This window comes from Hyalella azteca, unplaced genomic scaffold (assembly GCF_000764305.2).
Source record: "Hyalella azteca isolate HAZT.00-mixed unplaced genomic scaffold, Hazt_2.0.2 contig14006, whole genome shotgun sequence".
Classification (NCBI taxonomy): domain Eukaryota; kingdom Metazoa; phylum Arthropoda; class Malacostraca; order Amphipoda; family Hyalellidae; genus Hyalella; species Hyalella azteca.
Window position 1 is genome coordinate 52,445 of NW_025943907.1, and position 144,179 is coordinate 196,623.

General features: G+C 38.5%; 3 protein-coding genes across 4 annotated transcripts; 2 read left to right on the forward strand and 1 right to left on the reverse strand.

Moving 5' to 3' along the window:
- Positions 1–733: 733 nt before the first annotated feature.
- On the forward strand, positions 734–9,805 carry LOC108670813 (heterogeneous nuclear ribonucleoprotein A1). 2 transcript variants are annotated; one of them, XR_001930758.2, is made up of 9 exons: positions 734–824; positions 1,429–1,776; positions 2,083–2,215; positions 2,642–2,815; positions 3,090–4,091; positions 4,532–4,772; positions 7,771–7,833; positions 8,149–8,623; positions 9,113–9,805. XR_001930758.2 is itself a non-coding variant. In XM_018158308.2 (6 exons), the coding sequence occupies exons 1-6, from the start codon at positions 813–815 to the stop codon at positions 4,594–4,596; spliced, it is 1,734 nt and encodes a 577-aa protein (XP_018013797.1). In that variant the 5' UTR covers positions 734–812; the 3' UTR covers positions 4,597–6,286. The 2 variants fall into 2 exon arrangements, 1 of the variants encoding a protein (XP_018013797.1); XM_018158308.2 differs by lacking the exons at positions 7,771–7,833; positions 8,149–8,623; positions 9,113–9,805 and having other exon boundaries at positions 4,532–6,286.
- A 608-nt stretch (positions 9,806–10,413) lies between these two features.
- LOC108670810 (oxysterol-binding protein 1) lies at positions 10,414–67,390 on the forward strand. The gene is made up of 16 exons (XM_018158305.2): positions 10,414–10,735; positions 15,765–15,970; positions 18,807–19,225; positions 19,817–20,005; positions 36,224–36,410; positions 36,646–36,879; positions 38,208–38,323; positions 39,091–39,222; positions 40,027–40,236; positions 40,848–40,931; positions 41,466–41,627; positions 55,158–55,308; positions 58,652–58,821; positions 59,928–60,067; positions 60,854–61,095; positions 61,787–67,390. Exons 1-16 carry the CDS (start codon positions 10,614–10,616, stop codon positions 61,927–61,929), a joined length of 2,907 nt encoding a protein of 968 aa, XP_018013794.1. The 5' UTR covers positions 10,414–10,613; the 3' UTR covers positions 61,930–67,390.
- LOC108670812 lies at positions 42,407–53,352 on the reverse strand. The gene is made up of 2 exons (XM_018158307.2): positions 53,042–53,352; positions 42,407–48,822 (listed from the first exon to the last, which is right to left on the reverse strand). Exon 2 carries the CDS (start codon positions 48,819–48,821, stop codon positions 42,585–42,587), a length of 6,237 nt encoding a protein of 2,078 aa, XP_018013796.1. The 5' UTR covers position 48,822; positions 53,042–53,352; the 3' UTR covers positions 42,407–42,584.
- Positions 67,391–144,179: the final 76,789 nt, after the last annotated feature.

Sequence of the window (144,179 nt, forward strand, 5' to 3'; positions counted from 1 at the left end):
TATCTATAAATGTAGTGGTAGCACTGTTGCAGCAAAATCTTGTATTGCTGCTTAAATATGTAGCGGACGCTACCGCTACGTTGCCTTAAATGTAGCGCCGCTACCGCTACTGAAAATGTAGCACGCGACTGCCCACCTCTGCAATCACTTATACATAACATAGCAATTAGCATCAACCCCTGCCATGTCCAGGAATTAAAATATGAGCATTTAAATGAAAGTTTTGACTTGGACATGGAAATTAACACTTTTTCTGCATTTTTTAAGAAGCAATGTTAATTTGAATATTCAAAGTAGATGGAGAAAATTAAATAAAATTGCAGCTTCATAGTTTCCTACTTTCCTTTGCATTTAATTATATAAATTTAGAAAAATTTTGAATTATTTTAGTGTAGTGACTGGCTGACTACTTTTCATAAAATTTTCATCTGTGATCTGCAATTTACTCAAACTTCATGAAAAATTTTAGAAAATCCAGACAAGTAAATTTTTCTCATAATTCTCATTTCTCCATACTCTCTCATAGTGGCTCAAGAAATTCATATTTCTGCATATATCTATGTGTGCCCTTGAAAAGGTTAATTATACAAATGTCTTAATAAACCCTTTGTGTTAATTATATATTGTATTGACAATGGGTAATGTATCCATACACAAAGGTTTAATAGCTGTGAGACTTCTGTATCAGTGTATGGTATGGAGAAGGAAATTTTCCATCTTGTCAAGTTGTAAATGTCTTCTAATTTTCTTTCTCTTTTTAGGTGAAACAGTATTATTCGTTTTTGGACAATTGAACTGAATAAACTGCTGCCATGTCTGATGAGGTAAATGAAGTTATGATAAATATATTAAAAGATCACAAGGAATTTAAAGAAAAAAAAAAGCCTAGCAAGTTCACCATATCAATACTGAAGACTTCTTGGAGTCCAGTTCCATTATGATGATGATGGAGCTGGACTCTGAAACATTTTCAATATTGCTATGGTGAATTTGCTTGGCATTTTCTTTGCTTTTAAATTCCTTGTGAACTTAATAGCAGACTGATAAGCAGACTGATAATATAAGTACTTATATATGATTAAAAGATCAATTGCATGAACTTGTTTAGTGAAATATTATTACTTTATTATGGTGGCCCAAATCAATCATGTTTAAATAATTTATATTGAAGCAAAATAAGCAAGTTTTTTTATATTTAGAGCAATTTTTTATTTGATGTGATAGCATGGTAATGCTGTAATTTTGAAAGTTTTTTCTTTTGAAATATAGTAATGAAAGAATAGTATATATTTGTGAAAGATCCATCTCATAAGCTTGATGAAACATTGATGTTCAAATTGCTAAAAAGTTAACAACTAGATATTTTCCATTACCTGGTGACTGGTGTATTTGTATTAGAGATTTTCAATGCTTGATCTAATTTTCCAGGAGTCAAAATCCAGCATTGAACCTGAGCATACTCGGAAGCTCTTCATTGGAGGCTTGGATTATTCCACCACGGCTGACAAACTGGAGGAACATTTTAGCCAGTTTGGCACAGTTGTGGATGTAGTAGTCATGAAGGATCCTGTGACAAAGCGATCAAGAGGATTTGGCTTTGTTGCTTTTCTCAAGTCATACATGGTGGATAAAGCTCAGGCCAATCGTCCTCATGAAATTGATGGCCGTCAGGTGGACACTAAAAGAGCTGTTCCTCGTGACGAGATTGAGAAACCAAATAAAAATGGCTGCCGTAAAATTTTTGTTGGAGGAATTAAAGAGGAAGCTGAGGAAGAGGTGCATATATATAGTGTGACTATCTTGCCGAGTTCAAGTTAATAGTAACTGGTTAAATTTCCTTTATCATTTTTGATTGAATTTTGAATTATTCATTTTCAGTCTTGCTTTGCAAGTTTCTTGAATGTCTTTAGGTAATATTGGTATATAAATACATAGGTATTATGCTCACTTGATAAAACAACAATTTTTTTACCTATGAATTGTCTTGTATATATAAAATTTATTATGTCCCTAAATTGATTAGTATCAATCTGTGAAATTTTCCAAAATGTATGTCTTTTTATACCTGTTTAATATTCTCAGGATCTGAGAGAAGCATTTGGGGTCTTTGGAGATGTCTTAATGGTCAGCATTCCACTAGACCAAGTCACCAAAAGAAAAAGAGGGTTTGCCTTTGTTGAATTTGAGGACTACGATTCTGTTGACAAAGCATGCCGTAAGTTTGAAAGTGTTGCTGCCATTGTTCCATCAGTTGCATACCTGATATCATCTTATGTGGTGATTAGCTAACATGATGTTTTTGCATTTGTTGTGCATTGTTTTCTTATATGGTTGAAATCCTTTTTAGTGGCCATTTCTGAGGTCATTTGTAAAATTCTGAGGTCATTTGTAGATGACCTCAGTGGGCACAAGAAGCTTTGTTAATGTTAGTCTTATACAACTGAAGAGTAATTATTGAGGAGTTTTGTGTTCCAGCTATAGCAAATTTCTGATGGTTATACGCAAAGATAGTGATAAGTAACAGTCGGCATCTAACAAATTTCAATTCTACAATGACGATTTTGTTTAGCATTAGGTATGTGTACTGTTTTCAGATACAAATGATTTCAGCAGAAATTTTCATTTTATTTTCTGTGAGCAGTTCAGAAGTCAGTGATGGTGTGCAACAGACGTGTTGAAGTCAAGCGAGCGGTTAGCAAAGATGCGATGATTGCCCGTGGCAGCTCTCGGTCCAACGGAGGACCATGGGATGGACCCAACCAGAATTGGGGTAACCAGGGAGGACCAGGAGGTGGTGGACCCTGGGGACCTGGAGGTAACTTCACTGATTCAATATGTGGGAAAATGTTGTATGTATGTCTTGGTTGTAACATAACCAGAATGGAAACTAAATAAAAAGCTAATGTGAATTTTATTGTAAATTTTTTGAGCTGCATTTGGTAGCAGAATTATCCATGTTTGACTCCCTTTCCATTCAGTAGGTAGCCACCTTACGCTAGTTATTTCTGTGCCTTTCATATAAGTTTACTTATATTTTGCTGTTTAATATCATTTTCTATGCAGAAAATAATTCTAGACTTTGTTTGCAGGGAACAATGGACCCAATGGCGGAAATCAGGGAGGCCCATGGAATGGTCCAAACAACCAAGGTGGTCCCAATAACTGGGGCGGGCCCAACAACTGGGGTGGCAACCAGATGGGCCCAAACAACTGGGGAGGCAACCAAGGTGGTCCCAACAACTGGGGTGGCAACCAAGGGGGCCCAAATAACTGGGGTGGGCCAGGCAACCAGGGTGGACCAAACAACTGGGGCAACAACCAAGGTGGCCCAAACAACTGGGGCAACAACCAAGGTGGCCCAAACAACTGGGGAGGGAATCAAGGTGGTCCAAATAACTGGAGTGGGCCAGGGAACCAGTGTGGCCCAAACAACTGGAGTGGGCCCAATGCCCCAGGGCCAAACAACTGGGGTGGGAATCAGGGTGGGCCAAACAATTGGGGCAACAATGGTGGCCCTAACAATTGGGGTGGACCAAACAACCAGGGAGGCCCAAATAACTGGGGAGGTCCTAACAACCAAGGTGGACCTAATAACTGGGGGAACAATCAAGGTGGTGCTCCCAACAACTGGGGAGGCCCAAACAACCAAGGAGGCCCAAACAACTGGTCTGGTCCCAATGCTGGTGGGCCCAATAATTGGACCCCAAACCAGGGCCCTAATGCCCCAACTGGAGGACCCAACAGCTGGTCTGGTAACCAAGGTGGCGCCGGCACCTCTACCAATGCGGGACCAAACAACTGGGGCAGTAATTCAGCTGCCTCTGGCAGTGCTCCAGCTACCAACAACTGGTCTGGAAGTTCGGGCAATGAGGTTGCGACTCCAAACAACTGGACTGCGCAAGGCAGTTCTGCAGGAAGCGGCTGGTCCGGTGGTGCCGCTAAAGGTTCCTCTGGCAGTGCCTCAGCTGCCCCATATAATGCGGGGGGTAATGAGTGGAACTCTAAGCGGGACTTTGGTAACAACTACGGACAGAGCAGCGGTGGGGGACCTATGCGTAACCAAGCCACTCAGCGCTCTAACCCATATACTGGTCAGTTATATCTACTCTCTGCTCTCTTTATACTCTATTCTCTCACCCTCTTTATGCTCCATTCTCCCACTCTTTTAATACTCCAGTCTCTCTGCCCTCTTCATACTCCATTCTCTCACTCTCTTTATACTCCATTTCTCACAGTAGGGAGTTAAAGGCAGCTTTTGAACCAAACTACCTGGACGATCTCCCACTCACTTATTTTATGTAAATCATATATTATTGCTTGATAATATTTATCAATGCCCGTAGATAATTTCTCACATGAACGTTAAGATTTTATTGCTTTAAGCTCACATTTGAAATGAGTATTTAAATTCTCGGAACTTAGTTTTGTTTATTGTGCCACATTATTTTGTCCATTGTATCAGTATTTATGTGGCCACGTTATTTTGTTCGTATTCAGTATTTATGTGGCCACGTTTTGTCGATATTATCAGGCGGCAATGGTGGTGATGGCACAATGGCGGCCGCCGGCAGCGGAGGCAGCAATCGCCGCTATTAGAGCTGCTGCCGCCCTGGGAGAGCCGCTGTAGGCGGCGGTATTCATGTCTGGCCGTTGTCCTTCACGCGGGGCCATCAGTCTTCATGCATGGCCATCAGTCTTCATGCGTGGCCATCGGCCGTCTTGCGTGGCCATCGTCCTGACGCCACCAGGGCAGTGGCCGCAAGTATCTCCAGGTTTGGTGTAGCCTGATGGCTCATTTCTACTAGATGCTTGAGTAAACATTCTCATCCGTTTTTCATTTATGTCTTTTCTTGATTCATTTGAAATTTTTTTGGCATTTGAATTTCATCTAATATCCTCCCATCCTGATGCCATGATATTCATGCCTGAATTTGAAGACATCCGTTTTGAAGATGGTTTTTATTTAAACGCACAAATTCTCTGCCCAAGCTGAATAATGACGGCGTCTTGAGTCTAATTTTTATCTTCATTGGAAATATTTCTGGTATGAAAAAAAAATATCAAGTAAGTTAAGTTGTTCAACTACAGATCATTGATGCGGCTGAATGCCCAAAGTTTTTGTACGTTGTAAGTAACGCTTTTTCATCTATCTCTGCTTCTATAATTCGTAAGTTTTATCTTGAAAGTCATCTTGTCATCATTCTTTGAGTTTCTTATCTTATCAGCCTACATTACCTCGAGCTGCAAATAACGATGTGAGACAGATTTGTTACACATGATTTTTTCAAGCTTGTAATTACCAGTTGATTTGATATAGGCATAGGAAATCAGATTATTGTTGGGTAGGGATATTTTCGGAAGTTTGTACATCAGAGGTACATTATTGTAATAACGCTTACTCGAAAGGGTCTTGCGATGTGGTAGTTTGAATGTGCTGTTCATGCACTAGTTATATCAGGTACAGATTCCATACATTTCTCCTCATATGAAAATGTATATTTGGCTAATGGAATTGGTGGCTCGTTCAACGCCTGGATTATGGAAAATCTTTCCTTGTTGTCAGGATATTTGTTAGATTTAATTTAGTTTGCATTTAATTTAAAACCCCAAACCTATGTATGTACATTTCCTGATGTATTGAGCCGTTTTAGTTTAATTTCAGGATCGTAGCAAAATAGATTCATTTCAGGCTTGCTAGGCGTGTACCAAATTTAATTTTGTGAGGAACTTATTAAAAAAAGTTACCTGTGCCCACAGTTTGGAAATTGATAGAACTGAGTATTGTAGGAAGCTAATAGTTTTTTAGAGGTAACGTCAGTAGCGAGTGAGATGTCTTCAGAAGAAATATATCTCAAGTTGAGGAGCAATTGTATTTTTTGTGTCAAGCTCTTAGTGTTACGCCTAAACTGATGTTTTTCACTTAGTTACTATTATCTGTAGTCTTAGGATGTCTTCTGTACCCATTGCGTTTCATTCAAGGTAACTTTTCCCGAGAATTTTTCGGCAAATGCAGAGTAGAGGCTCGAGCTGCCAGGATGTTTCTTCACATAGGATGACATTAGCAAATGTGTGAGTTTATTAGAATGGAAAAATCAGAGTTACGATGAAGTAAACAAATTGCTAACAGTATTTAGCTGTGCTGGTGTTGCCGGTGGTAAGCGTTTGCCTCGTTTCACTGATTATTGAAAGTTCAAGCTGATACCAGTCCAAAGAAGCCCTAATAGCTGTGTAGAAATTCAGAGGAATTGCAGACATGTTTAGTATCTGTAAAGTGTAAGAAGTGTGATTAAGATTGGTTTTATTATCCTCCTTAGTTACGAGTCCACACACAACTTCAAGTCAGGTCTCTCCAGCCTTAGTTACGAGTTTACAACTGCAAGCTAGGTCTCTCCAGCCTTAGTTACCAGTTTAAAACTGCAAGCTAGGTCTCTCCAGCCTTAGTTACGAGTTTACAACTGCTATCGGGGTCTCACCATTTTTAGTTATAGGCACTTTACTTTCCTCCAGATCTTACGGACCGCCCCAATGTTGTATGTAATAAACTGTTTGAGGTACCATTTCACTAAAGCTATGAGTCTCGTCACAAGGTACAAACAAACACAGTGAGAATGTACAAAAATCATATCACTTGTATTAGTATTGAAGAGAAATTTTGAATCATTGATGTTATAATAGGACCTTGAACGAGATTTAATTTCAACGTTTCGCAATTTGCTTACGGTATCCTCAGATCTGAGGAGATTCAGGTTCCTTATTTGTCTGTAATTACGATGAGTCTATTCATGTACCTGTAGAGTTACTAGTGTTCTTGTACGTTATATTTGAGTGACACCTTAGTGCAGTAGCTACTTCAAGAGAAGTTAACACATCCTGAGGTTACGAAGAGGAGGCAGTAACAGCTTTATTGACAAGACAAGATTCAACAGGTGGGTTCAGTCTTAAGATAATGTAGTTAGCACTCAATGTATTTATGCGTCGCCCGTATTATTTATATAGTTAGCACTCAGTGTATACATACGTCGCCCGTATTTCTTATGTAGTTAGCACTCATTCTACGACTTCGTCGTTCGTATTACAGTACTTGGCTCGTGACAGGTCAGTTGTATCTACCAGTGAAAACAGAAACGTGTCAGGTCATGTCCTTCATATTCATTTTAAACGACTTTATTCTTATTCTTAGCAATGAAGAACTCGAGTTCGGTCTTTTTAGCGCATTTCCGCATTTATGGGAAAAATGCACTATTGTGCTCGCCGTGTCCGTATGTCCGTCCGTGACTTCACGTTTTCGTCGACTAGATAATGCGCGCTCTGTCACTCACTGCAGTGAGTACTGAGTTATATATTTTTTCATATTTGCTTATTCGTGGCAAGCGCCAACTTGATTTATAAGCATTGCGCATAACTATTTCTAACCCTTACTAACTGTAGGTGGTCTTTAGTCTGCTCGTCTGTAGTTAATTGGTATTTCAAGTACTCATATGGCGTATTTTTCTCATGTTTTATGGTCAATGAACGGCGTAATATTCATTTGAGACGCTTCAGTTATAATTCATGTAATATTAAAATACAACTGCATTCAATCTGCGTCACATAACACGTCGTTCGTGAACAGTTCTCTCTTTGAAAATTGTTGTACGAATCTGATTTAATTATCATCTCTTCAGAAGAGTTATTTTGAAAATTTCTGATGCCTATGGAATTATTTCTTTGTTTTAGTGCAGAATTCCCTTCTTATTCACAATGTTAAAAAAAAATCTTTTAAATGGGCAGGTTTGAAGTTCTTGGGCCTCTTCACTTTCCAGCCTCGTGTCTCGACTTCTAAACGGGTCAATGGTGAGATTTTTGTTATTTAATAAAAATGTAACTAAATGCGTGGAATATACTTTGAATTGTGATCGCTTGATCCTAATTATCGCAAATATTTCAAAGAAATTAATTGCACGTTTGCATTCAAGTTTGTAATTTAGTGTCATGAAGCGTTGTAAATTTGCTTCATCTTTGTCAGTAAAAATTTTAGTGCACGGTACGCGGCAAGTACTATGTATCATTTTATTGAATAGTGTATTTAGAAGATTAGTTTTTTCGTTAATATACAAATGATCCTCAAGAGAAAGCTTCATCGTCGCTGAAGTCCTTCTCCGTCACCAGTGGCGGCCACTACTCAGGACGCGTCTCTCGCTCACTTGACCGCGGCCACCAGTGGCGGCCACTACTCGGGACGCGTCTCTTGCTCACTTGACCGCGGCCACCAGTGGCGGCCACTACTCAAGACGTGTCTCTCGCTCACTTGACCTCGGCCACCAGTGGCGGCCACTACTCGGGACGCGTCCTTCACTCACTTGACCGCGGCCATCAGTGGCGGCCACTACTCGGGACGCGTCCTTCACTCACTTGACCGCGGCCACCAGTGGCGGCCACTATTCAGGACGTGTCGTTGACTCACTTGACCCCGGCCACCAGTGGCGGCCACTATTCAATACGTGTCGTTGACTCACTTGACCCCGGCCACCGGTGGCGGCCACTACTAAGGACGTGTCGTTGACTCACTTGACCCCGGCCACTAATGACTGCCACTAGGTATTTGGGACTTGTCCCTCTCTCGCTGGAAAACCTTCTGGAGAGGGTGAAGGCTGGTTATGAGCTTTGAATTAGGTATATTCTAGCGTTTCTAATGTCGCTTAAATCATGACTAACAACACATTTTCTGACCACAAAAATGAAGCTTTACATAACTTTGTTTTGGTTATAAATCCTTCATAGAATTTGAATACCTATGTATATTATAACATTGACTTGTGTGTTGTAATGTACGTTTTTATGAGTGAAGCTGTGTATGAGATGGGTTTTAAGAAGTTAACTAGTCAATTTCCATGCTCTTCCTTTTGAAGGAAGATATTTTTCATGGTCAACGTATTTTCATATAGAATTTCATTTATCTTTAATCGGTGTGGAGTATAGACAATCGTTCGTTTGTTTTCTTATTTTTCGAGTTATCTCAATATTTCAGTGGATTTTGCGCGTAAGCTCATGTCTGTCAATTATATATTGAACCACAACGCACAATATTCATAACATAGGAACAAAGTAAAAAAAGTAGTTTTTATTCGTGCAGAAGCTGAGGAGGCGAGCAGCAGATCCGGGTCACCCTGCCCACTAGAGTTACACCTTGCGAACTCACTCATAGAAATTAGTGAGATGAGTCTTAATAGCGATACACTCCTTACCCCTTTTTTGGGTCATCCTGGTTCATTTTGCCTCGCAAAAAGAGCGTATTAGTGCTTCTTCCGTTATCTGCGTTCGCGGGGTTTGAGAAAGCGTTTTAATATTTAGACAATATGACCCATTTATTTATCTGAGTGAGGGGACGACGACTGTTTTCGTTTGGTGTACAGTGAGCAACCTGCTTCTTTTCTGCTCAACCTCTGGATTGTGAAAGAGTTATTTTAAGGTACCTATTTTGGTCAAGTTTTGTTCATTTGTATATACCCGAAAGTAAGATATTAACAAATCATATTATCGAAGTAGGCACTGATAACTTTCCCTGATTTTTTAGAGAAAAACTCACTTTGAGATGGAGTTAGAGTCGAACGTTAGACTTCTTTCATACATAGTCACACCAGGGTATGCATACATAACTAGTCACACTATACTAGTTTTGTCACTTTATAATATATTTTAATCAATTGATTTTCTATGTACATGTCTACGGCGGATAACTGCGTACTTTAGAACGCCGGAAAATAATTTTGAGAGTACAATAAATGTAATCTGAGGACTCTTCTGTGGATCTTTGAAGTACATAGATTCTTACAAAAATTGTTATTATCCTTGGTATGCTGTTCATCCTATCGAGTCGAGCACAAATTCTGGCATGGTTTGCGTGTATTGTTTCTTAAGGCGTGCCAGTCATCAAGTTTATGTTTGGTTGCAAGAGACCACCATCATATAGGTTCTGCATACTTTTAACATCTTGTCGAAAAATGTCGTTTTTCTAAAACGTATCAATACGCTCATTGCATTAGTCTTCAAGAGCTTAAATGATGAAATTACAGAAATTCATTTGCTGAAATTTAATGAATGGGTCAGCTTCAGCTGAGGAGTGAATCAAACTTTTTATCAGAGAACGATATAGCAGAATCGGATTTATAGCCTACTATAGTCGTCCGCCACCTATAGGGAGCGTACTTGTAAACAGGTGCACGGATATAAATCTGTTAATTCAGGGATATGAATTTTAATTCACGGATATAAATTTTTCAATTCGTATCGGTTGTTGAATTAAATTTTCATAGGTAACAATATGCCATCTTTCAATTTATTCAAATTGTTTTTATTTTTTCTGGAAGATTGATTCTACTTGTCAGCACATGCGTGCCATGTAAATATTTAGGTGCATGCCTTGGCATCACGTCTGTGTACATTTGTCTGTAACCTTTCAGATGTTGTGGGTTGGGAGTGAGGTGGCTAAAGAACAGGAATTGATCAATTTGAAGTATGCTATATCAGAATGCTGAAATCTGAATAATTATTAATTCCAAGTGATCTTTTTCATAAATGTCATGATTTTAGATCACCAAAGTTAATGTTATAATTTATCTAGCATTCTATTTATTATGTCCAGTGAAAAGAAAATTGACCCAGACATGAAGGGTTGGCTTTACAAATGGACAAATTACCTCAAGGGTTACCAAAAGCGCTGGTTTGTGCTCTCTGGAGGATTACTATCCTATTACCGGTGGGTACCTAATGGTAATTGGTATCATGTTTTGAATTTAATGATGGCTATAGAATAAGATTAGTATTTACAATTAGGCCTACCGGCTACCTATGTTAACACTTAACACTTTGACTACGAAGTGGTACGGTTACAGTACCTACAAATGCGTAGGCTAGCCTACCACAAAATGTAGGGTAAACGTGGTATATTCCGACATCGTAGGTAATTCCGTCACCTCTCCAGCTTTTCCTTTATATTAAGCTTTGTTTTAGTTCCATGCGTTCATTGATGGTTGAAATGGTGACGTCATACATTTGCGTGTAGAAATACTGCAAAAACACTAGGTCTTGGCCATCTAGTGGGAAAATATTGAGATCCAAAGAGAGACAATGCATGCCACGTGCTGAGATAATCGAAAAATGTGTCAAATTTGACAGTTGACATGGCTCTACCAAATAGTGAATAACTGTTTTTATAGGAAGAATATTATGGTTTGAGACTTTCAAATACCTACGTCTGTGAATATAGGGTAAACGCGGTATATTCCGACCATAGTGGCAAACCAGAGATTTTTTAGAATCAGTTCATTTTTAATTTCCTCATTTACTCAAGATTTTAACAGATTTCTTATGTATGATAATTCTGGTATCCAAGATACTTTACTGGTCTACTTATAGGACTCAAAAATGAACTTGAGAAAGAGTCTAAAAAACTCTCTGCTTTGCCACTATGATTCCGACACATTAAGGACGCATCAAGAAATGAAGAACTATAAAAAAACCGTATGCATTACGTAAGTTCTGTTGCCTTCACATGACTCTCAAAACACTTCACTACGCGTCAGCAACGATGAAACGTCACAAAATGTTGCCATATTTATTAAAAAGACTTTAGAATGGAAACCTACCAAATCCCTATATTCCGTCACTTTGTGTGGCAACATCCGACACGTGGTGAGTCGTATTGCGTGAGCGCTTCAAATTTAACTGATACGTAATGCCGACATCCACGTGTTCGAATTCCGTTTGCTGTGAGCTGTATTGGGATACAACACGGCTTTGAATTAGAACACTAACGAATATTGAACACTACTTAATTACGTTTTAATTAACAGCTATTAGGCTTTTAATTAAGCAAATTTCAATTTTTGTACAAAGCTTTGAACGATCTGTGTGTGTCCAATTCAAGTTGTGTCGGAATTAGTTTTCATGTGTCTAAATCCAACATCTCAACTTAATCATCTATTAATTTATTTACGACTTGAAATCAGCGAATACAAGTATACTTAACGGATTCCTAATATATTCACAGACGTATTTAAAAGTCTCAAACCATAATATTCTTCCTATAAAAACAGTTATTCACTATTTGGTAGAGCCATCTCAACTGTCAAATTTGACACATTTTTCGATGATCTCACCACGTGTACTGGGGCAGCTACGTGTACTGGGGCAGCTACATGTACTGGGGCAGCTAGGTGTACTGAGGCAGCTAGGTGTACTGGGGCAGCTACGTGTACTGGGGCAGCTACGTGTACTTGGGCCGCTATGTGTACCTAAGCGAGTTTAGACAGTACGAGTTACTGCTAGATGAAGAGATAATTCATCTAGCGGTAACCTTGTGGCTCCAAACATGTTGGAATTATAGGAAATTGTTGGTCACCAGGTTGGCTGGGGCGCTCCAGTGCTACTCACTTGAAGAGCAGGTGGGGTGGGGGTCAGGGACAGCCCTGCAATCCAATACAGGTGGGCTGGCAGCAGTGGCAGCACGCACGTATTGGAGCGCGCAGCCAGCTTTCTCCTATTAGAGCAAGCATTCTCCTATTTTTGGCCACCACACTCCTCAATTACATAGGTGCATGGTCATTTAGAATGCCGTCATGGCTCCAAATATGGCGGGTAAGCTCTAATAGCCATTATGGAATTCTAGATAGGTAATATAATCTCATGTTTATATATCAAAATGCATTGGAAGGCCTACAATGTTTCACCTCCATCCCCTATGTCAAGCTACATACTTAGATATTTTAATTGTGTGTGGATCTCCTTGATGCCTTTCGTGATTATCTACACTAGTAATTTATCCATATCCAAACAATTTTTGCAATGAGTATGTTCTAGGAAAAAATTATGTCAACTATTACAGAAAAGCCTCACCATTTCAATAATACCAACAAATTTTTAGTACCACACAAAATGATGTGATGATTTCCAATTCTTATATGGCCAATGGCTCATCATTAACCCTTTAGCGGGCAAGCATTGAAATATCCAGAAATTAAAATTTCAGAAACCATTTCTAGAAAGTAAGAAGTATTATACAATATATTTATTTCTATGAATTTTTGCAAATTCTGCCTATTGAAGGTTTAAATCGTACTTGAAGAATTCAATAGATGCAATCAGTACACAAAATTTTTCTTTATAATTAAAATTCAGTTAATGCAAATGAAAAATTGGAAACCTAAAATTTAATTTAATTAAATTTAATCAAGTTGCCAAAATAAATAAATATATATACCTATTGATATTTCCACCTTTTGAAGAAAATGCGGAAAGAGCGTCAATTCCATAGTCCGAGTCAAAACCTTCATTTAAATGCTCATATTTCAAATTGTGGACTTAGCAGCTGGTGATGGTCAGATAATTAGGGATTGACTGAGGCACTCACTATAAGGATGCCTCAAAAACAAACGAAGCCGTGGTGAGGCTTTCTGTGACGCGATTTCAAGTGATCATATATGGTAACTTACCCGTGAAAGGGTTAAGCACTGTGAAAATCTGGAGATGTTTTACTCTTTGTTAGAGCAATGTCAGATTAAATTTTACAATGAATAAATTTAATGAATAATGAGATTTAATTTAATTATAAAAAGTTGTTTCAAAGTTTAACCACATTGTTTTAATCATCCTTATACTATTTTTTTTATATTTTCTTCAATATTGTCTTACCAACTTCACTTCAGATAACACTGAAAACAAAACCAGGCTCAAGAATGATTTTGTCTCCCATGAGTTTTTCAACATGTCATGTCTTTAATTAACATTTATTATTTAGTCATATTGAAAACAAAGTGTTTCAACTTTGATTCCTTCAATTGCAACTTTATTCCTCCTATTTTCCTTCCTTTCTTTAACTGAAATTTTTTTACCGCAAGACTGGCCAAGGTGAATCATAATTGATATATTTAACCATCATTTCTAGAATTGTATCCTGCTAGGTAGGTACTAGGTAGATATATTCCACGTTGGGCTGCTAGAAGACATTTTTGCCTCATTTTACCACGTTTTTCTTAGTTTCTCTTCATGTCCGTCTGTCATCAAAAAATCAAACCTCAATTTAGAGCACTTCTGAAGATCCTAGAAACTTGAAATTTGGCATGCATGCTTATGCTGCCTAACAAATCAAGATTTGATCATCAGAAGTAATAGTTAAAAAAATAAATAAATGATAGGAAACAACCCTAAAAATTCATGGTTTGGTAATAGAGTTTTTTGTTGAACATCCAGAGGATCCAACCCTGGAAAATGATTTGAATTGCTAAAATTGCTAAACTATAAAGTAGAAAATAAATAAATATAAAAAACAATGAAATAAAACAAATAAAAAAATTGTAAAAACCACATTTTCTTATCAGACAAAAAAGAAAAACTTTAACTCTTACCTAACATTACATAACTTTAATGTTATGTAAGAGTTAATGTTTTTATTTTTTTGTCTGTTAAGAAAACATGGTTTTTGAAAGTTTTTTTATTTGTTTTATTTAAATATGATTTGCTTCCATCTCATTTACTGTGATTGATAATGGATTATCATGCTCAACAAAATATATTAATGTCCAAAATGCCAAAATGATAATTTTTGTTACTTTTTCAGCCTCCTGCAGTTAAGGTCATTTGTTCATGTAATATCACTTGCTAATAGCAATAAAAGTGCAATGTTTCTTCAGCTAAAATAAAAGAAATGCATTAAGAAGTGCAATGGTAAAATTACTAATAAAATGAAGTAAAATGTTTTATTTTATGCAAACTTAAATATAGGTAGGTACATACAAATAACTTAACCTATAGCAATCATCTATTCTGGAATATTGGACAGAAATTACCAAGAATTTTAGGCAGAATAGATAATTTCACAGATGATTTGCAATGATTGCAAGCATTCACCTTTGCCATTTTTGTCTCATTCATGGATGGGCCCAATTTTCCACTTCAGGTAGTCATCAAACAGGAAAATTCAGCCAAAGCTACCAGTGAATGAGGCCAAAGCACCATTCTTATGGCCAATTTCACCCATTCTTATGTCCAAATGGTGCTTGACTAATTTCTTAAGTGTAGCACCATCCTTCTGGCCAATTTCACCCATTCTTATGTCCAAATGGTGCTTGACTAATTTCTTAAGTGTAGCACCATTTGGATGGCCAATTTCACCCATTCCTATGTCTGAATGGTGCTTGACTAATTTAAGTAAAAACTTGAAAGTAAACGTGAATCTGTGCTCAAAGAGGCCCACAACATCTCATGGTTGATGTTTTTGGCAACATTATCAATCCTCTGCCATTCACTAATTGTATGTTCATGCTAATTGTATTGTCCCAAACCATGGCTTATGAGTAATTTTTGAAATGGGGAAAAGTGGTAGTCAGAGTTCAAACACCTTGTGTTGTGTTCAGGCCCATGGTTGTGTTCAGGCCAAGTCTGTTCTGTACAAATTGTCAAATGAACGTACAAACTTATGACTTCGACTTCGTGGACTGCCGCCCCCTTACTGCTCTTTTCTTCCTCGCCGCCCCCCCGCCAGATCTTTCCACCACCCCCCAGATCTTTCCACCGCCCCCAGGGGGCAATATCGCTCACTTTGGGAACCACTGATATATTGCATGATGAAATTAAAATAATTTCCACTCATGTTTTTTTCATGATTCAGTACCAAGTTTCTCGAATCATGTTTAATTTTTTGTTTATATATTGTATGATGAAACTCTAAAAATTGTCACTCTCGTTTTCATCATAATTTAGTACCAAGTTTGTCTGGTTGATAATTTCAGGAACCAAGCGGAGGCCCAGCACACTTGTCGGGGCAACCTAAGTCTCCATGACGCTATCATCCACACTGAAGACACATGCAACTTTGTCATCAGCAACGGTGGCACACAAACATTCCATCTTAAGGCTGCCTCTGAGGTGGAGAGGCAGAAGTGGGTCACCGCACTGGAGCTGGCCAAGGCTAAAGCTGTGCGCATATTGGATAGTGGTGAGTTAATTGAATCTTTTAAATCACTATATTTGCATGTTTTTGCCTCAAAAGTATTTTTGTTTTAGAGATGGGGTATTATTTAACAGTTATGATGAATTTTATGGCTCAACAATTTTATCTTGCTAGATATTTGCTTCTTTATTAGACATTTTGGAACTTTTTTTGACGTTGGAATTTTCTGTAAATGTGAAAAATTTTTACCATCCTATTGATTTACAGCTAATTATCATCATATTACCTATTCTTAAATGTGAATATCAATCGTTTTACTTATCCAAGGGACCAAAATTTCTCTTGATTGGATAGTGATAGGGAACTAAGAACAGATCTTGAATCAGAAAATTCAGTCTAACCACAAGATTTGTTGATAAATTCTCATGTATTGATAACAATAAATAAATCTTGGTGCACGCTTAACTATGGTCCTGTTGAGCCAGAGTGGCGTTTGCTAATCTCTCTACTTCTAGGATTTTACTATTGATTTACAGCTAATTATCATCATATTACCTATTCTTAAATGTGAATATCAATTGTTTTACTTATCCAAGGGACCAAAATTTTCCTTGATTGGATAGTGATAGGGAACTAAGAACAGATCTTGAATCAGAAAATTCAGTCTAACCACAAGATTTGTTGATAAATTCTCATGTATTGATAACAATAAATAAATCTTGGTGCACGCTTAACTATGGTCCTGTTGAGCCAGAGTGGCGTTTGCTAATCTCTCTACTTCTAGGATTTTGTGTCAATTCAACATGTGTATGTGTGCTTATTTCGGTCTTGTCTTCTCTATGCAAATGTGCATCATATACTTACAATTTTCCGATTGTCCTAACAAAATATCAATTCAATCTAGAACTTCAGAGGCAATAGTCTTGGCAGGGCCAGCTGCACTTAAGCTTTTGACTATAGCTGCAGTTCGCACAGGCCTGAACCTCTACCATCAGATAAATGAGTGAGACGTTGGCCTAATATTGATGCGCATCTTGCCCTCGTGGATGGATCATCCCGATCCATGGAAAGGGCGTGGCAGTGCCAACTCTTTGCTTGTGACTGCAGGATAAAAAGTCTGTCACTATTTGTTCAATATGACCCATACATTTTTGCGAATGTAGACTATCTTAAGTTTGCTGAGTTCGTTCGCAGCTGTTGAAGACATCTTGCCTCTGTTGATGTGTTGACTCAAGTGTGCGGGTCGGCTTCTCGGGTCTGTCTCAGCTTTGTGCCAGTTGTGCTGTTGAATTTGTTCTCGCATGTCAGCCTTCTTCAATCTCTCGTTACAAATTTGCTTCTTGGAACTAATTCGTAATAGGAGTGAAATTTGTAAGACAGAAATAGGTGAAGAAATATTTTAATATTGGTTTCTTCCGTCTGTCGTGAGATCCAGTTCAGTTGTAGCCAAGTCGATTAAATGCGAGATCGCATTAAAATTTTTCATGTTTAGTTGTTGAGTCGTAAATTTACCGAAGAAGGTTGATATTTATCCATCTAAGGATCATTCATTTATACAAGATTCTTTTGTGCTCCATGTTCTTCACCGTCTTGAAATCGTTTATGTTAATCCAGTAAAATACTTGAATTTCGCAATAATTTTTGGGCGAAATCCCTCGCTGTTGTAGCCTGTAGGAATAGAAATATAAACCGAAATGATGCTAATATTCGTGAATTTTTTATCTATTTCTATTCGTCTTAAATGCATTACGCTATAGTCGTATGAGCGTCGTTATCAGCTGTTTAAATCTTATTATAGGAAGGATTGATAACCGCGATAACGCATTTGTCTTATCAGAGTTTTCTATCCCTTGCAGCTATGACTTATTTCCGCGCAGTGTTTTTTCGTAATTAACTTGTTATTTATGATATTAACTAGTAACTGTTAATTTATTAATTAATATATTATCATTTGTTTCCTTTGCGTTACTCCCGCTTGCGTTAGCGTTGGCCTCTATAAAGCGTTAGGTACTATCCACATTAATTTCCCTATTGACCATCTATCGGCGTGCTATCGTCAACAACGTATCAGTAATAGCTAATTTCAATAGCTTTTTTGGACAAGTCATCGTGGTCAAAATTCCGTGTAGAATTTCTAGTGTTACCTTCTTTCCGGTGTCGTCTTCCTATCTTTATCGTAACCTTCCTATCTTCATCGTAGTCTTCCTACCTTTATCGTAATCTTCCTATATCTAACTCGTAATCTTCATATCTTTATCGTTATCCTATCGCAATCGTTATCTCGGGAAAGATTTAAGTAAAAGAGAGTTACCCTTGCTAGTGTGGCGGTGAGCTAGTTATGGTTGTAGCTCGGCGTCGTGGTTCTCGGTTTGTTGAAGTAAAGGCCGCTTTAGAACTCAAGTGTTCGCTGTACCGCGCCATGCTACGCCGGTGGGTGTCCGAAAAATTGCGGCGCACCAAAAATGTGTCCCCCAGTGCTGAGTTCTACACAGATTCCGGTGAATAGACGCGAATTTTGTTTTGAATGTTTAGGGTTTTGAAGGCTTCGTGGTCTCTTCGTTTCACACTGAAATGTGGCAATAGATAAACTTTTACACCGAAAAGTATATAAATAATTTTTACTATTGGTCATTTCCTACTCTGATGATTTTTATACAAATAATTGAATAACTTCTTCAAATAGATTCGTATTTATGAATCGAGATAATTTCGTAACACGCATAGGAAAATAATGACCTAAGTCAAGCTGTGTTTCCAAGCGTTTAATATTCTCATGTTCTTGGGATAAAACTTTTCGAAAACGTTTAATATTTTTCCCATCATCATAATTGAATGTATAGGTCAATGCAGTTATTCAAGCGCGTTTGACTTTGGACTAAAGCATCAGTCTGTTCTATGTGGCTGCATGATGATCATGCAAATGAGTCATGCATGGCATGCTACCATTCTCCGTGCCATTACTACCACTCGTACTACTGCCACTCCACCTGCCTGTTTGTGCCCTCACCACCCCCTGTTTGTGCCGACACCACCCCTGTTTGTGCCGTCATCACCCCCTGTTTGTGCCGTCACCACCCCCTGTTTGTGCCGTCACCACCCCCTGTTTGTGCCGTCACCACCCCCTGTTTGTGCCGTCACCACCCCCTGTTTGTGCCGTCACCACCCCCTGTTTGTGCCGTCACCACCCCCTGTTTGTGCCGTCACCACCCCCTGTTTGTGCCGTCACCACCCCCTGTTTGTGCCGTCACCACCCCCTGTTTGTGCCGTCACCACCCCCTGTTTGTGCCGTCACCACCCCCTGTTTGTGCCGTCACCACCCCCTGTNCGTCACAGAAAGCCTCACCACGGCTTCGTTTGTTTTTGAGGCATCCTTATAGTGAGTGCCTCAGTCAATCCCTAATTATCTGACCATCACCAGCTGCTAAGTCCACAATTTGAAATATGAGCATTTAAATGAAGGTTTTGACTCGGACTATGGAATTGACGCTCTTTCCGCATTTTCTTCAAAAGGTGGAAATATCAATAGGTATATATATTTATTTATTTTGGCAACTTGATTAAATTTAATTAAATTAAATTTTAGGTTTCCAATTTTTCATTTGCATTAACTGAATTTTAATTATAAAGAAAAATTTTGTGTACTGATTGCATCTATTGAATTCTTCAAGTACGATTTAAACCTTCAATAGGCAGAATTTGCAAAAATTCATAGAAATAAATATATTGTATAATACTTCTTACTTTCTTGAAATGGTTTCTGAAATTTTAATTTCTGGATATTTCAATGTTTGCTAAAGGGCTAATGGCCGCTATAATTTACCTGTGCAGGCGTCCAATAAATGCTCCTGTTAATTAAGTAGTATTAATTCCTGGTATGAATTACATGAGCAGGCGTTCCAGTCTCGTCTAGACGACCTGCGCACATGTAACGACCTGATCGTGAAGCACGCCGCCGCCCTCCACAAGAGTCTCGCTGAGCTCGAGGCCAGCGACGCCTCGCGAGATGATCTCGTCAGCAAGATGAAGACTGTTAATGAGAGAGCTACTTTATTTAGGATCTCATCCAACGCCATGGTTAATGTGAGTACCTAATGTCACGGCAACTCTCTCAATGTGAGTACCTAATGTGAATCTTGAAGTGAGTACCTAATGCGAGGGTAATCCTCTCTATGTGAGTACCTAATGTGAGGGTAACTCTCTCAATGTGAGTATCGAATGTGAAGGTAACCCTCTGAATGTGAGTAGCGAATGTGAGGGCCACCCTCTCAATGTGAGTACCTTATGTGTGGGTAACCCTCTCAACGTGAGTACCGAATGTGAGGGCATCCCTCTCAATGTGAGTATACCGAATGTGAGGGCAACGCTCAGCAGGATCACCAACGCCGTGGTTAAAGTCCGTGCCGAATGTGAATGTTAGTGAATGACGCAAGTGCGACATGCTAAATTACCGTGACCTTATTTACAAGGTTCCCAAACGCATAAATCCATTTAAATTTGAATACCCCTACAGTTGTACATATATTGCTATCCTTCTTGTGAAGAATCATCGTCCTGTGACTATATTTCCTATCTAATAAATAATCTCTGGTTCCGCTCTAGAATGCATGCCTTATAAATTATTTAAAATTAATATAAAAACTTAATTTCTGCTATACGGTTTTATTATGTGTGTACTCGCGACCTTGTCTGGAGCGCCCAACATGACAGTGCGAGGCTTGACACCTGCGGTCGTCACGCTCACGTGTCACGCTGCGACACCTGCTATAGCTTTACTGTGAACACTTCTTGTTACACCTGCACACTCGTTACACCTGCACACTCGCTACACCTGCACACTCGCTACACCTGCACACTCGCTACAGCTGCACACTCGCTACACCTGCACACTCGCTACACCTGCACACTCGCTACACCTGCACACTCGCTACACCTGCACACTCGCTACACCTGCACACTCGCTACACCTTCACACTCGCTACACCTGTCTCTTATACACATCTAGATGTGTATAAGAGACAGGAGCGGGAACAGTAGTGAAGGTCCACGGGCCAAATGCCTTACAATTGAGCCGAGTTTTCGTATTACTATAAATCTTCTGTATGTGGTGACTGGTGCGTATACAGAACGCACTTGGTTATCTATTCATATCTATTCCGTATGCTGTCAATGGACTAATGTGTGTGATCGATAACGCGGTGTTGTTTGCAGCTGCCAGTAGAGGTGTGGGTGTGGGATATTGATTATTACTTGATGGAAATTTGATTATTTCTTAATTATCAGAAATAATCAAGAGTAAGTAAATACGTCAGACAATCACTGGCGGCTCTTCGAGCTAATGCCAATCTCACACGGCAAATGTACCGCTACGTGTACTGGGGCAGCTACGTGTACTGGGGCAGCTACGTGTACTAGGGCCGCTACGTGTACTGGGGCAGCTACGTGTACTTGGGCCGCTATGTATACCTAAGCGAGTTTAGACAGTACGATTCCTGCTGATAGCTATTGTTTATTATCAGATATAGGCTAGGAATGCCTGCATTTTTGTACGAGTTATGAATGTACTGCGTATTATTTTCCGTCATTTGCAGTTGAACGTTCCGGGTTGAGTTTACTCATGTTATTTTTGTGCATCAAATCTCATAAAACTACGAATGCGGTTCCATTCAGGCTTAGCGACTGTATAATGAAGGGATGTTTGTTCCCCAATTATAAGATTTTATTTCGCTGGTATTGTTCTATCCACGCTCTAAGAAATTCCGGCAACGATGTCAAAACCTCCAACTATGGTTGTCTCCTCATTAATGCTTAATATCTTTCTTTTTTTTTTTTGCATGGCCGCAATAGAGTAGGCATGAGAGACGAGTTATTATAGTGCACTAAATAAAGACTGCTCTAAAGGATACGAATTGATGTTTCAGGATTTATTTCAAAATAGATTTATTGATTGATAAACAAACAGATTGATTGATACAAAAAATTGATTGAAATAGTTTGTTTGATTTCAACAGATTGATTTTATTGATTTCAACAGATTGATTGATGTCAACAGATAAATTGATTGATTTAAAAACAGATAGGCGGATCCACGATTTCAAAAAAGATAAGAATTGACGTTTCAGGATTTACTGACCGCGCTGAAGGAAACTAGTCCCGGACGTCCGTTTCTCTGAACGGCTGAAGTGATTCTTGCGCAATGCTTAGTATCCGTCTACCTGTAGTCATCTATTCGCACGATTATGAGGATATTTACTGTAGTATTATTTACGTATGATATTTATTTATATCATCAAGCGATCTATTCGTCAACCTATAGTCATCTATTCACACGCTTTCGAATAAAATTGAGTTATTACTGGACAAGTCAGTTATTCATATCATAAAGCGTTAATCAGTCAATCTGTAACAATCTATTCACACGCTTTTAAAGACACCTTATTTATTTTAATTTTCAAATGTAATATAAAGATATTTATCATTTATTTATATCATGAAGGGAAGAAATGCATGAGTTTTAGCTGTGCATAACTCGCGGCCATGTGCTGTTCACGTAGTTTTGCTGGTCTGTCAGCTGATCAGCAAGCAGTGTCATCGCGGCCTTCGTGAGGTGACGTGTGTTGCTGCCGACTGCTCCGTGCCGTGATCGTTTTGGTGCCCTTCGGCCATATCATTATTTGCTTTACGTTAGTAATATTAATGTTAATTCATACACATGTGTAATAAGACATTATTCAAAATGGGAACATGTTCTCAATTTCCGACCGGCCAACGCTGTGTGTTGTAGATTATTTACGAATTTGGTGATAGTATTTTTTCGCAGCTTTCAATTTAATTGTGTTTTACAGCTTTTAATTATAAATCATAATCTTCCAGAAGAGGACTATGCTTTTTTGAGTAAAAATTGTGGATTTTTAACGAGGAATATATACTGAACATTGATATCGTTTACTAACGGTATATATTCAGTTTGACGTTTTAAGTTGTACCTTATGTAATTTCTTAATTTATCGATTCAAATTTGAGAAGTATAGTTGCAGTGCAGATAATTCCCTCGGAAATTAATAACCTCGTGCAAGTTTACCTTTCAAGCCGAACCTGGTGTGAGCGCACGCCCCGTCCCGCCTGCATGTACGTGAGCTGCGCACGTGTGTTGTGCTGTGCATGTGAGCTGTGTACGGCTGTACGTGTGCAGAGTGTACGGCTGTACGTGTGCAGAGTGTACTGCTGTACGTGTGAAGAGTACGGCTGTACGTGTGCAGAGTGTACTGCTGTACGTGTGCAGAGTGACGGCTGTACGTGTGCAGAGTGTACTGCTGAACGCGTATCCCCACCAGCGAATCTAAATGCGTTTATCTTGACGATATTTCTATTCCAAATCTTCACGATCTTGACTTTGATCGATAGTGAAGTCCTAGAGAACCCTTATCTTCGATAAGAGACGTGGACCTTGAGTTGCTAGTATGTATTGACAAGTCATTTAATGCATTGACGCTTTCGAATTTGATCGATAGCGAAATTCTATTAACCCTTTACCTTTGATCATAAACGTGAACTTGTAGGTGTTTTTGACAAGTCCTGCACTCGCAACCTGGACTTTGTGCTATGAGCTCACCGTCATTCTTATCATATCGAGTGCGGTCTTGTATGTACACTATTGAGTCATCACTATTTACGTCCTCTTGACCTCACTATTATGTTTCCACGCGGATAAGTTCCATATACCATATATCCACTAACAAAAATAATATATCCATTCCGACAAGTAAATAATGTTTGTTGTAATGGTCACGAAAAATACACTCTTTTAATGTTCAATAGTGTTCAATAGCCACTATTGAACACTATTGAACACTATTTGAAAGCGTTCAATAGTGTTCAATAGCCATTATTGAACACTATTGAGCACTATTGAACACTATTGAGCACTATTGAACACTATTGAACATAATTGAACACTATTTGAATGTGTTCAATAGTTTAACGGACGTGTACAGTTCACTACTATACATACATAGAATAATAAAATGGGTGGGTAAAATTGTCCGAATCGTGACATACTTACTACACATTCCTCTGTAGCACTGATACGCTATTTTTCTGGGTCAAACTGCGTCAGGATGACCAACACAATGGCAAAATGAATCGCTACTGGGACAATGTCTCACTCATTTCTCTGAGATTAAATGAACTAAATGGTTCACTGTGCATAAGATTCAACGTGGTACGAAACAAAGGGGATATTGTTATTCAACTTCTTCATAGTACTTTGTAATCTTGACACTATTTTCTGTTCACGGGAGACCATATGCATGGCAACGATCAATAACCCGGTGGTTTACGGATATAATTCGTGCCGATCCGTGGGTCCTGCATGGACGGATTTCTATCCTGAGTGGAGCAGGTAGAGAGCTTCTGCGGCATGCGGCACCCAGAGAAATGAAGGGTCTTTGTCTTAATAGCTATATACTTTTTACCCTTCTGTGGGTAATCCTGACCCGGTTTGGTCCAGCAAGAGGGTGTTGCAGTGCTACGTTCAAAAAGTGTCGCTATTTGGACAAGAATTTACTCGTATTTTTGTGAGTGTTGCAGACGTTCCGTAGGAGGCAGTTTCCAAGTGGAATTCATTTTTCAGTTTCCGTTTTGTTCCATGTTTCAGGTGGTGAAAATACCGCGTCAAAACTTGAATACATTACTAGGTCATATTGTCCAAATAGTGACATACTTTGTGCGCCAAGCACTGATACGCCCTTCTGCTGGACTAGATTGGCCTATATGAGGGCAAAATTGCATCGCGATTCGGACAATGTCTCACCTTTTTCTCTGAGTGTACGATGATATTCTTAGCGTCATCTCAACCCAATGCTGACTTTATTGAAGCACCAATTCTTTGGTCTCATCAATGAAACTCTTGCTTAAATGCTCTGATTTCTAATCACCAGTAATCTGTGGGGCTGATCACGATAATTTTTAGTGTGCGATGCACTAGAATTTCTCGTCAATCTTAATCATTTAGACTCATGTTTTGATTGGTACTCGATACAATTTCCTTATTTTATTTATTTCTGGATTTTCTTTGAAGAATTACCAAGTGTATAATATATACTAAATCTTACAGCCTATACTATCACAGAAAAGATCCAAATGAGTTATGACACGCGTAGTGCCTACTGGATAACTATCTACGTCAGTGTACGAACTGGCGACGGAATTTACGAACTGTCGATGGAGCTGGAAAGAAATGGTGATTTTTTGTGAAATTGTCTCTGCTTTTAAATTTCTACTGAGTAACCTGATATTGGGTTCTTTAGTTATAGCGATTATTGTCTGTATGCGACGACTGATATACTCCAAAAATTGGAAGGGGCTATAATGTCCAAATGCTAAAACTTTCTGCACGTAGCTGTTTATTAGCCTCTTTTGCCTCGTGCAACTGGGTTTGGACGACTCACTATATAACAAGTGCACCGCTATTTGCACAAAGTCTCGCTCATTTCTCTGAGTATAGACAGCGGGGTACCGGAAGTTCTAAGAGGGCCAGATATGGGGGAGTGTGAAGCTACTTTTCCTGTCTTCTTTCATATCAAACAAGAGTCTCGTGCCTTGCTATATCACATATATACGTGTGGCTGTAAACATCACGTATATACTCGCAATTGTAAACACGCGTTACTCCTGCACACCGTTGAGCTCGCTCTGCACCTCTTCCGTGCTATACCTTCTCTTCATGACTTATCCTTCTCCTTTCCTGTTCCTGCTCCGTTCTGCTTTCTTATCCTTAATTGACTCTTCCTACCTAGTTTGTCCTCACCTCCTTCTGACGTACTTTATATACTTGACTCTTCAATTGGCGAATTGAATTAGTGATGACCGAAGCCGTGATTATTTAGTAATGATGATTAGTGATTAGTGATTATTTTGTAATGATTGTTTATGGACTTTAACAACGAAGTAAAGTTACAACAACTATGAACATTTTCTAATAATAAATTGCTGATTATCGCACACACCTTAGTTGCATAAAGATATTATTGTTCTTACCTTTGTTCTTAATTAAGGTGCGTTCGGTAAATATCGTACACTCCGAGAAATGAATGGGGCTCTATCCAAATATCGATGCACCCTTCGCTCCTCTGGGGGATATCCTGTCTCTATCAGGATTGGCATAAGAATGTAGCAATGCTCGTGCACATAGTGTGTCACAGTATGGACATTATGACACAATAATTTGTAAGTGTAGAATAACGCACAGAAATCCCATCATGCAGGACGGTTTTGATCGTTCGTGATGGTTCATCATTATGGTGCATGGTGATATTTTGTGAGGATGGTGTCATGATGGTTTATCATGATAGCTTGTGATAGTTTGTGTTGTCATGATAGTTTATTATGATGGTTTATCACGATGGTGCGTGATGGTTCCTGATGGTACATCGTGATAGTTTGTGAGGATGGTGATTATGACGATGGTTCGTAATGGTGCTTCATCCATGCGAATTACGTGCGCATTTTTACTTCCTATATGGTTCTGAGTATTTGGTATATGTTGAGTTATCAGATAAATATCCTATTAAAGTTTATCTGTATTTGCTGTACAATTGCTGAAAAATTACTGCCCGAATCCACGACGAATTAAAAAAAATTGTAATATGTACGCTCATCTCACCTTTACTAACATGCTTCTTTTTCTGCAGAGTTGATATATACTAGGATACATAGGATATATAGTACCTACTAAGAATGTATATATTCTAGGATATCTAGGAAAACAGTTTATTTCTTAGGCTAAATTCCATAAGACCATCGTTTCTAATGTTGAAGTGTTTGATTGTGCTTCCATTTTCATTCCTCGTGAAAATAATCTAAGAAAGAATTGGATTTGTGGGCATACGTGCGAACGGCATTCATCTTGAGCTTTGCATCACCTACAAATGCAAGTGCCATATTGTAAAATGCGACGATTTCAAGTGTCATATCTAGAAAATACGGCAATTTCAAGCGTTATATCTAGAAAATACGGCAATTTTGTCAGTTCTAGATAAAGACAGTGACAAATCTAAGAAACAGGGCAGTTACAAGTTCCGGATCTGCGTGCAATATTGCAGCGGACGTCATCTGAGAGCCTTGTGAGTTTTTTCTTTGGATTCATTTCTGTATTTGGTTATTTCTTGAACCCACATCATGTCTCCTAAGTTATTATTATGTCTCCTAAGTTAAGTTATTATGTTTTTGGCAAGTTAAGTTGTTATGTTATTATGTTATCAAAGTTGATCGTGTCAATAACCTGCATGTCTAACGTAAAACTAGCGGTACTATCCCAGGAAAGTTATGACGTATAACTATTGTTGGAATAAAACTGTTGTTGACCTAGCTATACCAAAAATAATTCTATTATTTTCGGAATAAATTGTGCGCAATGTAAGTAGCCTTAATATGAACTGAATGCATTGTCGCCTCGTGTTGACCAATTTCAGCCGTTAAATTTATTTTTTTGAAATTGTTCACTATCCAATAACTTTGGAACGTTAAAATACGCTGCTCGGTATTTTCTTCACTAAATATTCAACTGGACTTTCTTTGATGTTCGTCAGCTGGTGCTGTTCGCTTTATAAATTTTCAATTTATTATCCCGAAAACAATTTCACGCTTTCTTGACTTCCACTCTGCCGGTGTCAAGTCTTCAATGGCCTGTCGCATCGTCCAATTATTATAAAATATGTACCGTGAACAAAAATGGTAAATTTACTCATATTTACTAGAATTTTATCCATTTCTTCTGTTACTCATGATGTTATGTAATGAAGACAGGCGAACACAATAGTTCCCCCCGTTAATATTTTCGACGTGTTGCTTGCTAGGTTGTATGTTACACCGAACAATTCAAGTGACTTTTAAGTGCCATCTCGATGCTTATTCGTCATGTGTCGAAATTTTATCAGTGCAATTTGCATCAGTGCAATTTGCAATTTCGACATCTGGCAAGGTGCTTGTTTTATCAATCTTCGTCTATAAATCGCCCAACTTATGCAACTACATTGTTCTTCATTGTTGGAATCCTTCCTCAAATTAAACTCGTAATTAGGAACAGGCTGCATATATACGTGCCGGCCTCATGTGAAGGTATTTGTGAACAGCTTACGCACATGGAAGCCCTACGTAAACATATACTTTGTTCTATGGATATGCAACTAATTGAGCTGTTTACCCGTGTCTTAGCTCTTCTCTATACTCAATATTCTTGTTATGGAACTTCTAGAAGAGTGATTTCTTGGAGTGTCTTTCATGTTCAAACCATATACTCACTGGTTTCATTTTTTTTTGTAGAGGTAGAAAAAAGAGTTGGAAATAGTTAATTTATTGAGCCTTGTTTTCATTGTTGTTAAAACTTGAATATTGTTTGAAAAATGTTTCCCAATTGTTGTAAGTCTCTGCCTGTTAACCTTGCTACTTTAACCCTTGCTTCAATTTGTGCAGTCGTATGTGTTGTGCATTCAATGCTGATGAAAAGAATGTGTCCGAGTGTGATCTCTTTGTTAGCTTAAATAATGCGTTGCTACATTTATTATATATGCTTCAATATTAACCGCCTCTTGTTCGTCTATCCATACCATTATCAATATAAATATTGATTATCGATTGAAACCTGACACGCAACTTCTTGTGTCTGTTAGTGTAAATCCCGTTCGTTTTTAGAAACATCGTTCATTTGTTCCTCGTTTGTCCATATAAATCGAGTTAAAATTTGCGCATGCAGTTTCTCAGGCGTTGCCGCGTAATAGGAAATGCCTCGTGATACGAAACGTCTATGGTAAAGCTATAGTTCTTTATCTAATTCTAACGTATAACATTGGCAACGTACATTGCTTGTAAACATTTATTTTTCTGCTAACATGTATTCATCGTTTAGATATAAGCAATTTCTGTATCAAAGAAGCTAACGCTACTCCTACTTTAAACTCCACTCGAACCCGTGTTATGCAGTGATCTCGTAAGTTAAATCTTAATGTGAACACTTATCCAAAGGCCGTATGTTCGAATTGTGGAACATTTCCTCACTCACAAAAAACTGAGGTAAGTAGCATTGATATACGCCCTTTTGGCGGGCCAATTCTGCTTAGGATGACCCACCCACACTAGGATAAAATGTGCATCGCTAGTTGGACAAGGTCTCATTTTCCTGAGTGATATAAGAAAAAACGTTTTCTGTATAACGCGTAGCTCATGTTACATGAAACATCAAAATAGCCTTTTTCTGGTGGATACTTGGCACAACTCGCCAGCGAATTTATTTCACTGTTGTGTATTCATATCTAGATGTCTGATATTATAGTACATTTTTATTTCGTGGTTATTAGAAAATCGTTTATTATATCGATTGAGTTGCTCTTATAGTTCTACCAAGCAATATAAGCGCCGCGGTCCATTTTCAGACGTTGGTGACCATGCCGCTATAACCTTATAAGTTTTGTCATCGCCGTTTCTGTTACTGACAAAGGCTTTTGCTGCTAACTGTCTTCCCAGCTCAGTATCTCTGTCCAAAACTAACTGCAAAGAAAAACTTAACTCAACTGATATTCAGTTGAGTTAAATCAATTAACGATTAACTTTGTTGTGGCGCCGTCCCTCAAGTATAACACGAGCGTTTGTTTTGGATTTTATTTAATGTTCTATATAATCCCTGTTCCAAGATTTAGGAGTAATATTTCAATTGTGAGTTCCATTTAACAGTTCATTCATCTCATTATGCAATATGCCGTTTTAAAACACTTATTTTTCACGTAATTGTCTTTGTTTCAAGCACCTTCTCATGCCTTTTTATGGCGTTATTATGCGTCATCTATGCCTTTTTGAAGATTTAAATACTTATTTTCTGTACGAAACGTTCATCACTAGTAGCGCTGTAAGCACTATCATAACTCTTACTTATTGTGATATAACTTTTACTTTTTCACCTCATCATAAAGTGCTGTTTGCGTTACAATGTGCGAAGCATTCATCTTTTAAAGCACTGTAAGCTCATTATTCATTCACTTCATCATCATATAGTGTACTGAATGTGTAACAATGTACTGATAATTCATCATTTGCAGCACTGCATGCACTACCAGCTCTCTTGTTGCTACTCCCGCAACTGAGATTTGGTAAGCTCGTGTCGCGGTATAATTGACGTTCTGTCTCCCACGCATCCGTTCGCTCTAGACTCTAGGACCTAGGTGCTTCTGCTGAGTTTAGAACTTCGCACAAGCCACGTTCCTAGGCTTGCTTGTTTTTTTTTTTATGTAACGTCAGAAAACATTTTGTTGCGTGGTATAATGGTCTGCTTTATAATTTCGCTGATTTCTCATGTACAAGCACAGAAACAAATCGCACTTAAAATGAGTAGTATTTTTGTATACGCTTCATGTTTGTCGTTATCGTTACCATGAGATAGTTTCTTATGTATTTGCGCAATTGATATGCCTGGCATATATGGGATAATTAAATGCTTTTCATGAATACAAGAAAAATCATGCAAATTTTTTATTCGATTTTCTGCTTTTTGAAATTAGGTTGTATGTATATATACTGATTGTTGGTGTAATTCGGCAGAAGCCTTTCTTCTATTGTTACAAATAGCATTGTTATTTGTAACAATAAAATAAGGATTCTAAGCCATTGTTACAAATAACATTCAAAAACAAAAAAAAAATGCATGTTAAGAAAAAGCATGATCTTGTCTTCAATCAAACTTGCATAATGATTATTATGAACAACTGAACATACTTCTGTTTTTCTCGGTAGAATCTGATCGTTTCTCATACCGCCTCTATTGTGCGAGGTCCTGCTTAGAACATTATTTACTGTACAATACAGGCCCCAGCGTGACCATCATCTTCTTATTACTAACAAAGTGACTCCTATTGAACGTCTCACTATACTCCCTCTTGACCTTCATAGTCGTGAGCCACATAGCCTCATTGTTCATTATCTCTCTTATATGCCATAATGCTGCTGTCACGCTGAGGACCATTATACCAGCACCATTAATAATACCAGCACTATTAAAATACCAGAAACCATTGTTTCTGTCACGAATTATGTATTAATTTCAGGATATTTTTTGACTTTATTCGCAATCTGCACTTTTTAGATGCGATAGCTGAATTCACCAGAATGCTGTGAAATTTGCATTATGCCGAAAATATTTCATAACTTGATTCTTTTCATGCGTAGCTTTGTATTTGTATCATACTTTTTAGTTATCTCTACTTCACACAGGCGTTTCGTTACGTGCAGTAACGTTCTGAGTTCACTCCGATGTATTTTAATGAATTCTGCGCTGGCAAAGCGCTTTTGTACACTCAGAAGAATGACCGGATTATATTCTCCAAATTGTGACACACTTTTCGTATGTAGCACTAATACGTCCTTTTATCGGGCCAAACTTAGTCGAGTTGGCTCACAAAAGGGCAAGAAGTGCAGCGCTATTTGGACAAACTCTCTCAGTTTTTCTGAGTACTCAGTGCACATGTACTAGTACCAGTATACACTTGTCAATTACAGAGCGTACGCACATGTGTACGCGTGTGCTGCACACTTGTTACGACTTCGGTGCACGTGCACTCACCGTTTGTACTGCCGCATTTATATACGTTAACTGCGAACCTATTTACTTACCATACAATTCCAACCCTTGAGAAATGAGCGAGATTTGTGAAAATAACGATACTTATGGCCCTTGTGAGTCAGCCTGACTCATTTTGCTCCGGCAGAAGAGCGTATCAGTGCTACGTCCGCTCTCTGCACGTGCTGTGATAAGAAAGTGTCATTATTACGATAATATGTCACATCCATTTTTCTAAGTACATCAACATGATTTCGTATTCGTAAATTTCTGTTATAATTTTATCAAATCATCAAAGGCTATCATTTGTCGTACATTCGTACGACAGAATAAATAGCGTAATGGCCGTCTCTTAGAAATACGGTGCCCTGCCTCTGTTATACTATCAGGGATACCTGCCTCATCATACATACTACATAAGATATTGAATGAAACATTGAAGTAGATCAATAAATTGAAAACACTGACAACTTGGAAGCCTCGGGAGTCAGGCAGTGTGGTTTAATGCCACACTATGACTGCAGTAGACATAACTGAGTCAGCGATTTTTAGCACAAAAGTAAACTTCTTGCTAGACTTGTTATATTAGATCATTACAAAATTCTTTTCGCAACTAATTAATGCTGCAAGAGTGGAATGTGTCAGTGACCCAAAATACGGTGCAATTGCACCTCCACATTAGTAGTTTTTGACTGATCTGTTAGATAATAGGGCTAGATTATTGAAAACCATTCTAAACGTTATGTTCTCAGATGCATAATTTGACGCAATCATGTTTTATTGCTTACTTTACTTGTTTCGCTGAGTTGACGTTGTAGTCACTCTGGAGGGCAATGTGCTAACAAATTTTGCCAATGGAAGCACGCCGCATCCTGTGTTATAACTTCGTGTCGTGATATGCCAGAACATTATTGAACATTATTACCTTTATTTATGCAGTACATTTTTGTTATCGCGTGGCAAAACGTTGTTTTCATGAGGCAATGCGTTGTTATTGCGAAACTTCTTCCAGTCATATTGCTCTATTTAATTTTCAGCACACGAAAGCTTTTTCTCAGCAATTTCTTACTAGGTAAAAATTCATATACGTTTTATATGCGATTTTCTCTCTCTCCGGCACGCGTAGGAGCAAAATATAAAAATTTACCTTCTTTTCTAGCGAAATTTTGCTGGTCGTGCAAGTCAAATTAAAAAATTTCGGTTAATTAAAACGTAGTCTTCGTTTTTATTTTATCCATTGTGCAGAATTCGTATCCCCGCTAAAATATGAAGCTCTCGCAAATTTTTGTACATGTATTCCCTCTGAGGTTGTTTTCGTGTTGACTTGGGGGTCTCCAAGGAGGCAATTTTTTCCATGGTCATGTCTATTAATAGGCGCCATCATCATTCACAGTCTCGCAGGTCGCTGCTTGTCTTCATTCAAACTTATCTGGTCTGCGCCAAGTTTCATCTTGCGTTGTAGTGCTGACTCGTCAGTTTCATTTTATTTTGTCGCCTACATTTAAGTATTGTTTTAGCATTGGTGCAAACTATGCACATTTTAGCGATTTGAATAAAAACAATTGAACCTAAATTCAGTGAGATTGTAGCGTTACTAAATTCTGTTATCTTTCAAGGATAAAATGTCAATAATTTTCCGTTATTTTGCGTTTCATTGTTCGTTAGTGCATGCTTGTGCTCATATTTTAACATGCAAGTTTCCTTCAGTCGAAAGAATTTATTCTTGTCTTGTTTAATAAAAGCTTTATTTGCCGGCAAGAGTTAATTTCAAAGTTGTGGGTGAAGAGCTGCATTTTTTTCGCCGCTTAGTTTTCACTCTTAACGAAACCTTGATACCACGTGTGATCGATCTGAGTTAGGCGTCGTAACCCGAGCTGCTCTAGGTGATTACTTGGGTGAAAATGACTGAGTTTCCTATTTATAGTGGGTGCGCATGATGGAAAAATGTCGGGAACGTACGCAGCAACAGTTCAACAGTTGCTGCGAGTAAGCTATAAATAGGATTTTGCTTAATATTGCTGCATTTTTTGTTAGAAATGAACGTGCCAATTTCTGTCTTTGATTAAGGAAATGTTTTAATCCTGTACTGTGGACCTACGTAAGATTATATTTTCTACTACTTTTATCGAGTTTTCAGACTTGCAACGATTTCGTTGTTGGAAAACGAAGATAAATATCTTCACACTTTTTTTCCTAACTTCCTTGAATTAGCACCTGATTTATATGTCTAATTTCTATCACCGAAAGATCAATACTAATTTTTATCACAGAAAGATCAGTACTAATTTTTATCATCGAAAGGTCAGTATACATCAATTTGATTGATTCTCATACACGTATAATTGTGACTTCAGTAAATGAATGACGTCAAACACGTCAGAGGCGGCGATCCATCGTGGCCTGGGACTGCTACGTCCGAAACGACGCTCTGTACGTCCTTTTCTACGACCGAAATATAACCCCTGACTACTGACGCTAAGAATGTGTGTGCCTGGTTTACTCCTGTATAGCTGTGTTTGATGGTGTGTGATTGATATACAATCGGGTGGCGCTTGTATCATAACACAGCAACGTATGAACCACCGCCTGGCCTCAGCAGTTTGGCATGCACGCATAAAAATGTATGAGTCATGCTGTCCAAATACTGACAGACAGACTGCACTGATACGCCCTGTAACCGGGCCAGACTGGTTGAGGATGACCCCCACAAAAAGGATAATTTCATCTCTATTTGGAGAGATGAACGCAACACTGATTTTTGTGAGTGTTGGTGCATGGTGCGCGTGTGTATAACTGACCCTGGTGGTTGCCGGCTGCCGTGTCTGGCGAGGTGCCCACGCCTGCATTCACTTCTTGCCTACATGAAGTGTCGTGTAGTGACCCTGTGCCAGGTGCCGCCACACTAACATGCATACAAACCTTTAGGCTAGCAGAAAACTTTCAATCTATCGCAAAATTTTAGTCTATAAAAACTTTCAATCTATCAGAAACCTTTATTCTATAAAAAAACTATCAATCTATCAAAAACTTTCAATCTATCAGAAACCTTTATTCTATAAAAAACTTTCGATCTATCACAAACCTTTATTCTATAAAAACTTTCAATCTATCAAAAACCTTCAATCTATCGGAAACCTTGACTCTATAAAGAACCTTCAATCTATCAGAAAACTTCAATCTCTCAGAAACCTTTAGTCTATCGCAGTTCATTATTCAAATCAGATCAAATATTGCAAGGGCAACACTGCACAGTGCCCAAGCGATACGGTAGACTAGATACAATTACCGCAGACTTAACGCGACGGATACTATGGATTCAACACTCTAATTACCTAAGAGTAAATACTAAAATTATCATAGAGTTACATAGATTCTATAGTCTTTTGAAGCGTCACTCTGATCAACATCGAAGCCTACGAAATCAGAAGTTTTACTACCAAGGTTATCCAAGCCTTTACTGCCAACGAAATCAGGAGCTTTACTACCAAGGCCATCCAAGCTTTTACTGCCAACGAAATCAAAAGCTTTACTACCAAGGCCATCCAAGCCTTTACTGCCAACGAAATCAGAAGCTTTACTACCAAGGTCATCCAAGCCTTTACTGCCAACAAAATCAGAAGCTTTACTACCAAGGTCATCCAAGCCTTTACTGCCAACGAAATCAGAAGCTTTACTACCAAGGCCATCCAAGCCTTTACTGCCAACGAAATCAGAAGCTTTACTACCAAGGTCATCTAAGCCTTTACTGTCGATGATATCCAAGCCAAGCCCTTAATAATCACGACATGAAATTACGACATGAAATTTCTCCCTGCTAATTTCAACCGTACATTTTTATTTAATTGCTGAATAGTTCATTTAGGTCGCCACTTCTTCCCTCCTACGATGGGAAATTTTCACACTATCGCTCTGCTCTCACTTTCCTGGTAACTCTTTCATCCTCGTGTCGTTGATAAACTGTTAGAAAATACCATTCTCTGTGTACAGCATTGAGAGAAATAGCTCCGTTTCTTAGTGCTACGCTCGCACCTTCTTGGAAAATGTGTTCTTTTTTACTTATAGCGGTAGCGTGCCTGCAGTCATTGTAAGTCAATATAATATTAGCCTGCCGTCGATCATTATCACGATTATTATCGTAGCCTGCAGTAATTATTACATCGTCTTGTGTTGCCGTGAATAATTAATAATGACAATACTTTCCAATGAAGCTTCTAGTCCTGATCTAATCTATTATCGATAAAAATTTGATTTAATAGCTATTAGGAATGTAACTCAAAGCTTGGGTAATCGTTTTCTGTAACAAAATCTGAGTCTGAATCCCCGTCTGTATATGCAGATACATTTACCGTCGTCAATGCTATTCCTACCTGAACGCCATATAATTTCTGGCATACACCATAAATAAACGTGAGTTGTAACACCGTTTCTGTGCAGATACATTTACAGTCATCAATGCTATTTGTACCTGAACGCCATATAATTACTGGCATACACCATCACTAAACTTGATTTGTAACGCCGTGTCTGTGCAGATACATTCACAGTCGTCCTGTGCTAGTATTCCTACCTGAATTCCAAATTACTGGCATACACCATCACTAAACTTAAGTTGTAACACCGTTTTACTGTGTATGCAGACGTGTGCATAAAACTTGAACTAAAACTAAACTTAAGTTGTAACACGGTTTCCGTGTGTGCAGGCGTGTACGTCGTACGTGAGCAGCGCGTCGTCAGTGAGCAGGAGGTGGCAGCGGCAGTTGCTGCACGAGCGTGAGCAGCGAGCGCGGCTCGAGGAGATGGTCGAGCAGCTGGCTCGCCAGCACTCCCATCTGGAGCAGGTGGCTAAAGAGCACCACAACCAGCAGGCTAACGCCAACGCTCATCACGGTAATTATACGTAATTATGATCTATATCAAGTAGTGTTCTTAGTTTCGGTATTTTAGGTTTCAACCATTAAACCCGCCAACGCCATCACGGGTAATCTTATAATTATAATCTATTTCAAGTAGTACCTATTATTAATTTCGGTATTTTAGGTTTCAACCATTAAATCCGCCTACGCCCATCACGGTAATCCCGTAATTATAATCTATTTCAAGTAGTACCTATTATTAATTTCAGTATTTTATGTTTCAACCATTAAACCCGCCTACGCCCATCACATGCAGGCGTGTACGTCGTACGTGAGCAGCGCGTCGTCAGTGAGCAGGAGGTGGCAGCGGCAGTTGCTGCACGAGCGTGAGCAGCGAGCGCGGCTCGAGGAGATGGTCGAGCAGCTGGCTCGCCAGCACTCCCATCTGGAGCAGGTGGCTAAGGAGCACCACAACCAGCAGGCTAACGCCAACGCTCATCACGGTAATTAATTAATTATGATCTATCTCAAGTAGTGTTCTTAATTTCGGTATTTTAGGTTTCAACCATTAAACCCGCCAACGCCATCACGGTAATTACTTAATTATGATCTACCTATCTCAAGTAGTGTTCTTAATTTCGGTATTTTAGGTTTCAACCATTAAATCCGCCAACGCTCATCACGGTAATTACATAATTATATTCTATCTTAAGTAGTGTTCTTAATTTCGGTATTTTAGGTTTCAACCAGTAAACCCGCCAACGGCATCACGGTCATCTTATAATTATAATCTATCTCAAGTAGTACCTATTATTAATTTCTGTATTTTAGGTTTCAACCATTAAATCCGCCTACGCTCATCACGGTAACCAGCTAATCTGATTTTATCTTGCTCAATATTTCAAATTTCAACGGGCAAGGCAATGCTGCTGCCTTCGCGGTAACCGGATAATAATATTATATATCACTGAATATTCTGAATCTCAACCTTGCAAGCAAACGCCAACGTTCATCACGCTAACCAGACTTATTGAATTCTATTTCACTTGATATTCTGTGTTTCGAAACTTTGAAATTCAATATTTAGAATTCTAATATATCATATTTCATTGAGCATGCAAACGCCGCTGTACGTCACAGTGAAATAGTTAATTAAATTCTATTTTACCAAATATTTCATATTTAATTTTAAATTTTATTTGTTGGTATGTTGGGCCTTACCCAAGAGGCATGTAATGTTTAAATAACATTGATTAAACACTGTTTCTGCTATTTAAACTCGCAATTTAATGAGTTTAAACTTCATTTGCTTGAAGGTTTATGTTTGTAAATAATACATGGTACCTATAATATTATCTCTCTTCTATAATATTATAGAGTATATTATAACATAATAATCCGTGTTATATTATAGAGTATATTATAACATAATAATGCGTGTTACGTATATTAACGAGTAAATTATAACATAATAATATGTTTTATATCATAGAGGGTATATTATAACATAATAATGCGTGTTATATTATAGAGTAAATTATAACATATTAATCCGTGTTATATTATAGAGTAAATTATAACATATTGATCCGTGTTATATTATAGAGTAAACTATAACATCATAATGCGTGGTATATTATAGAGTATATTATAACATAATAATCTGTGTTATATTATAGAGTAGGTATATTATAACATAATAATCCGTTTTATATTATAGAGTATATTATAACATAATAATCTGTGTTATATTATAGAGTATATTATAACATAATAATGCGTGGTATATGTATTATAGAGTATATTATAATAATGCATGGTATATTTGCAGGCGTGCACAGCGAGGATGAGGACGACCAGTTCCTTGACGCCGTCGAAGAGATCAGGGAAGAAATTCAACTTCCTGTACAATCTCAACACAAGCGGTCCATTTCTGACCTCTCACAGGTAATTCAACTTCCTGTACAATCTCAACACAAGCGACAATATTACCCAGTAACTGAAATACCTAAAATGCATTATCTATAATTAGATATAGGTACGTCTCATTGCATCGTTTTTGATACTGAATCAAATAATACAGGTAAAATATCCGTATAAGAGGTCGTGTCTAGCATGTTTGTGATATTTTAGACCTTTTTCGTATTTTAATTATGAGATATCCAAAAGTAATTAGAAGTTTCTATGAGTGTCTCATATCAGTCTATTTTCGCTTCATGCATGTTAGATATTCAATTTTACTCCTGGGCGTTGGCCTTATTTATTACTTATTAGCGCCTTATGAATGCCGAGTATATACCTATACGATGGATAGTGTTTGATCCGCATAAAGAGCAAATGTATATACACTGACAAGTGGTACTCATGATCGTCGAATGTTGTTTTGTGTAACAAGTGTGGGGCTGTGTTGGTGAATATTTTTATGCGTAACTAGTGTGTTGTAGAGGTGTAGCTGAATATTGTCATGTATAGCAATTCTGAGGGAGGGAGGTGTAGCTTCATTTGCGTCCTACGTTATGCCTGGGGCTGCGGTAGCGGGGCAACCTGCCTATCGACGGCTTGTGGATGGTGGGCGACGAAGGTGGCGCATCAGCTTGACCATGGACGAGGAGACCTTAAACTTGACATTAGGGCATGGAATGAATGTTGTCATATGATATTTGACGATATTTGTTTAAATAAATATTGTGGTTGATAACAAGTGGTGTGCGCAGGCAAGCGTCGAAGGCGGCGGTGGAGGTGGTGGCAGCGACTCAGTGTCGGGCGGCAGCGGCAGCAGCGGACGCGTGGAACAACAGAACACAGTACAAGTCATCCGACGTGTTGACAACACGGCTGACAGCAGCGTGAGTGACTGCCATGTGCATCATATCGCTGATAGCCTCGTGTTTGTCAATGTAGTATGTCGGATCTTGATGTAGTATAGGACCTGAGTATGTTGGGCTGGCTCGTGCCAGCTTACTATGTTGGGATATGTGTGTGTAATGACACGTAATATTTCGTTCTTATTGTGTAATGACAGTAATATTCCTTGCTTTCCTTATTACCTTGTTTGCAACTCTGTTTGCATGATGACACTTGATCCAAGATTATCGAAGTTTGTAATTAATCGTTTGTGGGATCATAGACATGTGTGATTCTCGCTCTCGGAGGAATGAGTGAGATTATGTCTAAGTAGTGATGTACTTTTTACCTTAGTATGGGTCATCTTCACCTAGTCAAAAGCGCGTTTAAGGTCTATATCCTCTGGCTGCTCGTACTGGTGGTAATAAACTGGGTCTCTATTTGGACAATATGATCCATTCCTTTTGGTGCCTGTAACGTGCCCTCAAAGATCGGTTGAACCAGGCGACACGACATTCGCCTCGAAGAATTATAATAATAATATTGATAATAATAATGATAGAGTGGGTCACTATATGGAAAATATGACACGTTAATTTCTATAAGTCTCCTCTTTGCTCGTACTTTTGGTAGGAAAGTGTGTCACCATTTGGACAATATGTCTCATTAATTTCGGCAAATGCATAGCTCTCATCCTCGCACAAGAGCGTATAAGCTCTTCGTCCTCTCTCTTCTTGTACCGTGGGTAAGAAAGTGCGTCAATATTTGGACAATATGAGTCATTAATTTCTGTGTCGCTCACGCAGCTGAGCGAGGACGTGACGAGCGTGGTCGGGTCCCAGGCGACGACGCCCACCATGGCGCCCGTAGCGCTGCCGGGAGCCTGTGCCGCCAAGAGCAACAGACCGCCCCGCCAGCGCCGGACTCGCGTGCCCGATAAGCCCAGTTACCCTCTTAACCTCTGGTCTATTATGAAGAACTGCATCGGCAAGGAGCTTACCAAGATACCCATGCCCGTGAGTTATGCCATTATTGATATCTCAATTCTAAATTAACATTAGCTGTACAATCCAAACAATATAAGATCACAAGAACAGTGCAAACAATTCAACAGTAGTTCCCTACCTCTGGTCCATCAAGGAAAGCTGTATCTCTGTGCGGCTACTTGAATTTGATAACAAGCATTAGTTAGCGTTCTCTTTCATAAGTACAACATCTCGCTGAGATGTTGTGCTTATATATGTTGGAACATCTCGCTTTTCACTATAAACTTTTTTTCTAAACTTTGAATATCAGTCTGGCCCGTTTTATATTTTTTAGAATTTTTTCAAGAAATAACTTTCTGAAATACCCTTCCTATAACTTTTTTATAACTTATTTTACTTGTCTTTGAAGGATGCAATTGAAAAGCATTTACTTTTGGTTAATTAGTGACGAACGATCAAGTGATAACGCGATGAAACTCAGTAGAGACCTCAGCTTGGGGCAATTCAGTCAAGTTATCCATAACGTTATTTCTCGCCACAACCTATAGGACAGCTCAACACTCCTGAAAGATTCTATTCAAATACCGTAGCTATTTATTTATATTTGAAAGCATCTTCTATTGAAATGTTTATCCCGGCAGGTGAACTTCAGCGAGCCTCTGTCGTTTTTGCAGCGACTGACGGAAGACTTTGAGTACAGCGATATACTCGACCGCGCCGCGCTGGTCAGTACTAATTCCTATTGGCATCTTGGGAGCAAATTAGTTATTTCCGATTCTACATTAAATTAACATATTTTCTTGCTTTAGAGGAAAGATTTCGAACTTTTACTTTTCTGCGAATTGTGTTGGTAATTATCATCGATTTGTGCATGATTTTGAATATAATAAATTAACCATTACAATATAAAATTTTTTGTTCTTTCGTAAAACAATTTTTTTAAAACACCGAAGAGCAATAGTATTGAATGCAAATATTAAAATCCAGGGTATTGTTCTAAAAATTTAGTGCAAGTAAGAATGTTCCCCACATTTGTATTATTGCTAGTCTAATGAATATGAAAATCATTTTTCAACCGGGAACGGTTGTACAATTTCTTACCCGACATACTATTGAAATTAGAAAAATATTCCATACTTTACTTGGATCATTTTTCATTCACATCAATTATGATATTCGTGGCAGTTTCCCTCTCACATCAATCATCATTGAGTAACGTTTTCTTCTGATAAAGATATAAATTGTTGTTGTTGTGGCAGTTGGAGGACTCGTGCGAGCAACTGTCGTGGGTGGCAGCGTTCACGGTATCAGCGTACGGCACGACAGCGATGCGCACGGCCAAGCCATTCAACCCGCTGCTGGGGGAGACCTACGAGTGTGATCGCACTGATGACTTCGGCTGGCGTGCGCTCAACGAACTAGTGAGTTATACTCTTGAATTCAACGCTTATTTATTATCAGAAGGTTATTGGATTCTCAGTTTCATGGAAACCAAGTCCTGCCGAAGACCTTGATTGTTTTATTGGTCTTTATGACCAATAAAACTGGGTCACGGTGACACAGTTTTATTGGTCACAAAGTGCAGTGGTATCATTCCCGGCTAAAGGAGGTATGTCAGTGCTACCTCCGCTCTCTGCTCGTACTATGGGTAAGAAAGTGTGCCGCTATTTAAACAATATGGGCCATTTTTTCTGGGTAAAAGTGTCAAGATGTTCTTGTTCAACTCCTATAACTGAATATTGTTTATCTTGGGATTGGGCTCTGCATTTGAGTACTTCGCGGTGCAAGCGTTTCAAATGATTCCTAAAAGTTGATTACATATATTTGTTCTATCAATTAGCAATAGCGAAGTTCTATCAATTTTATTCTCCGCGATAGGAACAAAAAGATGTGTATCTTTTAAAATATGCATTTTTGTTAAGCGCTTATATGCTTAAAAATTCTCTTTACACCTCTTGAGCAATGCGCTTATTAAGCTGGGCTCCCCTGCATACCCGGAAGGTTTTGATGCAAATAATATAATATAAATTCATAGCGCATGGCTCACACGTAATGTAGAATTGGTAATCCTATTTTGAGTATAATTTCGGATCTCCTGGTAATATTTTATTTGCCTCGTTTTTTCTTTATTACTAGTAAACTTGACAATAGACTAGCGATGGTTGGATCTCAATCGTTTTTAGATATTGTTATTTCTATAATAGTAGTAATAATAATATAATATTTAAATCCACCGATCTAATTACTATTAGGAAAAAAAACTTCTTGTAGTTAACGGAGTAGAATATCATACAAGATGCTACAGTGTTACAGTAACTAATTAATGCAATCTAACCTATTTTTTCATCGATCTATTTAGTGGCCACTTTTTAAGTTACCTAAAGCTTGGCAGGCTCCCAGTTATGGTACTGAGGTATCTCGTAGTCATGGTACTGGTGTTGGTAACTTTGCTCAGATTGTTGCGGAGTGTCTTGACTAAGAGATGTTCGCTCTTGTTCTGCATGTTTCTGGTCCTGATTTGTTTGTTGGTTGTCTTCTCCTTGATGGGAGTTACTTGAAAGCGATATCTGTGTTGGATCCTTGGCTCTGGCTCGGGGAAAATTCGGTCGGTCGGAGAGTTTGATGGCCTTCTTCTTTTTCTCTTCATTCCCATCAAGTACCGAATCTTTCATGTTCGTTTCCATGACATTTGATGCACCGGTATCTGGAATTTTGGACGTTAGTTGTGTGTGCTCGTTATTGCCGTTTTCAAATTTCAAACCCTCAGTATTTCCTCGAATGTTCGTACGGAATTTGTTTCTCTGTCTCATGGAGTTGAAGTGATCGGCAATGCTGCGTAATGGCTGCTCAAATACTGATTCTTTTTCCACCTTTTCGCCCGCCTGTACTTCTTTGGGTATGACGTGGTGGGGCGTTTCTGTTGTTGCTGGCTGTTCTTGTTGCGAGCGAGCTGCTGTTGAAAGTTTGGCTATCCATTTGCTTCGCACTGAACGCTCCGAACCTTCGTCTTCTTGTTCCGATTTCTCACTTGGTTTCACCGCATGTGCCGAAACGGGTCTCGACCTGAACGATGCAAGGCGACTTCTAATTCTGTCGAAGAAACTTTGTGGTTTTGTTTCAAGGCCTCCAGGAAATGGTTCTGATTCTTGTTCTTTTGGATCTTGGCTCACAAGATCACTTGCACCAGGAGTTTTGTTTTGATCAGCCGTTATGCCGCTGGTATCATCGACATGGGAACTTTCTTTTGTAGCTTCTACTTTGACTGATGGAGTAGTGTCTTCTCTCTGCCTTGATGCTAAGCGCGAAGGTAGTCGTGATAACTGCTGGATTCTTTTTCGTCCTATGGGCTGGACAGTAATGGGGAAGAATTTAGTTTCGGGAGTGATACCATCTTTGTCTCGAAACTCTTGTTGGACAGTAGATTCGCTCGTGATATCGGTTTGAGCAGCACTTCCGCTTTGATTGTTGTTTGATTTGTTTGTTGTGCTATTCTCGCGAATAAATCCTGAAAACAGGGAGACTGAGACAGATTGAGGAGAGTTTCCTTCTGTTATGTTTCCGACTATGTTTCGGATGTGAGACGGTTTTGGTCTTTTTGCTAACCGGTTCTGTTGTCTAGTCCTTTTTTGTTCAATTGCATGATCACGATTGAACTTAACGATGTTCGGAAGCTGCTCAGTTTCGATTGTTTGTGATTCGGCAACTTCGTATCGGTCTTCCGAATCGACGAATCGATCTAAGTTTTCTGTTTTCTCTTTGTTTTTTAGAGGTGCAGTTAATTCTTTTTTTGTTGAGAACGGTCCACTTTCCTTAACGTCGTCTATGGATTTTACTTTGGTTTCGTCCATTATTTTCTTCTTTTCTGTAAACGTATATCTTTCCTTTGCACTTGGCGTCAAACCTGTGAATTGAGACCTCTGTTCTGACTGATCTTCTTTCAGCGGTGAGAATTTTCTCGAAAGTGATTCCTGCGTTAGAGGTCGATCTTTGGGTTTGATCGTTGGTCGTGGCGGCGTTGTATAGTACGAACGCGGGAAGCTGCGTTTTGGCTTCGTCGTAGAAGTTGTCGTGGTTACCTGCACATCTTCGGGCATTTTCTTCTTTCGATCATGAAAACCTGGAATAAATATATCATTCCGAGTTCTGGATTTTGCACTCCGAGTGACCGGTGGTTGGCTCGTATATGTGGCGGCTGTTGTTCTCATCCAAGCATCGGAGAGTTGGGTGGTAGGGTTTTCCGTTGTAGGGTTGCTTGACCCCGTGGAAGTTATTTTTTCCGTTACAACCTGAGCCTGTGTGGTGATTACCGGTGGTGGTGTACTAGACGTTGTTAGTAGCGATGAGACCATAGCATTCTTTGATTCCTGATGGTCTGATCGAGTTGATTCGTCTTTCAGGAATATGTGTTTTCCTTCGTCATCCTGCAATGTTACTTCAGGGTTCAGCTGCTGAAAGGAGATCAAGCTTTTTCCTTTTCGTGCCTCAAAAGAGTTGGCTAGAGTTTCTCCCCTTTCGTTCATTGGGATAGCCTTCACGACGACGATACTTTGACTGGACTCTGATGTCGAGTGATCATCCTGGCCTTCTCGCTGCTGTTGGGGCGAGCCAAGATGAAACACAGGCTTGTTGATTCGCTGTAGCTCAATAGATGCGGGCCGATTGTCCATGTCTGCTGCCTGCCAAAAACCCCACTTGACTCGAGTTAAGTTCACGGCCTGTGGACCTGCGTTTTCTTCATAGTGTTTAATTACCTTGGAAGTCCAAGTTATTGGTTCTCCGCGTGGATTAGTAGCTCGCTCATTTTTGTCGTTCTGTTCAATGGACAGCTGGTTGGTGTTCTGTGATCCAAATTCAGCATCAGTGTTACTGTTATTTTTTTCTTGAGTTTCATCTGGATTGTTGAATTGATAGTTTGTTTTTGAATGCTGGGTCTCATTTTCTGAAGTTTCCTTTGGAAGTTTATGCGTTCCGATCAATTGGTGCATAGCTTTACTAATAGGTATGTGGTTTATTGTTTTCTTCAATCCGAAGTAATACTCGTCATCATTTACTGGAGCTTTCACCATGACATCCGTAACAGCTGTTCGGAAATTCATGTCTTCATGTTCAGTAGTATGTTTCATATCTACTTGTTCGTTGCTCGTGGTTTCTATGTTTTCATCCATTACATCATCAATGAAAACTTGTTCTCCTTCTCCCATGCGTCTTGCCATTACCGAAATTCGTAAATTATTATTTTGTTTACTCATATCAATTTGACTGGCCGCTGCGCCTAGTTGATCCGTCTGATCAATGGCTTGAGGTGCAACTTCGATGATTTTGTTGGAGTCTGCCGCAGATGCTTGGAAGTTCGAATGCGACTGCTTCGTACTTTCGATGGGTCTCCATCGATGTAATTTAGGGACTTGCTTTACGGATTTCTTTTGCATGGCCTGAAATTCATCTCGCATTATTTCGTCCGCGGTTACGAAAAGGCTTGGATCTCGAACCTGCTCTCTAGTTTTGCTGCTCAGTCCCGCGTTGGATGCCTTGGGTTTCGGCAAGGATCCCGTCAATGACGAGACTTTTTGGCGGGTTTGATTTGGCTCGAGTCCTTGATCTTCTTGGCTAAAATGTGCTTTCAATTGCATCAAACGTTCACTGAAAAATGATGTTGGAAGTTTTATTTTACCGTCCTCATAATTTGCATTAGCTAGGACGTCGCGTCGAGGTTCCGGCAAAGCGTCTGAATGTTTACCTCTTCGGAAATTTCTCTTCAGCTCACTGTAAGAGCTGATTTCGGGCTGTCCATTCTGAATTTGAGGAATTTGTGGGATCAAACTTGGCCCAGCGTTGTGTCCTACTTGCAGCTTATGATTAGTCAACGCTTCTGGATTGAGGACGTAGTAAAGAGGTGATTTCTCCTCAGTGGTTTGGAATATGATGTCTGGTTGTGAAACACCTTTGTAGTGATCACCGTTTCCCACGTTGCCTCCAGGTACTGTTTGAGGAATTTTGTATTTATTACCTAGCTTGATTGTGTCAAAGTGGCTTGTTAGGTCGGAAGAATAGCCCAGGGGTTCTTTTCTAGCCGGAGACTTGTTTCTGAGTTGGGCGGAGACTCCTAAAAATGGAGATGGGAAACTCAATCCCACTGAAAAGGGCAAGGCTGGTCCCTCATCTTTTAAAGTCGCATAGCTGCGAGATGGCGCCGTGAACCAATCTAGAATACTAAATGAATCGCTTTCTTGCTTGGGTATCTCCTGCCTCGTGGTGTCGGAAGTCGAGTAAGTGTCTCGCTTGGGGGAGTTAGATCTACTGGAAAACAAATACTTGAAGGGGTTGAACATGCTCAGGTCCGGTAATTTGAAGCCGGTTGCACTGTGAGCTGTTGGGCGGTGTTGTCCATGGTATCCTGAGTAGGAAGAAACGTCCTTTCCCCGAGGCAGTTTCGGAGGCACTATCGGCAAATGAGCTAGCACTGTGTTGGGCCACGGCAGTCGTCCTGGCTTTGACGTACCACCAGGCAACTGATACTTGCCTGCCAAAAGAGGTGGTACTCGTTTCGTAGTGGTCGTGGCTTTGGTGGTTGTCGTGGTTGTGGTGGTAACTGATGCTGTTGTGGCTGTTGGTGTTGCTTTGGTTGTGCCGTATGTACTCACGGAGCTTGGCGCCGTCTCTTTGATGAGTATGGAGCCTTCATGAGGGTGGCCGAAACCTATTTGCGATGGAGGTGCGCTGTTGGTAAGCTCATGAACCGGGTTATGATAGCTAACGCTGGAAGTGGAAGAACTTGGAACATAGAGTGCAGATCTCGTCTTGTGAGATTTTTCTTGATTTTCAGGTTGAATAAACGTTGAAGGCGAACTTCCACTAGTAGCGAAAGTTTCAGAAAAAGGGGCGATCTGAAGCGACTGGAAGTTATGGGTAGAAGTTCCTGAGAATAAATTTTGTGGATTCTGTTTGTGGCTGGTCAAGTCTCCCGTTTCTAATCTAAACATCGACTGCAGCGGAACTCCGTCGATAATCGTGTGGACTTGCTCAATATTTTGCGGAATATGAGCGTTCGAGGATTGTGGCTGAGTTGCGAGAGGTAATGCAGGTAGTTCCAGTAACTGAACTGGCGATCGTATAAAAACTGGTTTTTGAGGATCCGCCACGACATTTCCTTGTGACGTTAATGGTGGTCCACGAATATTTACAGATGATCCATCATCGAGCGAGATTGTGGCTGGGCTCCTGGCCCTGTTGATGCTCTCTGGGCTTGTCGATTCCATTATATCTTCTCCTTTTGGCGGTCCGAATTCTATTATGAAATTCCCTGGAGGCAAGTGGTCGAGACTAACTCTATTCAGCCTGACGCTCTGAGTTTGCACGTTGCTTTGAAGCTGTGGTTGCGAGTTGGGGTTGTTGTTCTTCAGCAGATTTTTGAAAGGCCTCACCATTAACCGAAGTGGATTGATGTCTTGGCGCCGTTCTGCTGCGATGATATCGCTCACCACTGGCGTCGACAAGTTACTCAGGAGTATCTTCTTACCGGTGTGCGGAATGATGAGGAAAGGCGTGACAATTTCTTGCATGGAATCATCCTTACTGGGATTGAGATCATTTACTTTATTTCCTGCAAGGTAACTGCCGCTATAAGATGACTGTAAAAATAATGGACTCTGAATTTGAGAAGCTGGTCCTTGCTGATCGTCGGTTTTGTTTCGCTGCCGCGTCGCATCCCTTGGTGGTATGTGCAGAATAGCCACTCGTTTAGAGTTGTCTTGTAAAGCGTTGGTTTGTTGTAACTTTTTGGTGTTGAAGCTCACTATATTAAGATTCACAGGCTTACTTTTTTCTTTTGTATCTACTTGTGATGACCACCATTGAACACTAGGTTTGAAGACATTTGCTAATTTTTTGGCTGTTTTCATAGTATCCGTGTGACTAGTTGCGATTTTGACGCCGTCGCTGACGGACGCGGTCTTGGTTTTGTATCTGAACTGACGGTTTATCTCATCAGACTTATTCTTCATACTCGATGACGGTTGTAATTTGAATTTTTTCTTATCACCGAGTATAGCAAGGGATTCGTTTCTATTATTTTGTTGATTTATTTGACCGTTGAAGCGTCGTCTGAAAATATCGAGTCTGTGAGAAGCTGATTCGCGTAATCGATCAATTGGAGTTGTGTCTTTTCCTCGATTCAGTGTCGAATCTGCCTCACCGGACATCGAAGCGCTGCCAAGATCCAAGGTTCGTCGGATGTTATTAACACTTTGACCAGATTTGTTCTCATCTCTTCCATATCCTGACGCATTTTTGGTCTGAAAAGCAGCGTGGACGCTGGCTGGCTCAACTTCAGAGTCCCATAAAGGCATTTCTCTCGCCAAAATGGCCTTCACGTTACTCAGGACCGTGTTTCGTCCATGTCCTAGGTTTACTCGACTCATCCGGTTAATTATCTCCCTCCAATTCTGACTGGGAGAGAAATCCAACGGTTTCCAGTCAGATTCTGTTTGAAAATTTGTTCCCTGGGTTTGCAATTCAGGCAGAAAAATCAATTCTGACGTCGATGTCGATGAAGTTGCTCGGACTGCCCCGCACATCAGAAAGATTGTGATCAACTCCGTTGCGGTTGCCCTCGCCATCCTGGAATATAGAACAAAATTATAATATTATTATGGTCTGTAATATTGCTGATTAATGTTTTTATATAAGAATCACAATTTTTGTGGATAGTATCACCTATCATTCATTTCGTGCCCCTATTGCGAGTTGATATTTTCTGGTTGCGAAAATTCTTGACCGAACGAGTGCCTGGCTTCAAGCCAAGTTGCCTAAATTGCTCTCTCCATCTCTTCCGATTATGAACAAACGTGAACCTTTTAGCAATGACCTCCCCCCGAACCTTCTTATAACCAATCCAGAACATTCAAATGATAACCTCTCCACGAAACTTCTGATGATAACCAATCCAGAACCTTCTAATGATAACCTCCCTCACTGCCTCACAATGATAACCAATCCAGAACCTTCTAATGATAACCTCCCTCACTGCCTCACAATGATAACCAATCCAGAACCTTCTAATGATAACTTCTCTCACTGCCTCACAATGATAAGCAATCCAGAACCTTCTAATGATAGCCTCCCTCAGTGCCTCACAATGATAACCTACTTCGAATCTTGTAATGGTAATCTTTCACTAACCTTCTGAAGATAACCTTCCCTGGACCTATTCTCGAAGTTGAAGCTAATAAAGCAATAATATGAGGCTGATGACAAGAAGCTAGTTCATCCTGATCGCCAGAAATTAATAACTGTTAATGATAACAAACCTTGGGGTCTCGCATAACTACAGTTCTATATGTACTTTGTTGCTCCCTGTCAAGCTTTTAGTTATCTTTGTTTACACGGCTTTAGTAAATACTTTTGATCAATACTTGTTATTTGTTATAACTCATTATACTGCAGTGAGTGCAATATATTAACCGCCACTTGCTTGACGCATTCGACAGGGCGGCGCGTGTGGCTAACACCGCCAGAAAGCGAGAAAACTCACACAGGAAAAGCCTAACATCATCACGCTAACGAAAGGATTGCGTGCGTCTGGCTGGCATCCTGACGTTAGGGATAAGCGGCAGCAGTTCCGTGCGTCACTGAACGGGAACTTATTTTTCGTGAAGTGAAGGCGGGCTAAAGTTATTTACAAGCTCCGATAGTTCCTTGCGAAACTGAACGGGAACTTATTTTTCGTGAAGTGTGGGCGGGCCAAAGTTATTTACCGTCAGCGATAGTTCAGTGCGTCACTGAGCGGGAACTTATTTTTCGCGATGTGAGGGCGGGCCAAAGTTATTTACCGTCAGCGATANTTACAAACGGCGATAGTTCCTTGCGTCACTGAACGGTAACTTATTTTTCGTGAAGTGTAGGCCGGCTAAAGTTATTAACAAGCGGCGATAGTTCCGTGCGTCACTGAACAGGAACTTATTTTTCATCGTGGTTTGTCTGGTTTGAAGTTATTTTAGTTTCGTAAGACAAGGCATGAAATACACCTGAAAGCTTTTTTCCCAGGAGAAAGTCTATTTTCAGTGCATTTTGCATTTTTTATTATCGTGAGCGCATTCTGTGTGCGTGTAATTCTGCTAATGAGATATTTTATCAAAGTATTAAATCTTTCCCTATTTACGAGGGTCATCCGGAAAGTAGTACCCGTTTTGGAATTGAACAAAAGGAAGTAAATATTAACAAATGTAAACATGTTTATTGAAAAGAACATGTATTACACAACTTCTCTACATAATCTCCGGACAAATTTAGGCATTTGTCCTATCGTGTTACGAGTTTTTGTATACCCGTGTCATATTACTCCGCCACCAGTGTATTGAAATACGCAGTCACGTGTTCTTTCAGTTCATGTCATTTTGAAACTTTGTCCCTGCCACGAAGTCCTTGAGTTTCGTAAACGGATGGAAATCTGAAAGAGCCAAGTCTGGACTGTAGGGTGGATGGTCGAAAATTTCCCACTTGAATTTTTGGAGAAGTTGTGTTATCCGACCCCCTATGCGGCCTGGCATCATCGTGCAGGAGAATGACGCCAGTAGACAACAGACCTCGCCGTCCATTTTGAATTGCCCGCCGTAATTTTTTAATGTTGCACAATATGCATTGGCATTAATTGGGTCTCCAAGGGTCATGAAATCGATGAGCAGTACACCTTGCCGATCCCAGAAACACTGGCGGCGGAGGAATATGACACTGGTATACAAAAACTCGTGACACTATACAACAAATGCTTAAATTTGTTCGGAGATTATGTAGAGAAGTAATAAATATAAACAATAAACATGTTAACGTTTGTTAATATTTTAATATTTACTCCATTTTGTTCAATTCCCAAACGGGTATCGTTAACATAGCATCGCTGCAACTCATCATATACACGCCTGCAATTCATCAGTCTTTGTTGTATTAACATTATAATCACCAGAGAACTACTGCAGTAATGTCTCTCACGCTGCGCACTTTTCTAATCTCACGCCGCACACTTTCTTCCCTCACTGGAGGAGTCATTGTGTTTCATGTGAAGAAAGTCATCTCAAAGCGCGCGTCGTAGCGGATAATCCTATATTTCATCTTCATACTGCTGTCATATTTCATGTTTATATTGCTGTCATATTTCGTCTTCATATTGCTATCATATTTCACTACCTTTTTCTATTTATAATTTTTAGTTAAAGCAAATAATGAATGGCTAATATTTCAGAGATTTTTCTCAGTTTCACAATAACTTAAATTCCCAAATGCTGGTAATTTTGAGTGCATATCCTGAAACAATGCTATTAGAATGTAGAAAGATACGGATCATATTACCATCCACAATCAAAGTACTTTCTCGTTGCATTACGCACACAGTCACACTACATACCGTGCTCACATACGCTCATGCAGAGACCCTCTCTCTCTCTGCTTGATTCCATAATCCGGAAAAGCCGTGTCCCGAGTCCTGCCTTTGTCTTATGTTATTATGATTATTATGAACTGTGGCCTGGCGTGACTGATGAATGCTCTACTCCGATAATATCGCTTCCATTTAAGTCGCCAACTCGCAGTTTACTCTCTCTTTTTGGTGAAGTAGACCTATTCGTAGATTTTTTCCCGCAACGTATCCGTTGTTATTAAATCCGGGTCCATTTTTGGGTCGATTTTTTTCACATAACTGGCGGCCTGTCGGCAACCTAAGTTCCCTTGACAATGTTGGATCTAGACCGAGTGACCGCTAACGGTAATGCTCAAATTGTCTGGTTGAACAAGAGCTTTAGTTGAACCCCGTTATCTCGATGGGAGTATTTCATGCTTAGCGACATAGCGTGCTCTACTGGCAGTACAGTGGACGCTATTGCTCATGCTTATTGAACGTAATGGTCAAGACTCCGTTAGATTCTGTGAGTTCATATAATGCATGCTAGGTTTACTCTCTTGATTGTAGGTTACGGTAAATTTGACTCATAGAATGCGATCATCATATGAGGTACGATCATGAATTAATTATGTAAACTTATATAGAATTTTTGAAAATACATCAACATGAATGAAACGACTGAAAATCGGTCCAACCAAACAGAGACTAACTTGCCGTTACTACCTCAGATTAAATTGATGCAATAAAACACCTTTATATTCTTAATTATAAGTGTGGTGGACAAGAATAGCTCACTCAAATTCACATTTAGCAGAATTCTCAATTAAAACCCGTTTTGAAATTTGAAGGAACTTCTAATTTAATATCTTTTCATTGCAGTTCAAATGCACAACGTTGAAAATTCCTAAAATTACAACTAGCGCTCGATGTGCAAGGATTCGTCATATTTCCAATGAAAATAAGAATTTAGGCCTTGCTTATTTTTCGACTCTATAGATATCGTAGATACGCGTCCGAACAGCGCCTTCCACGTATATTTATGGCGACAGGCGTCAAAAATACACTAGCGCTTCATAAAACACTAAAGCTGGTTAGCCTGCCGTTGCCCTGGCTCAATTCATTTTGCCCTGGCTCATTTTAGTAGCCAGTTATCACAAATCCCGTAAATAATTAAGCTACTTTGTGATAATTGAGGGAAAGATCAGTTCAAACCCACATTTTACATATAACTCTTATTTAAACGCAGAAAATATTGTTATTATTTTCAAATTGAATCTAAATATACCAATTTATAAATCAAGTTAGCATTTTCTATCAAATAATTTCCTCTCGGTTATTATTCTGACTATTCTACCACTGAAAATAAATTTTCAGTTCTAAGCAATATCCCGACACGATAGTTATCCCGGATAATATACAACATATTATTAGAGTTTGATTTCTCACCTGATGTCAGCAGTTCAATCAGGGTTAGTCAGAAGCCAGTTTGATCTGAATTCAGGACCAATTGTTGACGACCGCGCAGACACACTTAACTTCCAGTGTTCGTTTATTAAGTTTTCCCTTTTAATAATGTTCAACTTTTTTCAACTCGTTCATCAGCCCCCGTTCTTTCAACACTTCAAGTTTGAGTCTCAAGACCCTCAGTCTTTGAGTCAAGATGACCCTCAGTCTCTCTATTTAAATAACGCGGTGGTATTATACGAATAACTTCAGCACAGTCTCACGTAAAGTTAGCTCGCACATTTTCGAAGCAACCTTTCTGTTGAAAATAGCAAAAATATCTGTTATCGAAGAGTAAGACGAATATCTGCGAGACCAAATTTGCTACTTATTTTCTTGTGTTGCCATTTCGGGGCAAATATTAGCTTAAAATTCCCAACTGAAACACTTTTTTACAATTTTTCAATTAAGACCATATGTTCCCTGTATGTAATGGAAATACATGCAAATCTCACATAGAATTTGCTTCAAGAAATATAGTAGCAATATATTGAAAAATCCTGACTCTAATAAAAGTTGAAGGCGTAATTGTGATGGTGATTGCATTAATCATTGCAATAATTGCATTGTTAAGGTTAGTTCCCTCTGCTATGTTACCATGGTCAATCAGGATTAATTACTGGTGTTTGTATTTTCCGTTAATTCATAAAGTTATACGTATTTGATGGAAAAAAATTATTTATTAACTTGAATGACTATTTATTTAATATTTATTAACTTGAGGGATTATTTATTTAACATTTATTAACTTGAGTGACGATCGCACATTTTGGAGATCCCAACCCAAAATTAGCCCTTCACTTATATCTTATGCACGTAATGTAACATTCAGTAGTTATATTATCTCGAGCTAACATTCACTGAGGCTCGGCAGATGAACTCAGCGGTATGAGGACTCGCGCTTGACTGTGTGGGAAGCGCTCTCGTCTCTTCCTTAAATAGTTGGCTCTACTAATGGGCTTGAGGCTGTATTGCGTATACGAGATGTGTGCTTGTATGCTGCGTTCGATTTTTAATTGAGTATTAAAGGACCCATTGTTTGATTTATGAAAAATTGTAATTGTAGAGTTGAGTATTATGATATTAATATTATTATTCTTTATAATTAACCTATTGAAGGTTTTTTTTTGAGGGAATGCGGCATATTAAAAAGTCTGCTATTCGACGCTTCTGTTATGTAGATTTCACTGTTATTCTTATGTACTTGCTTGGTACGAGGTACATGATTACACCTTACATTACAATCTTTAAACATGTTCAACACAATTAAAAGATTTTAAGTGTCATCTTGAATGTGTTGAAATTTTTATGTAATTCAAGAATAGATGGATTAAGATCGATGTCTGAAATTAAATTTATCGAATGCATACCGAATGTATGATAAATCCATTTGCTAACTTACAATATCAATGCCGACCAGAAAATGATCCCAACTCGAATTCGTGCTTAAATTTTCTGTTCAGATATAAAAATCACTATAAGTTTGACGGATCACTCTAGCTATATATGAATCTTTCTCAGTTTGTCTTGCTAATTTTATTGACGTTCAATATCCCTTCCCGCGACTGCTTTAATCGATTTTCTGTCGCTTCCGTTGCCGTCGACAAAAATGCCAAATAATATTTTGTTATAACTTATTCGCATTTTGTGTTCTTCATTTCATCAATAATTACGAAACGGTTTTATTTGGGCTACAGAATGCATTAAAATATGATACAAGTAAATTAACATAAATAATCAATAATAATAATAGTAATAATAATAATTAATATATAATAATAATATTAATAATAATAATAATAAATTGTTGAACTGAAAACAAGGAAAATCAATACATCGATGTAGATATATAATAAATAAATGAAAAATTAACTCTCGCTTTCATATTTTGTTGCCAATCGTCTTGAGTACGCTTTTATAATTTCTTTTAGTTAAATAAAAAAACTTGCATTACTTTCTTGTTTATTTTGTTCATCTATGGCAGTGACCTATCAAGCGTACCTTCTCGTAATGTTTGTTTATCTATGACACTAATTGAGAAATTTCGCGTTTGTGGCAGGTTTCGCACCACCCACCCATCATGGCGCAGCACGTTGAGGGCGTGCAGGGCTGGACCAGCTGGCAGGAGTTCTCCATGTCTTCCAAGTTTAGGGGCAAATACCTGCAAATTATTCCTCTAGGAATAGCTCATCTCTCCTTCAAAAATTCCGGTGAGAAACTTGTTTATATGGCGTTACGAAATTTTAATGTATATTTTTTCTGATAAAACGTACTAGTTAATCCCAGTATTGTTCAGATTAATTTAATAATAATTGTAAACTTGTTTATTATTTTATTTATGGAATTATTTACTAGGTTATTTTGCAGTTTATTTGATCATTTATGATGATGATTCAATTAGAAGTGATAACTTTTGTGTTTGTATAGAATTTTTTGTGCAGAATATCTGTTAAGAAATTTCGTTGTACTTAAACTGGTTGCGGTGGTTTCGAAGGCAGAGGAGTGTTGATCACATCAGCTATACATTAAATATATCTAGGATTCTAGAAGTAAACTCGTCTTTATATCGAAGCAAATTATTTAGTACTCGGTACTCAAATAACACGATAATTTTTTTTATCGGTATTTGGGAACTTGTCGCTCTCGATCTAAATTCTAGGAAGACAACATTAAGCTAGGGGAATGTATTTAAAAATATCACGTTCAACGTCGTCGTAACTTTTAGAACAACGTAGAGCCCGATACCGATTATTGCTTGCGCCTTCATGAATGGTAAACAACATTGAACGGCGTCATTACATTTATAGAAATGTATAGAACGATACCCATCAGTCCTTGGGCCTTAACCAATGGTGTAAAACATTCAACGGTGTCTTGACATTTATAAGCACGTAATGCCCGATAACGGTTATTTCTGGGGCCTGCAGCAATGGTGACATTTTTTAACGTTGTCGTAACATTTAACGTAGTTACATTAACTTTCGTAACATTTACCATTGTAACATTTACCGTAGTAACATTTATTGTAATATTTAACGTCGTAATATTTACCGTCTTAACATTTATCGTACTATTTAGGTACCGTCGTAATATTTATCGTCGTAACCATTACCGTCGTATCATTTACCGTCGTAACATTTATCGTCGTGAAATTTACCGTCGTAACATTTACCGTTGTAACATTTATCGCCGTAACATTTACCGTCGTAATATTTATCGTCGTAACAACTATCGTCGTATCATTTACCGTCGTAAAGCCCGGTACCGATTATTCCTTGTACCAGTGGTGAAGGTATATCATCCTCATATCCTTTCTCCTTGCGGTCAGAGGACCGCTTGACTGTCCCTCTTTATGTTCCTGTCATCGGCAATCCACTTAGTGCGATACGAAAGTAAGATGGTGGACGTTGTATTGTCGAGCTGAAATTCTTGCATTGAATACCATTGAATTTCATGTTGCGGTGCACAAAGCTTGTTCAATAAAACCCATGGACTCTTATTTTGTGGCAAGCAAATAAGTAGAGTCCGTGAGCGAGCTTTGTGCCACGTTAGGGAGTTGCTACTGGACCTATTATGTCTATCCTTTGTTCTCTTCTATGTAAATAATGTTATCAAAGGATTGCGATGATTTTTATATAGTTTTTTTTCAGTTTACAATAAGTGATGCTGTCATCTATGTTGATTGGATTATTATTTTAATCAATTAATATATATTGCCATTAAGAAGAGCTTCCGTATGTGAGTTATTCCGCCGCGACGCGTGTCGTGACTGTGAAAGTGAGCAGGCTGTGTTACGGTGATGGTTGCTTGGTTCCTCGCATACTAATGCCTCTTATCTTATTAAATCTTCGTGAGGTTATTCATTTAAGAATTTTATCACCTATTTGTAGATCAGATTGTTGGGAATTCATTCGATACTGCCAAGTTTTTCAGAACTAAAATTTAAATTTTTTAGAGGTTCTTACACAGCGAAGCACAAACATACGTCTATTATATAGCACAAACACACTGATCGCACCATTTTCGACGTTTGAATTTGTTTGCATCACTGCAAATGTGAAACATCCATGTTTCGCTGTTTCAAAATTTTCTGATCTTCATGTCTGACAAAGTTCTAGTTATTCTTTGAAATGACTTAGAAATGCTTGTGAATGAAATGAGACGCCCGTAGATGCTTCACAAAAAGAAATGAATAAGATTTACCCAAATGGCGATATACTTCTTGCCTTTTTTGTGGGTCATCCTTACCCATGTTTTGCTCGACAAGAAATGGCGTATCAGTTCTACGTGTAGGAAGTGCGTCACTATTTGGACAATATGACTCATTAATTTTTCGAGTGTTTGCTACTGGGAAGAGCATCATTAGTGGTCGCGTGACGCGAGCCTCGTATTGTGTGACGTAGCCGTATACTTTCTCTGTATTTTCCTTGGGAGATTATCAAGTGATCATAATCTGGTGTGATACGCTCGGTCTTTCCATGTGTCTTGGCTTCCTTGCTTCGTCTTTATTATCTTGTAGTTGGTCTCGTGTTGTTAGTGTTCATTAGCGCAGTTGTCTTATGTGCTGCTCATACTCATTAATGTTCTCTGATTTGTTGAACATGCTCCTGTCATGTGCCTAAGCTTCTTTGCTTCTTCTTTTCATTATAGTTGGTGTCGTAGACTTCGTGTTGTTCGAGCTCATTATTTATATCTCTTGTGCTGCTCGCTTCTTAATTGTTTTTTGACTTACTGGTTTGTGTATGCCGCTTCGTTTCAATATGTCGGGCGCAGGCAGCATGCACTGTATTCAATATACCGCTTTTTTCTTTTTCTCAATTTTATTTTTTGCCCCATCAGTGTTATTTCTATAAATAAGTCGCATTTTTATTGTCCCTTTTACATTTCCATTTGCGGTCTTTCAATGTTTATTATATTTTTCTTTTTACGTGTAAAACTTCAACGTATTTGCTTAGCTCTATTACGAGGGGGTCCGTGTTCGCTAGACTTAATTTGAATTTTAATCGCAAATTTTGTACTAGGAGCTGCAACCCGATAACAAGTCATTCCTTCAATAGATTAATTTCTTTGTTTTCATTCACGGAGGGACTAATTTTTCACTGAAATTTGATTATTTAATTTTTTACAGTTTTACAAATGTGAGCTCAGGTTATCGCCGCCGCAAAATATGTTTTTACATGTAATGGCAACGGTAATGTTATCCGTCATGCAAAATATATAATATTCAATTCATACTCTCCATGTAATGTCAACGGTGCTATTATCCGCCGTGCAAAATATATTCAATTCATACTCTCCATTGATGGCAATGGTGATGTTCAGTGATTGGTCATTATTCGCTGGTGACAACGACGAGGATTTCGTAGCCTTGTGTAGTAAGTGTTCCGTTGAGTCCTGGTGCCAAAATGCATTCCACTTGTCATTAATACTATAGTGAAATCAATTCTAAGTCGCGAGATATAATACTGTAGACTTTCGCAGTAACTTTTTCGGTATATTTTGGTGACTAATTTAGTTATAGAAGGCGCATTATTCAGAATTGAATGGTTGCAGGTAACCACTACACATGGCGTAAGGTATCAACCACGGTGCACAACATGATCGTGGGCAAGCTGTGGTTGGACAACCACGGTGAAATGGAGATCATCAACCACACCACAGGAGACAAGTGTTGTCTTAAGTTCATACCTTACTCATACTTCTCCAGAGAAATACCTAGAAAGGTTCGTCATAGCTAGTACTTACCCATTATTTGTGTTTCATGGTGGCTTGCTTTTGTATTTCATAATAGCTTGTGTTTACCCATTATTTTCGGGCTTCGATTAATTTGGAATAATGCAACCTGGAGCTGGTAATTTTCTCTGATTACATTAGAAGTACGAGTCACGTTCCAGTAATTACAATTGTCTCTTCTTCAGTGCCAGGATATATGTATGTAGGCGCAGCTGTTAGGCGGAATTCTAGGAATGCTGGTTCTTTTATTCAAGATCAAACCAGTCTGGCAACTTGATCACTTCCTAAATATTAGCTAAATATGAAAGCAAAATCTAGTACCTATCGAATTTTAAGATCCAATATGACATGTGCAGTTGTGCCCCTATTGAATTTCACCTAGGGCATAGGTAACAGACGTACGTAGCTCAATAACCGCTTAAAAAGGCTTACTTAATCTAGGTTATCTTAGTATGTTTTTACATCATTAGTTTAGTTACTGATACAATACATTTGGTGCCATGCACGGAATGTTCTTTTATAAGAATAACTTTCATTCGCGCCTAACTAGTAGTCGCTTTTCAACAAACCTTGACTGCACACTACAAATCTATCATAATCCAGTACTCTGGGTCACTACTCACTTCTACTAACGATTTTCCATATTAAACATAACGATTGTCATATTAATCTAATTTCGCACACAAATGAATTCGATTTAAACAATAATTTTTAACAAATAGAAATTTATTAACTCATATTGCCTGAACCATGTAATGGAACGATAGCCAATTTTAGTCATGGCTAAATATCGCACGCGAACGACGGCAATCTGATCAATAATTACCAAGAAATATAATTTTTAACTTATATATTCTTCGTGTAGAATACGTAAGCGTCAAGAAATGTAATTTATGAACTTATATATGATTATTTTTCGTGTAGGTTACGTAAGCGTCAAGAAATGTAATATATTAACTTGTACATGATTTATTCTTCGTGTAGGTTACGTAAGCGTCAAGAAATGCAATTTATGAACTTATATATGATTATTTTTCGTGTAGGTTACGTAAGCGTCAAGAAATGTAATATATTAACTTGTATATGATTAATGCAGGTTACGGGCTATGTGGTGAACCGCGAGGGCGAGTTCAAGTGGTTCCTCACAGGCACGTGGGACGACCAGATGGAGGCGTGCAGGGTGGTCAGTGAGAGCACCGTCAGGAACGGCAAGCCCGTCTACGAGACGGACTCATTCGATTATTTGCTATCACTTGTGGATCACATCAGAATGCTATGTCAATTTCTCACCACCCCCCCACAGATCACCCGCTCTGGCGACTATATTGCGGCTATTGTATCTACAATACCTGTGCATAATATTGTAGGTGCAATGTAACACATGCACATAATATTGTAGCTCTTTCTATTGTAGGTACAATAAAAGTTACACACTAAATAATATTGTAGCTCCAATACAATACTTCACAAATTACATGGCTCTTGCTGCGCTCCATATCCGTTCCAATCCGCACCCAGAGTGCGAGAAGTGGGTACAACGTCTTCACGAAATTTGCGTGTCAGCTGAACGAATCTGGTACATAGATAATACTGTAACTCTTGTTACAATATTATTGCGCTGTGTACAATAATATAGATTATAGATCCTTCTACAATACAGCTTTTACAACAATAGCTGTCTTTACCCGCAGTCCTGAGGGCGAGAAATGCTACAACTTCACGGAGCTCGCGTGTCAGATGAACGAGACATGTACATATATAGGTAGTATTTTTACTCATGCTACAATATTACTGCTCTTTATATAATATCAAAATTCTTGCTGCAATATTATAGCACTTACGACAAAAAACTTTCTACACCCGCAGCCCCGAGTGCGAGAAGTACTACAACTTCACAGAGCTGGCGTGTCAGCTGAACGAGGCTGAGCCCGAAATGTCTATAATATTGTAACTCATGCTACAATATTATTGCTCTTTATGCAATATTAAAATTCTTCCTGCAATATTATAGCACTTACGACAAAAAACTTTCTACACCCGCAGCCCCGAGTGCGAGAAGTACTACAACTTCACGGAGCTGGCGTGTCAGCTGAACGAGGCTGAGGAAGACGTCGCACCCACGGACTCCAGGCACCGGCCCGACCAGCGGCTCATGGAGAACGGACTTTGGGACGAGGCTAACACTGAGAAAGTCAGGCTCGAGGAGAAGCAGCGAGCCGTGCGCCGACACAGAGAGAACGAAGCGGCCCTCGCGGCAGAGAGAGGTGCCCTGGATACTACTAGAGCCCATTACTATTTTTCGTATTAAAATCCCTATACTGTTTGTTGTATCTAAGTCCTCATGACATTTGTTGTATTAACGTATGTGTCTGTGAGTAGATGATGCTTTAAAGAGTATGACGCTACGCGTCGTGGGGGAGAGGGAAACTTTTCATGCGGCCCAATGAGGTGCCCGGGCTTATATACGAGGCTCATTCTTTTCCGTGCGGCTCTAAGTTTTCCTGAGCAAAATTTTATTTCATTAATTGCTGACTTCAATTATATGCCTATTGTCATATCCATCTCAATTCATGCAAGAGATTGCACCGAAGTTTGTTATGGTTTGTTTGGTTCGTTGATTCAAATTATTTTATCATCACATTTGTAGGATTGTCGTGATCTATACCGCTGCCGAAGAATGTAGCGGCATAATTTCAAGTGAATTCTTTACATGGGACGTGGCTATATTTGCTAGGCTGCTAATATCCATGAGTGCAAGCTCCATCCGATCGCCAACGTTTATTTAAATGCTTGTGTAAGATCAGTTGGAGTTACCGAGTGAAATTTATGTGAGATTTCACTTATGAGTACCTGGCATGTACTAGAAAGTTCTTAATTTTAAAGCGAGTGGAAGAAATGTACTTGAGATTTCACTTTTGATTATTCCGACGTTCATTAAAATTCTTTTAATTTCAGGAGAGGAGTACCCTTCGTACGAGGCGACGTGGTTCCAGAAGACCAGCGACGAGCTGACCAAAGGCATCATGTACACCTACAAAGGCGGATATTGGGAGGCCAAAGAGAAGCAAGATTGGTCAGCATGTCCGGACATATTTTAGAACGCTTGTCCATGACTTAGGCATCGAAACAACAAATATCTTGTGTTCCACTTAATTATGTGTGTACGGCCTCCAGGTAGGAATCTTCAAAAGCATCTTCTATTAGAAACTTATAGCAATCCTTCATTCTCAGACTATTAAGCATTAAGGGCTTTTGATATTTGGGGTTCTTCTTCTCATAAGACATTATCTGAGCTAACATTTTTCTTTTTTAGTATCATCTCAAAGAACTATAAGGAAATTCGATGACAGTCGGGAAAAGATGTCTTGTAGTAACTGCTGTGCAGAATGAACTTGTGTCGCTATGGGGTTGGGCTAACCGCGTGAAATTTATTGAATCGTAATAGCATCACCGGTCGTTTTCAAGCGCAGAAGTGTTTTAATAGAATTAAATTCGTGTTCAGTTTGTGGTTGGGTATCATTAGGAAAGTAAATGTTTTCTATAAGCGGTATTTGTATTGAATTTGAGTGCTGCGCTAGCGAGAGGGATTCTTAATTCAGAATTTGGTTTAATGATCGTAAATTCTTCTATGTTTAGGTTTCAAGCCTGTTCTTTGTAGGCACAGTTCTAAATGAAGAATGCGGTGCACTGATTGAGTAGGAGCTAGAGAACATTTTGGTTAGCGGGAATTTAATTTTGATTCTCCGAAAAGATTTATTTGCTCGTGAAAAGCTCACACGGTTTAAAGCCGCCGATGTATCTTCATCTTGTATCACACTCATCTTCTTTCAATGAGTTCAGTGCCTCAATGTTTGGTGTGTGTGATGGCGTCATTTCTCTGCCAATCTTCATTGCAGTTCCAGTTGAACAGAACGAAACATTTTCAAAGAACTCTATGTAAATTTTCATTGCTGAAATCGTGTATAAATGATTAAAATTTTCACAGACCCGTTGCAATTTTATCGTCTTGCATAAGTTATTCTTTCGGCAATATTTCCGAGTTCATGTAACTTGATGAAATTTACATATTCCATGAAATTCATGCGGTGCTTTGTGTATAAGAAGCACTGCATGTTTCTACCTCCGAACGCGCCCAAAGTTTTCTATTGAAAACGTTTTGTTTTATACTAAGTCGTTCTTGGAGGACTAAGAAGCAATTTTTTGGAACCTTTATTTATAATTGATTTCTTATGACTGCCCTTTCATACTTCTCTAATGTTTCGCATTATTTGTATTGGGACTAGAATTAATTTATATATGGACTGTAGATATAATATTGTCTTGCACTTGGGCTTCAGGAACACGATGATATATGCCGAAGTATTTAATGATCACTTTAAAAGAATTAAAAGAATCTATGTTATGATCCCGGTATTTCAGCGAGGTTATTATCTTCATAAGCGTTTATCTTTAGGAAATAAATCTGCACAGATTTACTTCTGGTTGAAGTCTGATCTTGTGATGTCAGATGTTGATGTGGTAGGAGCTTTATATGTTACCTAAAGTATATATTTTTACTTGGGCAAATTAGAGATAATAAGTTTTCCGGGCATATCTGCTTCAAGTTCATTAGTAATTTAGCATCTTCGGTTAGACGTTACTTCTTTAGATAGATATTTACCTGTCACTATGCCTTCTATTTGCTAGTACTTTACTTACCTGCTTGAGTTGCATAAAATGGACAAAGTTTTCTCAGGCAGATAATCTGTTCAAATCGGTATAGTGTTTCTGGCTAATCGAGCGAAATTTGTTATTGCTGCATCTCTCGTACTGCACAGCAGCCGCTCGGCTGAGGGTAAACAAATGCCTTTACAGAACCAGCTCGACTTCAATAATAAAAGTGCATTTTATTTTGAACACACAAGTATTGTTTTAAATTGTTACTAGAGTCATGGCGATATCAACGACGATGCATTTTTCATCAAGTTTTCAAGCTCAAAGTCGATCAAGCAATGCTTAACTACAGGTCTTATCGGTTCCTTCATTTCCTCAAGCCTTTTGACCTTGTCTCTTGAATGGTCTTTTTTCCCTCTGTTTTCCTCCAAATACATTTGGCATCTCTTTCTTGCCTGCCTAATCATAATAGCATCTAAAGTTGAATAAAAATGTAAGTATTTCACTATCGTCCGCCTTCTTTATCATTTTGTCATGCGTCCGACGTTTGGGTCGACGCAAATACGCGTGCAATTGTAATACAAGAAAGGCATTATGTTTGTTGAAGACTCGTCTCTTAGCACATGCTTCTTATTTACGAAAATAGCTCATATTAAGAAAAATCACTTATATTAATAGATATATATAATTCGTCAAATTGTAATAAACTTTCATTTTTGCTACGCTGTAATTTCTTCTTCTTAATTTCGAAGGGCACTGTTGCATCTTCTCTTAGATATTATATTGGAATTACAGGTAGCATTTATGTATCTCCAATTATTTGGACTTTATTGTTTATCGTTAATGAAGTCGCACTGTTTTATTACAAACTAGTTCTACTGAGTTGCTGCTAATTTTATATTCATCAATTCGTTTTTCATTAAGGAATTGATGTGCGTCGATATTGGGGCCTAGGCTGATTTCGGTGTTCACTAGTTTTGAATCACTTTTTAAAGTTAATAATAATTTGAGGTTGAGATAACATGTAATTGTTAACTGCTGTTCAAAAGGCGTCATACCCGATGGTTGAGTCAACTTCTGCGTGCGATGCGGACAAGATCGTCCCCGTCGCTGAACCAGTGTACCATCAGTTGGCTGGAAAGAACAAGTACATACAAATTTAAAAGAAATTCATAAGCAAAAAGTAATTTGAGTCTTGTTGTTGCAGTAGAAAGGTTCCAAGCACATCAGTTTATTGTAATATGATGACGTTCACTGTTAAACGCTTGATATTGATAACGTCATTGTCGTACATTATGTACGTAGATAGATACGCAGCACTAGTGTTAAGGGAGGATTCGAAGTGGAAATGTTCTTGCACTGTTTAAGAAAACACTTTATACAAATGACGTAAAATAAAAATATTTATTCCCAGTTTTAACTAGAAACCGAACTTTTACTATAGTTATTGATTTAATTATTGTGAGTTTATGCGTGTACATTTTTTTTTTCTTTATCAACTAGAGTACAATTACATTGCTTTTACATTGAGCTTTCCATGATAAAAGCGTAACTAATTTGTCATCTTTAGAAAACTATAAGTTGGTATATAATATACTATATTATGTTTATAATTTAAATGTTCTCATCTACGGACCGAACCACTAGGGAGAAAGCCGGCCGTCCTCGCCTAATATCATTTGATGGAATTATTGTTCTTGAATTATTTTCTGAATTCATTAACTGTAGGATTGACATTTCCATATCAGGAACCAATTCCTGAAAGCATTTTTATTTAGTTTGTCATCATTCTTTTTTTTTTAATATTGTTTCAAGACAATTCCGCACTAATTCAGCTCCATTTTTGTAACCATTTCTTCGTGATAGTTTGCCGAGTTTGTTCTTGTTGACTTCATACTACATAACTTTTTTATTCGAAAAAATAAATTGCTTTTTGTCTGTAATGCGCCCGATGGTGTATATTTGAACTAGTTTACCGATAAACGGATAATGGATTCACTAATAATTACATAATATTTCTACTGTTGGCATGGTTTCAAATTTCAGTCTCTTACTCTTTCAATTACAAATTTAATTATTACTGGTCTGATTGATGATTGAGCTAAATGATCACTTATCATTTAAGCAACCGTTCTCGAGCTGAATGATCACTTGTCATTGGTCTCAACGTTCCTGAACTGAATGATTACATATCATTCGTCTCAACGTGATAGAGCTGAATGATCACGTGTCATTCATCTTAACGTTGCTGATGTAATGATTGATATCTCATTCATGCCAAAGCTCATTAGATCGTCTGACATTTGACTAGCGAGAGGCCCAAGTTCTTAGCGAGAGGTCATGCTAGTTACTTATGTTGTTCTCTTCCCAAGTTCAATTCTTTGGTAGAGCTAGAAAAAGGCCATTTTCAATATTTAATGTATAATGTTAATGTTAAGTTAGTTAATTATTCTGGATAGTTCCATCTTTGTAGGCTCAAAATTATAATTTTGTAGGTTTTAAATCAGTCTAATTTCATTATTGTTGTGTAGGTCTTTGTTTGGTACACTTTTTTTTTATTATTGTACAGGTCTTCGATCGGTATTATATCGGCTCCACAGCCTTCAGGCAGACCAGTGGCGTATTGTCTAATTGATGAATATGAATTTTTGCGTGGCGATATTGATTAAACTTTATACTTCACTAATTTTTTTCGTCATTTTTTCGAGGAAATATGATCGTCTATGAGGAATATTTTGAAGATCTATATGAGAAATCTTCATATTTCATATCTTGATACTGTGTAACGAATATCTTTCCAGTCTACATTTTATTCTATACATGCAAGTAATCACGCGTTATAATGCAAATTAACGTACCTACGTGGCTTTCTTGATGCATGCCCAGGAAAATTAGGAAACTGTCCAAATAGCGATGCAGTTTTGCCCTAATGCGGGAAATATTTATCCAGTTTGTCCCGGTAAAGAGGCGCATCAGAGGTACGCGCAGATTGTGTCACTATGTGGATAATATCGTCCATTCATTTTTCTAAGTGCATCTACTAAATTCCGGGTCTGGGTCGTGGTATCGTTGCTTCTGTTCATTTATTGTTCATTTACATTCAATTCCTCAGAAACCTATTTCAGAGAAATGTGTGAGACTTTGTCTTAATAGCGATACTTTTTACCTCTATGTGAGTCATCTTGGCCCAGTATGGCCAGGTGCGTATATACTGTGTATCAGAGCTACGTGTCAAAAGTATGCCACTATTTGGACGATTAGACCCATGCATTTTTGTGAGTGCTACGACGAAACAGCCGCCTAGGTAGGGGCTGTTGTCTTTCTCCCCGATTCTATTTATGGTGAATAAATGTACTTATTTATGAATGAAGTGCAGCTCAATTAACCCATTGAGGCATAACTCAATATCCTCACTTATGGAACTGTAACCTATCCATCTAATTTTCCTCGTCTTCTTATTGCATTGTTCTTTTGTACATAAACCTTTAATTTTGTTTGCGCCTTCTCACAATTATTTCCCCACGAATAACTGCGTCGACCAAGTAAGGTGAATAATTTTGCTTCTATGAAGCTGGTGCCTATGAACGAATGGACATAAATGGAGCAACGCTAACGTTCGTGTGCGTCAACGAACGTTTACGTCAACATTCGTGTACATGCCATCAAGAATATTCCTTTGTATGATATACTAATACTTATAAAGCTTTTGTGTGTGTCGTGATACATCCGCGTCTCGTATGTATTATCTATCTTTGTCTTGCTATGACAATATGAAGTGTATATAAAGTTATTATTGATCTTAGGATTTGGGCAATTGCAAGAATGTCAGGAATGTTATTCCGTGAATCTTTTTACTGCGATGTTTAATTGATTTTGTGATATAGCAATAAACGTGTATGATCTTCATATAGTTATTTGCTCAATTGAACCTATAAATTTGGTGGCAAGAAGTGATTCCGCGATAACGGATATTAAGATGGTAATAAAATAATTTACATGCACACCCATTTCAATGATTGAGAATTTGTTGCTGATAAAATAATGATCAGGAATTATGTTGCTATTACTCGACTAACGTCCTCATTGTGTAAAGCCGACCTTACGTTGAGCTTTGGTTGAATGCGCAACATTGTTGCGGTTCCCGCGTGTCTAATCTTGTCCCGTACGGAGCGATGCTATTTTATCTCAGTCATAATGAAACAAATCAATACGAGTTCGCATTTAGGTTGGAAATCACTCACTTAAATACTGATCTAATTTATATTTTTTCATGAAAGAAAACCTACGGGCGGAAGTTGAATTCATATTGAAGCTCCCACGGTTCCAATAGAAACTGTCGCTTGCGATTGTTGCATACGCGACAGGAGTGAAAACAATCAACAGAGGCCGTACCTACTATTGCCCCTCGCTCTAGTTCACATAACGGTCGGTGTCTCGTCTGTGATTGGTTGGTTTTGTTCGAAAAGCCGTCACTGATTGGCTATCGAAGTAACGAACTCGTAACTATTTTTGATAGCACGACCTGAGGACTTGGACGTTACTCCAGTTGGTGGGCATCAAGACGCGCTTCTATTGGCACACGAGCTGTGCAAGACCGCCAAGTCAGACGTCAGCACCTGGCATCATCAGATTAAAACACTTGACGAGGCTCGATTGGATTGCATTCACTCGCGGCCATTCCTGAATTATCGAGAAACGAAGCGCCTTTACCTTGTGAGGTGCTCGAGAATCGCGTCTGCCGATCCTGAGGACCACGTATAGTGGCAGGATGGCAAGCACTACACGCGAGCACGGAATATGTCGAGAGCAGCGCACTACAGACGTGGTCTGGAAAATCTGTTATCGGCGCCAATTCTGTTCACATGGAGATGTTCCAGCATCTTGGTCGAATTTGAAACTTCCAGGTGAGATTTAGTGCAGTTGAAAGCAGTATATAGATGGTAATTACTGGTTTAGATGGATAAAATGACGTCAGGATTTAATTGAACCGATCATGGAGGTCATCTCAAAACTTTCTGCCCTTTATTGAAAACGTTCGATATTAAAGAACGAATACGGATGAGAGAATGAATCTTACGGCGGCCTTTACACGAGTTGCAAATGCCTTCAGATGAAATTATCATCCCTCTAAAATTTGAGGTTGTTCTTGAATTTCTAAAATTTGATGTTGTTCTTGAATTTAACACCCAATTTGTCCCATTTTGAGCATCTTCGTTGAAGCTGGCAAATAAAAAAACAACTTTAAAGCATCTCACTGCGATTAAAAAGTGATATGAGTGAACATAACGGAAAAAAGTACTCGTTCAAGGGTTTGGTTACACGGCATGTTGGCTTGCCGTACAGAAGAGACAGAGAAGCGAAATTAAAGAAAGCTGCTTGTAGGAAACTTAACCCCACAACTGAGCCCCGTAGTCAGACTATTGATTCGACAACTAATATAAATTCATGGTAGGTTCCATGTCCCCAAAAGCAAGTAGTGAAAATGTTTAAAAAAATTCAGCATTTGATGCACAATGCTCGATCGTTTAATATGTTATGCTTTTAAACTTTGTATCGTTCATTGCTAGACATAACTTTGTTCAGTGATGAGCGAAATTGCGTCACAGGTTAGAAATTTTATCCTTAGGTCTATCCTGCTGTGAAAACTACACTTCTTAAGTGTCCGAGAATTCAATTTAGGTACAATTTTATTCAATAATAATTCACTACAATCTTTGGATATGTAGTCAAACCTATACACACATATGTTAACATTAATATGTTTACCAACACCAATTAACCGCCAATAATGCCTAAAAAATATAACTCAGTACTCACTGCGGTGAGTGACAGAGTGCGCTTTTTCTCGTCGACGAAAACGTGAAGTCACGGACGGACAGACAGACGAACGGACAGATATGGCGATCGAGCACAATAGCGCCTTTTTCCCATAAATGAGAAAATGCGCTAAAAGTGTCATCATCGAAAGTACTAAACATGAATCAAAATGTTCCAACGACTGAGTCGTTTAACACATTCCCCGCGTATTGTGCCATATGTGTACCAACAATGATTTTCCATTGCTGTGTATTGGGACACCAGTGTACCAAACGCCGTATTTTACGCAGTTTCGATAAAACACATGTAACTCGAAATTTCGTTTTATAATATTTGTGTTCACACGAAAGGTTGATTGCAAAAATTGTGAAATCCGGAAACTTAACGTGTTGATAGTAAATACAATTAAATAAAATTTATATTATTATACAATTAAACGAAACAAAAACTTAAAACATGAAACGGCTGAAGAGACAGTGTCAAATTCCTCAACTTCAAACGATATGCGAATAAACTTTGAACATTCAACAAATTTGAGTACATTCTTACGGTTTTGAACTACGCCCGTATGATTATTTCGTCGGTATAAGAGTTGTAAACCAACGAAATTGCATTTGAGACGCGACTCTTTCTTTCTATTACTTGGTCACCTTCAGATTTGAGACGTGCCTAACTCTTTGACTTTCACCGCCATGGATTCGAGATGTTAAGCATAATAGTTATCGACTAATGGTTGATATTCTATATTCCACCTTTCCATAAAGCATAAAAGTTTTTTCATAAATACCATGCACATGAAAGGCTCATATAAATATTCATCGGCATTCAGAAGGAAATGAAAGGGTTATATTGTCCAAATAATCGCACACTACCTGCTTGTAGCACTGAAACGTCCTTTTGCCGGACTAAACTGGGCGAGGATAGCCCTCTCAAGGGCAAAAAGTGCATCGTTATTTGAACAAAATCCTTCAATTTTTTTTAGTGTGCCACGACCACCGGGTGTGCGTGTGAGACGGCGGTAAAAATGCAAATTAGGCTGGTCGTCTACCGGCCTGTGGCCAGCATCAACTCATGCTTAATGCTAGTGTATGAAGTCTATCATTTGGTAATTAATCAGTTTATTTAACTACATAAGGCCATTTTGAAATTAAGGAAGCAGTTTTACCCAGTTTAGGGAAAGTTTTTGGTCGAGGTCGAGTTTGGTTTTGGTCAAGTTTGGTCACAACTCTCCTCAGTTGTAAGTGAAGAAAATTTAAATTTGTGGCATGAAGAAGAAATTCAAATGGTGGTACTTTTGAAAAATACTCTTCATTATTGATAACCTATACCAACAAACGTTCCTAAAGTTCAACTATATACACTTGAACATTATTTGTGAAAACACAATCGTACAACTTATGATTTTGAGGTCATACGATCCACGACACGATCGAATCAATATGGCGAACATTTTCTTCGCTCCCTTGCTCTGGATCACAGCGTTAAGCGTATATCTTTTTGATTCATTCGTAGCTTTCCGCCTTCACATCAACGGTCAACTGAAGCGAAAAGTTGATTGATATCAGTGAGCTGAAGACCTGTGGTCCTGAAAGATATTGCTTCCTGTTGAGCTTCTTATCAGCTCCTAAAGCCTCAGTCTCTCCTTCTATCTTCGAGCTCTAGCAGACGAAACAAAAAAATCCACGACATTCGATCGTTGGCACAACATCGGCGGATTTCCCGCTAGTATCGGGAAGTCATTTGTATTGGAAGAGACATATCTTGATTATTTATAGGCTTGGAGCTTGAAGACCACTGATAATTCCGCGAGAGAGTGATGCCATCCGATGGGATCTTTTGTCCAAGACCTTTTGTGTTGGGGAGGGTTTTGGGTGTCCCTGTAGCTTCCATAGATTTTTTCTTGACATTTGAAATGGGGTTTCATGAAAGATGTCTCAAATATGTCGCAATTTTTTAGTCATGTTATGTTTCTCCTCCAAAAGGATGATTCTATGAGCGTCAAGTTTTCCGATAATATGCGAACATGAGAAATGCATCAGAAATTCGATATCGAACCATTTTATTCTCATTGGAATTTATCTGCCCGTTTTTATGCTTGCCTCGGTTAGTACAGATCGACCATAATTATATTTGCAATAATCTTGCGCAATTTAGCTAACACGAATAAGGGAATGAAATTGCTCATAAATTTGAATCAAGAACATAAGTCCTGCTAGGCAAATGATGTTGAAATAAAGTCGATAATAAGACGATAATACGAAAAAAGCGTTCAATCACCGTTATTTCAACGTCGGATGCCTAGTGAGTTATGGAGTTTTTCAGCATGTCTAGTTCTCTTCATCTGACTTGTTGCGATGCTTTACAAATGGAAAATGGAAGCGCTGCTCAAAATACACAGTGATACGAATCTCACTGAAGTACGAGGTCATCACGAGCTCTATAGCATGTAATGCTGATCCCGTATCTAAACTTGATTCGGATGCAGCGACCAACAGCGATTTCCCGACCATATCGCTTCTCACTAATAGCTATTTAGGCAGGTCAGTCGATCCCTTATCAAAATACAATACAGATACATTAACCATAGACGATACAGGACCGTATCGTTGCCCACTGATAGCTATTAGGACAGACTCATTGTAGTGTACCTATATAGAACACAAGCGGCTTATTCAAGATCCCATACAAACCCAATTTTCTCGCGTATGTTATTAGATAGAAATTAATTTTGATGCGGGCTCCCCGCTTCGAATTATCTAACTGAAAAAAAAAACCTTCATGTCACGCCTGGGAAACGAGTCAAGTTACTCAAGTACCACCAAAAATCACTGGCACTACACCAACATCACAAAAAAAATATATTCCAAGTAAATTTGGATTAAAAATTTAACTCTAATGCTCCTCGATCAAAACAAACGCATGAAGAAGACGTTCACTTCAATAATGGATTTCTGGTTTGATACTTAGTATCACTATTCTAGACTTTGAAGTGAATGGTATAAGGTCTCCTGAGACCGCGCACATGAAACACGTGCAGGTGAATAAAGCCCGTGGGGACTGACTTAACTCACTATTCTAGACTATAAAGTGAATTCTAAGGGCCCCTTAGAGAGCAGCATTGGTTGGCGAACGCGTGTGCTCTATCGTGGTCGGCTCGAGTGGCGGGTGTGGCGACCACAAAGCCCTACGCCGCGGTGGCGATCTTATCGCCACTCAAGGACAACGGCGGAGTCTCTCGTCTCCAGCAGCGATAACGCCACACCGCGAATGCAGAGAAGTGGCGATAACAAAGTGCCACAGAAAAAAGAAGATAAAGGGCGAGGAGAGCTCAAAAATAAATAAGATAACGAAGAGTCAGGAATAAAGGAAATGTGAAAATAGATGAAAAAGGGAAAATGAGAGCGGAAATAATAAACGAAGGACGGCGGTAATAGCAAAAACATAGCAAGGAATGTTTGCTGAGTCAAATAAAAGTAGATCGTTCAGAAATACATCTGATAAGTTAAAATTGGCCAGCTATTCGTTTTATATGTTTCAAATGAATGATATCAGCACTGAATGTGTCACTTGGAAACAATTATTGTAGCCTCTTTAAATATTCCGGGCAGACTCTAATGACAAAAGAGCGAGGAAAGAAAGTAGTGGACAAATTTCTCATCTAAAGGGTTTAATTAAAGCCCTTAAGCCGGAGCTAGAGGGAACTCCCTGAAGCGGTGCGAGGGAAAATAGCGAGAAGAATAGAGCGAGTCTTCCTGAGGACAGCGCGAGCCTCGGCTCATCGTCCTATCTAATGATCATCCCTAATTAGTTTGGCGAAGTTTAAAACTAATAAGGACTTTAGCCGCAGAACCCGAACATTATATTGATTTCATGTAGCCTGCCAACTTTAGTTCGCTTTTTTATCCTCGTCTGCCTGAAGAACGGGAAGGCCAGAGAAGAAATTACCTTTCGAAATTTCGATGGACGAATATTGGCTCGAGCTGAAGTTTGGTGGCGGGGAGACCAAGCTTGGCTGGCTTTTGAGGCCCAAAGCTGCTTTTTTGAGGCCCCGGCCAAAGAAACCCAATTTTCGGCAGACAAAGGATCTTCAAGTGCTGGTTATCGAGTCTTACATTATCTAATTGAGGTCCATTTGAGAATTATTGATAATTTAGTAGTTCCAATTCAGAATTAGGTTGAAGGCCCAAGCTCGATGCGATGACAATAAAACAACAACGAAAATCAAAATTTATTTTCAAGTTACAATCATGGTAAATTCTCTTGAAGAGAATAACGGGAGGAATGAAAGAAGAATGGGAGTTAGAGACAAATCTGAAGGAAAAATTACGATATACTGTATGAAGACGAAGAAAAAGAACGAATAAGTGTACACCAGAGGGAAGAGAAACCAACTTTGTAACTGTATGAAGACTTGGTAGATTTACAAACTAAAAGTGGGTGCAGCGTCTCCAAATCGCACAGAGTCTGTCCTCCTAAATCGTCAAGTTGCGGCAGTGACTGTGGCGGTAATACGCTGCTCTACGCTGGCGAGCTCATCACTTCACAACAATGAACTCAAATTGCGGCCACTATCGCTCTCGTGCCATCACTGCCGTGGCAGTTCCGGTGCCGCTCGTAAATGTGATGCCGCTCTAGGGAACGCTTTGAGCCACTCGCAAATGATCAAACTCGCGCTAGAAAAAGTCCCGCGAAACTCGAGCTGTCTTTGGAGCAAGTTCAGTTAAAATCTTTCATAGGCCTTGATAAGAGCAACAAAACTCATGTAGGGGCAGGCAATGTATCTCGTGGGGAGCATCATGAGATCTTCAAACAAACTTGAGCCATTCTCGTACTGTGATTTAGCCAAACTGTTCCCTGTCCGGCAATAAATTCACACAAACAATACAAGACAGATATTAATTATGCTTTGGATTTATGAACATTTAATTTATAATGCTGTAATATGCATTGGCATAGTGAGAGGGTCTTTAATAATGCTTTAATATATATTGGCATAGTGAGATGGTTTTTAATTATGCTGTAATATACACTGGCATAGTGAGAGGGTTTTTAATAATGCTGTAATATATAGGGTCCGCCATATTTATGGCAACGGATGTTTGCTATATAAAATAAATTGGTTTCTAGGAGACTTTTCGCTTATAATGAAGCTTAATATCATTTATTAATTCATCGATTTTATATTGCAGAAGTCCAAGGTGTCTAAATTTACTAGTATTACTTATGACAGTAGATAGAAATGCAATTGTAACCCTTCATGAAAAGGGCGAGAGTAATTCAGTCATTGCAAAAAAAAAAAACTCCTAATTCGTCGTGAGACTGTGTGGAAGGTGGCAAAAAAATTCAAGGAAACTGGTTAAACATGCAATCAATCTGGTCAGGGAAACGAAGTGTCCGAACAAAACTATTGGTCAAAAACATGAGGGAGAAGTTGAGAAACCCTCGTCGCTCAGCTGCAAAATTGGCTGCAGAAGCAGGAGTCAGTCAGACATCAATGCGTAGAGTCCTCAAAGATGACCTCAAAATGTCCCCTTACAAGATTCAATCAAGGCATGAACTAACAGACCGTCATGAACAAATGAGGCTCGAAAGATGCCAGCACATTCTGGATCTCAGTGAGGATGGCACGCTGCCCAACTTGGTGTTGGTGTTCAGTGACGAGAAAAAATTTGATATTGAACAAAGCGTTAACTGTCAAAATGACAGAGTTTGGAGTCGGGATGGATCTGTGGCAACCAGAACAGCAACATGACGGACGTCAAAATCCCATGTCCGTGATGGTTTGGGCCGCGGTAACCGCCACTGGGAGGTCCCCACTCGTTTTTGTACCCTCATGAGTGAAATTGTGAACAGTCAGCGATACATTTCGGACATTTTGGAAGCTGTGTTGGTACCTTGGGCCCGTAAACACTTCAACGGCTCACCATGGAGTTTTTAACAAGACTCTGCCCCATCACATGACCCATAACTGGATTCAGGGTTACATCCCAGCGTTCATTAGCAAAAATGAATGGCCCTCAAGAAGCCCTGATTTGAATCCACTCGACTTTTCTGTGCAGTGGGCTATTTTAGAGAGTAAGGTCTGCAGAACACCTCATGATTCTTTGGATAGTTTGAAGTCTAAATTGACACGAGAATGGGACTTGATCCCTCAAGAAATGCTGCGTGTCACCTTTGAAGCTTTCCCGCGTAGATTGGAGGCCGTCATTAAAAATAAGGGTGGTCATATATAAGTGAGAGGGTTTTTAATAATGCTGTATTATGCACTGGCATAGTGAGAGGGTTTTCAATAATGCTATAATATGCACTGGCATAGTGAGAGTTTTTTAATAATGCTGTAATATACACTGGTATAGTGAGAAGGTTTTTAATAATGCTGTAATATACACTGGTATAGTGAGAGGGTTTTTAATAATGCTGTAAATGTACTGGCATAGTGGGAGGGTTTTAAATAATGCTGTAATATGCACTGGCATAGTGGGAGGGTTTTAAATAATGCTGTAATATGCACTGGCATAGTGAGAGGGTTTTTAATAATGCTGTAATATACACTGGCATAGTGAGAGGGTTTTTAATAATGCTGTATTATGCACTGGCACAGTGAGAGGGTTTTTAATAATGCTGTATTATGCACTGGCATAGTGAGAGGGTTTTCAATAATGCTATAATATGCACTGGCATAGTGAGAGTTTTTTAATAATGCTGTAATATACACTGGTATAGTGAGAAGGTTTTTAATAATGCTGTAATATACACTGGTATAGTGAGAGGGTTTTTAATAATGCTGTAATATACACCGCGGGTCGGTGTCTGCCGCTCCGACCTGATTAAAATACAAAAGCAAATTAGCACTTTCAACGCAAATTAAAAAAGGAAAACTAACAGTGAACACCCGAGCATAAAATAGAATTTAGCAAGGGACGCCTTCAAACACAATCGCCGGGGCACATATTGGATCGCGGTCTTCATAACGAAGAAGTCTCAAAGTCAACTAAACTACATATATCGATAGCTGAGAAGAATAAGAAATGGAGCGATTTGGTCGATTTCTGCAATTAAAAACTTCCAATAGCTATATACGGTATTTATATTGTGATGCAGTTTTTAAGTCTTAATTACTCAATAATTCATATAAATATTCAGAATTCATAAAATGTTCATCATCATGCATTCTTGTTCATAAACAAGATTGTGATCGCTTGAATGCTTCCTTTTTCTCGAATGCTTCGTTCGAAATAAATTGTTCTTCCATAAAATAGATGTGTATTATAAACTCAACCATTTTAACAATTTATTCCTCAACTTCATTATTAATCACGTCGTTCCCTTACAACTCGTTAATCATTCAATTTCCTTAGCATTTTCAGCGTTATTCCCCACGACGTTCCCACCCTTATCCTCAAGTCGCATCCTTTCATTGCCTGACACTCCTGATTATGTCGAGCCATAATTGACGTCGCTCGATTGAGACGACGCTTCTCGCCGTCTTTGACGACGTCTAATTTAAATGCAAATGCTTAGATAAGGAAACACTTCCATGAGCAATTCGCTCTAAACTCTCGCCGTAAGCTTTATTTGCTTTTCACTTCTTCTTTGAATGATGAAAACTATTGTACTTGAATCTACAATTCAAGCATCTTCCAAGAGAAAGAAGTTCGTGAAATAAATAGAGCATGTGGCTTATAGTACGTGCTTTAAATAATAGATTGATGGAGTTTATCAAAGAATTTTGCAAATCTGGAGCTCATAAATCTGAAGTACAATTAATTATAATTACTGTGTCGCAGTAGAGCGAAAATTTCATTCATGTAGGCCATGTCAATTAATTGGCCTTCAAGACGAAAACCTATGTTGGCTTCAATGGAAATGATTTTTAAATGGGAAAAGAAGTATTATCTTAGATGGATACAAATTTATTTGCTTTTTAAATAGTTTTATGCAGCGAAACAAGGACGCCTCCTCCAGCCTCCGATCCATGGCCGGGAAGTACATACAGAAGCCGTGGCGGCGGCCGACACAATTTGTTCTTCCCTTTACTGCCGACACTTAATCTCGCCGAGCTTGATTGGAGATTATTTAGTAGGATGAGACACTTGAGATTGGCCTGATTTAGTCCCCCCTGCAGGAACTGATTTGTTCTGACCAATAGAAGGATTGAGGGTCCCTTTGTTAAGGTCTCAAATAAAATCGCGTTATAAGGTTTTAAACGGAATCGCGATGACCATATATGAGTTTGAAAATAAAATTTTATTTTGCTATTTTGCTAGTTTACTGTGGTATACCAAGATTGTGATCGTAAGGATTCATGAAGATAAAGATGAGATTGACTAAAAAAATTTTATTCTCACAAAGGATCGATTAATATATTTCATCGATAAATTGAGAAGAAATCTAAATGGAAAAAATCCAAAGAAGATTTTCGAGCGAACTACACTAGCCGCACTTGATCTAAATCTTGGAAAACAGACACTAGACATTTACTTACCACCAATTTCACAACTTTCACTACTATATGTTTGCGTTCAACTGTTTTTCCGAACCTTAGTGAAAGGAAGATGATGGATCTACTGATGCAAAAGACCGTTAAGCTCTCAATCAGATAATCAAAAGCCTCATCCGTAATAGCGGCCCGGCGGTATTTAACAGCCCGCTAAAAAGCGAGCGTTCAGTTAGATGCGTTCCTCTGATGCGTCTTTGATGTGCTCATCAGGCGAGAGAACGAGAAGCTTCAAACACTCATTGCAGCCACACAAGTTCGCTAATTTTCTACGCTGTTTATTTTTTATTCCCCTAGCCACCTCTTCGTGCGGGCAGTTCGTAAGAGTGCCTCGCTGCACACGGAATTTCATCGCCAATGGCAGCTGCATCAGCCCTAGCTAATGTACCCTCACATAAACTCCCACAGTTATTGTACGATTAATATTTCAATAATAATCAAAATTTAATAAATGGAAGGTATAGCTATCGCTTAATAGATAAATAATTATCTAGATCATATTCCGCCTAAATCTTTAGTCTGCTTGAATAGCAAGTTACCAAAGAATTTACAAGTAGTAGTAGTACTAGTACTAGTAGTAGAATGGTATGCTAGCGCTTCAGCTATCAAGCTATTTCGTACCGAAAGGTCAAAAGATAACATCGCTAGCAAGGCGGTAGGTATCAATCATTTAAAATATTTCCAATTAATCATCATCCACAAGGGGCTGGAAGTCTCAAATCAAGTCTCAAAGGCTGGAAGCTGGCTCGAGAGAAGCAGCGTTAGCATCTCAAATATACAAAGTGACAAGGAATGAAAGATGACAAGAAGGGACAGGTGACAAGGAGGGACAGGTGAAAAGCAACAGAAACGAAGACACTCGACGAAAAGGTCGCTTACACGGGACGTCGGCCGCCAGTACGAGAGAGACAGAGAAAGGGAATGTAAGGAATCCTACCTACATGACAACTTGACCCAACAACCGAGACCCGCAATCAAATATTGCGAGCTCAGCGGTGGGCGCTCGGGAACAATGCCCATAGGAACGCGAAATACCATAGGACTTCCGATGAGCATAGACACACGTCAGAAGCCCTCCAGCCCCTCCTGAGAGGCAAGAATTTACAAGCAAAGAAAACGTGGCGTTTTCTCCAAACGTGGCCTTTAAATGCCTTGTAGATTGTATGACAAATGGCTGACTGGGATATGAAATATCTCTGACTGGGACATTTTCACATGAAAACAGAAACGAACATGTCAGGAGTATAGAAAGCTCTACTTGTCCTTTGAGGGGTAGGAATACAAACCTCTACCAGCCTACTTGTTTTCATCTTTCCAATCCTAGGCAATATTTCAGAAGGGCTTGTTCGTTTCCTCAGTCGCCCATGAGAGTCCCCCACAAGTTCCTGCCGACATGTCAGTGTCGCCGAAGCGTTCATCCGTCCAGCGCAAGTTTTTGCGAACGTCGGCAGAATTTTCTCCGGAGCGCTGGCTGAGAAAAGCGCAAGATGCCGAGAATTCATAACAGCAGATTAGTTTTTCGGGGACCTCCGAACGAGAATAGTTTTTCATCAGCCATGGATGGACATCAGGCGACTCAAAGAAGACTGATTACGTGGACGCCAGCGTAGAGAAATGAACTAAAAAGCTTCTCGGCTTGCTGGAAAACGGGCAGAGTTGTGTTACACGGGAAATTTGCTGTTAAAATAAAATATTTTAATAAAAATGAATAGTTAATATGCTAAGAACTCGTAAATTATTGACATCATGTATTATCTTGTACTTTTATAGTATATATTTGAATAATTTTGTTTGTTACATTTTCCTTCGTAGACTGAAATAGTGTAGCATTCGCGGTAACAGTAAAAATGAATTGCAATTCTTGGGACTATGTGCAAATAGCTCCAGAAGATACACACATCACAATCGTCCTGACACGCTACAAAACTTGGGTTGATTTGATAATCCGTTTCTTTTCTGTACTGAGTTTCAGTACAAACATTTGAAAATTCTCTTGGCGCTGATTTTCTCAAAACTGTCAACTCTGATTATCGGTCCGGAGAATTACGAAAAGAATTCGTAGAATAAACATCACGAGCAACTAGTCATTCGCAAAATGATTATACATTAGTTCACGAAACAAATTAAAATGTTCATTGAGAGCATTAATTTGGTCCTAACGTCTTCCGCGTCACCGGCTTAACAGAGATGACCGCTAGGCTCACTCAGTCCCGGGATTACCTTGGCAGGAAGTACGGGAAATTCCATCGCAATTGCGCAAAGTTTCAGGACAAAGCGGCTTAATCGGAGGCCGGTGCATTGCTTTAGTCCTTAGCGATCAATTTAAGTTAGTTGATTGCCGAGAAAGTCGCAATTAATACCTCCCAAGATGTCCTTCGCTGGCTTCTAGCGATGCCATTTATTAGCAACCTCGGCGCAGGAGATAAAAAAATCAGAAGAAGTTTGTATTTATCCAGGAAAGGCGCTCGCCATCTCATCCGTCTTCTCAGAAAACATCAGACACGACAAAAAAATCTCCGTGAAAAACAAGCTCGCCTGAAAATATTACTGCTTCAGCAGATTAAGAGATCATCCTCATCGAGCCGAAACTTTTCTATCTGGTATCGGCACCGGAAAGTTTTTTTGGCTTGGTCCACTGACTTTGCTACATTGAGGCTCTGTTTATAAGCAGTTTTCGGAGATCTCCGGAAAAATATACGGTTATCAGAAAAATCAGTGAATTTTTTCGAGAGACATGGCCTTAATTCTGTAACACAAACATGCTTGTGACTGCATTATGAAGCTTATACAAGAAAAATCCTGATATATTCAAGAAATATTTGCTTAATATTAGTCACATCAGCTGCATTGACTGTTTTACAGACGTAAACATGAGTTAAGTGACATTTACAGTATTCTGAATACTTTCGAGTGTGCCTATTGATTGCACTTGTACTTTAATATTGTTTTAAATGACGATGGAACTAGACTACAAAATGGAGTGATTTGAGACCCATCTCACAGCAATAGATTCCAATGCGTTCGACGCGGGAACATTTTCTCAACTCCATCGTTGGTCACTTGCGGTGTACCACAGGGATCAATTATCGGCCCGATTCTCTTCCTGCACTGTCGACGTGTACTTATAATTGATTCATATGGTTCGAATCCTCATTTGTTCTCCTACGACAACCAAATTTATGATTACTGTGCGCCGGCTGACGCTGCGGCGTTGCCGGACCGGATGTCTGACCTCGATGTATAAAAAAAATTATCTAATCCCAGAACTCTGGAGATGTATGACGAAAAATAGCAATGCGGCCGTTCCTTCTAGAGCCTGAATGAGTCTTAAAATAACCTTTGGAGCCACTAATTTATTAAATATTAAAATAAATAATCAATTGCTTAGTCTCGTGTCTATTTATTTTTCGCTTCCTATTAAACTTATGTGTAACGTACCCTAGAAGCTCGTTTGAACTAGACGCCACGGTAACTGCTTTGTAGAATAATAATAGTAATGAAATGTTTTCTATGAGATACAGTGAATTTTTGTAGTGGTGAATCAAGTGATATTTAATATTCATTCATTTTTCTTCGAAATGACCAGTCAATGTTTTCAAACATCGTCGATTGTAGTGAATTTTCTGTACGTTTTTCAAGGTAAATTAAAAGCTTCTTCTAAAGCTTGCTTCGATGAGTTTCTCTTGGGTGGCGACATAAAGAAAAATTGGGCTAAAAGTGGTACAGTTTCCAATAAGACTGATCCCGCTCTATATACAACACCGTCGCTATTTACTTGCCTTAGAGATTGTCGAACAAAAGAAGTAAAAGAAGGCTAGTGTAGGCCTCCTGTCGGCCCTTTTGTTCACGGAGCGCTGAGTCGGCAGTGTTTCCGAACCCAAGCCAGGAAACCGGAGCTAGAAATTAAAGCTATCATGTCATCTAACGTTATTCTTACGCAAAGTGTTCCGATACGGTTCATAAATACACTGGTCTTATTGTCTTTATTGAATACGATATTGATAGCACGCGTCGTACAAATCCAACTCATCGGCTCACGAAAAAGGGAATTAAAAGACCCTGTCGACAATGCTATCCCTACGAAAGTGCCATTCAAAGAGCCGCCTAATCGTAAAAATGATTTGTGCAACAATATAATGCCTGAAATTGCCTTCATCCACGGTGCCTGAGACAATAAGCGAATTTATATGGAAACATTTGCTAGTGCAGCACACGACATCTGCTAAAAAACTGCTCCCAGGCTCTGGCAACTTCTTGCAGCGCATCACCGACGAGTGACGACGGCTGTACAATTTTGCCATCAAGGCAGAATTGTACATTTTATGAATTCATTTATGAACATTTTCTGAATTGTGCAACACCAGCAGCTGATGGCGTCAATGTACATGAAGAACAAGAAACGTTTCTAGTAGGTATACTTTTAATACTGCAACTATAATGTCAAGGTAACTAGCCAGTATTGAATAAAAATAGTCAATATTCTGACTATCATGACATGGCAAATCTATGAAAATGTAGGTTATTTAGAAAGCAGCAGTGAAGTCAATATCATTGTTATTTACATTCTACCAGTTCAAATAGCTTAAATCAATTAACGCCCAGTAATTCTGTGATAATGATAATAGAATAATTTTATAAAATTCTACGAGTTATATCAACAGGATTTGATTATATCAAATATGTTAATTCAATAATACAAATCAAATGAAGCTACTATGTCAAGGACTCAAATGTCTAAATCAATAAAAACCCTAAGATATAATCATTATATATATTATTGTGTAATTATTAAATTATAAGTGATCTTAATGCTTATAATTATAAACACATGAACTCTTAAATGAATCCGCTCTATAATACTTGGCGTACAAAAATCACATGCAGGAAGAAATAAAATCTATTTGTTTATGTCATCAAAAAATATTTGATATAGCTTTCAGTTATACTAGCATTACAGATGCCACTGAAAGAAGATAATTAATTTCCGAACCAGGGGAAGCAATTAACTGCACTCAAAAACTGAATGGCTAATATTGTCCAAATATTGACACACATTCTCACCAAAATGATGAACAGAGAGCGGCACTGGCATGCCCTCTTTCCGGGCCAAACTATTTCAGAAGGACCTACACAAGGTTAAAACGTGTATTGCTATTTGGATGAAGCCTCACTCATTTCTCTCAGTATGTGTTCACAAATCTGAGTCGTACCACAACAATGATACGACTAAACCAACATAAGTAAATCTGTACCATGACCGTCACTATACTGGCCACAGTAGTGAAGTAGTTCACCGACTCAAAATTGTACCACACACAGTAGTGTGTTGTACACTAACACTAACTCCTCCAATAGTTCACTAACTCCAAATTTTCCACCATCTATTACAAGTCCATCCACAGGCCCCGGCACATAGAGGATTAGCTGGCAGAGCGACATTTACATTCTTCAGTGAAAAATCTCTGTTTCAACCTGTGACAGGTCATATTACCGCGAGCCAAACAGACTTCCATGGACAATAACTCCATCATAGATTATACTATAGTTCGGGACATTAAACCATAATTTGGCCCCTCATTAAATCATAATTTACCCACTCCCATTAAACCATTATTCTGCCCCACATCAAACCATAATTCGGTCTCACATTAAACCATGATTAGGCATCCCCATTATACAATAATTCGGCCCCCCGTTAAATCATAATTCGGTCTCACATTAAACCATAATTAGGTCTCAAATTAAACCTTAATTCGGCCTTCCATTAAACCTTAATTCCGTCCTACATCAAACCATAATTCAGCCCCATATTAAACTATAATTCGGCTCTACGTAATTCGGTCTTAGATTAAACCATAATTCGGCCTCACATTCAACCATAATTCTACTTTATATTTGTTCCTAATTCTATGCTATATTTCATAATAATTTTTCCGTATATTTGATCATAATTCTATTCTATATATTAATCCATAATTCTCCCTCATATTATACCTAATTAAATCTATATTAGACCATAATTCCATTCTTTAAAACACCGAACTTCCATCTCATTTTATAATTTATATTATTTCCTGTTACAACTTATACTAAAAAATTAATTTCAACTTGCACCGTAATTTCGTTTTAAATTAACCCCTGATTTGGCCTCATTTGAGCTTTGAATTTACTTTATATTTTTATAAAATTTCATCGCATTTCAGACTTTGATTTTACCGTATAGTTGACCTAAATTTCTACGAATATTATACTCCTATTCCATCGTATATCAGGCCCCAGTTCCCCCTAATACAAGACCAAAATTTCGCATATGTTCATCTATATTCCAATTCCATCATATATCAGACCCTATTGCCCCTTATAAAAGACAAAAATTTCACATATGCTCATTTATAATCGAATTCTATCATATATGTCAGACCGCACTTCCCCTTATACAAGACCCAATTTTCGCCCCAATTTAGACCATGCAGTTCGAGTGGATGTCGGTGGCGAGTCTCACTCAGAAGCTCATCCATTAGCAGATTATTCCTCGCTCTTCACAGGGATCACTTCTTCTAATTAATATTTCAGGGGATCATATTCTCATTAGTGGTTTTCCTTCGATGGAAATTCACTTCTTTCCTTCCGCAGTTAAATAATGAATTTTGAGATCCTCATTCAAAAGCAAACTGAACGGAGCGCAGGTCAGCGCTAGGGTGAGGCTGAATGCGCAGATATATGATAGATGTTATTTATAGATGCGAGTAAATGATCTATTTAAGTTATAATATGTTGATTCAGCAGATGTTATTGATGCCAAGAATCATGCTATGGTAATGCGATATTATGAAGTTTCCATCCCACGGGGGTTTCACTAATGAGCGTCTAAAATATTTGTTCATGATGACGCTAAGGGATATCATGATATTTTAGCGTGGAGGGGCTATTAGAGATAAATATAATGTACATATATATAATAATGAAAATAAATTCAATAAAATGTAAAAACCGTGACAGGCATACCAACTCACGAGGTATAAAATGCCCTCGTGACACGCATACCAATGCACGGCGTGTAAAATGCACATCAATTGCTATTTAGCATCTAAAAGTGATGATATAGTAAACAAATTTTCAGAAGCAAACACACAAATAAGTCTACAGGATGCAACGACACGAAGAAGCTCAGTGATTTCACGTATATTCTTCGTCGTTGAATCATCACCTATTGCGTGACGTGTCAACAATAAATGTCACGGAAATATATGAATCAAATAAACAAATTTTTGAAGCTTCTGCAGCATTAATAGATCAATAACCATAAAAATATCGAGAATTGATATAATAATGAAATATTGTTGTTAAAAATGACATAATTTCATGACCAATGTAATCTGTAATCCTTATTTTAAGTTTTGATTAGCTTGATTACCATTACATTATCACGAATCAAGATTCAACTATGCAATACCCTGTTAGAAATTATAACGTCTTCATCTAGAAATTATTATATCTTCATCAAGCTGATTCATGACACGAAAAAAATTGCTAAATGATTTGATGTTAAATTTTGATATACGCATGTAAAAATTTTATGTTATTATCTTGATCAACCTGAATCATGACTAGAAAGATAAATATCTATGAGAATTTCTTTTTCAAATGCTAAGGCAGATCATGAGATCGTGCAGTTCCTAGAAGACGAAATGGAGATAAATGGCGTGCGGCTGCATCAGTTGATACGGCAATTATGTGCCATCAGGTGGACTTTTGAACACGTCTCAGGCAGGCAAATTAGTGTTGCGGGCCTCGGCTGTCGGGCTTCAAGCATCTTGGAAATATATTCAGGCGCTATAATCAAAATAATAAGGTCTGGGTGTGGCGGTTAATTCGATGATTATTTATTCAGGGTAATTAGTTAGATGTGAGTTTTATATTCCGTAGACTATGAAAAACTCAACTCCATAGTGTTTCAAATAGTTCTAACTTTAAAGAGGAAAGTTTTATACTTAAACTAAGAGATTAGTACGGCGTTGCTCTGTCTTTATAATTTCAAAAATTTTCAAAACTCAATCCTTTCATTGCCACATTCCAAATCTTCTGTTATTAATTACGAGGCTCATGAATTCCAATATGATAAAGACCTCTTCAAACCCACATTTAATTAACATAAAAGATAACAGTCTAATTTTATACTCGTTCTAAAATACGGAAAACTTTTTGGAGTTTTTCGAGTTAAATTTAATTTCATTCGTCAATAGTAAATTGAATTTAAATTTTTGATCCAGCCAGTCCTTTCCTACTTTTCCCAAGATTCCTTCCCATCCATTGAATAAATTTTCAGGTCCAGGTAATATACCCGACTCGATATGTATCCTGGATACGCGCTCGAACAGCCCTTATGAATCTGTGGTGCCAGGCACACAAACCCACAATTTGTGTCATATATAAATGAGATTATCACAAAATTTGGGAACAGCAGCTGAAAATCTCAACAACAAATTTAAAAAATCTTACTCGAATGTTCGAAGTTATGAGCAGTCGTATAATCTTACGCTAAATCGTACAATTAAGAGTACATTGCATTTTAACGGAACGAAGAAAAAATGTAGCTTTATCAGACAACTACCGGCGCTTGATTGACTACAAAATGAGACTTTTTCCTATTAAAATTAAATTCAGACACTTCTTGAAGATAAACGAGCAGTGACTAGTCGTAGATATTAAAGAAAAACAAAGGCTCTCGGGCTCATCCACTAGTTTGCAACTATAAGGGAACAATCTGCAGGTTTCTCAGTATAGATTATTGCAATGACGGAGAATTCTTGGCGAAGAGTCTACGCGTCTCATGAACAGCGCCATCCGCGTAGATGTGCATTACTCCACATCTTTCTAAAGCACTACAAATAAGTTTCTCAAAGCACTGCACGTAATTTGACTAAAGCACTGTACATAATTTGACTCAATCACTGCACATTGTTTTGGCTGGGACTGTAACAATGAGGAAAGCAGTGCGCATTGTTTTTGCCATGACTGCAACACCGAAGACTCCAATTGACGGTGGTTTTTAGATTATATTTTGATTGCGAATGAATGGGTCATTTCATTTAAAATTAACTGACTCTCTTACCCACAGCACGAGCAGAAAGTGCACTGGGAACAACAGCGCACCCCAAACAAAAATTGCATCGTTTTTTTGACAAAATCTCTCTCATTTCTGTAAGAACGTAGTCGCTGCGCGGCGCAGCATCAGCGTCATGGTAATAAATTGCGTGGGCGAGTCTCATCTCCAGGTCTGAAGTAACTGTAAACATTTTACAAAATATTCCAGCAACCGTCGTATGAAGGGAAATATGATTAGATGAAAAGTGTAGGCTTCAGACTTGGGTTTAATTTGAAATTGGAAAGGCGGTGATTTTTTTGTTGCCCGTTTAATTAGTTTATTCCGACGCGGAAATTTTCTTACGGTCATTTTTAGTCCCAGCCAATAGTATGATTTGTGATAATTTATCAAAAACATACAATAAAAATTCTATCTCAAGAATTTAAAACGAATAGTTACACAGTTCTGGCTCTGATCAATTTGGTTTTTAATTGAACACACAATGTTTTCATTTATATTGTAAATATTAAATGGCGTTTGCAAACAATCATTCAAGAAGTTATTTAATTTGATTTTAAACTATTAGCAATATTAGATTACATACGAACTCCAATGATAACGAGGTGCCAAATAATCGAGGAAATTCAACTGTAAATGGCCAAATAAATGCATCACAATTAAGCGTTTCTAATAATGATTCATATGTATTAAATATAAAAGTACTTCAACATCCTAAGCTAGATAAAACTGCTTGCGTTTCGGACAAAGATTGAAAATGTTCAAAGATGTTTTCTATATCAAGTATGAAAGTTTGAAACGATGTTATGGATGCGGACAAGGAAATTCATGAATAATTCAGGGGGACGGTCGGTTAAGTATTTAGAGAGCTTTAGCGCAGAGGTGTGGAGTGTTAGCGCGTATCAATGGAATGATTTAGAGAGGTTTAGCGCAGCGATGTGGAGTGTTAGCGTGTATCAATGGAATGGTTTAGCGAGGTTTAGCGCAGCGGTGTGAAGTGTTAGCGTGTATCAATGGAATGATTTAGAGAGGTGTAGCGCAGCGATGTGGAGTGTTACGTGTATCAATGGAATGGTTTAGCGAGGTTTAGCGCAGCGATGTGGAGTGTTAGCGTGTATCAATGGAATGGTTTAGCGAGGTTTAGCGCAGCGGTGTGGAGTGTTAGCGTGTTTCAATGGACTGGTTTAGCGAGGTTTAGCGCAACTGTAGAGGCATGTATGATTAATCGCAGGCCTTTCATCGCCCTAGACACCTTAATCCAGCGTCAAATGGAGTGCCTGTGATGAGTAGCGAGCATTAGCATAGATGATCGCGCTACTAAATCATGCTGAACTGAATACCAAATTTACGTGACGTGAATTTCCCCATTTCCAATTATTTCACCACTTGAAGTCGTTATACTATTTATATTTGTTCCTATATATATTTTCACAACTCAGACGAATGAAGGGTCAATGTCGAACTAATGACACATTTTCTTATCTTCAACACGAACAGAAGGCAGACGTAGCACAGATAAGCTCTGTTGCCGGGTTAAACTAGGTCAGGTTGACACATACATGCACTAGAAGTGGCTTGCTATTTGGACATAGTCTCAATTATTTCTCTAAATGGTATGTTATATATAAATGATTTAACACAGCTAAGCTTGCTTGTATTGCATGTCATGGTCGTCAGTAAAGCAATGCTTCACATATGAAGGTATAATCAACAGGTGATCATTGAACTTATATTTCAAATGTAGATACTTAATATGCTATCATTGCGTAACCTTGTAGCTTAAAGTACAGCCTAGTTCATTGAAACCAAGATTAATTTTATGTTATTGAGAAATGAAAATCATTAACACGAAATAAATAAAAATGAAGACTTGTTCCAGGAATTTATCATTCAGTGGAATAGTTATCTTTTCAAGTTGTATATAATTTAATGTTAAGTTTAATTAGTTAGAAAAATAAAAAAGTATCTCCATCCTAACAATAGAGAAATTAACGCCGAGTTTAATTTAATAATTATCATAAATTGAAATTTAACTCTATACAATCAGTAGCGAATTTTTTCAAGTCGTCTCAGCCCCACACACACATGTGGGACGAACGCAAATGGCTTCCTTTGGTCGACGTTCTTTTCAATTTCCCCCGACCACCGGCAACCTCTAATGACCTGTTTGCATGCAAAGTGAGCATTCACTTCTTCGCAGGAACGCTGAATTTCCTACAAGAACAGCTTTGATCTACGGGACTCAAATCGCTGCGCTTACAAATAACTTGTGTTAAGTGCGTTAAATACAGCGCTTTCTCAGCTGCTTTTTTCGATTTATTCCCACCAGACATCTGACGTTAAAGCAATGTTGAATTAAACGTTGTTTAGTTTATTAAACGTTAATTAATCGTTGTATCAACGAAAATTGTCTTTTAGGTTGATACTGTGAACAGAGGTTTGTCATGAATAACCGAGTTTTTCTCGATTCAAGGAGGTACGTAGGGCACCGGGATATATTTTGTGTGATAAAGGGTGATTCACGGAAATTTCCTATTCTGTACTTCGCGTCAAGCCACCAAATGTTGTAAGAAAAAGACAGGGAAATTTTCATATCAAGGACAAGGTCATGAAGTTTGTGTCCCGTCTAGTCCGTTTCCACTATAAATTGGACAATTGAGCAGCGTGCGTTTGCTTTCGAGGCGTACTTTTCTGATGGCTATTTTGCAGAGTTGCCTCCGCCTGAAACAACATTTTGCAGAGTGCCTCATCTTCTTAAGAGGTGACCTTCTTTGGCCGGCCTGATCCCCCCGATTTGGCTGTGTGATTTTTTTATTGGGTTATCTTAAATAAAATATTTAGGATGACTGTCTAAGGACCCTACCTCATTTGAAGAACAACATAGGCCAAGCCAAAGTCAAAATACCCGTCAATATTCTTTTGCGAGTTGAACGGAACTTCAAAAATCGACAACCTGAATGCATTGACAATGGGGGCCGTCATTTGTCCGATGTCATCTTTAAAACTAAATGATACAAAAATTCAGGTAATGTCTTTTTAAGAAAAAAATTATATTGTAATGATATCTTTACTAGTTCTTTTCTATTGAGCGTTCAAATTAGGACTTTTCGGTGAATAATTCTGTAAAAGTGCATAGATATCATTTGTATTTATACTTGATCGTGATTCGTAAACGCGAATAATCCAAGAGTCTGCTGTAAACTCAGTGGTTGCACATCGTTCCTTAGTCTCTTTTCAACTGTTTTAAACTTACCTTTACCTTGTTCGATTCTTAACCACTGTTCTCGAGTTGCACGCCTCATTGAAAGATGATAAGTCATTCTTAACATTTTCAAATTATTTTGAACGCTTACGGGTCTTCGTGGTCGTTTAAAATCATCCTGAAGATTTTCGGCTCACCCTGAAAGTTCTCTGGTGGTCATGAAGGTTCTCGGCTCATCTTGAAGGTTCTCGGGTCATTGTGAAGGTTCTCGGCTCATCTTGAAGGTTCTCGGATCATTGTGAAGGTTCTCGGATCATTGTGAAGGTTCTCTGGTCATCATGAAGGTTCTCGGCTCATCTTGAAGGTTCTCGGATCATTGTGGAGGTTCTCGGATCATTGTGAAGGTTCTCTGGTCATCATGAAGGTTCTCGGCTCATCTTGAAGGTTCTCGGATCATTGTGAAGGTTCTCGGGTCATTGTGAAGGTTCTCGGGAATCTAAAGGTTCTCGGCTCAATCTAAAGGTTCTTTGGTAATCCTAAAAGTTTTTCGGTCACCTTTAAGGTTCTCAGCTCACCCGAAGATTTTTGGGTCATCCTGAAGGTTCTTGGTAATTCTGGATGTTCACAGTTATCCAGCACGCTCTCGAATGATCCTATGCGTTCTCAGGTCATCCTGAACATCAAATATTCCTAATATTCCTAGCTTTTCAAACGAATTTTTGGTATATCCTTGATCCTTGACGATTTCACGATGCTGGCAAGGATGAGCCAAGTAAGGCATTTCACGAGCAAGCGGCGCTGACAGCGTCACAAAGGCACAGGATGACCAGCTCATATTAGCGACAATAAGATCCTTTGACCGTACGGATCTCGTTCTCTTCCGCTGCTCCTGCTCAATGGACGCGACCGATAGCCCGACCAGGATTTACGGTCTCGTCTTCAGAGAGAGGAATTTCGCTGATCTTCTTATACCTTTGTGGCATTAGGACACTTACACGCAAGCCAGCAGCTCTGCCGAAGCATCGCATTACCTCGGATGCGTCGTGCTTCTGCCGCATTCCGAAATGATTTTGGGCTCAGCCGCACAAGGTTTGCAGAATCTGATCATCGCGTGATTGTCGAACTACTATAAATATATATAAATTACGGAAGAAATACGACTACAACTTAAATATGAAGTTAATGTCAGAGGCAAGTGCAAGAAGACTATTTACATTAGTAAATTCTTATAGAGTTCATATATTTCCCTCTGACCGTAAATCTCGTGGATGCAGTTGCCAAGAATACAGCGGTGTTTCTACCATTATAATTATTTTACTCCTGGATCAAAGGAACATGAATGTCGTTTATAATGTTTGGTCTGTCGATTCAGTCGCTCAAAAGAACCAATAATTACTGGTCAGTGTATTCACAATTACAGAGGGTTGAAATAAATAAATTATACATGAGCATTCAGTGTGAATGGAGAAGACATTACTGCATTTCACATTGCAGAAAATATGAAGGAATGGTATTCAAGAAATGAAAACCAATATCCTGTAAAAGCCAATATCTCTGAACAGGGATAAGTGAGGCGATAATAGACAATATATTTTACACTTTTGATTGGGGAGTTGATGAAGCAGGAAATGAGAAGGTGGGGCAACGTTCCCAATTGGAGAGTGAAAGAATTCGGGTGCCTTTTAACTTGGGAATCACACCAACACTAATTGCCTTCACTTCACTTGCCACAAATAAGCCTGTTATGCAGAAAGTATGTTAGTACGATGAAAAGTCTACAATATTCTTATTATTTTAATACATCCTTTCTGTCTCGCATATCAATATTTCATTTATTGGTTTATTATTTTTTACCATATATGATCGTCTTGCATATGATCACAGTTCACACATTTCATTCTGGCAGTAGATAAGGACAGCTAAAAGTTACACATGCTAAAAATTTTGCGAATGAGGCTGTTTCAACTTATATGCTATATGTTGCTGCCAATATTATATAATTAGACTCAAGTTTCTTTACAATCAATTTTGACGAATCAATAAAATTCTATTTCAATCATGTTCAAATGAGAACAGTCTGAATAATTATTTACTTTATTGAAATATGTTAAGTTTTGCATTTTTTATTTATATTTGTATACATCGAAGCTGAAAAGAATTCTTGCACTCATTCATGATGAAAGGCTGAATTACCGGTAATTATTAACACTCTTTAAATTATATTCTTCATCATTCTAAGGGTATCAATTAGACGAATTAAAGTGTTCAAATTATCAGTCCAGAAGAAAGCGGTGACATGAAAAACCACGAGACGATAAATGGGCCCAGAAAATTGGCTACGAGGAAATCGCTCTTGCGGCGCAGATATTCGTGAAAAACCGACTCCGGAAAATTAGGGACGACAAATTGCTGTCAAGGGAGCCTCAGCCAGTGCAGGAATACCTATCGAGATCTGCAAGGAAATTCTAGTTTCAGGAATGGAGTTACAAAACAACTGGAATGTCCAGAGGCCTCCAGCAAATGCTTGCAATTGACAAGGGGATGCATCGAATGAACGTCTGAATCGAATGACCGGAGGCTGTGCGCTTCAAAATCTCAAATCAGAAAAATTACACAGGAAATTGTATGCAGAAAATATATTTCTGAAGATGATGGTGAGTTAGAATGGAGTGTTCACAATGTGAGTGGTAGACAAGTGTAGAGAATTACTGCAGCTACGAAACATAAGCTACGGTATGATTTTAATCCACCATCACAATCAAGCTCTCTCCACAAACAACCTAAACTGCTATCAACTTGGCAGCAAGCTTAAAGTCTGCGGGACTTCCACTCCGCGCGTAGAAATACCATTTGCTGGCGAAACCTCGATAGAGCTTTACACTCGACGAAGGCGGGGTTGTCAGCAGCAGTAACATTATATTGAATTTCACATCTAATAATTAAGTGTTAACAAGCGCGATGGCACCACGCCATAGATGAGGTCGGGGAAGTTGATTAAATGCTATTGAAGGACGATCTATACGCGAACATGGCGGAGACGAGGAAATAGTGTTTAAAAATAGCGTACCGCAATCTAAATAGAAAGAAGTACAGGTTAGATATATAACATTCAACTTTAATGCAACACTAGAATATTCGTTTTCAAAGTGATGTTTGAGATCATCTAACACAATTCAGGGATTATAAATTCTATATAAATACAAGTCTCTGCGAATTTATTTGGAGCAAACACACGTAGAGCAAGCGCTGGCATTTGAACATCAAGGAATGATGGAATAACTGAGCGAACGTGCAATAACACCAGCTCACATTTGGCAGCAGAAAAAACGGACTCACTTTTAAATATTAAAGTCCCAATTGCAGCGGCGCCATAAGTCACGGCGCAGCTGAAATTCGACCTCAGCTCCAGTTCTTATTTTTGTACGGTGCCGGCCGGGAGGTCGGCTGGCGTTTTAATTTATGTGCCCACCAGAGTTCAGAATTTATGACTGTAAAACCAATTGAGGAATTAAATTTATTCACTGATGGGTATTATTTTTGTGAGCCTGAAATACGGCGCGCGTCTAGAGTTGCAGTTCCATGGGAACTTTAAGCGCCTCCCCGACGATGGCCTTTAAGGCAGCAGGGAGTTACTGCTCCACAGTTAATATAGACGACGCTGAAATATAAGGCACCTACTTCTTCTGCCATGATATTTTCGACAAGGATTTACCGGCCTTTTTCTGTTGCCAGCAGGAAGCAATTAACGTCGCGCTAGTTCCATTTCCAAACAAAAGCGTGAGAAATTAAATTTGTTACTTTTATGGAGGGGGGGGGGGGAAGGTTGTGTAAAAAAATTCACCTGTTTATTCGAAAATTTTGCGTCTTGTCATAAGGTAGTTAAGAAAATTTAAAATTTTATTTTACGTATTACTTTTTCAACGCTTCCGTGTTGCAAAAATAATGATGTTCATTTTAGGATTGTTGGGTTTCTTTTACCCGTATTCACGGATAACAAATATTAGTTTTTTCGTGAAAGCCCAATATTTTTGGATCGTAAGTCTCTGATTTTAAAAGATGGCGAAGTGAAATAAATTGAAAAAATTATCTGTTACGCCATATATGTTTTAGTAAAATGTATATTTTCGTCCGAAAAACGCTGTAATGTAAGTATTAAAGTCTATAGTTTCATGAGCTGGTCTTGATGAAGAAAGCGTTGATTAAAAGGAGCTTTTGGCAAGGCGCACGCGGACTGACCGAGAGCAAAGGCATTCTTGGCTCTACAATGGAAGACTAACAGACCGTCTTTGCTCGAAACAAAGAAAACAAATCCACTAGCTTTGAAGCCAAAGAAATAAAGCAGCAAGCCCAAATTACGCCATGGATTTTTTCGTGCGTGGGGCGCAGACCAAACTCTTGACGGTGGTGAAAACCTGGCATGGTTGTTCTCAGCTCCTAAGACCGGTCTTTTTCTTCGTACAAATCCTTAATATGAAGATAAGCCTGTAGAAATAAAGCTGGGTAATCCGTAATAAACTTCAGAAAAGCCGATGGTGAAATTTTCTTTCTTTCTCCATTGCCATTCCACAATGTATTTTCTTTAGAGAGCGAACGTGAAAGCGACAGAGCTCATTCATAAAATATAGTAAACTACAACAATGTAGATGTAATTTATCTCTTTTCAATTTTCATCACTAGAGCATATTTCACTGATAGTAAAAAAGCTCACATCTTGAACGCACAGAAAGTACTAGAAACATAAAGGTGATGGTAATGTAAAAATAAAGTATTTTTTTGGCACATTTTCTGTTACTAGCGTCATTCTTTTTTCGATAGATGCAATAAATTAAGTGATCTTCGAAGCAAATGATAAGTACTCGAAGTCAAAACAAAGTAAAAATGTCTTGGGTTCGATACACGTGAGTGCGGTTTATTCAGACACCAGGCATGTGGTTGAGCAGATCAAACTTTACTGCGAATATTTTCCGTGTATGATGAACTAGAGGATGAAAAACTGGAAGAATGAAAAAAATGAGTAATCTATAAGTACAGAAAGAAAGTAGAATTAGAAAGTAAAGATAGAAGGTAGGTAGTATCTTTTTATTTTAGGGCGTCTACAAAAAATTTCTTGGTCCATTCTATATGCAATAAGCTATTCAAATCCGTGTAATGGCCATCATGAAAGGATAAAATTCCACAAATTTAGAGACTTTATTGTGGGAGAAATTATCAGAGTGTAAGTCGATGATGAAAGGAAATTAGTTTGTTGGCTTATTTACGAACGTAAATGTTTGCTGAAATTTCCGATTCAAAGAATTAAACAATTTTCATAACGCAGATAAAAACCCTAAATCTTCAAACATAAACGATCCTATTATATAATGCCTACAAAGACACGCAAATAAATTATGATCTATCATTGGCCAGCTATTGGCGAAACTTCTATAGACTTCCCAAGACCGCATCTATCGATGGCGAAAGCGATCTTGCTCCACAACTTTTCGAGTTATTGACTGAAATTGCAGACGGAAGCAAAATTCAATTAAACATCCGTGGTAATAAATTCAATTAGATGTCGTTTGTTGCGGCAGTTACGACAATAATGTAAAGCCTTCTTCGATAGACGTACAGTTCTGAACAACAATCTATGACCGTGGCGGTCGCAGAAGTCGTTCGAGAAATTTAAGACATATGACTTAAGTTTACTGACCGGATTTTCGGACAGATTTTACAGATGACCAAATTTTTGACATAGGAGGTTAGATATTCTTCTACATAAATAGGCAACTTGTGTATGCTGATCATTCTCAATAATTCAGCATGATGGAATATATGAAAACGGTGCAAGAAATAGCAAAGTTTAATTTTCATGAATTTTTTCCACCTTGTGTGCTTCGTAAAATCACATAACATCCCATGTAAGCGTTTATTTTACTAGAAATTCCGAAAAAATATACATATCAAGCATTTGCCGTAAATATAAAAAATTAGTAGCCTGTACCAATATAAATTCAAGTTTTCAACTCCAACATTGTTTTCTTTTGAAAACAAAGTTTTTTTGACAATTTTATTAAAGCTGCATGAAGCGGCAGTCAAGTTGGGCTGCTGTTATTTCTTTACCTTGGCAAAATTTCGACAGAGAACGATGCGCGCTTCCCCTTTTAGAGCAAAGTTCTTGATTTGCCGGGATTTTACGCCTTTGTTTCCTCCCTTACTCCCCTTGAGATCCTATTGACTCACTAGGATGCGCCAGCAAGCATTCACTCAAGTCTCGGCTCAGTAAAGCTCATGCCTCGTCATCCGAAATGAAGAACCTCCAGTTTTCGAATGACTGAAACCCGCGAGGCTTTAACGAGTTACTGCTCGAAATTAGACGAGCTTCGTATTTGAGAATAAATGTTCACACCAAATATTGTTACTAGGTGGAAGTTTTCGTCTTTGCATCAAACGTTGACTGCAACTTTGAAGCCGATGACGAACGAAAGTACGTTGAAACATTTTTTTTAATAGAAAATCAGAGGAACTTAAAATTGTTGGCTAATTGCTTGACAACTTCTGGCAATATAGCTAGCTATACTTGCATGTCTCGAAGTTATTTAATGACACACAACAATCAACAAAAACCCACAGCAGTTAAATCACAATAAGTCGGGATAGCTAAGAAGTTTCTTACATTACGCCAAAATGTTCAAGTTAGCCGGCAATGAAGAAACCATTCTTGAGAAAAATTTTTGAATTGACTGAAACTGGTCAGTTTCAAAAACACATGTTCATTAGAAAAGATCATGAGGAAAATTGTGCAGAAAATACAATTTTAACATCTAAGAATGGAAATCAAAAACTTACTTGCTACCGAGCATCTCCGAAAGGGAACTTTCTTGGAGTTCACGCTAAATTTATCTCTGGAATTTCCTGAGAGTTTGCAGGGTGCACAAGCTACGTCTGGGCTGGAAAGTGCCTGGATAGAGTTATTGCTTAAAGCAAAGCTACACGACCGCTACTATACTGTGGATCTTTGGTCGGAATTGGTGGATGGCCGATGGTTGGCCACTTATAATCCACCGATATCTTCAAATGATAGCTGCTCTTCAGAAATTCCTCTCTGGGTTTGACTTATTGATAATATAATAAATTTGTGAAGTTTATTGTGGCCGGATGCTCAGAGCCGTGACATACGAATGCCGGAGCTCCCTGATATGAATTGATTATGCCCATGTAAGACCGTACTGAAAGACTTGCTAGAAACACGAAACCGAATTTAATAAAAATAAAATTTTCGAAATGAAAGATAACAATAATTCAAATAGTAGCGAGAAGCCGTACATAAACATCAATGAAGTACATAAGCCAGAGTTATCAGTCGTAATCGCAATGACCAAAAGACGCATAACAGATATTCAGTTGAAGTGAACATAGATATTGTTTGTTAGTTCTAGGACAGATTTAGTAGCATGCAAATTATTAAACATTTTTCCTGGGAGCTTCGGGTATTCGGTAACGCTGCCAAACTTTATTTTAAAAATAAAATCTGTAAGATTCACGTAATATGATTGATAGATGAAATGTAAAAGAAATAAATATATGTTAAATCTTTCTTTACGTTCTTACGTTCGTCGTTACAGTACTACTTAATTAACACTAAAAAAGTCAACTTTTTACAGTCTACCATCCTTGCACAATTCCAATGAAGAAAATTGTACAGATAAATATAGTCAATTTCTAAAAAAATGAACTAAAATTCTAGATTTACATTGCTGTGTGTCAGAGGCTCTGATTTTCCTTCAGCTAGTTGCGTCTATTTCCTATGCGCGTAACTTGTGTCGACGCGATAAGTATTGGAACGCTTCTTTGGTGCCTCGGCTCCTTGTTTAGAGCTGCAAACTTCGAAGCTCATCTACATAGACGGTGATGATATAGACGGTGATGATATAGACGGTGATGATATAGAAGGGAGAGGTGACGTGGAGAGAGCAGGGGTCGGGGAGAGGTGACGTGGAGAGAGCAGGGGTCGGGGAGAGGTGACGTGGAGAGAGCAGGGGTCGGGGAGAGGTGAGCAGGGGTTTTGGAGCTTCAAGATAATTGAGTTGGCGGTGCTGGCTTTAAAACACGGCCATTGTTTAGGCTTTACGGAGGCCGGGCGTCAATTATCGCCTTCACGCTACATCACTCATTGGGGAAATGCCTGACGCTCCTCACCACTGCAGCGCGCATCCCCACGACTTGAGAACCGCCGACAAACTGCGTCTAAAGTCCATGTCCTGGCATTTTCGAAGCTCAGCCTAACATACATTTGATTATTCCCCGTTACAAAACCAAAATTTCTTCACAATTCACGACACGGAATATGAAATCACGCGTTTTGGGCAGAATTGTATGGTAAATCCCAGTTCAGAGAGCTGCAGTCGATGTCGGCGATGGCGGACGAACGCTTTAGAAGTCCGTTGGGGCGGAAATGATCGGTGACGCGTCGTGCGACACTCCGAGCCGAGTTTTCTAACGCTCTCCGTCCAAACTCCTTGTAACGCCGCGCTAAAGTTCCTTCGTCTCACCGCTGCAGGAGTGAAGTGAGTGAGCAGCCTTAGGGCATGTGAGCTTTAGTCTATACTGACGTGTTCATGTTGTCGAGATTTGTAAGTTAACAGCCTTTGGGCATGTGAGCTTTAGTCTATACTGAAGTGTTCATGTTGTTGAGATTTGTGAGTTATCAGCCTTAGGGCAAGTGAGCTTTAGTCTACACTGACGTGTTCATGTTGTCGAGATTTGCGAGTTAATAGCCTTTGGGCATGTGAGCTTTAGTCTATACTGAAGTGTTCACGTTGAATTTCGATAGTCTGCTCACAAATATTGTGGTGAGTGATATCAAGCGTCAATCCAGTAACTTATTTTTCTAACTTCTTTCTATAAAGTATTGGAGTAGATCTGAAGCTTTTTTGGGGGTTCGAAACTTTCATCATTGCCACCAACACAGAATATCTCTGAAGCCTCTTTTCCCAATCGAATTTAATAATTAAAACATTAACTGGAGTTCGCCGAACTCGTTATAATGAAAGATTTAAATTACTCGTCTGAAAAGTATAGACGGTGAGTAGCCGTCTATACCATTACGAGTTTTCTTCGACGGAGAGTTTGAGGAAAAAACAATGAATGCAGAGGAAAGTAAGTATAAAATTCGCAAGAATTGTCGTTCAATACGAAGTTTTGCATATTGTATATCATCACTATCTGATAATTATTATTGCGAAAAAATAAATTCCATTAACCTATAATTGAAGTAAATGAAAACTTCCCCGAGTATTCAATCAGCAATTATCTCATAGTATTCCTTTCAAATCGTCAAATAACTTTAATAATTAATTCAAATCATTCAACGAAATTTCTTCCTGAATCTGTAAAAGGAATGAATCTGGATGAACGTGAAATACAAAGAGACTTCGCTGAACGAGAAGTTTAACAGCACAAAGAATGCTTCTCGAAAAGTGCAAAAACACAAAGAAAGCTGATCGAAAATTTCAACAGCAAGATGACTATTTGAAAAGTGCAACTGTGGTCTTCCGAGACTAAAGGTCTCCTTTTTCCAACCTGCATCAGCAATTCATTCGATCGTTTGCCAGCATCAGTTTGTCCATTGATCAAAAAGCCTGCATCAGTTAGTCCATTGGATCGTTTGAGTCGAGGCAAAGTGACATGCCGAAATAAATTTATAAAGTAGCATAAACCATCAAGGCTGTCACGATTGCCCATTTTTAAAATTGCTAAGATAAATATTGATAAGGATGCGAGATTCCAATGTAGCACAACTGAAACCGGAACCAAGCCGGTTAAAGCTTCGTTTGCATCCAATTTGTGGCGGTATCGCTTACACTGATATCGATATTGCAATTCCGGTTATGAATACTGACGCTTTCAAAACACAGAAAAACTTTTCCTTGAACTCAATGTATAGCAAAAAATATTACATTTATTCAATTTTGTGGATTGAGGATGTAAACTTTTCTGCATGTCTGGTGAGAGCAATTTTTTGAAAATATATAAAGTTGGGCGGAAAGAAATGAACGTTATAGCATTTTTATATTCTGTGAACTGGAGTTATTTCCATTGTCTTTGTTAAATGCATGGAGTGCCTGCAAATTGCTTGCAATTTATATGCGCTTCAAAGCAAGAAGAGTAGACTGAAGATCATCGTTAGTTGTGTAAGCGTGCCTGCGAATAGCAAAACTTTTCTTCTGAAGGCCTCGTTAACATGAAACGCGAGCACGCGATGCCGATTGTCTTCCCAGGTTTCCGTGTTTTATTCTGCTTGCAGTCTTTTTAGATTTAGGGTGAAGACTGAATAAAGTCTTATTGTGAAAGTCTTGCCCAAGGTCTTCTTGGCTAAAAAGAGTAGTATTGTTCTATTAACATGGGGGACGGTGAATTCATTATTATGAATAGACTATTGTTCTATTCACGATAATACATTATTTTTCTTCCACAGTTTGTAAAGAAACGATAATTCCTGAAAATGTGTGTACTCACGCAGAATTACTGGCATATGTTCAGAAAATTTCCCTCACTATAAAACCACAAGAGTTAGAAACGACTCCAACATAGGCAGGTGTTAGCGAAGTAGGAGGCAGATTAACAATATTGCCTTGATCGTTTGTCCACCTCCTGAATCCCAAACGCACTCAAATGCTGGAGTCTTTTATATTCAGGCCTCGTGTTGTTTAAAGTAAATAAAATTTTGTGAGAATTTTGTGGAAGTAGTTCTGACACAATATTAAGTTGAACAATTCTCTAATAAATAACTGGATGACTCAGATCACTCCAGGAAAAGTCGTTCAACTTCCCTCTAATTGACAGTCATTCCCATCGTATCCCACCGAGTCCCCCATCGTATCCCACCGCGTCCCCAAAAGTATCCCACAGCGTCTCCATCTTACCCCCCAGCGTCACCTATCGCATACCCCAGCGTCCCCCATCGTATCCTTCATCGCATCCTCTATCAGGACATCGTCAGGGGCTGTTCGTGCAGTCGACATCTCGAGTCCTGGACTGTGCTTCTATTCAGTCAAGTGAAGATTGCTGAACTGAGCTTTGTTGCTCCTGTCCATCCAGATGTCCGGCACGATCTCTATACACGACTCCGGGATTTACAACCCGATGGATGCCTCGGCAGAAATTCTAAATACAAAGTCAATCTTCTTCACACTTAAATAAGTCAATCTACCTCACACTGTGATACGTGTTGATTACACTTATCAGATTTAGAGATTTAGATGTACAGGTTATTTCCCATTTTCAAAGTCGTGATATCGAGTGAAATTATAAAGCTCCCGAGAATCCACGAGAAAGTAATATTTTTTGTCATTGGAACGATCTTTGATTTAATATGAGTAAATTTGGAGTTTACAACAGCTTTGGGATCACTACTTATATTATCAGTCTGCTTATGTCGAAAGCTCACAAGGAATTTAAAAGCGATTTTAATTTGATTTTTTTTTGTTTTTTTTTAGTTTCTTATTTTTAGTTTTTCGAACTGATGATGGAGCTGGACTCCGAAACGTTTTCAATATCGATATGGTGAATTTGCTTGGTGTTTTCTTCGCTTTTAAATTCCTTTGGGATCAGGTTTCATGAAAATGGATTAAAGTCTTAAAACGTCGTTAACACGTCAATCTGTCAATCTTCTTCAGACTTCAGTAAATGCCGGCACAATCACAAGATTTTGTTGTTGAAATTGTGTGTGCTGTAGTTTCGGTATATGAATATAAAATATTTCCGGCTCAGCAATTGGATTTAAAATAAATCACCAATAGCAAGAAAATATGAACGATTCGCAAGTCACTCAAAGTGACATTTTAAAACTCTTGTAGATTTAACCGAAAAATATCCAGTGGTTGTGGCAGAACACTTTAAAACGGAAAATAACTTTAGTCACTCGATGCAGTAAAAAATTTAAAAACAGTAACCGTTAATGAAATTCAGAGGGAAAAAGTTTGTTCTAACTTATTCATTTCAATTAAGTAATTTTCACATGCATTTTTGAAGCGTTTTATTCACATTTTCCCGAGCAAATCAATCTGCGAGGATAGTCAGCAGTTGCTGACGAAGGAAAGCAGCGGCATCCAGCGAGCTGAGAGCTCCATCGCTTAGGAACATAAATGAGCTGCAGCAGCGATGAGCCTACGCATCAGGCCTGCAAGTGTCGTTTAAAGCGACAGCTGTCGGCGCTTTAACTATCCTATCGAAGAGACTGCGCGGGCATTTGAGCGCAGCATCGCTACGCCATTACAGATGGAGATAAAACAAAGAGGCATCGTGGCCAAGCTTGCCTGGTTGCCGGTGTGAGTCTCTCTGCAAAGCTTTAGCACGCAAGCACAGGCTGAAATCCCAGACAAAATACAGTCGAGAATCCAATCGTAGTAGATCAGCAATAAATATCCTGTGAGTTGCATTGCCTCGGCGATATTACGATCACATGGAAGAATATTAAAGGCTGTATTATTTACACAGCAAGGAGAAAGAGTCAATAAAAGAGGCTGCAGACGCGCTTCGACGGATAAAACAAGCTTTATTTGGAGCTATCGCCGTATTGTCGGAGCACTCGATCCACCAGCCCCGACTTTCCCGCTGTCGGAATGAGCACTCATGGCGGAATTGGAGGAATATATCGAGTTGTGTAGAGACTAAATGGTCATTAAAAACTCATTTTCGCTTCATGGCTCTCCCTGGATGATTCAGGCGCACACAGCAACAACAGAAATAAGGCTTAGAAATTTACGTGGAATCAAATACTTAATTTAAAACTTCCCATTTCCTGGTACCACGCGGATGATTCTAGAGTATTGACCGCAGAAATATCAAAAGCCGAACTGCCCTCAGACTATCACTGAAGTTTCTTTACAAAAGTCTATTGAAAATTTGCTCTCGACGACGCTCGGTGCCAAGACTGGGGTGCCGGCCGAACAAAGACCATCGAACGCCGTATCGAGCAAAAAAGCCCTCCCAACCCCCACGGAGCTGAAGAGCGTCGTGAAATTTGCTGTTCACTAATTTTAGATACTCGAAAATAGTTGTGGCTCTGGCGTAAAGTCAAAGAATTGTGCAGCATGTCCAAATTTTGTACTTGATAACCAGAGACACGAAACGTACTTGGACATCGATCGAACACAATTTAACGATAATCGATGCGAAATTTTACCAAAATCGAGATGCACTTTTGCAAAAAAAAAAAACCAAACGCAATGTCGTAGAAAAAACGGGAAGCAGTTTTAGAAGAATTGAAACGCAATTTTACAAAAATTGAAAAGCAATCTTATTTAAGTCGAAACGGAGTTCTACAAAAGTCGAAACGCACTTTTGCAAAAAAGCGAAACCAATTTAAAAAATGTATAGGCAATTTTACCACCAACTCAACTTTGCAAAATTCGATGCATGATTTAGCAATAATCGACAAGCAATTGTAAAAGAACCGAAACGCAATTGATTTCCGAAAAGCAGAAAAACATAATATATTAAAGGAGGAAAAATAATGCCATAACGTAGAGTTTAGTTGAATTTAACGATCGTGTCAGGATAATAGCAATGGTTAATTCCCTTAAGAATTTCTGCGAAGCAAGCTAATTTTGTTGATCGCCGATGGAAAAATAACTGTCACCATTACGACTGAGAAGTTGAAGGTATTTTTCGCGCTAACTAGTAAACAAATAAAGATGTCACATGATATAATATTTTTTTTTGGAATCGCAATATAATTATAGTTCAATACATAATTAAAATTTACCGTTGCTAATATAAAAAAATTAGGATCCGCTTTAGATGAGAAACAAATTAAAAGATTTTTCTGATTAAATAAAACATTTAATTATTTAGCTGATTTTGGCTTGAATGCAACCTACAATACCTATTTAATTATTTAATAATGATGATAAATAGGAACAACTAGTCTCTAGTGTTGGTGATTTACGATCGTAACGCACGCTGCATGTAACCTTTTATGAAGAATTAATAAATATGGAACTAGCAATAGAAAATGAATGGTACTGAAATACGGGCCATGACATGAAAAACGTGAATCAATGAGATCATTAATGAAAAATACTGAATTGTAACGAAATATGAGATAATGAGATGAAAAACATCAGTGCAGAAAGATATGCATTATTATAACCTTGCAGTTTGTATTTATATGAATAGGACTGCGTATTTTGCGCAATGATAAAGGAGGAGCGTTGTTAGGGTACACTGAGAAATATGAATAGGGCTGTTGTCCAAATAATGACACACTTTATGCACGTAGCCGGGCCAACCTAATTATGGATAACTCACAAAAAGGTGAAATGTGCACCGCTGTTTTGACAAAATTTCACTAATTTCTCTGAGTGAACATCACGACGAAGCAGAGCTTCGCTTAAGAATCAAAAGAAGAGCAGGCAAAATCATGCAACGAAGGAAGGCTTTAACAAAGGGAACAAAAGAGTCCTGTTTAGGGAAGAGGGAAAGGAGAAAGGGTGGGAAAGGGAGAAGGGAAAGGGGAGAGGTCTCCTAAACCCCCTTCCTAGTGACCCCAAATTAGGGGAGTTATCAGCGTTTCCCGTCCGTTGAGCAACGTTTTAGCTTCACTGACTTCGCCCGAACATTTGGTGAAAAGTCGGCGTGGCGATAGCGGCACGTGCTGTACATGCTGCTGCTGCTGTACATGCTGCTGCTGTACATGCTGCTGCTGCAACTTCAAGGCTACAACACAAAAAGCTTCCAAAGCAAAATAGTCCCTTCTCTGGCACTGAATTTTACGCGTTTGTTATTGAATTTTAGCTTGCAAATAAATTTTGCTGTAGTTCCGTATTTAAATGTTACTTGCTTAATCGTATTGTCAAATTTGTTAAAATTTAAATAAAAACTTTTTTTTTTCGTTCTGCAAATTTTAAACAAACGTTGGGAAAATATCTTATCCATGAATATAAACATTAAACAAAGAATTACCTTCAAAATCTTGTATCAATTCTCAGATAGTCAATTATGCTTTGGTCAAATTAAATTCCTTATTTGATGTTACAGAGAATCCCTAATGCGATGGCTCATAATTTCTAATGAGATGTGTACTGATAATTCCTAAGGTGATGTATACAGAGAAGGAACTCCGCATCTCTAACGCTCCTTTTGAGAAAGGTTTTCGCTCCGTAAAAATTTCAACTAACAAAAAAATAAAGGAATAATTTCGAAAGGCATAAAGATTCAAAGGACGCATCATCGAAAAGAATCTTCAGGCGATTATTTAAATTTCTTCTGATGCGTCGACAATCACCGAGTCTTAAAATTGCCGTGAAAGGAAGCACGAGACGGAATTAGTTCGGCACAAAAAACGGAGCTATATTTTTCCGGCTTTCACGGTGGCAGTTTCAATGAAATGCGGATTCCAGCCAGAAAAAAATGTGTCCGGGAGACATCGTCCGTTGTTGAAAGTGACGGGAATGTTATAGGTGTCCATCTGGTCTATTTTTTAAAGGGTATATTCATTATATCGTCGTTGATGAAGATAGGATGTGATGCCAAAACCAGACCTTTAGGAAAAAATTCACTTGCGATTATACCGGATAAATGAAATAAGAATATATAAAATTAACATTCTTAAAATTTAGTTTGGTACACTTTTTTTCTATATTGCTCTAAATTTCCGAGAATATAGAAGAAATTTAAATTAAAGTCCAGCACCATTTGAAAAGCGTAGCATCCTCGTAAATATTTTCCCGACACAAACTCGACACATCCATAATCTGCATATTTTTCATGAGAACTTAGTCTTAATTTCACTTTATCATTTGATATCTGGACAGCAAAAACCTAAAGGAACAAAGCTGAGTTGTGTGGCGCCACGGCCTTGGGAAGGGATTTTAATGTGATGGACAATGGAAATGTTCCAGAACTTCTCCCCGTAAAAAGAATAAAATAATTCGTGATGAGCGGATTTCAAGGTGGATTTTTATCCAGTGATTTAATCTAGAGTAAAAACTTTTTTGGCTGCAAATTACCAGGAAATTAACATTCGAGCTGTCACTAATTTTTGTGCCGTCTCAAACCGCAAGTTTCAAGGCAAAAAACGTGGACTTATGATTTAACAAGAAACTTAATTGGTTCAAGATTATTTAATAAGGAATAGAAATAGGTTAATTAGTAGAACATTAACTAGAAATTCCAGGTAGAACATTTGAATGAATAATCATCTAGTCCCCAATCTTCAAAGAGGAGGTTTGAAAAATTGAATATATGAATAGATTTCATTCATTCATTAACACTTCAAAACAAAAGAAGCTGATACTCGCCGAATATATGCAACGCAAGGGAAATTACAGATTTTGCATGTCATTATACGGCCCAAGAGTCGATATCGCGCGCAATATATATTCATGCGTACCGTCAATCACTCAATGACACACGAGTCTCCTCCATCTTTGAATGTCGCAGAATTTCACCAATAAAAATCTAAATTCCATGTAATATCCCGACGCGATAGGTATCGTGCATAAGCGCCCCAACAGCCAATACCAATACATATTTACGGCGCCAGGCTCAAATATATAAGATAGATTAGGTTCAAGGTTAAAATCGCTTTCGAGATATAGCATACCACAAGACTAAAATTCGACATCGCGCCGTCATAGCAGCCACACACATTGGCGTGATGGCGTCGATAACTAAATTCGGAGTTCAGAGCTGAAACATTTTACTGGTCAAGTTCACTTACCGCCAATGACCCGTGGGCCGTGCGGGGCGCCACTCAGCATATACGGTAGGTAGGTACTGCAATTAACTTTCCGCTCGTCAATAAAATCATATAGTAATAGTAGTTCAAGTTACGCTTTATAGGGTTACATTATCACATAATAAGCCGTTTCGATAAGCTGTTTGCTTATGAAACAGATCTTTACTATAAAATGCAAGCGATAGCAGTTCTATGACGACACAGCATCAACGCTAGTTTGGAGTGAAGTGTGAACTGATCTACGTAAGTCAAGGACTTTAACCAAATTCGCCTTTGGCCAGTATATACCTAAAACTTAAAAGACAGTTGAAAAGATTTACTTTTACTCGCGTATTATCAAGTACAAATCCAAAAGCCAAGAGCTGCCATTCCACGATTTTTCTTAGAATTATTCTCTCAATGATAGGTACCGTACTCATTATTTAGGTAGGTAGGTAGGTATGCACATGTTTCGTTGGAGAACTATCAAAAACAGTTACAAAAATTCACAAGAATTGCGTTAATTTTTCAATGCAAAAAAGCCTTCATTGTCTTCTACACATAGTCTTAGTTAAGGTTTCAATAAGAAAAAATGCACGCCAGAAATAGAAATAAATGTTCTATACCTACTCATGTGAACTTGTAGTACCTAGGTACCGTACCTACATCACTACATGTTCACTTAGTCACCCTCTAGCATTCCACCTAATCAACGTGGCATGGCAACGTCTCATTAACCTAGAGTCTAGAGTTTTATGGGCAACATTAGCTATCATAATTGTCAACATATTAAATAGCGCAATTTTGGAGATTTACGATTGCATCATACATACTTACCTTAATTTTTTATACTAATAGTTAGTTTGCACCTTAATGTCATTCTTAGGCAAGTTAGTAAGTAGTAACTTGCACTTAGTTTGGCATCTTCACACACTTACTAAAGATTTTACACTTAGTTTTGCACCTACACACTCACTATTTTTTGACACTTGCACTTACACTTAGACACTACACATACTTAGGTAAGCTAGTAACTTGCACGTCTTTCCGTTCCCACTGACGCTCCATAGCTTACTAATTGGATTAGGCAATAGGCAATAGGCAATAGGCAGAGGCATCTCACCAACGGAGGTATGGGCTGTTGTACAAATTCATTTGTACCTCTTGGGAGCACACAGTAAATCACTGGCTTTTGGCAAACAGGTGGCAATTCTGTAAACAAATGATGCAATGACATTCATTGCGCAATTTATTCCGCTAGGAGCTTTTTGTCCAAAATGTTTAGTCCGCTAGGACTTTCTGTCGAAAATTTTTATTGTAAGATGTGATGGTACAAAGTTTTTGTTTTATCTCAAGGTCAAATTTTTGACAGTAAAATGTTTTCCCTTCTAAGCGATCTAAGATGGCGGAGAAATAAGGTTAACCAAAGTTAAAAGAATCTGATATCGCTCTCATGTTCTTAAACCATGTTGTGAGCATCAAATTTATGGATGGAAATTTATTATATCAACTTTGCAGAAGCGTTCATAAGATTTCACCTGTGTTTTTGAAAATAACAAAGCTTTTGCTCTAACAAGATCTGAACTCTTCAATTTAATATTGCAATCTTGCTCTTCTTTTTTATACTGCTATGTTTTATTGAAAATATAGGAAATATTTAATTTTAATATCAATATACTATTGTAAGGAAACAAAACAATGCCCAGAAAATGGAATATAAAATGTGAGTGGTAAATGTAATTAGGTACGGGCTAATATTTTGATGAATTTCGCAAAGCTTGAATTGGTTTTGAACCAAATAGTTTAATTGAAAACCGAATTTTTGTCGATCGCTAGTGTGTTCAAACATTCGTTAATGAAAGCATTAACCCGCTTGAAAGCATCGTTCGTTATTTTTAGTCGTTAACAATCTTCTTCAAAATGTGACGCATTCATATCAAATCACGACTCAATAATTTTGTTGCGGCAGAATTAACTTCAAAGACGATGGTCAAAGATGGTCAAAAATAACCGGAGAAAAACCAGTCAAGTTGCAACGAGAGCCGCAGCGTTTTTCTGGAAGCGTCTCCTAAAGCTGTTTACTTTTCTAGAAACCTTCGCTAAACATAGACGACATTCTGTGTTTACTAGAAAATGTGAACTAATAATAAATGCTGAGGCGTCCCCTCCAGAGCGCGATCATCGGAAGGAAGAGATTCTGCAAGTTTTGAAGGCAATTTAAGGCCGGGCGATTTTGCACAGCCGCCTTCAGACTTTAAAGAAACTTATCCAAGAAAAAATGTTTTAAATGAAAGAAGTGCATCAAAAGAAGAAATAGAACTTCAAAGTTACATTCAATTTCAAATTGCCAGAGACTCAAAAATAATGCAGTGAAGGGACGAGTTTTGCTGTGGTTCAGATGAGATTCTGGCTTCAGACACGTGGCTGACCTTTGGTCTCGAAGTTTTTATACGATATATGGTGATGTATACCATGATGTACGATACACGATTATTCACGATATACGATGATTTACGATACACGATGATATACGATATGCGATATACGATCATGATCTATGATGTTACATTTGCGTTAAATATTTGGTCACCGCCAACTTGAAAACAACGGTTTCGTTAAATAAAGAATTATGCTCTCAGGTGCAGAATCAAGTGCAGAAGCAATCCTGCTGAATACTTCAGAACCATTCATTCCTGAATAATTTACTGATCAAAAAGACCGCAGCGTAACTTAATTAATTTGATTGATTCAAGTGGAATAAATTTTCTGCAAAGATAAGTTTTTCGCTGAAAAAAAAAAAACTTTTAGCAACAGAAGAACCTAGGCAATACATTATGGCCATTATGGCTGTAATAACAAGTGAATTTTCTATCGGCAGCCTAATATTAATTTATTTAGTTTTTCATTAATTTGAATGTTATAGATTTGTTGTAATATTTTAAGAAGCTTTTTTGTCGGACCAGGCTTGCTGATTTTTATGGTTCTTAGGCTGTTTGTTTCCATAGTTGGAGATAAAAAAAAACTCGCTACGAGAAATTTATCACCAAGAAACCCTATAAATAAAATAACTTCAGGTATCTAAAACTGACTGAAAACAAAGTAATTTTCGAGATCAACGTCTGAAAAACTACCGATTAACTACTACTACTTCTACGAAAAACTACTGAAAAACGGCAGAAGAATGTAATTATCATCCACGTCAGGTAATTATATTAATTATATTTGGGATTCAAAATTATTCGAGGAGTTATCGCCAGTTCCGATCATTCCATATAATCTACACCAGAATTCAAATAAATTTTAATCTGTAAATTATCAGTCCGAAAAAACTTTTGATTAAAATATAACTTCGACTAAAAATTATACGTCAAAATTGTTTACCCTTGTATTTCATTTCACTTCTTTTATGTACGAGACGCGAAAATGTTCCAGAGAACTGCCAGGCTCGGCAAGCCACCTGACAGTATTGCTCTGCCTCCAATATTGAAAAAAACTCTGCTCGAGTCTTCAAATCCAAAAATCAAATACGAGAGGAAATTTGATTTGTATTCGATTTTGAAAGCCTGAGCGCTGGAGTGAGGGGGGAAGTTTTGGGGTCGAGCGACAGTAGATTTTTGCCCGCATGCTGGATGGATGAAGCATTTTAAAATTGACATAAACCGAATCCTGGAACAAGCCTGTGAATAAATATTACTGTGGGAGACCTCCAGACCAGCAGAATATTTTTCAATTTAAGAATGACATTGCTATTAAAGCCGTTTAAAATAGCCGGAACATATTCGTGACATCATGACAGCCTATACAGCACGGGACAGGTCGCTCTTTATTGACCAATCAGCATTTCTGCAGGATTGACTTGCATTTCTGCAGAACTTGCCTACGTTGTTGCAGGACTTGCCTGCATTTCTGCAGGACTGGGCTAAATTTCAGCAGTACTGGACAACATTTCTGCAAGTTTGGGGTTGTATTTCTGCAGGACTGGGCAGAGCTTCAGCAGAACCGGCCTGTATTTCTGGTCTTGCAATGATTCAGACCCTTGAAAAAAGTCAGCCCTGAAGACTGCCCTAAGAGCAGCACGCGCTATAGGGACATCGCGAGTCTGTTTTGACTTTAAAATGAGCTATTGATTGCACCAAGCCTGACAATGATGAATCGCCTCACTGGCTGCTGGTGAGAGATGCTCTCCGGACGGCAATGCATCGGTGGCTCATACCGAACTTCTGATGTTGACCTGCCAGTGCTGGTATGACATGTTTGACTATCGCATTGTACTTGCTTATAAGTTCTCTAGAGCTTATACATCGACAGTTGTTTGGTTACTGTTTTTTTGTTATTTTATGACTTGAATATTTTATTTAATGAACTTTATTTTACGTCATGACTCTCTTATATGTTGATAACTGTTTTATATTATTTATTGTTATCGTCAAGGCGTTAAGTCGCCATTCTACGTGCGTCAACGGGCGAATAATTCCCTAATATGACAGACGGGCGGCGCCTGCAGCATCGACTCGGCAGCATCGTTCCAGAGCATTTGTTGAGCATAATTGATCAAAATCCAGATTCACGTTCTTGACAGAAAACTCACAAATCTCATTTCAAACATTTTAAATAGTTCAGAAACGGGCTATTTACATTTTGGATTGATGCATTACTACTTCTATCGCAGATGACACTTTCAACTTTTTCTATTAATAAAACATATATACACTGTATAGTGCATACTGAGGTATAATTAAGATTAAAAGAAATTCTCAATAATATCATAGCACAAGTCATGGGAAGGTTCACTATTTGTCAATAAATAGATTCTTAAAGTAATTAATTGGTATGTAATGTCCAGAATTTTCTAACGACATGCCCAATCACGAAATTGGGCCTTTCCAAGCATTCTGCTGTTTGCTCCATTCCTAAACGAATAGTCAACTAATTTATAATTCACAAGCTTCATACGGTTCATGATTTTCGTACGCGAATAGTCAACTAATTGATCGTCCGCTATAACCGCCAACTTTTGCTATGCATTAAGTTATCGATTCATTCTTTGTCCATCAATCAGCCTCCAGGATTCCATGTTTCCAATTTCTTAATAATAAATTTTCGATCACATAAATTTCCTGTTTCTACTTGAAGAGTAAACAACTAATCCATTTAGTTTTTTTGTAATTTTTACATTATGATAAAGCTTTTTAATTTTACTAACCTTCTGCAGGTAATGGAATTCCTACCCGAATGGTTAACTAGCTGATGGCTAAAAGGTTAATCGAGATACGCATAGTAGAGAGCCTGCCTCCCCGTCTCCCAAATTCCGTTCAGCAGCGACGGAATCCGGTGTGCAAAACACGGCCTGGTTTATTGCCATGCTTTCACGGGTCTCGTCCCAGGAATTTGCTGAACGCGGGCCTTCGTCCCGCCAAGTATTCTAATGGGGACACCTTGGGAGAGCATCGCTATTCCCACTCCCTTAGGAATTTTTAGGCCTGGATGTTAGAGGCCGCATACCAAATCCCTTGTCCAAGCTGGCTGGCCAATAAGCGTTGGTCTGGGCGCTTCATTAAAGCTTGTTGAGCTCGTAACCTGAGTTACAAGAAAATTGCTTAATCAAAATCAAGAATTTTAGTTAATATCGCAATGCAATTTGCATTGCTAATTGAGTTAAAAATGTCAATCAATCTAGGCTGCGAATAAAATTCAGAATTAAAAAAATAATTTAAGCATTCATTATCAATTATGAAAGACCTGAGTGCTTTTTTATTTGTGATTCATAAATTTTAACTTTCTTTAGATGGAGAAAATCGGCTTATGAGGTCCTAAGGGAGTTGACTCTAACTTATTCTGCCTTCGGGAAGCGATTATATTCATTAAAGATTACACATTCAGTGGGAAAGAAATTAATGTAAGGGTCTGGAATATCCTTAAAATATGTTAGCACCTGCAGGACGAACGAGAATTTCGTCACTCAAATGAAAATTTTAAGAATAAAACTTAAAGAACTTGAGTTCGTTGCTGACGAGTTGCACATTTTTCATGGGGAGTTCGGAAGAAAGTTTCGAAGCAAAAAGTGATGAGGCTGGTGACAGGGAAGGGGTTGTGAAAGTGGCACTTTCACATTCACTAGACGAATGGGTGAAAGAAAGAGCATGAGGAAGTAGTTCTAATGGATCCATGGACCATTATGACAGCAATCTAAGAAAGTCTTATTTCGAGAGTTTTTTCCTAGACATCGGAAATTAAAACTGATGAGTCGAATCCTGGAAAAAGCACAGAAGGAAGCCTTATTGTGATCTAATTTAGAGGTCGAGCTTGGTGACGAGAAAATATTTTTGAAAACAAATAACAAACAAAACTAATCTAATTTTTCAATCGACGTATCAATGAAGTTAAAGATATAAAATTCTCGGTTGAGAAATGGTTCGACAAAAATATATTTGTCATCGCTATAAATTAAAACCTATTTATGTTTCTTCGTGTTGCTGTCTTATTACATCTCCTTTTTTACTCTTATTTTGATGCTTTTCAGTTGCCCCTTCAATAACTTTCAGTATAATGTTCCTCATTTAGAACATAGGTAAATTTTAGTCGAATTTCGCATGATCCTCTCGCACTGCCTTCAAATCCCTATTTTTGGTTAGGATTATACCTGTGATACCTCCTATACCTGCGATACCTCTTATACCTGTGATAACTCTTATACCAGCGATACCTCCTCCTATACCTGCGATACCTCTTATACCTGTGATAACTCTTATACCAGCGATACCTCCTCCTATACCTGCGATACCTCCTATTTTTCTTTAGGGATATACATGCGATCCAAAAGCTTAGGGGATATACATGCGATCATCAATGAAACTGCGAAATTTCTATTCATTTTGTTAGAAACGTACTTGCAATCCATATGCATTCGTGTCAACATCACCATCATACCCGCGAACCTCAGATTTTTTGCAATGCAATTAAGTTTGAATTCAATATATCTGCTTATGAAAATTTCCTTGAATCCGATTTTGACTTATTTTTTTATATTCCTCGCAGCCTTTTTACTAATTTCATCCTATTTTTGTTTGTAATTTCTGAGAATATTTACTAATTTCAACCAGTTGTTTGTTATTACTGACTATACTAATTTATTTCATGCCAATTTTTATATTCTACAACATAACATAAATATTTCCCTCTTTTTGTATCTTATTACTGATTATACTCATTCATTTCACACCCAATTTTTTTTATTCCACAACATATTATTAACATTACCCTCTTTTTGTTCCTTATTTATACTGAACATATCACGAGTGTGTTCTATATATGGGATGCTAGGCGCAATATTCCACAACATATTATTAACATTACCCTCTTTTTGTTCCTTATTTATACTGAACATATCACGAGTGTGTTCTATATATGTGATGCTAGGCGCAGTAGAGCGGCCACCGGGCGTGAGAAGCACCACACATGCCGCGCTATGTACAGCAATTGACTGTCGCTGCACCGCCGCCTCAATATTGCTGTCGTCATCAGCACCGTCCTTTGTATTCAGCACTCATAACGGGTATGTATTCTCTAAATCCTGATCATGATGCAAGAAACATTCATATTGAATACTGTCATCAGCAACATCCTTTGTATTCAGCACTCATAACGGGTATGTATTCTCTATATCTTTATCATGATGCAAGAAACATTCATATTAAATATCGTCATCAGCAACATCCTTTGTATTCAGCACTCATAACGGGTATGTATTCTCTATATCATTATCATGATGCAAGAAACATTCATATTGAATTTATTTCTGTACAATTAACCTTGATATTTCTATGGGAACATGCATACTTAACTAGAATATTTTGAAACGTTCACATTTTATTTCTCAGATACCCGAGCCTTATTCTTTGCCTATAGATTGTTTGCCAGTTATCATAAAGCCACGTATTCTTTATTCATTCATATTGATCTTCTAAAATATACGTAGCATATGTTGTTCATATTCTTTCCCTCTTTCCTGGCTGTTAAATCCCATATTCATTTTAAGATGTTATGCAATAATTGTTATACAAATTAATATTCGCTTTATTAATGTCGTTATAATTTTATAATAAGTGGTGCTAGTAGCCTTCATCATCGCTATTGACACAATCACTTTTCCTATATCGTCATCCATATCCCCTTAACGCTCTTAATAATGAAAACTATGACAAACCTGAACTAAAACAATTTTTTAATGCAATCGAATCATTAATCTTATTTTCATGAGTTTTTCCTATTATTTTTGATCCATTTTAGTGCAGACCAGTGAATGAAATCCTCCTCAATAGTCCATTTGGCAGCGCCGTTTGTGTAGTCAAATGAGGGAAGTTCCCTCGCCGCAGGCCGCGGCTGCCCGCAGCAGAATCAAGGGTCGGAATTTTGTATAGCATCATAATTTTAAAGCGGGGCGGTGTGATTGATTAGAGGGGAGGTGATGTGGGGACTGGTTGAAACAGGGTGGGTTGGTTGAGAAGAAATGTGGTTGATATGAGCAGTTGAAACGGTAGGTTGATACGATAAATTAATCGATAGGTAGGTAGGTTAATCGATAAATTTTACGAAATCAGTTCAAGTGTGTGATTGATGTCCGCTCAAGTAATATGTCAAATTCACCTTTTGAGACACCGTGAGCAGAGGCCGCGGCTCTTGGAAACATCGTGAGCCGAGCTGCAGTCTCAGATTATCCAGCCCCATTTGATCCGCGAGCAGAATTGTTATGCATGTCATTCAAATAAGCTGGATGCTGCCGTCCAAACGAAAATCACGTATATGTTAATTTTGAATAATTCATTTTGTTTATGATTGTTGCCTACACGATTGTAGTTCCTCGATAAAAACTTATATTTTCCTGCATCTGAAGCTATATAATTGAATCCTTTTTGTTAGCTGAGGAATTTGTAATATTACACTCTAATACCTCTCTCTAATACCTCTCTCTAATACCTATCTCTAAACCTCTCTCTAATACCTCCCTTCAATACCTCCCTCTAATACTTCTCCCCAATACCTTTCTCTAACACCACTCTCTAATACTTCTCTCTAATACCTCTTTCTAACACCTCTCTCTAATACCTCTCTAATACCTTTCTCTAATACCTCTCTCTAATACCTCTCTCTATTACCTCTCTCTATTACCTCTCTCTAATACCTCTCTTATATCTCTCTAATACATTTCTCTAATACCTCGATCTAACACCTCTCTGGAACACCTTTCTTATTCTTTTCTCAAATATCTCTCTAATACCTATCTCTAATACCCTCTCTAAAACCTCTCTCTAATACCTCTCTCTAATACCTCTCTAATACCTTTCTTATTCCTTTCTATAATAACTCTATCTAATACCTATCTCCATCAAACACTTTAGCTGATAGTTTGTTGTTGTTGCGTTATTCTATAATCATCTATTTTTATTTACTTTGAGCAGAGGATGAAATAAATTGTCTAACCACGCAACACTGAAATATTAAATATCCTAGTTAAGTTTGATGCACAAAATGATTTTCGTTGTTACGAGACCCCGAGCGCGTGCCAAGTGACCGCAGTTTGGTTCGGCCTCTGTAACAGATTTGAGTGACAGTCGCTAGCATGTGTAGCTATTTCTGTGTAGCGCTCGTCAGGAAATGCTCCTAATTTGATGGACGAGACATTTCTGAACATAATTGCAGGCCGGCGTTATGGCCACAATTAATGTAAATGGGTTAGCGCCCTGAGCGTCCCTCATCGATCGAACAACGCCCCCTGAGCTGCCGACCCCCTTCCCTGTGTTATTCCTACGGACTTATGAAGCCTAAATCCCTGCACACAATCCTTGCATTCAGTCACACACGAGAAGCCCGGCCTCGACCGTGCTCTTTGACTGACACTCCTATTTCCTTGGACAATATGGCTGATTATTAGAGACCCTGATTACAGGATATGATTATATTGGAACTAAAGGGATGATAGCGTCTGGCGTGGACGTACCAAAGAGTCCCTGCGTGCCAGTTTCGTTCGAATTTTTCTATCGCAAGCAGACGCCGGCCAAAGCGACATCACAGGACGTGAATTTTATTCAAAGATTTTGGGTTTTAAAGAGAAACAATCCTTGTCTGCATCGGCCTTTATTGAGTGTACGGAGTGACATTGTCTGGGGACAAGATGTAGTTTAAGTTACATCTGCATGCAACAGTAATTTCATCTGAAGATGTTGTTGCGGAAATATTTTGATGTTGAAATTTAAATATTTGTGAACTTACTCACTTTTAAAAGAACTCAGATTCACGGTTTCTGGGATGTCATTAATTTTTTGAGATTATTGATTTGAAGACTCATTCGATTTTAATTGAATAAAATGTTTTATTTGTTTTACTTGGAATCCTAATTCACATTTCAGCACGCTTCTAAGCTTATTTGTTACCAGTAGAAATTGACAACCTAAATGATCAGATCTTTACACGTTTAAGCCCAACCCATTCAAAAAATGCCCGAAACCACGTCATTTGGACTACTACTACGCCATGCTTTAATTCTGAAGGGAAAAGAAAACACGTATACTGCTTCGTATGAAAGCGACTACTGCCTCATGCTACATTTTTGAAGCCAACAGAAATCACGTATAAAGCATCGTTTGGAAGCCATCACTGCGTTATGCCACATTTCTGAAGCCAATAGAAAACACGTATACTGTGTCACTTCTGAAGCCAATAGAAAATCCATCTACTGCGTCATTTCTGAAGCCAATAGAAAATCCATATACTGCGTCATTTCTGAAGCCAATAGAAAACACATTCACCACATCGTTCAGAAGCCCCCACTGCATTATGCTTCATATGTGCAGCCAGTAGAAAATATGTATACAGCGTCATTTGGAAGCGACCAGGGCGTTTTGCTTCATTTTTGAATGAATGAAGAGTATATAAAAGAACCGATGACTGTTGAAGCTCCATTAATTTTTGGCATCGATGACTCCGGTCGGTACACGGTCCGTCTTTTAGTGCAGGGGCGCAGGGCAGTGTTTCAGCGTAAAGGCTTTCCGTGTCCGGCGCTCGCTGTCATAAGCGTGGCAGCATTTTAATGGCGACAGCGACCGTGGCGCTCCGAGCATGACCAATCCTGCTGCTATTATTCTGTTTAAAATGCACAGTGAAATGCCAAGCATTTATTGTGATGAGTTATAGTTGTGGCATTAGGAAGCGATGTCGTCTTTCATGTATGGTTGAGGTGTTAATATAAAATTATATGAACGTTATCGCAATTTTATTCAAAAAAATGGTGTTCTAATTTCAAGAGTGATAGGTCAGCCGTTTCTGGAAGAGAATTAGGATAAAAAACTTTCTCAATTCAATTTGAAATTTCTCCGAAACCTAGAAATTTTTTCTCTATAAAAACGGCATGAATGCTGTTAAATTTTTATGAATGTTGGTTAAACCGTTTTGAAATAGAAATAATATTAATTCTTTATAATGTTGAATAATATTAATTCTTATTCTCTAACCATTTTCACTTAACTATTTTGTTCAGACCTTCAGTTTCCAGTTTTCTTTGTACCCAAGTTTACCTGGAAGTTCCTTTCATACCTGCAGTTCACCAGTGCCTTACTTGAGCGAAATATTTCGGAAAGCTACCTTCTTGCTAGACATTTTTTGTTCATAATTAATATGATATTAATTAGTCGTGGTTATATCGTGTATGGAATTGTTTAAATTATAGGATTCTATTGTTGAAATATTGTATTTTTTCAACTTTCAAAAGTATGTTGTCTGAGTCCTAGAGCTTGAATAAAGTTTTTTGGAAACTCGGGTGTTAAAATTTCGCCTTTTCTTATAGCATAGCGAGCGCTTTGTGGTCAAAATTGCCCCGGTTTGCAAATTCATCATCAATTCTAAACTATATACATTGTATCTTCTGTCAATCATTAAAGTCCCCCAAAACTAACTTTATACAATTTTAATTGGACCTTGAAACAGATTTGTATAAATTTAAAAACTTATGACATCAGGAAATAGATTACCAAAATAATGATGCATGAAATTATTTTATGCTAAGTATGGACCATAGTATCACTAATTATATTTCTAAATTAAAAAACTGGAAAGTAATTTAACGGTTTTGAAAATTTTTACCGCATCAGTGTTCATCACCTTGACAAACCGTAATTAAGTTTTCATTCACGTTCTCACTTAAATCATAAAATTTTTATTTTGAAATCATAAACCAATAGTTATTATTTGTTATATGTTGTGATTGAAATAAAAAATACCTCCTTGGGTCTAATAATAAAATTATTACTTTTTCAATAAATTTTGATTCGTTGGCAATGTATTTATGTTAGATATTTGGTTAAATTTTTAAATCCTGGTTTTAGTAATAATTTTTTAAATCCTGGGAGTCATTTTTAAATCCAAGTTTCAAGAACCCTCGTTAAATCGTTGTAGTACTTTTTCAATACATTTTCATTCGTCTCTAATGCCGTTAACCTAAAAACTAGGGTCGATTTTTAAATCACGGTTTTAACAAACATTTTTGATTCCTGGGAGTACTCTTAGAATTCCATGGAGTTTCTTAAAATCTTCGTTCTAGCAATCCTTGTTAAGTCCTGGCAGTACTTTTTCAAAACATTTTCCCGGTCTTCATCAGGTGCGAAGTAGAAGAAATTCGTCTGCAATGCAGTTAAGCTTAAGGATCTTTCGCCTGGTGCAGCTTCTCTCGTAATCCTGAGTGCAGAACGCTGTGCGTTGGATCATCTTCTGCGAGAAGTATGGCTTCGTCTCAAATCCTCTCATGGATCAAAAAATAGAGTGAGTTCTTGTGAACATTTAAGGAACGTGTGATCGAAGTTAAATGTTGAAGGAGGTTTAAGAGTGGCCCATGACCGGCCGGTGCCAATGCGGCTCAAATTCTGCATCGAGATTAGACAGCCAGCAATGCTGGAATTTGCGAACTCGTAGAACTCTCTGACTATAACTTCTCAATTTCAATTTAATTTAAACATATATATTTATATATATTATGTTTTATCAAATTCGACCGATATTATCGAAGGGAGCCATTCTATAATGCATTCTTTGCTCTTTTTTTATTTTTGGTATTATGCTCATTGCATATTTGAAAATAATATGTCTGTTTGGGCGAGTAAATTATTTCATTATTAGAATATGATACTTACACAGGTAGCATTGTATTAGAATTTTAGTTTGTTGGCGTTTTCAGAAACCCTCTTTCACACTGCATGATGCTCAAGTCGAATTGTGGGACAAAATTTAATTATGCTGCTCACTGACTGTCCATTTCAATATTTCGGGAATATTGAAGGGGGCGGGATAGTGGAGAAATTTTAAATGAAAACCATTATTAACGATGAGAAATGATGTTGCAAAAAAAAATTTCAATCAAATTTCATTTCCGATGATGTCTAATAATGTTACGAAAAATTTTAAGCGACATACAAACCTACAGACGTTTAATGACGAAGCTCCTCCAAAAAAAAACGACTTGAACCAGGAACTACGTCGAACGATGTAGCAAAAAATCTCACACACTCATAAAAAAAACATACGCGTGGGAAATGTGTGAGGAGAAACGAGTCGAATCTACCGTCCAATATCCTCCGGTAGGAGCACCTAAAAATTTACGATCCCTCATCGTTTTCGGGTACGGTGGCATTTCTCATGGGAATTTCCTTTTGAGGAAGTCATGGTTTGGTCGCGAACTGAGAACTCGTATAGGACGTTATCGAGACTGTCTTACTCAGCAGGTATTTTTGAAGCTAACGTATATCTCGGGAGTTCAAAGGACACCTCGAGGATATTTTCTTGCGCCACACAGAGTCGGCGCCGCGGAAGCATTGTTCTGCCCATCGCGAATCACCGACTCAGCAAATCTCGATCGCAGTCTTTTGTTTCTGTGCCTCAAAAGCTGCAACTTGGCGGACCAACCCTACCGGTAGGTGGCAGTGGAGGAGGTAGGTAGGGGTAGGAGTGGTAGGGTTGTAGTGGGTTTTTGTTGACGGAGAAGGTAGCAGTCGGAGTCGGCTGGTGGTAGTGGGTGGGCGGTAGAGGAGGTGAGTGTCATAGTGTTTTGGTAGCGTAAGTTAGGAGGATGTGAAATGCGAAAAAGGTTTTAATCGGTGGCAGTGGCCCGTCGTAGAAGGATATAGGAAGCGGTAAGGAGAGATTTGTGATAATAATTGATGTGGAGCGGCAATGGATGTCAATTCGTGATTGGAAAGTTGATGGATGGAGGGTTGATGGATGGAAAGTTGACGGAAGGAAAGTTGATGGATGGAAAGTTGACGGATGGAAAGTTGATGGATGGAAAGTTGATCGATGGAAAGTTGACGGATGGTAAATTGACGGATGGAAAATTGACGTATGGAAAGTTGACGGACGGAAAGTTGATGGATGGAAAGTTGACGGATGGAAAGTTGGCTGATGGAGAGTTGGCGGATGGAGACGACATTTGGAGAGTGTGGGTGGCAGTGGCTATCGGCAGAAGATGGTGAGACTTTCAAAGTTGAATTGAATGGGTTTTTATAGACGAATCTATGTTATATTTGCTTTGGTAGTGCAAAAAAAAACAGATATAAATGTTTTATCTAACTTTAAAAACAGATTCATGGACTTTTCAGTCGTGAGCTAATTTAATCAACATTTTCATTATCAAGAAACTCTGTTAAAGACACATTGAGTAAATTAACATCTTGAAAGATTTAAACTATAATTCAACTTAATAGGCATGATCAAAAACTTTAAAAAGCGTGATTCATTACGTGTCCGATCGAATTCGTGAAAAATCGAATAGTAACAAATTTAATAAGTCCACCAAAGACGGCAATTCCATGGCACGCATCTGAAGCTCGTGCCATAACGCGCGCCTTAGCCCATTTTTCATGCGGCAATGGGCATGAAAGGCCCATTGATTGCATTGGAATGTCCCGCGACCGGAAAACAATCACCCAGTCTATGCCCAGCCGAGTGAATGAAAATTCGATTTGAATAAAGGGGCCAGGTTTCCGGGAATGAAACGGAGTCGCCGAAGCTTCGTAAATGAGCATTATTTGGTCTCTTGTTGGAAATTATAGGCGGCGCATAGACGGTTAACTATCGGCCGGTGCTATTATGGGATGATTTTTAATATGGATAGAGAATCTAAAGTCTGATGGTGAGAGCGTATTTTCGTTATTAGAAGAATAACATCCAAGAAATGAACATTAATATCATATTATTACGGAAAGAAAAATATTTCTCGTTTGCTTCAAGGAGCTTGTATATACGGTTTACGCGAATAACAATGAAAAATCTCACTTATGCAAAAAATAATAATTTTAAATTCACCATTGATGATTTGCTTTCGTATATACAATAGCTATGAAATCTATTTCCAATTGCGCTTGAAAGTATTTCCCTGCCGGCAGCAGACGAAAAGCGCAGCACTTACCATAGTCGCCAGCTATATTTACTAATAACATGTCTCTTGAAACTACGCATCAGTGAATTGATTTTTCACATTCACATACCTTACCTTCATACTTCCGATAATACTTACTCATAAATTACCATGAACCTAAGACTCTTTGTAAAGTAAAAGCTCAACTTGAAAATGAAACTGTTCGGCTGCGTATCTGGGCCCTGAAATCCTGGCCGCTCGTCGCCGAGTTATCCAGTATTGAATGGAAGTGCATGGAAGATTTGAACTTGCGAAGCTCGTTTGACGAAATGGCGCTTCGAGTCGACGGCTCGGAAAATGATGGCGGCGGCCAATGATCGGCGGCTTAAGGACGTCCAAGGCCTGCAATCAGGCACCAGCTCTGTATATATATATGCACATCAGACCAGGTGGAAAAGGCCCGGTGTTATAGCCCAGTTCTGTTTATATATGCACATCAGACCAGGTGGAAAAGGCCCGGTGTTATAGCCCAGTTCTGTATATAGAGGGTTCTTCTAAATGATGGACCCAATTTAATCAATTCGTATGGATTTAAGTATAAATTCAAAATGAAAAATTTATACAGCAATGGGAAGAGAAAGATTTAATTTTTTCACATATTCATAAATTCTTCCTGCACGTGAGACAACATATCTTCTGTTACTAAGTGCACCGTAGCAGTAATACGGTTCTTCAGATCAATCAGAGTTGCTGGTATAGGCGGGACGTGAACAGAGTTGCTGGTAGAGGCGGGACGTAAACATAGTCGCTGGTAGAGGCGGGACGTAAACAGAGTTGCTGGTAGAGGCGGCACGTAAACAGAGTTGCTGGTAGAGGCGGGACGTAAACAGAGTTGCTGGTAGAGGCGGCACGTAAACAGCTTCCCTAACGTGACCCCATAAGAAATAGTCACCTGGGGTGAGATCAGCTGACCTCGGTGGCCAGAAGTGTGGAGCCTGGTCTTCATTTCCTATGCGTCCTTCCTAACGTTCAGGAACTGACTGCTTGTCACTTCCTGAGGGGACAAGGGTGACATATTGAACATTTATAAATATGTAAAAAAAACTTTGAATCTTTCTCGTTCCATCGGTGCATAAATTATTCATTTTAAATTTATAATTAAAGGAAAGACAAAGTCAAGGAAAGTTGGAGGGGTGCAGACTTGGTCGTATGTTTAGTCATTGAAATGTGGAAGACTTTGCCATGGTTGAATGGTCATGGCGATGTGGCATAACATAAAGAGGAGCGGCATAACTCTAATGTTAGGTTAGTTTCTGAGGTGCTGCCTTGGTAGAACGATTAAGGTAAATTCGAGAAATTCTGCTGCCTTAACAAGCGTCACTGGAAACGAAGTTTAAATGAGTTACAGGGTCAATTTCTCCAGGCCGTGCAGTAAAGCAAGCATAGTAGGCAGGGCAGTAGAGGCAAGGTAGTAAAGCGACCATGGTGGGACTTGCAGCAATAGCAAGGTAGTAAAGGCCGGACAGGAAAGGCAGCGTATCTTTCTCTTTATGACGGTTGGCAGGTGCTGCCAAAAACCAGCAAAAAAATGAACCCAATAAGAAAGATGTACCCTTGTTAAGCTCAGAATGTGCCGATCTTTCTTCTCTCGTGACCCGTTTCTTGAGGTCACCTGCACATATTCGTTGTATAGGCACAGAAAAGTATTCAATTTCCCACAGTGTACATGTTTATTTTTACCACACCTTTTCAACGCGAAATTTTGCTTCTGAACGGATTGCTTCGCCTGAAGGTAAACTAAAAAAATATTATATAAGTAATAACGGTATTATCCAATATATAAAATTGTGGGGAATGGATATTTTTATACTCTTCATTTAGGATTAATTTTATCTGCAACGCTCGGCCGTTGTGAACGGCTAAATAGCTTCCTCGGTCATTTGAAATTCTTTACGACCGAAACTATAAACTCGACGCTCGGCAGAAATGGTCCTCATAGAAATAAAGTGGATAAGAGTAGCGACTGCAGCACAGCGATTAATTATTCGGGCAATGTCCCATGCTCCTTAGCTGTGGATTACTGTTAATTCCAGCGCAGTTAGTAGCAATGAATGTATTGGGCGGTCTTCAGCAGAATGGAAATCAGTTGGAGCTCCGGGGAACTAATTAGGAAAGTTGGCCGAGGAAGCGAGATTATTGAATAAGGCTTCCGTGAAATGGACTTGGGAGAGGCTGGCCTCTCAACCAAAACTTTATTCGAAGCTTCTTGCAGGACCGCTTTGCATCAAACGCGCCAGGGGCGACTTACAACTTTAAACGAACAAATTTGGTGACTTATACGAATTACAAATGCAGTAAAAATTTATCGATGATTTAAAAAAGGTCCGCTGGAGATATTATTTATGTATATTTAGTTTCTCAATAGATTTCAGTTTTTTAGCGCATTTTCTCATTTATGGAAAAAATGCACTATTGTGCTCGCCATGTCCGTCTGTCTGTTTGTCTGTCCGTCCGTCTGTCCGTCCGTCCGTCCGTGACCTCAAGTTTTCGTCGACGAGAAAATGCGCTCTCTGTCACTCACTGCTGTGAGTACTGAGTTATATTTTGTGTTTGTTCTGGGTAATGATCAATCTAAGTCAAAGTAACATATTACTCTAATCAATTACTTTCATCTTTACTAGGATGAAATTTATGAGCAGTAAATTACTTCTCAATTATTATTATTATTTTCGGCAATATTATCAATATTCTTATTTCATTAATTTCATCGAGTATATAAAGAATCATGTCGCGTCTGTATTTGATGCAGACTAAAAATTGCTAATCGAGGCATGAATTCATGAATTCATCATTAAGGCTAAAAGTCAACACAAACGCAATATTATTTTCATTTGTATGATTTGTGAAAACAAATTAGAACTTTCCACGATAGAGGGAAACTTGTCCACTAACCCAAACATTGCGACTAAATTTATGTATCACATCACAATGACATTTTAGTAATTCTTTGTGCAAAAGTTGATCTCGTCTTCGGTCAGAGATTTTGCGATCGTTTCGGGCGGTCGAGGTCCAATAATGACGTCTTCCGAGAGGCTCCGAACATTGGAGCAATAACCGTTCATTGCTGCTCATTCCGGCTGGTTTCATTTCTATCTCAAGACCTTAAATTTCCGAGCGCATCGAGGCACTGGGAAAGAAAGAGTAAAACCCGAAAGAGCGGAGGAGATTTTTGCTGCGCGGGGCATTTGGAATAATCCTGAAGAAGTCAAAGCCTCTCTTTTAATTGTGTCCGATCATGCGTTCGTTCAGCGAATTAAATCGTGCGAGTAGAAAGATGAGGATTGAACTGCCGGGCGAAAAACTGCCTGAAGGATCTTCGGTAGAGACAAAAAATTGCGTGGTTTTTGTAGGGAAAAATCGTCACGGCGCATGGAGAATTGCGATGGTCTTCAACTTCGGCGATCCCAATGATGTTGCTTACATCTGAGGAATTTCTTTTTCTGTTTTTATTGAATGATTTGATTATTTACTGAGCAGTTGAATAATGATATTCCTTAATGAATAACTGTACGATGTTGTGTTTCGTACGTACGCCGTGCTTTTCTATGCACGTTTTAGGCGTATTTAATTGGTTATAAACTACCTGGGGCAGGTTCTGGTGCCTTGACTCAAACGAGGATAAATGAAGCACGAGTTAAGTACAGATTAGATACTTATACTTAGTGAGAATATATCGGCTTACAGTTTAGGATAATCAGATTACAAGTTGGAGCTTTAACACTGATGTCTTCGGCGTCCAGTTGAAGTATGGATAAGTCTAGAGTATATCTTCTACTCTGACATTAATTTAGGCTTACTGCTCTGATGGATACGGACAAGAGTAAGGGCGTACACACGACTGTTCTCGGCCAAAAACGAAGGTTCCCCCGCCGGGCAAAACCCAAAAAACCTCCCCAAAGGCCGGAACTGAAAAAAAAGAAAAGCCAAAAAAAAAAAAAGCCCAAGAAAAAAACCCAAGGGAAAGAACCCAACCTTTAAAAAAGAAAAAAACAAACAAGAAAAAACCAAGGAACAAAGGAAACAAAAATAGCAACCGAAAAAAAAATTTTTTATACACTTTTATTCGCGGTACTTGGTATATCGCTGCTCAGGATTGATGCTCATGGTAGCTAGTCGTGGTCAATGCTCATTGTCGCATGCTCATGGTAGCTGCTCGTGGTCAATGCTCATGGTCGCTGGTCAGGGTTGATGCTCATGATAGCTGCTCGTCGTCACTGCTCATGGTCGCTGCTCAGGGTTGATGATATGATCATGGTCGCTGCTCAGGGTTGATGATCATGGTCGCTGGTCAGGGTTAATGATCATGCTAGCTGCTCAAGATGATCATGGTAGCTGCTCGTCGTCACTGCTCATGGTCGCTGCTCAGGGTTGATGATCATGGTAGCTGCTCGTCGTCACTGCTCATGGTCGCTGGTCAGGGTTGATGATCATGGTAGCTGCTCGTCGTCACTGCTCATGGTCGCTGCTCAGGGTTGATGATATGATCATGGTCGCTGCTCAGTGTTGATGATCATGCTAGCTGCTCATGGAAGGCCTCATGAATCTACTTCGTCATCAGGAAGTCATCGGCGGAGAACGTCTAATGACAAAAAAGGCTTCAATAAAGTGCACTAATGGCTCATATAATCCATGAATTGTCACCTTTAGATTCCCATTGCGACTTCCGTCCATTAGAGCCCGCGTCGCTCCGTTGGCTGGCGAGTTACAGGAATACCAATTCTCAGCTTTTTATTCGTTCATATAAATTTTCTGTTTTGTTACCTTACAGATTATTTTTAAACAATTATTTTTTTTAATTCCATTCATGAACTTCAACATTTATGCCCTAATCTAAAGTAAATGAAGATTTCTTGCTTCAAGATACACAGGTCGCGCTTATCCACGTTCTCTGCCTCCTATGCACGGTGAGCATTCAAAGTAAATGTTTTAGTTCATGAAATACTTTTTACAATAATCATTGATTATTACTCATGATATCATCATCAGCGTATAGTTCACTTTTGTCTATCATTTCACATTCATAGTCCCTTATATTTGTCATAATTTGTTATACGTGAAACATTCGCACGTGTAGACTAATAATAGCCAAGAAATATTCTCCATTGCTTAGAGTTTTGAATATCTTCTCTAATACCAACGCAAGAAATTTGCAAAAATTGACCAATTACAGGAGACTATTTGCGTAATTACTTGCATGCCGGCTGTGATGTGTCGTTGCCAGCTCCCCTCACTCGCATAAAATGCTCACAAACTAAGAACTCTCAGCCCAACTGTTCGCTTGCCTGAAAGTGGAAAGTAATCCATTTAGCAGAGCGTAAGTGAAAAAACTTTGCATGAAGCTCTCAATAAAATGTTAGCCAAAGACCTAATTAATCTATGTTGGCAATTGTCGGAATGTATTGGCTCGTTAAGTAAATGAAGCGCGCTTTTGAAGAACGCGTACCCGAGCGTAGCTCTCAAAACTTTCCCAAACGAGCGCGGCCGGCGGTAAATCTCTGGAGGGAACTGCGGGCCGTCTCTGATCAATGGAATGCCAGCTTCAAAATGCACTGAAATCGCTTCTATGTAATGTTATTCCTACGAAGAGAGGAATAATAATATCCAAGTTTAAATTGGCACTGCATTCGCCTAGGAAATCAATGCTGTAGCCGCGTTAAAAAGCATAACTTGGAGAATTAAGAATCGATTTCCTTGTTATTGCGACTGCGATCGAAAGTTTGTACACTTAATGAGGAGAAATTTGGTGCACTGCAAAATCGTATCTCATTACGAGTTGACATCAAACAGAATTTGCAGATTAATCCTCGTGGAAGAGTTAGAGAGAGTTTATTAATGCCTCATCTTTGTTTTGTGATGGACTTTGATATAAGAACATAAACTTCTCGAATTAAGTTATGTTCATATGAGATTTATGAAGGCTATCCTGGAATCAGTAATTTATGAATCAGGGACGCGTGGTATAATTCACTGATTGTAATATTGCGCTGGCAATATCTGTCGTTTTATACTAAAATAAACTAGATTAAATATGAATTTAGTTCTGAAAATTTCTGTAGAATCTTTTGTTTATTTCAATAAAAAAATCAAAAGAAAATTTAATTTTTTATATAGGTGCTGTTGCTGCTTTGTATGTATTGTTCTGGAGCTCGTGGGATCTGTGTGCATGTTGTTTATTATGAAACTATTATTACTTTTATTATTGTAATAGTACAATAATAATAATATCATAATATTATTATGGTATCAAGTATTTTTACTATTATTATTATTTGTTTCGGATTAACATTATTCCGTTTAATACAATTCTTGTTCTGCCAGTAGATGTAAGGATAGGTTGTTAGAAGCAGAACCGTCATTCAATACCCTCAGACTTGTGAGGGCAAGTACCATCGATCATTGCTGAGGTACACAGGCCTTCCCTCTTTGAGTTACGAGGGCTGGTGGCACATTAGTAGTCTGGCTCTCTCCCCTCATCAGTCACGCTCTGGATCACACTGAGCGTGAATCAATGATACTTCCAGGCTGACAGCGATCGCTATTCTTCCCCTATCGAAAATTTCAACGTTGTTATTAGCGAGCAATGGCTGGCCAACGACGAGCCAGATTTATCCCCGTATAATTTCTAACAGGATTTCCTCTGACACGAAAAACACGATCATTAGAAGACATCTAAATTAATAATAACCGTCGTGTGGGCCCTGTGGAGGCGGCCATAGATGTCCCTGTGGGGGCTCGCCGTTTATTAATCTATCATGGAAAGGAAGCTTGGGTCTAATCACTCTCCTCGTCGTAGAAAGGGTGAGCAACATGATGAAAAGCCGCCAAGCGATCATGACGAGGATCAATGATCATCGGAACGAGGACTCCGGCTCCCAATTATTTGACCAATGCAGCTACTGATCCTTGCAGACGTTGTAGATGGTAAGGTTTTTGATTTCATTATTTTTTAGTGGCCAACATTGGTTCACAAACTCAAACGTAAGGTAAGAATAGTACCTCTATGATATGGAAAATATCTTGGCTGCTGCGTGTAAGAATGAAGCTGGAAAATACTTAAGGTAAAAATAACACCTCAGCTGAGAGGTTCCTACAACCTTCGATGGAGGTGAAAAAGCTAAAAAACATTTTTTACGGATGTAGAAACTTTAAATTTACTCGTTTCGGTAACATAAAATAACAAGATTTGAAGTCAGCAGGATGTATCCCACTATATAACGCGAAACCCACATTTCAATGTGAGATTTGTTATAGATGTCTAACTCAGATGGGGGGGGCGAAGAGAAGAGTTTAATTTATGAAGGTATAGATTATAATGCTAGACAGATTATAATTTTTGAAGAGACAGATTTTGATGCCGGACAGATTATAAGTTTTGAAGATATAGGTTATAATGGTGAGCAGATAATAATTTTTGAAGGTCCAGATTATAATGTCCCTTTTTGTTCTGATTTTCGTATGTTGTTTCGTGTCTTTTATCGTCGTGTTGTCGTATCGTATTTATAAAGCAACAAATTCTATTCTACTTACTTAGAACTACCTGTCAATTAGGCTTAGTTAGAAAATTTCATTTTTCTCACCGGTGTGACTTAAAAAATTATCCGGACTTACAAGTTAATTATCTATACATCTATATAAATATAAAATCTATGTAATCGCCGTACATAATATGCTATATAACTTAATAGGAAATTCTGAGACAGAAGACCACTAATATTCAATAGAAACACATTCAGGCTTCATGAAGCGCACGCACCCACTGCCTACAAACTTCAGCCCCACCATTACAAGTCGGCCGTGAATTTTGCAGCTCTGCAGCGGCCGTACTTGCAAAAGCCATTGACTGAATTATAAAGTTAGCGACAGATGGAAAAATACTTACGCTCCGCCGGCCGACTTTGCTTCTCGGCTCAAATTAACAGAAAACGAAAAAGCGGTCGTCATTTATCAGAAGCGAGAGCAGCCGTGGCAAGTGTTGGTGAAGTAGGCAGCNTGGTGGTGGCGAGTGTTGGTGGAGTACAAGGCAGTGGTGGTGGCAAGTGTTGGTGATGTATACAGCTATGGTGGTGGCAAGTATTGGTGATATATACGGCTATGGTGGTGGCGAGTGTTGGTGATATATACGGCTGTAGTGGTGGCAAGTGTTGGTGGAGTACAAGGCAGTGGTGGTGGCAAGTGTTGGTGAGGTACGCGGCAGTGATGGTGGCAAGTGTTGGTGAAGTACAAGGCAGTGGTGGTGGCAAGTGTTGGTGAAGTACAAGGCAGTGGTGGTGGCAAGTGTTGGTGAAGATCACGGCGGAGGCAACAGCAAGTGCTAAGAAAGCACAGCTTTAAATTGAAATCTAGCTCCTGAAATTGACCGATTTTCCAAATGTTGTTTGACGCGTTTCGTCCACTCCACAGCGCTTACAAAAATGTGTGATTAATTACTAGTTTTTTATTATCATCCGCATAAAATTGCACGTTGGGTATGCACTACAGTTTTAAACTCATTACCAATTCATTATTATGGAGTTTTGCAGGTTTGAGTGTGATTTATTCCTGGCCAGAAGTCTACGGATTTTAAAATATAATTTAAGTATCTTCGACGGTATTTTTTACGTATCTCTCAACACTTTGACTCCGATTGCTTCATATTGTACTAATATTTCATTTTTTGTATTGTTTTTAAACAGGGTTGCCAGACGGTCATTTTTTCCGGACAAATTCCGTGATTCAGTTTTTCTCAATTGCGTTGGCCGGCTAAAATTTATGATAGGGGTACTTCTTAATTAACATTTGAATACTGCAAAAAGAAAATAAATGGAATTTTTGTAGCGGAACCTACAAATAAACTAGTATATATTGAGTTATCATCTTTTTTTTGCCTTTTTTTGTTCTCGGATTTTAGGCAACCTGAAATATGTACCACTACGTCCTGGAGAAATACATTTTGTGGTACGCATATGTACCACTTCGGAGTCAACGTGTTAAACGATAGCGAAACTTGGAATACATGAGTGAGTATTTTTGGTCACATATGACATCGTAAAATATGACATTATTGTACAATATTAATTTGCATTTGCGGTAGGCAGGTGAGATATACTTATTCTGGTTAAAAATTTTAAATACAGAATTTATAACATCCGGTTACCGGAACTAGATAGCGCTATTGGTCCACATAAGCTATTTTGCCTCTTCTGTTTCTTCATTCAGGTCACATTCATCTGCTTTAACTTCAGTTATACTGCTTCACACTCTATTCTCGTATCAAAGTACATTTTTCCGCGCTCCGTTCAAGCATAAAATTTTATCATCAAGCATAAATGTATATGTATGTATTTAGTCTGTGTTTCAGGTCCCTGATTACTGTTGAAGAAAGAAACTGAATTGAAAAAAGATAGTTACTGTAAGCATGAGTAACATATTTAGATTTATTATATCATATATTATATGGAATACACCAAAATCAATCTTTACATAGGCTGGAATATTTTCAAGTGTTCTTTTGTTTAACGAACCTCGAGCACAAAGCTGATACACTGGATGAGAAACGGTGGAAAAATACATCCATGAGAACGTCATCCAGGATCTGACCATCACGAAGTATTTCCATGCAAATCATCCTCGATGAAGCCATCATCAGCTAATGCTTCTACCTCCATGACTTGTTACGATTCAACGCCGTATCACCAATGGCCTATTATTGGCCGGTACGTGGCCACCGATGATACGCCGATGATTTCCATGCCGGTAACGAGCGCGCCGAGCTCTGCCAGCCAGGGCTCGCATTTGCAAATGACCTCAGCGTCATTACCGGGAACTTGGCCCGTTGTCGGCCGTATTAATTATTAGGCTGATTGTTGGGTGTAAGGGCTTTTGTGCTAATTGCTCGTGCATAATTACTCCTTCATCTTAAACTGCTTAAGATAAATACTTATTTTACATTTGAACAGGTTGCGCAAAATTAGTCCATCATTTACCGATTAAGATAAATACTTTTACATGAACTTAATTTGAAAAATTATTCTATATTGCACCAGCATCCCAGATGAATATTTACTTTATACTTGAACCTAATATGCAAAATTAGTCATTTATCATGCACCAGCATACCAGATCAAAACGTATTTGATATTCGAACTTGATTTTCTATCTGCTCAAGCGTTGTTAAAGTAAGCGTCGATATCAAATGTCCTGCAAGGCAACTTTTTTCTATATCAAACTTTTAGTCAAGCTGAAATAGCAAAATAACGGGAAAATGAAACCTAATTTTTTATTCAAGCATTTTTTGAATATAGTTCATAATTAGACGAAGCGACTGTTCGAATTATCGTTGAAAATAAGAATTTTCAATAAACTAAACAAACTTACATATTAAAATGCCATACTTTTACCGTATTTAGTAGCGAAAAAATTTTGATACACGAGAGTAAAGTTTGAAAAATTAAATTTCAAATTTTTTAGTAACAGAAATTTTTCATTATAGGCTCCTAGTAATTGTGATATATAATTATATATATATATGAAAGCTGCTTAGATTAATTTTTAGTTATAGAAGCCCTTTCAAAGCTGCTAAAAATTTAAAACTGCGTTCCTACATTGGTGTATGAAAATTTTTCTGACGATATTTATATATGATTTTTTCTTCGCAACTTGAAATAATTAAACGCATGTCAACGAGGTAGAACAAGTTTCATGGTGAAATAATGAGTTGCTGAACTTGACGGCATTTGAGATAAAACTTTGGATCGATTTCTGCAAGAGGCTGAAGTTGCTGTCATAAGTTGGGCTGCGGGATGAGCGTGGCAAATGGCTTATCGATCGCCTACGCGGATAATGGATTGCTGTAAGTTGGTGAATGGTGGTGATATATTGGTGAATGTGGGGGCATGTTGGTGAATGTGATGGCATGTTGGTGAATGGTGGGAATATGTTGGTGAATGTGGCGGCATGTTGGTGAATGGTGGTGATAAATTAGGGAAATGTGGCGGCATGTTGGTGAATGGTGGTGATATGTTAGGGAAATGTGGTGGCATGTTGGTGAATGGTGGGGATTGTTTGGGAAATGTGGTGGCATGTTGGTGAATGGTGGGGATTGTTTGGGAAATGTGGCGGCATGTTGGGTAATGTGACGGCATGTTGGTGGATGTGGTGGCATGTTGGTGATATGTTCGGAAATGTGGCGCCATATTGGTGGATGTGGCTGCACGATAGGAGAAAAAGGTGCAATGTGTTTTGGAAATATGACGGTAGTTTGGGGAGTGTAGCGGCGTGCTGGAGGCATGGATGGGGGTTTTGGAAGCATGAGGCGGTATGATGGAGAAATGTGGCGGTACTCATGGAAATGTGGTGGCATGATGGGGAAATGGGGAATGTAACGTCACCTAACGGCATATTGTAAAAAAGAATGTAACGGCATATTAGACAAAGGAATGTAACGGCATATTAGATAAATGGGGCGAAATTGAGGTAAAATCATTCAAAATCAGGCCAATTGAAGTTAATTCAGGGATCATCAGTCTATTTGTGGGCAAATCAGGCACAATAAGTTCTACTCAAGTCACGCCAATACAAGTCAAGTCACGCCAATACAAGTCAAGTCACGCCAATACAAGTCAAGTCACGCCAAGTCAAGTCAAGTGTTCATTCACCAGCTTGATCGATGACACAAAGTCCTTGGTATGTTCCCCGAAAGACGGCGTGATTGCTGCCATACATCAACCTATAGCACTCTAAGCCTTCAATAACATCAAGCTTTGTAATGCTCGGCAGTTAATCATGTCATTCACATTGGTCTTTTATATAGAATGTCAATGACGAACAAATAGCCCACTCTAAATATTTAATAAAAGCTCGCTTCGTGACGTCCGCATAAATCAGGTGGTAAACACATCGTTCTAATTTATTTTACATTCATTACGACGATTGATACACTAAGAAGGCAATAGTTGCATTGAAGATTACATACTTAACAATGTTTAACAATTCAGTGATCTAATGCATATAAGTTTTCTATGAGAAAGTGGTTTGGGTAGAAGTTGAGTTTGATCATTTCAGGTATGTGAGTTTAGTAGATCCTGATTTAGATATTTAAGTTAACTTTCAGAAATAGAAATAAGTCAATACCAAACTCGATAAGTATGCAACTTTTAAATCTTTGCAAAGGAAACTGCTGAACGGAAACGGATGAAGTTGAAATTCAAAAGCTTTTTATACTAATTCTATTTCAGAAATTGCTGAGCTGACAATCGTGAAATTTGAAGGGCTTTTTTTTTATTGTAAAGGCAATAAATTTCTAGTTTTGTGATCTTTCAAGTTGAATATAAGAGTTAATTATACTAACTTATACTACTAATTTTTCAGAAATGGGCGAGCTGACTTTCTTGAAATTAAACAGCAATTTATGCCGTTTTATTGTAAATAAATTTCTAAATTTGGGGAAATTTTCAAGTTGAATCTGAAGAGTTATTTATTTGAACTGCATTTGAACATTTAATTGTAATTGAATTATGAAAGCCATTACCGCAAATGCAATTCTGAAACATCTGAATTGACTCCTATCAAAGTTGGAGAACATAATTTATAAACGGGTATATTGATATCTATGTCGTTAACGTAGCCATTGAGCAGTTAGAAATTGACGAATTCCTCGAGTTAGGTGATATTGTTGTATTCAGCACCGGAAATACTGAAATGACAGAACGAACGTCTATAAAATTCATGCAGCCACTGCATAGTTGAAAAATGAATGAAGTCCTCGAGCAAGGTAATATTTGCTGTTGAATCATGTAAATTGTAACCGGAAAACACATTTAGGAAACGTCCGAATGGAAACGGCTGAAGTTGAAGTTAAAAAATTATTCATAATTTTAAAATCCCGAGAAGTGACCCAAATGAAATGTAAACAGCACTTCTGCCGTTTTAAAGTGGACGAATTTCTAGTTTTCGGGGAATTTTAAAGTTAAACATAAAAAGAAATTTGTACATTTTTATTTTAAAACCCGTGCAGTGGCTGTTATAATTTAAGGTATATGGCGCTTGTCGTTTCTGAATTTATTAAGTAACCAATGACTGTCACAAAAGAGCTAAAAAATTTTAACGAAATTCATTTTTTCGGTAAAAATCGTGATTATACAAAATATTTTTCTCTCTGATCTAAGGATAAATACTTGTTATTGAATCCATTGCTCAAAAGAATTTTTATTAAAACTTTGTCATGAGAAGGTTATTTATCACAAACTTTTTATCTGGCACATCCCTAACTGGTGAACGAATCGAAAAACGTGCCCAGATTCTCATTCATATCTGCCCTACAATCAAATAATGTGCAAAATTTTTGAACCCACTCTGGTGCTACCCTTAAATAACCAGCCCAAATTTTCAGCCCACCCTGCTGCTACAATTAAATCAGGTGCCCAAAATTTCAGCCCACCCTGCTGCTACAATTAAATGTTCCGAACGAATTATCCCTTTTTTCAAAGTTGGACAATTCGAAGCAGGCGCGAGTAAGGTGTCACAAAAGAGCTTTCAACACCCTCACTCAGCGGCAGTAGGCCGAACCTATTTGCATCCATCACAATTTAGATAGAACTTTTCATTGTGTCTTCTTTAATCTCGAGAGAATTTTATTGCCGTGATCCGTCACCATTTGTACAAATCCTGACAAGAAAATTGGGTCGGCGCATAGACGTTGGCTAGGACCGTTTATAATACAAACGATATATCTGCGGCCAATGAATGGCCGATGGTGAGGAGCTCTTGATTCTCAATAAGGATGCTCCCAATTCGGTTCTTGCTTCTAGAGCAGAGGAATTCTCGACTGTTTGCTGTGCTAGGGTCTCCGCTACGGCGAGAAACAAATACGAGCTGGCCAGAAATTCTCGTTATATTGGGAGGGCTTCGATCGACAGCCTCACTGAATTGCTAGGACAGATCAGCCTCGAGCCTTTTGTAGTGTATGCAGTGTTGGGTGAGAAGCGGCCGTGAAGCTGGCCATGAAGCGGGACGTGAAGCAGGGCGTGAAGAGAGTGGTGCTGTGGGCCGTAAAGAAGGCTGAGAAGCGGCCGTGAAGCTGGCCGTGAAGCTGGCCGTGAAGCGGGACGTGAAGCGGGCGGTGCTGTGGGCCGTGAAGCTGGCCATAAAAAGGACTGTGAAGCGGGTCATGAAGTGGGATGTGAAGCGGGACGTGAAGCAGGAAGTAAAACGGGCGGTGTTGTTGGCCGTGAAAAGGTATGCGAAGCGGGTGGTGCTGTGGACCGTACAGCTGGCCGTGCAGAGAGGTGTTAAGGGGGCCGAGCTGTGGGTTGTGAAGCGGACCCTGAAGCTAGCCGTGAAGCGGAAATGAAGCGCTTCCAGCTATTTTATTAGATTTCTTCTCGACATGTAATAAAAAGTTTTTTTAGCTTTATTTCAGAAAAGTATTTCGCACAGCGTTTCTTATTTTGCGGGTGTAGGTTATTTCGAAAAACGAAAAATGAATAAAATCATATTATAAGTAAAAATTCTAAGACAGACATGTTTAATGCGATAAAACCTGGTCTATGAGTTCAGTTGTGCCCACTGCGCATCTGCGTACGTTGGAATGACGTCGCGTAACTTATACATCCGGGTTTCTGAACACCGTGGCAGGAGCTATCGTTCTAACTTGCCTCTCGCCAAGCCTCCTCATTCTTCCGTGCTCCTCCATGCTGAACAGTGCGACGTGGCGGTATCTGAGAGTGATTTCAGGATACTCGGTTCCACATCTGGCAGCTCGGATTTGAGAATTTTGGAGTCTCTACATATCTTTAAACGAAAACCATGTCTCAATAATGCGTTTAGTTCATATAATCTGGAAATAGTGGATCGCTAGGCTTTTATATTCTTTTCGTGACCCCTAGGACTAAGTTGTTCCAATCGAGTCCTGTTTTTTGATATAATGTTAGGTCTTGTTTAGGTTTTATGTCTGTCTTAGAATTTTGACTCATGATATGATTTTATTCATTTTTAGTTTTTCGAACTGATGATGGAGCTGGACTCCGGAACGTTTTCAATATCGATATGGTGAAATTGCATTGTGTTTTCTTTGCTCTTAGATTCCTTGTGAACTTGCCATATAAGCAGACTGATAATATAAGTACGTGTAGTTTATTTGAAGTGGGAATCCAATATTGCTTATACGTTAAACTTTACGCATATTGTACTTTTAATCATTCTCAGAATATTCGAAGTGAAGAAAGTATTCAAAGTATACGACCTGCACCTCATTAGAATATGCAAATTGTTGTCGATTGTTCCACATTTTCATGTTGCATGGAAATGATCTATTTACAGCACTTTGGTACAAAGGAATTTTATTATAAATTTTGATTTCTACTCGAAATATTAATGATTTTTGGAGAGCGAAAAATTTTCCATGGTACCGTTTATTAAAATTTTCTAATGCTGCTATCTTTAGAATCTTCATGACAGAATTTATATTTATACTTAGAATTACATGCTATGTGATGTAAAACCTTAAATGACATTTTTCACTTTAATTACGTATAATTGTATTTCATATTTAATTTTATACTTTCAATTCAAACACTTATTTTTTTCCTGGTCCATTTGTTATGATTTTAATAGCTGTCGTGATAGCGCACCATGTTACCAGTCTTGTCTGACGGAGGTTTTTTCCTCCTCTCAGTCTCCCGTTTGTTCTTAGCCGCTCGAGAGCCGTCACAAGTATATAGAAAATTGCAAACTTCACAGCTTCAGAGTTTGTCTTGCATAAAAACTCGTTTTAAAGAACTACGCTAAAAATACAGGGACATGAGAGAAGGAACTTTCGTATCCATTTGGCTGTATACATTAATAAACGGGCCAACATTGCTCTCGAGAATGTGAGAACACACGATAAGAAGATAATACTGAGATAATAAATATTTAATGAGAAGAATAAATAGAGAAAATTAGATGACGAATTTGTCACTGAGCTTTTTGAGGGGTTTCCTGGCAGGAAATACACGGCTTTTTTCGTCTTAAAAAATATTTATTTTTATGAGGCTGTCCGTCGTCTGGACTTGTCAATTTATCGACGTCATTCTATCAAAAGAAAACCGATTAAGAGAAGTTTGAAGTTTTAGAGCGACTGAAATAAAACCTTAAATGACATTTTTCACTTTAATTACGTATAATTGTATTTCATATTTAATTTTATACTTTCAATTCAAACACTTATTTTTTTCCTGGTCCATTTGTTATGATTTTAATAGCTGTCGTGATAGCGCACCATGTTACCAGTCTTGTCTGACGGAGGTTTTTTCCTCCTCTCAGTCTCCCGTTTGTTCTTAGCCGCTCGAGAGCCGTCACAAGTATATAGAAAATTGCAAACTTCACAGCTTCAGAGTTTGTCTTGCATAAAAACTCGTTTTAAAGAACTACGCTAAAAATACAGGGACATGAGAGAAGGAACTTTCGTATCCATTTGGCTGTATACATTAATAAACGGGCCAACATTGCTCTCGAGAATGTGAGAACACACGATAAGAAGATAATACTGAGATAATAAATATTTAATGAGAAGAATAAATAGAGAAAATTAGATGACGAATTTGTCACTGAGCTTTTTGAGGGGTTTCCTGGCAGGAAATACACGGCTTTTTTCGTCTTAAAAAATATTTATTTTTATGAGGCTGTCCGTCGTCTGGACTTGTCAATTTATCGACGTCATTCTATCAAATGAAAACCGATTAAGAGAAGTTTGAAGTTTTAGAGCGACTGAATAAAACTTCGATTTAGATTTAACTAAATAGAAAAATATGAATTCACCAATCAAGCCGAAGCATCAATAATCCTTACCAAAAGTACTGCTGAAAAGGAGGTATTATTTATTATGTTTGAACAGCGTATTTTATTCATAAATAAGGTGTGGTAGCCTAAATGACTTGGAATTTTTCTGGTACACGAATTAAGTCATAATAAATCATGGTCTAATGTTACGCTCGAACTAACTTTGCCACAAACACAATATATATGACCTAGAAAATAAAACTTTTCTTACGAAATAATAAATATATTTTAACATATATGGATTGAAATTAAATGACTTTTGAATTTAACGTCCTGTCGTCAAAGTATATGAGTAAATTAATTGTAAAGTATTACTTGAAGTTTCTAGAGACTTGAGAGCAGAATATTTTATATATTTTACGTTTTTACGTTTTGAAAAAATGCATAAAATATCGATAATATTTCTAAAGTTTTTATTTTATTTATTTCATTTGAAGAGTGTAAAATGCGGCGTTTTGACTTGACACTCCCAGAAAGAACTTTATGATTTTAAACTTTAAGAACTTCGCCATGATATCGGTACCTGTGGCTAAATCTTCAAATTCCATAAACCCTCTGCTAAAACTGTGACTTCATTGCTTTCTTTAAATAGATCAATTTATGAAAAAAACAAGGCCTTTTATAATAAAATAGCGAATGAGAAAGAACAATAAAAAAAGACATGTTGAGTACGAAGCCGCTGGTAGCTCGAGTGCCACTCGAGTGGGATCGACGGAGTGGGAGATCTCGAGCCGAGGCGGCGAGAGGGACGAGTTGGAGAGGAGAGAGGGATCTCGCCGAGAAAGTTTTTACTTTCACAAAAAGAATGAAAGTGGAATTTCTTCCCTTCGCTGCATTTGTAGGAAGTTTTTAAATTAAATTTCGAAGAACGGGATGTTTTTGACTCGGATATTCTGTTAGGAAAAACTCTGTTAACTTGTTCGTTGAGAATGAATTGTGATGTTGCACTAGTAGATGCAAACTGGAGACATTAATAAGCGAAGTTCTGGATGCGAACTGGAGACAATAAGAAGCGAAGTTCTGGATGCAAACTGGAGACAATAAGAAGCGAAGTTCTGGATGCAAACTGGAGACAATAACAAGTGAAGTTCTGGAAGAAAAATGTAGAAAATAATAAGCGAAGTTGAGAAAAAATAAAGACAATCATGAGCGAAGTTCTGGACGAAAATTGAAGACAATAATTAGTGAAGGAGTGGATGCAAATTTGAGAAAATATGAATCAAAGGTGGTTCAGCAGTTTATCATTAGGTGGCGTCGGTGTACATTGCACACCGATTCCCAGCATACTGCAAGGTTGTCGGGATTGCGGACAAAATGAATCCACAAACGAAAATAAAGAGGAAGTTAATCAGGACAGCCCGATGCGGGAATAGAAGCAACCAATAAACAATACAATAAGTAAACAAATTGAGGGCGGGACTTCAAAGAAAATCCAGGAGTCAAACGAAACGAGTTATTTATTGTAGGGGTTGGTGGGATCAATGACTGTTTTATAAATTATTGGTTTAGTATAAGTTAGGAAGCGTGCATTCAAATTCTTGTATTTAATACTTGATCATAAGTTTTAGGATTTTGTTGTGATATATTAACTGCTACGATAATTTGAACGAAATAAAATATTAGTGATAGTTGTCATTCAATAGAGATGAGGAATTTTTTATATATGGATTCTTATCAAAATCAATGTTTGCGTTAAATCAGTACCTGCGCTGGAAATTTTAATGCAAGTTTTTTTTTTCATTTCAGATATCAATGGTCGCAAATATTCTCAAAAATACTAATTTGGAGAGTCGGATAGGTGCCATAATAAAATTACACACTTGAAAAACTTCTAAAGTAAATTATAAGCTAAACTTACTTTTCCAGTCGCACTGAATGAGCTTATGAATACTGCCCTTTCCTTATCAAAGAGGACCATGTGTCAGTATGGAAACATCGTCGCAATAATTGTACCAGCTGAAGTTTTATCTGTAAAACTGATTTTCTGGTTGAAATACGACTATCGCAATTTCAGCTGCACGGCTGTAGCTGTAAAAATGATTTTCTGATAGAAATACACTGTAGTAAAAAAGTTGTGATTCAGCGCTTCCATTTTAAATCGTAATACTTCTTGCTAAGCATNAAGAAATTCAAATAGAAAGGAAAAAAACAGATGACAATTTTAAAGTCGAGGGGTAAGAGGATGGCTGAGCGCTACACGGAAGAGGCGGGCAGCTCGATCGTTTGCAGGAGCCGCCGCCAGGGCGACAACAGCGCGGGCGGCCGGAACAACTGCTGGGCTGCGGCCGATAACAGCGGAGAGCTGGGCACGGCTGACGTTAGGGTGTGGGTGGTGGGAGCAGAAGTAAGGCTAGCTGGAAAATTATGGCCATATTAATGATGTAGCATAGTCAAAAGGAATGATGAAGTTAACGTCTGATGCAGTGGCTTGATTGTAATGGTGCAGGCGACGATAATATGGTTACAGTCATATGGAAAATAATGACCCATTGGAGCTGTATAGTACTGTTGATGTTGCTTATAATGAGATGGCTAGCCTTAACATAACATAAAATAACATAGTGATGTCGGCGCTAAAGAGTAGGCCTGATGTGGCCTGTCGCCGATTCTTGAAATTTTTGTGACTTGTTGACAGAAGTTCTAAAATCGTGTCATTTGACCGGATCTTCTCAATACTGACGATAGTTTGAAATGGCTACTAGACTTCCACCGGGTTCGATATGGTGCTAGACATTTCAAATCTAAACATATATTTTTCCATAGCTTATCTAGTCTGTTCTTGAACGCGTTTATACTTGGAGCGCCTACAACGTAATCAGGGAGGCTGTTCCACATGTCGGTGATTCGAAGCGAGAAGAAATGTTGGCGCGTGGACAAGTTGCAGCGCAGTATTTTTAGTTCATAGCCGTGGCCCCTGGCGTTGGTTCTTGTTTCAATTACTTGTAATACTTCGAGGACCTTGTATAAACCATGTGTATACTTGTATACTTCAATGAGATCCCCACGCAGACGTCGATAAATGAGGTTTGGAAACTTCATAATTGCATAATTCACAATTGCATCATATTGCAAGTAAAACTACTAGGAATATAACAATTAACGATACCAATCAACTTAACAGTTATGGAGGTCGGTGTCGTTACCGGGTAGCTAAGTCCTACAGAAATTAATAAAGGTTCTCTTCGCACAGCTGAAGCCACAATATTGCATGACGTCATTGTAGTAACTTCTTCTCGACTAGAAAAACCAAAAAGAGGACGAAGGTATTGAAGCAGTTGATAAAAACCGGTACAGATGTACGATTAATGATTATTTGTTGTCTGAAATGAAAATAGTTATAACATGATAAAATTATAATACAATTTACAAAAATAAAAATGATGATTTCCTGTCCCTTATACAGGGTGGGGCTGAACGACCACCATCTTCCTGATATTATTTTCAAAACATAAGAATTCTTAATGGTATGTTATGCTAACCTCGAGGAAAATAAACTTTCTTCTTTATGTACCTCCATTAATTTGTTGTCAGAAATGAAAGTAGTTATAACATGATAAAATTATAATACAATTTACAAAAATAATAATGATGATTTCCAGTCCCTTATACAGGGTGGGGCTGAACGGCCACCATCTTTCTGATATTATTTTCAAAACATAAGTATTCTAAATGGTATGTTATGCTAATCTCGAGGAAAATAAACTTTCTTCTTTATGTACCTCCATTACTCTTTTATTTCGCCTCAAAACTGCTCAATCGGTTCTGCCACAACCTGTATTACATTACTCACATGAAGTATTTTTTTCTAGCAGGATTGAGCTGATGCTCGAACAAAGGCAGAAAAAATGGTCATGAAGAGCAAATAGCTATTTTGAAGATTATTTGCCTGCTAAACATATAATATAATACATCATCTTGAACAAATTGAATGACAAAGTAAAAACAATATCGCAAAACAGTAAAAATATGAATGAAATTGCAGGAGAGGAATGTCGTTGAAGAAGTTTTTTATTGTTAAGTGAATAATGGAAACAATTTGAAATATATTATAAACTATACCTGAATGTATTGTTACTTAAGACACAGTTAAACTCAACAGTTTTCACTCGTGTTACGAATTCACCTTACCCCCAAATCAGTATATAATTTTCCTGTGGTTTTAAATCGGTGCCGTATTTTGGACAAATTCTGAATATTACCGTAAAAATTCTGAAAAAGTAGCATTCAACAGTCAACACATTTGGTACAATGTTCAGCTTTGGAAATGTTCATAAAAAGTTGGAAAGTGAATAGCGATAGTGATAACGACAATTGTACTTTTCTGTGTCTAGATACAATTCAAAATCCAGAGTTGAGTTAACGCATCAAGTTAACAGATGTCCTACAATATCGTCACAAATTCAAGCATAATTTTTTCTTATTTATTAACTTTCTTTTATGGAGTCTTCTCCACGTCCTCTATAGATTTTCTCACTAAGTTTTTGAACACTTTAATAATTACTTGTTGTAATTTCTACGATAGTACTTAGATTTCTACGATAGGACTTAGTTTCACCAACAGAAGTTAAAAACTGAAGCGACGTCTGCAGTCTTGAGAGCAAATCACCCATCGCCTTCCTCCTCATAGTCCTCAAGCACCTTAGGGAGTCACCAAGTCCCAGCTTATATAGTCCCTACTCCTCATCTCCTCCAAGCTCCTACGTGAAGTGCCACGTCTCTGCTCATAGTCCCTGCCCATCATGGTTCCTGCTCCTCATGGTCCCTGCTCCTCATGGTCCCTGCCCCTCATGGTCCCTGCCCCTCATGGTCCCTGCCCCTTATGGTCCCTGCTCCTCATGATCCCTGCCCTTATGGTCCCTGCTCCTCATGATCCCTGCCCTTTATGGTCCCTGCTCCTCATGGTCCCTGCTCCTCATGATCCCTACCCTTATGGTCCCTGCTCCTCATGGTCCCTGCCCTTATGGTATGGTCCCTGCTCCTCATAGTCCCTGCCCCTTATGGTCACTGCTCCCTATGGTTCCCAATACCTTGATGGTGGTACCACGTCCCTACTCATGGTCCTTGCCCCTCATGGTCCCTGCCCCTCATGGTCCCTGCCCCTCATAGTCCCTAGGTTGTTGGGGAGGGGG

Bases quoted from the DNA above. Each gene is read 5' to 3' on its own strand.
- LOC108670813 (XM_018158308.2), top strand. The intron at 2,216-2,641 runs GTAAGTTTGAAA...TTCTGTGAGCAG, and splicing joins TTCTGTTGACAAAGCATGCC to TTCAGAAGTCAGTGATGGTG. The intron at 2,816-3,089 runs GTAACTTCACTG...CTTTGTTTGCAG, and splicing joins TGGACCCTGGGGACCTGGAG to GGAACAATGGACCCAATGGC.
- LOC108670810 (XM_018158305.2), top strand. From the start codon at position 10,614: ATGTCCAGTGAAAAGAAAATTGACCCAGACATGAAGGGTTGGCTTTAC. The intron at 15,971-18,806 runs GTGAGTTAATTG...TTTGGACTAAAG, and splicing joins TGTGCGCATATTGGATAGTG to CATCAGTCTGTTCTATGTGG. The intron at 40,932-41,465 runs GTCAGTACTAAT...TTGTTGTGGCAG, and splicing joins TACTCGACCGCGCCGCGCTG to TTGGAGGACTCGTGCGAGCA.
- LOC108670812 (XM_018158307.2), bottom strand. From the start codon at position 48,821: ATGGCGAGGGCAACCGCAACGGAGTTGATCACAATCTTTCTGATGTGC.